This window comes from Cornus florida, unplaced genomic scaffold (genome assembly GCF_030987335.1).
Source record: "Cornus florida cultivar Cherokee Brave unplaced genomic scaffold, ASM3098733v1 CherokeeBrave_3.0.0_Hap2_Chr09, whole genome shotgun sequence".
In the NCBI taxonomy this organism is placed as follows: Eukaryota; Viridiplantae; Streptophyta; class Magnoliopsida; order Cornales; family Cornaceae; genus Cornus; species Cornus florida.
In genome coordinates this window covers 73,596,209-73,740,387 of record NW_026775579.1, presented here as the reverse complement: position 1 = coordinate 73,740,387, position 144,179 = coordinate 73,596,209, and the positions used below count along the sequence as shown (strand labels likewise).

At 34.3% G+C, this 144,179-nt stretch overlaps 10 protein-coding genes, 1 long non-coding RNA gene and 1 pseudogene across 14 annotated transcripts in view; 9 read left to right on the top strand and 3 right to left on the bottom strand.

Annotated features, from left to right (window-relative positions):
* The first annotated feature begins 40,377 nt into the window (after window positions 1-40,377).
* Window positions 40,378-47,085, top strand: LOC132274422 (disease resistance protein RPV1-like). Of its 2 annotated transcripts, XM_059775697.1 has the most exons (6): window positions 40,379-41,150; window positions 41,575-42,679; window positions 42,881-43,156; window positions 43,226-43,951; window positions 44,181-44,824; window positions 46,714-47,085. In XM_059775697.1, exons 1-5 carry the CDS (start codon window positions 40,645-40,647, stop codon window positions 44,787-44,789), a joined length of 3,222 nt encoding a protein of 1,073 aa, XP_059631680.1. In that variant the 5' UTR covers window positions 40,379-40,644; the 3' UTR covers window positions 44,790-44,824; window positions 46,714-47,085. The 2 variants fall into 2 exon arrangements, with proteins under 2 accessions (XP_059631682.1, XP_059631680.1); XM_059775699.1 differs by lacking the exon at window positions 46,714-47,085 and having other exon boundaries at window positions 40,378-41,150; window positions 44,181-44,937.
* Window positions 47,086-50,045: 2,960 nt separating this feature from the next.
* On the top strand, window positions 50,046-54,980 carry LOC132274421 (disease resistance protein RUN1-like). The gene is made up of 5 exons (XM_059775696.1): window positions 50,046-50,671; window positions 51,460-52,558; window positions 52,792-53,067; window positions 53,148-53,873; window positions 54,066-54,980. The coding sequence occupies exons 1-5, from the start codon at window positions 50,187-50,189 to the stop codon at window positions 54,705-54,707; spliced, it is 3,228 nt and encodes a 1,075-aa protein (XP_059631679.1). The 5' UTR covers window positions 50,046-50,186; the 3' UTR covers window positions 54,708-54,980.
* Window positions 54,981-60,074: 5,094 nt separating this feature from the next.
* LOC132272861 (uncharacterized) lies at window positions 60,075-61,698 on the top strand. Its single transcript, XM_059773940.1, has 2 exons — window positions 60,075-61,170; window positions 61,523-61,698. Exons 1-2 carry the CDS (start codon window positions 60,075-60,077, stop codon window positions 61,696-61,698), a joined length of 1,272 nt encoding a protein of 423 aa, XP_059629923.1.
* An 8,090-nt stretch (window positions 61,699-69,788) lies between these two features.
* Window positions 69,789-75,155, top strand: LOC132272860 (disease resistance protein RPV1-like). Its single transcript, XM_059773939.1, has 6 exons — window positions 69,789-70,228; window positions 72,384-73,201; window positions 73,327-73,493; window positions 73,634-73,909; window positions 73,986-74,282; window positions 74,868-75,155. Exons 1-6 carry the CDS (start codon window positions 69,789-69,791, stop codon window positions 75,153-75,155), a joined length of 2,286 nt encoding a protein of 761 aa, XP_059629922.1.
* Window positions 75,156-89,141: 13,986 nt separating this feature from the next.
* On the top strand, window positions 89,142-89,916 carry LOC132274420 (disease resistance protein RPV1-like). The gene has a single exon (XM_059775695.1). It carries the CDS (start codon window positions 89,289-89,291, stop codon window positions 89,763-89,765), a length of 477 nt encoding a protein of 158 aa, XP_059631678.1. The 5' UTR covers window positions 89,142-89,288; the 3' UTR covers window positions 89,766-89,916.
* A 1,026-nt stretch (window positions 89,917-90,942) lies between these two features.
* On the top strand, window positions 90,943-95,663 carry LOC132272859 (disease resistance protein RPV1-like). The gene is made up of 5 exons (XM_059773938.1): window positions 90,943-91,022; window positions 92,556-93,660; window positions 93,857-94,132; window positions 94,204-94,926; window positions 95,061-95,663. Exons 1-5 carry the CDS (start codon window positions 90,943-90,945, stop codon window positions 95,661-95,663), a joined length of 2,787 nt encoding a protein of 928 aa, XP_059629921.1.
* A 2,185-nt stretch (window positions 95,664-97,848) lies between these two features.
* On the bottom strand, window positions 97,849-102,372 carry LOC132274418 (carboxyvinyl-carboxyphosphonate phosphorylmutase, chloroplastic-like; annotated as a pseudogene).
* A 13,486-nt stretch (window positions 102,373-115,858) lies between these two features.
* Window positions 115,859-117,468, bottom strand: LOC132274417 (uncharacterized). The gene is made up of 2 exons (XR_009470417.1): window positions 116,644-117,468; window positions 115,859-116,106 (listed from the first exon to the last, which is right to left on the bottom strand). It is a non-coding gene; the product is annotated as an uncharacterized LOC132274417 (long non-coding RNA).
* A 9,082-nt stretch (window positions 117,469-126,550) lies between these two features.
* Window positions 126,551-127,849, top strand: LOC132272858 (F-box/kelch-repeat protein At3g06240-like). Its single transcript, XM_059773937.1, has 2 exons — window positions 126,551-126,652; window positions 126,980-127,849. Exons 1-2 carry the CDS (start codon window positions 126,551-126,553, stop codon window positions 127,847-127,849), a joined length of 972 nt encoding a protein of 323 aa, XP_059629920.1.
* Window positions 127,850-132,451: 4,602 nt separating this feature from the next.
* On the top strand, window positions 132,452-138,130 carry LOC132274415 (scarecrow-like protein 1). Of its 2 annotated transcripts, none has more exons than XM_059775692.1 (3): window positions 132,452-132,565; window positions 132,982-133,025; window positions 136,013-138,130. In XM_059775692.1, the coding sequence occupies exon 3, from the start codon at window positions 136,237-136,239 to the stop codon at window positions 137,968-137,970; it is 1,734 nt and encodes a 577-aa protein (XP_059631675.1). In that variant the 5' UTR covers window positions 132,452-132,565; window positions 132,982-133,025; window positions 136,013-136,236; the 3' UTR covers window positions 137,971-138,130. The 2 variants fall into 2 exon arrangements, with proteins under 2 accessions (XP_059631675.1, XP_059631676.1); XM_059775693.1 differs by lacking the exon at window positions 132,452-132,565 and adding an exon at window positions 132,637-132,881.
* Window positions 138,131-139,145: 1,015 nt separating this feature from the next.
* Window positions 139,146-140,624, top strand: LOC132274416 (uncharacterized). Its single transcript, XM_059775694.1, has 2 exons — window positions 139,146-139,511; window positions 140,165-140,624. Exons 1-2 carry the CDS (start codon window positions 139,295-139,297, stop codon window positions 140,482-140,484), a joined length of 537 nt encoding a protein of 178 aa, XP_059631677.1. The 5' UTR covers window positions 139,146-139,294; the 3' UTR covers window positions 140,485-140,624.
* A 691-nt stretch (window positions 140,625-141,315) lies between these two features.
* The window catches only part of LOC132274414 (transcriptional corepressor SEUSS), a 10,954-nt gene continuing 8,090 nt past the window's right edge, over window positions 141,316-144,179 (bottom strand). For both annotated transcript variants that reach the window (XM_059775690.1, XM_059775691.1), the window contains exons 9-10: window positions 144,177-144,179; window positions 141,316-142,557 (exon numbers count right to left, since the gene is read on the bottom strand). The exon at window positions 144,177-144,179 is cut by the window's right edge and continues 67 nt beyond it. In XM_059775690.1, the coding sequence (XP_059631673.1) occupies window positions 141,638-142,557; window positions 144,177-144,179 (923 nt within the window). In that variant the 3' untranslated portion in view covers window positions 141,316-141,637. The remainder of the gene's footprint in view (window positions 142,558-144,176) is intronic.

The following is a 144,179-nucleotide window of genomic DNA, read 5'->3' as shown; positions in this document are numbered from 1 at the left end:
TATACAAAAAAGCATTATAAATAAGAAAAATTTGGAGAATAAAAATAAGCAAAAATACTGCTCGTGAAAGAGAAATTAAGAGTAGAGGATAAGAAATCAAGAGAGGTACTTAATATATACAGATTTTTAGTTTCTCTTGGTTTCTTTACGTGCATTAACTACTTTGGTTCTGAAGGCCAGTCTTTAAGTGTATTAGAAAATGCATGGTAGTCATTTCAATATTTGTCATGACACAAGGACTATCAGCTTATTTGTTTGCAAAGGATTGAGTTGGGTTTTAGGGAAACCGAAGAGAGGATCCCTTTGCTGATAATTTTTGCCTCAGTGTCCTTACAAAGTTGGTGATCAATTTTGCTGTTGCTTACTTACTATTACGTGTTATAAGTAAATCTTCATTCTTCGAGTGATATTGTGTTTGTGTGGTTGGCTCTTGTTAATTTATTTTCAAGAGGCACTTGAATTCGTCGTCTGCATGCTTTTTTTTTGGGCCATCTGTATGTTTTTTTTTTTTTTTTCTAAGGTCAAGCAATTTGATAAGATTGCTATAATCTAAAGCAATTTATAAGATTACTATAATCTATTTCTATGTTGTAACAACATGCAGATTCGCTGCGCGTTGTCTGATCTAGTTAACTATTAGGGAGTGAAAAGACAAAACTCCAGTACAGAGCTATTGTTTGTTCGCTACTGTCATGAATGTTGAAGTTATTCTTGTAATTCTTGTAAGTGTTTGTTTTAGACTGAATAATTATTAATTCTATATTCAGAATTCTGAACATTTAAATTATGTTTTGAAATTTTTAAATGCCTTTGGGATTTTGTCCTTGATCATAGATTTTGTGAGTTGTGATTTTTAAAGCATATATTTATGTATCTCCATCTATAGCTTGTGTTGTTTTTCATTTTTATTTTTTTAGTTTTCAGCAGCAATAGCAAAATTTTATTTATCACAACCTTCTCAACTATATATATCTGGTGTACAAAAATAAATATGTTAAACTAGTAACAAAATTGATCCCAAAAAAATAAAATAATTAACTTGCAAAATAGCACAAAACATAGAATAGTTATTTTCTAACCAAATATCATGAAAAAAAAAAAAAAAACACTTTTTGAATCAATTCAACTATTACTGTATAAATTTAATCTTGCATCAATATTTCAAATTTGAATTGAGATTAACAATAAAAATAAATAAAAAAACACAACCACAAAAGAACCAAAACATAACTTAATAGTATTAAATACGAACTTAAATAACATACATAAAACATTAACAGTGACCAGATTCAATTGCACAAATTATCGGGGGAGATCCACCCAAAACGGGTGTGTGTGTGTGTGTGTGTGTGAGAGAGAGAGAGAGAGAGAGAGGGAGTACTTACCAAATTACTAAGCTTAGTTCACGATCCAAGCACATGGACCACCAATACGAAGAACAGGGATAAGAGTAAACTATGTGAGTGTGAGGGTGAGGGTGAGGGTGAGGGCTTGCACGAATGGAATGTTAGGGTTAAGGGTTTGTTGACAATCCTCAGATCTTCGATATTGCCGTCGATCTTTTGAGCAATACATAAATATCTGTTTTACAGAGAAGGGGGGGAGAGAGGGCTGCACGAATGGAATACGAAAGAGGTGCATTAGGGCTTGCAATTAGGTTATTGTATAAAAGGGCATTTTAGGCAACACATAAAATAGGAAGAAGGGCATTTTAGGTAACACACATTATAAATTGTATTTTTTCATGTGCCACCTCAGCTTTTGGATCAAACACATTTTAGAGAAATACTTGACTTTGACTCAATGTATGGGTAAATATGGGCCACTAAACCCATTTATATGTAATAATCCTTTTAAACTAAACATGTCAAATGGCAGTTAAAATCTGATAATACATTTAAATTAGAATTCATAATATAGAAGATTCAATCATCAACAATATGATATGGAACATGTAACAAATTAAGGTAACTGCATTCAAAACGATTGACCCATTGATTTCTAGCATCAGTTTTATACCTTGAATCATTATAATGTTTTCACTAAATGTTGTACTTATCAAGTAAGGCATAGCCATTTTTGCATGGTGTTAGTATTCGTTTTACTTAATTTATATTATTGAGCTAATATTATTATTATTATATTAATCTGAATTATTTATCATGTTAATTTCTTATTCATCATTATATTCATGTTGTTGTTCAATTGATGTATTATACAATTTAATGAAAGAATTATTATTTGATTATTGGTGTTATTGTACTTTATATATTTATTTAATTATGTGGAATTTCCACAATAGTCTAAAGCTGATAGTCCTCCCCTTCGTGCGGATATTGGTGAAACTAGTCAGCTCCAAGATACAACCCAATCAGCTCGCAGCGGCGTCTCCTTTATGTGCACGACCACAGGAAGACTAGATCTAAGTCTATACGTGTCTCGTTGCCCATAAACTCAATATATAAAATAGAATATAGAATACTTCTATATGAGTCTCACCCATTCATATATCATCACTCATATATACAAAAAAACCTCTCTATAGAAAAATGAGAAATCTTCCTATATAGAATAATAGCAATAATGGTTATTCATACTTAATACGATATTAAGTAAAATTAAAAAGATTATATTAAATATAATTTAATAGTAATTAATATATTATAACTGAATATATAATTTATTATAATTTATTTACTTTTATTAAAATATCCATAACACCTTCCATCCAAAAAAATTTCACCAAACAAAGTATTACAAATTTTCATCCACCCAAAAATGGGCAGAAGAATGGAGGGAAGGCAAGTGAACTATTATAGAAATTTTAAATTAAATATTATTCTAAATTATACAAGTTTTAAATTACACTACTATTTCTATAAATTATAATATTATAAATATTACTGAATATAATGGTAAAAATAATTAAAACTTTCTTTTCCCTTCTCTCCTAACGAACATAATAAGAGCATCTCCAGCAGTTTGTTAAAATAATCTTTTATATAAAATATACACTATCCAGCAATCTGTTAAGATACACTGCCAGGTCACCAATGTATAAAATTTTTATGTATTTTACACAATCTTTTTACGCATTCACATCAACATATTTCCTTTCACCTCCCTCTTTCTCATTTCATTAACAAATCAACCATATATTAAGTAGGTTTGTAAAAATTGTGGGGTCTAGGCATGACACTTGTTGGTTGTTATTGAGAGCTATATTTTTACACAAAAGGTATAAAACAACCGCCAAATTTTTTGTGTAAATATATTATGACACATCAGATTTACACAAAAGAAATATACACAACGGTTAGAGATACTCTAAATTATGAGTTTATTCTCTACTCTTCTGTCCAAGCGAATAAAAAGAAGGAAATACACAATCTCTTCCCTAGGGATGTCTTATACATCCCTTCTTCTCTCCCTTCCATCAAATTTTTTTCTTTCTACCGAACAAAGTATTAATGAATCAACCCTATATTAAGTAGATTTGTTAAAATTATGTGGGGTCTTGGGCATGACACGTGGTTAGTTGTTAATGACAGATGTATTTTTACACAAAATGTATAAAACAATGGCGGGGGGTAAAAATAATTAGTCCCAATTTTTTGTGAAATCTATTATGACATGTTAGATTTAAACAAAAATATGTAGAAAGTTATTGGAGATAAGGATTGGTTGTGTAGAAAACAATAAGAATGAATATGCATGTAAACAAAAATATAAGGATTGGCTATGTAGAAAACAATAGCGACGAATAATAGGGTTATGCGTAGAATTGCTATAATATGGGGATGTGACAAACTTGAAGGAAGTAGTTAAAATTTAGTAACTAAGGGTTTACTAATTCAAAGATTAAGCAATGTGTTAGCAAGAGAATGGAGGTAGGCTTGGTGAAAGAAAAACGGAAGCGATTTAAAATTTTCAGGATTTTATCTACGTGATTTTTCATCAAATCAAGAACACTTAAAATAAGTTCATATCTTTGGACGATTGAATAATCGTTGAATACAAGAACATTTTTTCTTCTTTGACAGTGAAACACTCCTACTCTTTTAGCTTTGAACACCAGGTGAATCTTCACCTCTATATCCCTGAAACACACAGGTTTGTGAAAACCCTATATCTCTCACTCTCGATTATTCTGTATTATGTAGGTTTGTGCATGAATAATCGAATTATCAACCTGGGAGATATATCGCGTATATAAATGGGGCTAGAGATGAGGATCAAAAGGGATTTTTATCCTACAATAAACACCACAATAATATTATAATTGCACTATAGGATTCAAAAATTACAACAAGGCCCTGTCATACTAAATAACTACATATAAGTCCCTCCACTACCGAATATCTATAAGTAGCCCCAAGAAAAATAAATACTGTCCCACCTAAGGTATGTTTACTTTTTATATTCCTTGAGTAACCAATTTAATCCTTATGATCACTGAATTAAATTCTTTTACAAAATAAATATTTTTCTAAATAAATAATAGAAAAATAATTTAGTAAATATTTTATTAAAATGCCCTAACTAGGTTCCAGTGATCAAATTTATTAAATTATATCAATGAGATATTTTAACTCTTATAATGAGTGTGGATTTCATGTTGAGCATTTGTGTTCCCAGAGTTCCAACATTAGCCACCCAAGATACCGTGGTATTGACCTTACAAGATCTCACACGTTAGTAAGTCAAAGTAACCAATACTGAAACTTGAGTCCACTAAACCTCTTAGGATTTAGAGCTCAATGTATCTAGTAGATAAAAATCACACCGCAATAATGATAGTAATTTGTATGGTGTGATCTTATGATGATCCAGTTCAGTGTACTCTAAACACACTAACACACTAACTCAGAGTCAACTACCCCAATGATTGAGACAAACTATTCTATCTCATAGAGGTCAAGTATGTTACAGTCTTGCAAATAAAAGTGCCTAACTTTTATCACTAACTACGAATAATGCTAAGGTGTAAGAAACCGGTGAGCCCAAATCTCTTACATGTAAATTGATCATTTACAAGAGATGAAATATAACTAAGATATATCTTTTTGATCAAAGGTTGAATCAATCTTCAGAAGAAAAATTAGGCCAAAAAAAAAGTCACCTATAATATAACTTGCGGACTATAATATATCTCATGCAAATATATGTAAAGCCCAATGCATGAATATCACATTTATTAATAAAATATCAAATAAATATTAAATAATTGGCTTATAGGGCATATAATCCCAACAATCTCCCACTTGCACTCAAAACCAATTACCATTACATCTAACACCCATCCCTTCAATATGAGACTCAAAAATCCTAGTACGTAGAGTCTTAATGAAAGGATCTGCCAGGTTATTTGCAGATGCAATCTTAGTGACAACAATATCCCCATACTGAACTATTTCTTTAAAACACCACCACACTTCCATCACTCTTCTTGTATACACAAGGCCCATTCAGATTCTAATCATGTTCAAATGATTTGACCACGATCAAACCAAATGTTTTGAGTCACAATCATTCGTAACCTTTTCATAAGTATAAAGGGATCTTGCTCTTCTGGGATCACCTCGTTAGAATTTTCCAAGAGCATTAACCTATTAGATAGCCTGATAACCCTCCTACTACATTAAGGTTTTGATATAATAAGAGATTTTGGACTCGTAGTTTCTGATGTCTCATCATCCATAACTGTTAAATCCACTCTTGGATTGATTGGTGTATCTATCATCTCCTCTAAAACAATCTTGCTTTGAGGATAGTGATTTATTATATAATCCTCCTTGAGGAATGTAGTATTTATGCTAATGAACACTTTCTGCTCCTTAAGATCATAAAATGAATAACCATTAGTACCATTTGGGTAGCTGACAAATAGATAAACATCTAATCTCGGTCCCATTTTCTCAAGCTTTCCCTTCCACACAAGTGTAGGACACTCACACTTCTATAAATTTTATAAACTAGGCTTACACCTGGTTTATAATTCCTTGGGAGTGTTTAGAACTGCTTTAGATAGAGTCCCAAAAGAATACTGGTAGACTTAAATAACTGATCATCGATCTTACCATGTCAAGAAAAGTTCTATTCCTTCTTTTCGCAACACCATTTTGTTATGGTGTGTCTCGTGCAAAAGTTTGGAATATGATCCCATTTATAGGACCACATACATCTGTATGCACCAACTCTACTACCTCTTTTGATTTTATGCCCCTTGGCCTTAAAAGGCCTTTTGTTCATTTTACCCTCTAAGTAGGATTCACAAATTGGAAGTGGTTTAACCACTAAAGAGCCCAAAGGCCCATCCCAATCATTGGATCCTATTTAGATTAAAATAACCTAACCGCATATGCCAAAACATATTGAGTTATTTGAAGGAATCTTTCCTTTTGATGGTAAGACAACATATCAATTATTTTAGTATCATACAAGGAGTGAGGTGTAGGAGTAATTAAGTAAAGACCATCCATCAATGTACCAGAATTAATAAACATTTTATTTTTATTTATTAAAACTTCTAAATCAAAAATATTGAAAACCCAGATTTTAAAAAAAATGAAATGGAAATCAAGTACCTTCTACTTTCTGGTATTTAAAGACAATCTTTAATAGTGCTTAGCCTTAGGTGTGCACAAAATAATGCACAACATTTTGAGTTTGGGAATTAGTGTCAAGTGGGCATCATAATTAAATTTATAAACCGCTTAACACCTATACTATGTAGTATGAATGAGAAAGGGTCGTCCCAAGGGATTGGAGTCGTACTTGAATGTGAAAATGCAACTAGGGTTAGTAGGTCGAGTGATCAATAAATGGTTGGTTGGTTAAGTAAACTAGAGAGTAACTAAATTATACTAAGTAATTGAATGTAACAAAGAGTAAGCAAGAGAGAGAGAGAGAGATCTTGGGGTCTAGAGGTCACCACCAAGCAATACTTTTCTACACTTCCAACTAGTGACTAATGAGGGTCAAGTGTGTTGCAATATTTGTGTGTGTGTACTTGGTTGATTCAATTAGCAAGGGTGACCAATTTAAGCATACATTATCTAATCAACATGTGAAAAGCACAATATATCTAGCAATTAAGTATATATTGTCTAAATAGCATGTGAAAAGCACAATGTATCTAGCAAGTCATTAATCCTTTCATTAAGCTTACAAGCCAAATACACCACAAGGTTAGAGACATATGCTACTTGCATTCAAAAGTATGGAACATCAAACAATTAGCATGGATTGTCCTCTCATCTAACAATTATGCTATCACTACACTACAATTAAACTAATGGCATGAAATTAAACTAACTAAGCTAAGGAAGAGGCATAATCCATCAAGAAGTGAGCATGGACCATCTAGAAAATCACAAGAGCATTCTTTTAAGCACAATGTTTTGACAATCCCTAAATCCATAGCATTAATACACATAGACATGCATTAATTACACAAGAAATAGAGGTAAACACATGAACATCTATTCTAGCATATATAGACATATGGATAGAATGAAATGATTGATTGGAAACATTAAACCACATAAATCATTGAATAAACAAGATCTATATGTATGAAAGTGTCGAAACATTAATTACAACACTAATCCCTTAATAATACACAAGATTAAGATATAGAAAGCATGCTTGGGGCTAACTTTAGCCCTAAGAGGATGTCTAGCCACTTATGGTGATGATGCTCCAACCCTCAAGGGCTAATTCCATGGTTGAAATCTGCTCCTTGTTGATGAAGAGTCTCCAATGGTGTCTCTAGCCTCCTTCTCCTCTAAGCTTCCTCTCCAAGAGATGATATGAAATAATAATGGCTCCCTTTTATGTAAAAGCAATCCTTATCCTTATATAGGTAGGTCAAAATGACACCCAAAATAAGCTGGGGTCGTGCACACAATATTCCCTAATGATTGGATAAAGGACAACTTTCAATGAGATGGAATTTTAACTTTTTCGCACTGGAGGAAGTTCGATCGATCGAACCTTGAACTTGGATTGATCGAAAGTAAGTGAGATCGATCAAACTTAGGCTGGATCAATCCAACTGGCTGAACTTTTTGGAAAAAGAAAAATTCGAGATATTTATGGGAGATATTTATGGGAAAATGACAAAAATGGTTAGTGGGTGGTACAGCTGTGGATATGATCAATCATTTGAATAAGGACAAAAGTATTCGATCGATCGAATGATGGTGTTGGATCGATCGAACTTTTGGAACTTAATGCTTTTGGGTCAAGGCTTGGATCTATCTTGAAGTGTTGAGATCGATTATTGTTCGATCGATCGAACCTTGAACTTGGATCGATCGAACTTTGCTGCTTGCCACCTTTGGCTTCATTTGTTTTCTTCTTTCTCCACTTTGCTTCTTTCTTTGATTAATCCTAGAATTGCTTCAATTAAGCTCTTATTTGGCTGAGTTAGCTTATTTTTGGGATAAGTGCCTGAAAATGGAAATAATACAAAATCAATCTAAAATGGTAAAGTAAGATAGATAAAAGTACTAGAATGTCTAAGCTTAAGGGGTTTAAATACGCACTTTTCAGTGCTCATCACACCCCCAAACTTAAATATTACTAGTCCCTAGTAATGAACTAGAAAGTAAAGGAATGAAATAAACAACTATACAAGTATGAATCTGGAAAATAATAATTGGATAACGCCACTTTCGTAGTGAACACGATTGCACTTAGCATATGCAACAAGCCTTTTAAACCCCTATATTACCCCTAGTGGACGAGTGAAGTCTCGTGAGGGTTTTCAGAAATGGTACCCACAAACATTAAGCTCATTCTTTCAAAAGAGGCACCAATATTGCAAACAAGCATTGGGAGAAAACTACCTCGAGTATGCAATTTTTCAACCATTTCTAAGCAATCTCCTAAAATTTCAACATCAAGCAAGCAAGTATGGTCCTCCACACATCAAAAAAATGATCATGCAAATCAAAACAACTCTAGAATCCTTTTGAGTGAACCGACATCAAATGTGTTGCTATCTAAGCCAACTAAAGAATTAATCACATCCTTACCCTCAAATTAGCACACAAATCTAGTACCGATCATCAAGACAAAAAGTGGACCTTTTATTAAAGCTTTATTGTTCTAGGTGCCCTTATTCTTTTCATTCAATTTTTTTTTATTATTATTTATTTTTTTATTAAGGATCAAGATGGAAGTATTGTGCAATTTGTTGATCTATTAAGCTTTCTAGCGATTCATGAGGTCGAGCGTTAGGTCAATGACTCCCATACCAGACGGCTTTAGGGCATTAGGCATTCAAATACCCCTACGAACTTACAAGCTCAAATCAACTAGGTTACAAATCAAGACAACAAGTATCTAATCATTTCCCACTTCTCACCTTTTGGGAGAAGTCCTCACTTTTTTATTGCTTTTGCAACTTCTTCTTCTTCTTCTTTCTTTTTCCTTCTTTTTTTTTCTTTTTTTTTTTTTTTTTTTTTTTTTGTTTGAAGCAAGTTTAATTATAACCTAGAGTTTGGGCCCTCCACCTTTCGGCGCGAGAAGTTTAGTACTTGATGAGGCTAGAATCCCGGCTACTTAGTGAAAAGGGGTTGTTATCCACCTTTATCAAGAATGAAAGCTTTCAATGCACTACTAGCCCAATTAGGATATAACCAATTCAATAATCAATAAAGCATGTACCCCACAAATGAATGCTAGTGTGCGCCTGTGCTAGTGTAGAATCTTAGAGTGAATCTCAAAATAATCACAAAATTAGGATGATGTGGACCACAAGTGCAAGCAAGATATCAATCTTTCAAAAAATTTACTCCTAAATGGCATTCATAAGGCATACAAGGAGTATTGGACTCTTAAGTTAAGCAATTTTTAAATTCTAAGCAATATAGTCATCAAAAGATCAAAATCATAGCTAGATTGGACCAATCATAGAAATATCCCTCAAATACACAAGTCATGCTCAAATTTTGAATTTAAAACTATCATTGTAAAGCACCAGTCCCCCCAAACTTAAATTGCACAATGTCCTCAATGTGCAAAGAGAACAAAGGAAAGAGTATACCAGTGCAACTAAGCAAGAATGATTGGGACTGAAATATCCGAAGTAGGTAGCATTGCCCCCCCCCCCCCCCCCCAAACTTGGGATGAACTGTAGTCCTGAAAATTGGCACTTGGATAAACTTATCAGATAACAAAATGGGATTATCAGTGCACAATGGTCATGTAAATGTAAATGAGATAAACAGATAAAGAAATGAGAGAGGTATAAACTTATCAGATAACAAAATGGGATAATCAGTGCACAGTGGTCATGCAAGTGTAAGGGTGGTTTTGAAAATTGGGTAACACTCTCTCACTGAAGTCACTGTGATGCACCTGATGAAGTTAAAAGGACAGATAAGTGTAATACACCAGTGTCAAAGCCGACAAACCCGGCTGCAAAAATAATAGTATCATAAGTGTAGCAGACACATAACATAGATAAAAAGCATAAAAAGATAAAGAGACTGGGAGTCTCAAGCAGAGGGAGCTCCGCGGATCCCCCTAGCTAAGTCACCAATGGTAGTCAAGATCTCCGTACGAAGGTGAGAAATGTCAGCTCGAATGGCAGCCATCACATTTAGACGAAGGGTACTAATGTCAGCTCTAAGGGCAACCAGCATATCCTCCAAACTCTTAAGGTGCTCCTCTAGGTGACATATCTGATCATGAGCCTCAGGTGTGGCTGAAGTTGAAGAATTGTCATTCTTAGTCATGGTCTGCAAAAAGGAAATCTTGCAATGGGATTAAGTGCTAGAATAATGAATTAAAGGCACAATAGTAACATGTTTATCAGATAGGATAGACAAAATATATATGACATAAATCCATTCAAGTGATAGGATGTGAAGTATGCCAAGCAATATAAGAATGAAATGCATCCAATGTGGAATATCACAGGTATTGGGCATAGATATGATAGCATGAAGTGACTACAAGATGAATGAAGCGTACGTGTGAGATCTGTGAAATTCGATCGATCAGAAAAAAGAGTGAGATCGATCACAAAAGTTTGATCGATCGAAAATAAGTGAGATTGATCTCACAACTTCGATCGATCGAACTGTGTTCTGTAAAAAATGAGAAGTCACAGATCTGGGACTAAAGCACGGGACCTACACAAACATGTTCGTGGGCCCATCAATCACAACAATCATCAATCACAATTATCTATAATGGCTCACACTCCCAAAAATCAAAGCAACTCATTACAATGGATATGGCATAAAGACGAAAATGGACATATAAATATGAAAAGCTTAAAACTTCATCCATACCAACAATCATCATGAATATGGGAGTGGATCAAACACTTAAAGCATACTGTTAACAAATCATGGTGTGAAATCAATAATGGGGTCTCGGATCTTACGTTGAAGCAAAGAAATGAGAGATGAAATGAAATGTGAAGAGGAAGAAGATCTGAGAAGAGGGAGAGATCGACACCTGGCTCACTATGGAGATCTCACCGGAGATGGAGGAGATGTGCGAGGATACGGTGACGTAGGAACTAGGGTTTGGAAATGGGGGAGAATGGGATCTTATCCTCTATTTAAAAACTGTCGCACAAGAGTTCGATCGATTGAACTAGAATTTCAAATCGATCGAAACTTCTTCTTCTTTTTTTCTTTTTCTTTTTTGAATAAATAAGAAAATAAAATAAAAATAAAAATGAAAATATTTTTGGATTTTTGAAAATTGAAAAGTCAAAACAAAGTCAAACAATGAAATGGAGAATTGAGATCGATCAGAACAAGAGTTCGATCGATCAGACAGAGAGCAAAAATATGCAGGTTTTTGGTTCAAAAATTTGGCTAAGTGTTGGAACATGAGAGTGATCAAACTTGGAAGTTGGATCGATCGAAGAACTTTCAGATCGATCTTGGAATGTTTCGAACGATCAGACAGAGAGCTGAAATATGCAGGTGGATGCAGGATCAAAATTTTGCTAAGTTTTGAATCATGAGATCGATTGAACTTGGAAGTTGGATCGATCAAAAGTCTCTTGATCGATCTAAGAGTTGGTTTGAAGATGGGACAGAGAGGTGATTTGGATGCAGGTTTCTGCAGGTCAAAAAAATTTCTAAGTGTTGGATGCAAAGAGGAGTTCGATCAATCGAACTCAAGTTTGAGATCAATCGAACTTTGCAGAATGCTCGATAATGACATGAAAGCTCGTGCAATCCTCACCAAAGTTTTTTTCAATGCATATGAAAACCAAAAATAAGTATCTAGACTTTGCATGAAATCAAATGAAAGATAGAAATGAGGGAGGAATAGGGTTTTGATACCCTACAAATGCCTTTGCAAGTCTTTAACGTCTCTAGCAAGACGTTAGACTCTTTTAGTCCAGATCAAAGATCTTGTTATGTATCCCCTCCTTATTGGGATGATGAATGGTTTTTTGAACTTTTCCTAACAAATGGTTCTTTGAAGAACTTGTTGGTTTAAACTCAAAAGGAGCTCTTGGTTCCTTGTTAATGCAATCTTCTATGTGCCCATACACCGGGTCAATTAGATGTGCAACTTCAAAATGTCTTTGAAAGACTTGGCCCTCTATGTAAGGTTTCAATCTTTGACCATTAACTTTGAAAATGTTACCCTTCTTCAAGTTTTTGATTTCAACTGCCCCATGAGGTGCAACAGAGATGATTTCATAAGGGCCTTCCCATTTGGTTCTCAATTTCCCAGGAAAGATTTTCAATCTAGAGTTGAAAAGCCAAGCTTTTTGACCGGGTTCCAAAGACTTTTTCACAATATGCTTATCATGAAAGGTTTTGGTTCATTCTTTGTAGATTTTGGCATTATCATAAGCATTGTGTCTCAACTCTTCTAACTCACTCAATTGGAGTAACCTATTCTCTCCGGCTTTATCAAGGTCAAAATTGAGCTTTTTAACTGCCCATAAGGCTTTATGCTCTAGCTCAACCGGAAGATGGCAAGGCCTTCCATATACAAGTCTATAAGGAGACATGTCAATGGGAGTCTTGTATACCGTCCGATAAGCCCATAAAGCATCATTTAGCTTTCTTGACCAATCCTTCCAGGTGGTGTTAACCATTTTCTCAAGAATATGCTTAATTTCCCAGTTAGACACTTCAACTTGCCTGCTTGTTTAAGGATGGTAGGGAGTGGCTACCTTATGAGTGATGGAGTACTTAAGAAATAAATGCCTCAAGAATTGATTGCAAAAATGTTTTCCTCCATCACTTATTATAGCCCTTGGCATACCAAAACGAGCAAAGATATTGGATTTGATGAATTGAATGACCACGGAGTGGTCATTTGTTTTGGTAGCACATGCTTCCACCCACTTGGAAATATAATGAACGGCAAGAAGAATGTATTGAAAACCATAGGACATATGAAATGGACCCATAAAATCAATGTCCCATATATCAAAGATCTCAACAATAAGTATATTGGTCAAGGGCATCATATCCCTTCTAAACATTGTTCCCATCTTTTGACATCTCTCACATGATTTGCAAAAATTATAAGTATCTCTATGAATAGTGGGCTAAAAGAGCCCACTTTGAAGAACCTTCAAGGCGGTCTTCTTTGCACTAAAATGCCCACCACATGCAAGAGTATGACAAAACACTAGGACACTTGGAATTTCACTCTCTAGAATGCATCTTCTCACAATTTGATCCGGACAATATCGGTATAAGACAGGGTCTTCTCAATAGTAATTCTGGATGTTGGCAAAGAAACGATTCTTTTTGTTTTTCAACCAAGAAGTTAGTAACTTGCCTACTGCCAAATAATTCACAATGTTAGCAAACCAAGGAATTTTTCTATTAGAAATTTGAAAGAGTTGTTCAACTGGAAAAGAGTCATAGATTGGTAGACTAGGGAAAGGCTATCGATAACCTAGAAAGATGATCGGCAACCACATTTTCGGAGCCTTTTTTGCCCTTGATTTCAAAATAGAATTCCTGAAAAAGCAAAATCCATCTAATTAGCCTAAGTTTTGTTTCCCTTTTTGTCAATAGATGCCTCAAGGCGGCATGATCAAAATAAACGATAACCTTGGACCCTAAGAGATAGGAACGAAATTTATTAAGAGCATATACTACGGCAAGTAATTCTTTCTCGGTAGTGAAGTAATTCAATTGAGCTCCCGAGAAAGTTTACTTGCATAGTATATGGCATAAGGAAGCTTACCCACTCTTTGTCCCAAAACTGCCCCCATGGCATAATCAGAAGCATCACACATGATTTCAAATGGCAATGCCCAATTGGGAGGTTGCATGATAAGAGCAGATGATAATAATTCACACAATTTATGAAAAGCGTCTAGGCATGCTTGATCAAAGACGAAAGGAGTTTCCTTAGCAAGAAGATTGCACAAGGGTCAAGCAATTTTGCTAAAGTCTTTGATAAAATGGCGATAAAAGCTAGCATGACCTAGAAAGGAATGAACCTCTATCACCGTTGAAGGTGGAGGCAATTCAGAAATAAGCTTAACCTTCGCTTTATCTACCTCTATTCCTCTCCTTGAGATAACGTGACCCAAAACAATACCTTCTTGAACCATGAAATGGCTCTTTTCCCAACTAAGTACAAGGTTGGTTTCACGACATCTCTTAAGCACTAGATTTAAGTTTTTGAGGCATGCATCAAATAAAGATCCAAAAACAGAAAAATCATCCATGAAGACCTCTAGATGTTCTTTCACCATATCCGAGAAAATTGGCATTATACACCTTTGGAATGTGGCGGGTGCATTGCACAAACCAAAAGGCATCCGTTTATAAGCAAATGTGCTAAATGGACATGTAAAAGTGATTTTCTCTTGGTCTAATGGGTCGACGGCTACTTGATTGTACCCCGAATAGCCATCAAGGAAGCAATAATATTGTTGCCCGGCCAATCTCTCTAGAATTTGATCAATGAATGGCAAAGGGAAGTGATCGTTTCTAGTGGCGGCATTTAATTTGCGGTAATCAATGCATACACGCTATGAATTAGCGGTACGCTTAGAGATTTCCTCACCCTTTGTATTCTCAACCACCATAATCCCCGATTTTTTGGGAACTACTTGAGTTGGACTCACCCATTTGCTACCGGAGATTGGGTAAATGATTCCAGCATCTAAGAGTTTGACAACTTCCTTCTTAACTACTTCCTTCATGTTTGGATTAAGTCTCCTTTGGGCATCCCTAAAGGGTTTTACATCATCTTCCATAAGTATGCGATGCATACAAATAGAGGGGTCAATTCCCTTAAGATCCGCCACACTCTATCCTATGGCTTCCTTATTTTCTTTAAGCACACTTAAGAGAGCATCTTCTTGGTCTTTTTCGAGACTTGAAGAAATGTTAACCGGAAGAGTTTCTTTTGGTCCTAAGAATGCATACTTGAGATTGGAAGGTAGAGTTTGAAGTTCAAGAATTGGTGGAGAGACTAAAGATGAGATCGGTGGAGTGCTAGAGAGTAGAGGAAGAGGTTCTATTGGAGTTTTCCAAGATGGAAAATTTAAGCTTGCAACAGATTCCATGAGATTGCTTACTTTATTCATTGAATTTTCATCATCAAATCCACAACTTCCATACATTTCAAGAAGACAAGAGGCTAGAGGATTATCGGATAAAAGAGATGAAAGACTATCCTCAATTGGTTGTTTCATTACCATTGTTGGAATTGCTTCCTCAACAACCTCATCTAACACATCTATAAGGTAACACTCATCCTCATCCATGGGATGTCGACTTGCATGGAAAACGTTAAGTTTGATCATCATATTACCAAAAGAGAGGTCCATTATCCCAGATCTACAATTAATTATTGCATTTGCGATGGCAAGGAATGGTCTTCCCAAGATGATTGGGATGTGGTTAGAGGGATTAGTAACCGGTTCGGTATCAAGAACTACGAAATCAACCAGAAAGTAGAATTTATCTACCTTGACAAAAATGTCCTTAACCATGCCCCTAGGTGTCTTGACGGATCTATCGGCCATTTGAAGCACCATCGAGGTTGGCTTAAATTCATTCAACCCTAATTGGACATATACGGAATAAGGAATCAAGTTAACACTTGCACCTAAGTCAAGAAGAGCTCTACGAATTTCATGAGTTCCAATCACACAAGAAATAGTCGGAGCACCGGGATCTTTGAACTTAAATGGAGTGTTTTGTTGAAGAATGGAGCTCACTTGCTCCGTGAGGAACACTTTTTTAGGGCTTGGTCCCTTGCTCTTCCTCTTTTATGTGCAAAGATCTTTCAAGAATTTTGCATAAGGTGGAATTTGCTTAATGGCATCCAAAAGAGGAAGATTGATATTGACTTGCTTAAAAACTTCCATCATATCATGTGTTTTCCCTTCTTACCTCCCATGAGGCAAAGTTTCCTTTAAAGCATAAGGGAATGGAGCTTTTGGCTCACAAGACTTTGTAATTTGAGAGGATGGTGGAGAAGATTGAGAATTCCGATTAGGATCATTTTCATTCAAAGGAGTAGGAGTAGAATTGAAAATTAGATGGGTGACAACTTTAGGTTGCACCGATTCATTATCTTCCTTTGGTAGCTCAACCCTATTGTCCACTATCTTACCACTTCTCAAGGTGGTGATGGCTTACGTTTGAGCTTGGGGAGAATACCCCAATGTAAGGTTTGCTTCCACACAAAATTGGGTCTTTGGATTCCTCTTGGGTTAACTAGGCAATTTCCCAATTTCTCTTGCATTCAATGTATTAGCTATGGTCTCAATTTGGGATTCAAGCTTTGATATAGATTGGGAGTGGGAATGCAACAAGTTGGTATCCTTTTCTAAGCTACCCAAAGTCATCAAGACCTTATCTTCAAATGTGGAATTACTAGAAAGTGCTTGAGGATAATGAAAGCCAACTTGGGAATCATACATTTGAGGATGTGAGAAGTCATTCATTTTTTGATGATGAAAAGAAGAAGAAACGAACCCTTGAGAACCTCCATTTTTTTTTATGAGGTGGAATGTATTTTCTTCGAAGATTTTTAGCTTGATAAGGGTTTTTATTCCACAATGGAACATATGCTTTTGAATAAGAGTGAGCAAATGTGGCATTAACTTATTCAAAGCGTTCATTAACAACATGTCCATGGGGACAATTGAAAGTAGTATGCAAAACACTTGAACATGTCATGCAAGGCTCACAAAGATGAGTTGTATGATGAAAATGAGACACATTGGTAGCCGATTTTTGATTCAACAAGAATTGATCAAGTTTTTGAGAAAGAGTTTTAACCTCGGCTACAATTTCCCTTGAATTATCAATTTGACACACTGTTACACTTTCCTCCTTTTTAATAAAACCATGGTCAAGCCGAGAAGTGTAATATTTGTGCAAAGAATTTTCACTCATTTTTTCAAAGAGGTGCCAATTGTCATCTTCATGTTTTCCAAAATATGAACCCCCACATGAGGTATCAACTATGTCCTTTTGCATATCGGATAGGCTTTCATAAAAGTATTGGACAACTTGCCATTTTGGAATACCATGGTGTGGATACTTTCTTAGCAAGTCATTCAATCTCTCCCATGCCTCATGCAACAACTCTCCTTCCCTTTGAGAAAATTCTCTAATTGAAGCACACATTACATTGGTCAAACTTACGGGGTAAATTTTTTTAAAAAACTCATTTTGCATTTGTACCCAAGATGTTATTCCCTAAAGTATTGAACCAATGTTTTGCTTTATTTTTAAGTGTGAAAGGGAAGAGGAGTAATTTAAGAACTTCCTCCGGGACATCCATGTACCTCACGATGGAACATAGTTCAATAAATTCATTAAGATGCCCATATGGTTCCTCTTCATCCAAGCCATAAAAGAGTGGACACATTTGAATGGTCTCGGGTTTGATTTCATATTGATTAGCCTCAAAATTAGGCAACATAATGCAAGTAGGTGCATGGTATGCATGAAGATTATAATGATCACAAAGGACCATTAGAGGAATTGGAGCTTGAACTCCAGGGTCATGTTGATTAAGAGGTAGGTTATGCATGAAACGTGGGTCTAAGTAGCCAAGATTACCCTCTAGATTTTCCATGTGAATGCCTAGAATGTATGATAGGACAAGTTCTATACAAGGCTACAAATGACACACAAATCACCACAAAACAAGCAAGCACTCCTCCTTCACAACAAATCAACAATCAACAAACTTCCTCCACATGCAATGTTCCCATACTCCCATGCTTGGATAACAATGCAAAGAAAAGTAAATTGCCTCCACGCGGGCTCACGATTTACCTAAGAATTCAAAAACAAGCCTCCACGTGGGCCGACGATTTAACTAAGGGATTGAGTAAGAAAGTCTCACAAAGGTCCTTTAGCACTTCAACTCCAAATTTAAAGCTTAGCTTAGCAAATTTTTTATTATTTTTAGCATTTTTCCTTGCTTGCCTAGCTCCTTTACTTGATAGCTCATTTACTTGCCTCCTAGCGCAATACTCCTTGTCAAAGATGAACAAACACAATAAGTAATCTAAAAGAAAAACAAAGTAAAGACACGATCAAAAAGTACTAATTCCTAATTGATTCCACAAACACAACGTTGCCTAATCCCTGGCAACGGTGCTAAAAACTATGGTGCTTAGCCCTAGGTGTGTACAAAATAATGCATAACACTTTGAGTTTGGAAATTAGTGTCAAGTGGGCATCATAATTAAATTTATAAACCGTTTAACACCTATACTATGTAGTATGAGTGAGAAGGGGTTGTCCCAAGGGATTGGAGTCGTACTTGAATGTGAAAATGCAACTAGGGTTAGTAGGTCGAGTGATCAACAAATGGTTGGTTGGTTAAGTAAACTAGAGAGCAACTAAATTAAACTAAGTAATTGAATGTAACAAAGAGTAAGCAAGAGAGAAAGAGAGATCTTGGGGTCTAAAGGTCACCACCAAGCAATGCTTTTCTACACTTCCAACTAGTGACTAATGAGGGTAAAGTGTGTTATAATATTTGTGTGTGTGTGTTTGGTTGATTCAATTAGCAAGGGTGACCAATTTAAGCATACATTGTCTAATCAACATGTGAAAAGCACAATATATCTAGCAATTAAGTATATATTGTCTAAATAGCATGTGAAAAGCACAATGTATCTAGCAAGTCATTAATCCTTTCATTAAGCTCACAAGCCAAATACACCACAAGGTTAGAGACATATGCTACTTGCATTCAAAAGTATAGAACATCAAACAATTAGCATAGATTGTCCTATCATCTAACAATTATGCTATCACTACACTACAATTAAACTAATGGCATGAAATTAAACTAACTAAGCTAAGGGAGAGGCATAATCCATCAAGAAATGAGCATGGACCATCTAGAAAATTACAAGAGCATTCTTTTAAGCACAATGTTTTGACAATCCCTAAATCCATAGCATTAATACACATAGACATGCATCAATTACACAAGAAATAGAGGTAAACACATGAACATCTATTCTAGCATATATAGACATATGGATAGAATGAAATGATTGATTGGAAGCATTAAACCACATTAATTATTGAATAAACAAGATCTATATGTATGAAAGTGTTAAAACATTAATTACAACACTAATCCCTCAATAATACACAAGATTAAGATACAGAAAGCATGCTTGGGGCTAACTTTAGCCCCAAAAGGATGTCTAGCCACTCATGGTGATGATGCTCCAACCCTCAAGGGCTAATTCCATGGTTGAAATCTGCTCCTTGTTGATGAAGAGTCTCCAATGGTATCTCTAGCCTCCTCCTCCTTTAAGCTTGCTCTCCAAGAGATGATATGAAATAATAATGGCTCCCCTTTATGTAAAAGCAATCCTTATCCTTATATAGGTAGGTCAAAATGACACCCAAAATGAGCTGGGTCGTGCACACAATATTCCCTAATGATTGGATAAAGGACAACTTTCAATGAGATGGAATTTTAACTTTTTCGCACTAGAGGAAGTTTGATCGATCGAACCTTGAACTTGGATCGATCGAAAGTAAGTGAGATCGATCGAACTTAGGCTGGATTGATCCAACTGGCTAAACTTTTTGGAAAAAGACAAATCCGAGATATTTATGGAAAAGGACAAAAGTGGTCAGTGGGTGGTACAGCTGTGGATAGAATCAATCATTTGAATAAGGACAAAAGTGTTCGATCGATCGAAGGATGGTGTTGGATAAATTGAACTTTTGGAACTTAATGCTTTTTGGTCAAGGCTTGGATCTATCTTGAAGTGCTGAGATTGATCATTGTTCGATCAATCGAACCTTGAACTTGGATCGATCGAACTTTGCTGCTTGCCACCTTTGGCTTCATTTGCTTCCTTCTTTCTCTACTTTGCTCCTTTCTTTGATTAATCCCAGAATTGCTTCAATTTAGCTCTTATTTGGCTGAGTTAGCTTATTTTTGGGATAAGTGCCTGAAAATAGAAATAATACAAAATCAATCTAAAATGGTAAAGTAAGATAAATAAAAGTACTAGAATGTCTAAGCTTAAGTGGTTTAAATACGCATTTTTCAGTGCTCATCATTTAATAATAAACTCCTATAATTTATTTCAAAATATCTACTCCTACTAATACTGCCTCTATCCTTGCTTGTGAAGCAAGATGAAAATAGATATTTCCCCTTCACTCAGTCTTTTGGTTTCCTAAAACCCCTGCAATAAATTACAAACATAGTTAGTGGCTCCAGAATCTACAAACTAGGTATCTGTAGATCCAACCACATATCATGTCTTAATAATGCGTGACTGAAGCATATCTTCAGAGTGCTTCTTTGCTAGATACACCCGACAATTCCTTTTCTAATGTCCTTCCTTATCACAATGGAAACAATTTCCTTTGATTTTAGCCTTGCCCTTAGCCTTGACAATCCCAACACTAGTACTAACCTTTTTGGGGATAGTGGAACCTTGCTTCTTATTATGGTTCTTGCATTTCGGCTGTCCATGAGAAGAAGAACCCTTTTTCACTGTGTGAACTCTCCCTTGACCCTTAAAAATTCCTTCTGCAGCTTGCAAAGCATTCATTAGTTCTAATAAAGAATAAGCCATATTGTTCATAGAATAATTTAGTTTAAACTAATTGAATGACTTTGGAAATGATTGTAGAATTATATTAACCTGGGTCTCACCATCTATGTTTGCCCTAAGAACCTCCAGTTCATTTAAATAAGAAATCATTTTTAAAGGTGATCACTAAATGGAGTTCCTTCGGGTATACGAGCATTTATAATTTGTTTCATTACGACTTGTCGTGCCGCTCTACTTTGTTCCCCAAACATTTCCTAAAGGTTCAACAAAATGTCATTAGCAGTGATAAAAGACTGATACTGATGTTGTAAAACATTTGACATTGAAGCTAAAATATAGCACTTGGCCATATCATCAGCCTTTTGCCACTTCTCGTACATTTTCTTTAGCTCCTGGCTGTCATTAGGGCCAGGCATAAAAGTGCACTTTTGAGTGAGCACAAATTTGTACTCTGTGCAGTAAGCACAATATGAAGATTTCTCTTCCAGTCAACATAATTCGGCCCGGTTAATTTGTTGTCCTTAAGAATAGCAGCAAGTAGACTAAGAACATTCGACATCTGAAATATATATAAACATTCATGCATAAATAAAAGGGTATACATTCAGAAAACAAAAATAAACTTTATTTTTCATATATTCTCTCCTTGGGTCTCTCTAAACCACTAATGTAATGAAAACATCGGTAATCATAATTCCTGTAGGTATTCACTCGTTTCTCACAGGGGGCAATAAGAACATGCCACTACCAAGAGATCATGTCACTACCTTGATTACACGAAAACAGTTTCCACCATATCCCATTGTCTAGGCATCTCATACCAAATGAAATATGGCAACCGATTTAATCTTGGCCTCTAAGTGAAAATACCCCCTGAGGTGGAGGGTACTCCCACTTAGTCAAGTGTACACCATTGTCTAAAAGTAGTGCAATTGAATGAGGCTCGTCTCCTAATGGTGATCGTCCCCATCCGCCTGTCGCTAGTTCTATCATACGAAATCTATATCTAATAACCAGTGAAACAAATACCCTCTAGAGGAGCACCCAAGATTGGTGGTGAGGTACTTGTTCCACCTTACAATAAATCAGCAATGCAAGGTTGTGAAATTTAAGATTAAATCCCACTCCCACTTAACTTTTGAAATTAGAAAGTTTTCAATTACATCCATCATATGCATAAAATCATCATATTACAATATTAATTTTAATCTAAATAATATTAGAATCCATTTTAAAATTTCTTTTAGGCTTAATGAGCCTAATCCATTTGGGTCAACTTAGCTCAATTTCTTAAGATAAGCTATGGGATAATCATGCACTTTTCACAAAATTTAATTAAAATTTTTAATTTTCAGAAAATCAAATTTTTGAAAAATTTTGGAAAGTGCTAATTTTCCCAATACAACCCAAATAAATAATTCCAATTTTATTTAGTTTAAAATTAACTAAAACACAACTGGAGCAATTCATGGATTAAGCAAGACATTCAAGCATATAACCATCACATGAATATAAGCATGCAAATAAAAATCATATTGCACCATAAATAGTGATAATCCCCTCTCATGACCGGTTAAATATCATCTCATGATTACCTTATTGGTAACAAGGGCACTAAAAACATAAAATTTGGATAAGATTTTGAATAGATTCCGCTAAGACTTTTTTGTGGATCTATAGATGAGTGTGTTCTTCTCTGCAAGAAGATGAACGTGGTATATTTACTTTCTCAAATCTGTTTCTGGATGAATGAGAAATTAGCTCCAAAGTGAGGTGTTTAATAAGCCTAAATAGGTTTGCAAAATGTGGCAAATATTTGTCCCACATCAGAAAAATATTAAAACCAAAAGGCACCATGAGGCCTATATAAACCCCCCCCCCCCCCCCCCTTGGGTTCATTCCATAGCACTCCAATTCAGAATTCAGAATCTTTTTCTCTAATTCTGAATTATCTCATTCCTCTATCTTTTTTTATAAGTGTCTGTGGGTTTAAGCCCTTGTCTTTGGGTTCGAGCCTTAGTCAGTCACTCCTAGTCCTAGCTTAATCAGTCACTCCGAGTCCGAATTCGAGTCAAAAAGTACTACACCGAGCTGGTTCACCTATTCTATTGGTTTGCAGTGCTACTACCAAAGGAAGTAAAAGTCATTGTATCTGGGAGATAGACACCACTGAGCCGGTTAGCACTATAGCGGGGCTAATCTATCTTAAGAATATAGAATCAAATTCTAACCTCGACTTATTTTCAGGTTTTTTTATTTTTTTTTATTTTATTTTATAAGATATTATATATATAGATTATTATTTTATAATAATAATTATATATGTACACATATTATATTTATGCATAATATTTAAATAGTATAATATTTAAATAGTAATACTATAGTGTATTATACTTAGACCATATTTTGGACTACAATCTTAAGACAAATTCGGCTTATACTATAGTTTAATTAATTAAATATTATTGTTTCTGTAAATTTGACTGTAGTCTATATATTTAATATAACAGATGAATGGCAAGTACAAGAACTACTATGCCTAATGTTCCAGTCAGTCATAAGGAGAAGCTCTAAAAATTTAATGGGGCGGAGTTTAAAAGGTGGTAACAGAAAATGATGTTTTACCTTACAACTTTATAGAGCGAAGTACTGAACCTCTAACATTAATTCACAGTGATATCTGTGACTTTAAATTTGTGCCAACCAGAGGTGGGAAAAAGTATTTCAATACTTTTATTGATGATTGCACAAGATACTATTATGTATACTTGTTAAGAAGCAAAGATGAAGCCTTGGAAATGTTTAAACATTATAAGAATGAGGTTGAGAATCAACTTGGCAAAAAGATAAGGTGTTTAGAAGTGATAGAGGTAGTGAATACGAAGCACTATTCACTGACATTTGCTCAGAACATGGTATTATTCACCAAACTACAGCTCCTTATTCACCACAACAGAACAGTGTTGCTAGATGTAAAAACCGTACCTTAAAAGAAATGAAAAATGCTATGTTGATAAGTTCTAGTTTAACCCAGCATTTGTGGGGGGAAGCTTTGCTTTCTGCTAATTATGTTCTCAACAAAATACCTCAAAAGGAAACAAATATGACACCTTATGAATTATGGAAAGGTCAAAAACCTTCCTATAAATTCTTAAAAGTGTGAAGGTGTCTAGCTAAGGTTGCGGTTCTTACTCCTAAGAAAGTTAAGATAGGATTAAAAACCTATGATGGTATTTTCATAGGTTATACATAGAATAATAGTGGATATCATTTCCTTGTGCATAAATCAGACATTCCTGATATCTATGTCAATACAATTATTGAGTTAAGGAATGCTTATTTCTTTGGGGATATATTTCCTTGTAAAAATCTTCTTAAAAGAAATCATGATATTTTTAATAACAATATACAAGAGAATATAGACCAAGAGTCTATAAATGATGAAAATAAGGAAGAACCTAGACATAGCAAAAGAGATAGAACGTCTAAGTCATTTGGTCCTGATTTTCTGACATATATATTGGAGAATGAGCCACAAAGTTATAAAGAAGTTACATCTTCTCCTGAAGCTCCTTTATGGAAAGAAGACATAAATAGTGAAATTGAATCCATCATACAAAATCATACTTAGGAGTTGGTAGATCTTTCTCCTGGTATTAAACCTTTAGGGTATAAGTGAATTTTTAATAGGAAGATGAAGCCTGATGGTTCAATAGATAAATATAAAGCTAGGCTTGTTGATAAGAGATACAGGCAAAATGAAGGCTTAGATTATTTTGATACGTATTAACCAGTCACAAGAATAACATCCATTAGATTGTTACCAGCTATTGTGACATTGCAAAATTTAGAAATACATCAAATAGATGTTAAGACTGCATTCTTGAATGGTAAATTAGAGGAGGAAATTTATATGGAACAACCTAAAGGTTTTATTGTTCTAGGAAAATAAAAGAAGGTATGCAAACTTGTAAAATCCTTATATGGATTGAAACAAGCACCTAAACAATAGCATGAAAAATTTGACAAAGTGATGGTGTCAAATGATTTTAGAATTAATAAATGTGATAAATGTGTTTATATGAAAAACACTAAAAAGATGTTGACTAAAAATTTCGATATGAAAGATTTAGGCATAGCTAATATCATATTAGGAATCAAGATTTCTAGAACATTAGATGGTATAGTATTATCTCAATCTCACTATATTGAGAAAATATTAGAAAAGTTTAATAAAGAATATAGTAGTCTTGTAAAGACTTTTGTTAATGTAAATCTTCATTTATCGAAAAATACTAGTCCTAGCATATCACAACTTGAGTATTCTTGCATTATAAGAAGCTTAATGTATTTCATGAATTGCACATAACCACACATAGCATACTTGGTTAAAAAATTGAGTGGATATACTAGTAATCCAAGAAAGAACCATTGGACTGCAATAATCAGGGTTCTAAGATATTTAAGATATATCATAAGTTATGGATTACATTATTCTAGATATCCAGTAATACTTGAAGGATATAATGATACTAATTGGATATCAGATATGAAGGATTTTAAATCCACTAGTGGCTATGTCTTTATAATTGGAGGAGGTGCCATATCTTGGAAATCTTCAAAACAGACTTGTATTGCCAGATCCACTATGGAATCTGAATTTATTGCTTTGCATAAAACTGGTGAAGAAGCTGAGTGGCTTCGTAATTTCTTAGAATATATTCCAAATTGGCCTAAACCTGTGCCCGCTATATGTATACATTGCAATAGTCAATCAGCAATTGGAATGGCACAAAGTAATATGTATAATCGTAAGTCTCGACATATATGTCGACGACATAATACTGTTAGACAATTGCTTTCAAGTAGGATAATCTCAATAGATTATATCAAGTCAAAAGATAATTTAGCAGATCCGTTTACAAAAGGTTTGACAAGAGAGCAAGTGTATAGTTCATCGAGGGGAATTGGATTAAAGGCAAAAGCTAATGAGTCATTTTAATAGAAACCCAACCTAGTTGACTGGAGATCCCAAGATCTAGGTTTAAAGGGACAATAGAAATTCTGAATGGCTTACCAGAAGTATAGGGAAAATTTAATCTTCAACCCATTACTATAATGAGACAGTGTTACCTACAGCGATAAGTAGGATAAGTTATGTTTTTTATGACTCTTATACCTTGAAAATTTAAGTAGGGTATACTAGGATACTCTTAATAAGAATTCACCTATATGAGTGTGAAGTGGGCCTGCTTCTATGAGAACTTCTAAGGCTAAGTATTCTAGAGCACTTATGAAATATCGGGAGTTGTTCAGGGCCATATGAACACAACCATGAGAACCGACTTTGTACGAGAAGGAACTGTGTGTTTGCTATTGTCTTGGTTTACATCAACGTTTGAACAGTTCAAGACATCATGTTCACTGGTTAGCCAGTAAATCTGATAGTAATACACTAGGAAAGGTTCAATGCCAAAAGCTACCTATCCCGATACAGTTACTTTCCAATAATACTCTCTCTAGTGTCTGTATCTTCTTCATTTGCAATTTACGTAAATTTCCATTCATGTGAAGGATTATTGGAAATAGGGCATTAAAAACATAAACTTTGGATGAGATTTTGAATAGATTCTACTAAGACTTTTTTGCGGATCTATATACGAGCGCATTCCTCTCTGCAAGGAGATGAACGTGATTTATTTACTTTCTTAAATCCGTTTCCGAGTGAATGATAAATTAGGTCCAAAGTGAGGTGTTTGATAAGCCTAAATGAGTTTGCAAAATGTGGGAAATATTTGTCCTATATCGAAAAAATATTAAAACCAAAAGGCACCATAGGGCCTATATAAAGCCCCCATTGGGTTCATTCCAAAGCACTCCAATTCAGAATCCTTTTCTCTAATTCTGAATTCTTTCATTCCTCTCTCTTTTTCTATAAGTATCTATGGGTTTGAGCCCTTGTCTTTGGATTCAAGCCTTAGTCAATCACTCCTAGTCCAAGCTTAATCAGTCACTCCGAGTCCGAGTTCGAGTCAGAGAGTACTAAACCGAGCCGGTTCATCTATTCCTTTGGTTTGCAGTGCTACTACCGAAGGAAGTAAAAGTCATTGTATCTTGGGAGATAGACACTACTAAGTCCATTAGTACCATAGCGGGGTGAATCTGTCTTAAGGACATAGAATCAAATTATAGTCTCGACTTATTTTCAGGTTCTTTTATAAGATATTATATATATAGATTATTATTTTATAATAATAATTATACATATACACATATTATATTTATGCATAATATTTAAATAGTAATATTGTAGCATATGGTATACTTAGACCGTATTTTGGACTACAATGTGTTTCCAAATTCTTCCATTGGAAGCCTTGACTCTTATCTTGTTTGAATCTTTTCTTGAACTCTTCAAGAATTTTAACCCTAAATTTTGAGAATGTAGTACAAAGCTTTGTCCTAAACCCAATTTAGGGCTTACAAAAAAATTTAAACAAGATAAAATAAATAAATAATTAAATCCTATTCCACTAGAGAAAAACCAATACTTATTAGATCAGCCCTTTAAAATGTTCTCTAATTAATTAATTACATCACATGTAATTAAATAATAATTAAGCTTAAATATCCACGCATATAAACATAAGCATTTGTCAATATATATATAAATTCAATAAGCAAACAGATTGCACTTGCTACATTTCAAAGAATTTGAACAGTAATGGCACAGGTATAACTTCTACACATCACATGCATAGTCACAAATATAGCCTAACATGTGCATGTCAGTTTTGGGGCATTTATTACGGACTATAAGACAAATGAGATGTTAATATTGAATCACCCATTCAATATCACACAGTAAAGGATTTTAAACACACCTTTTGACTGCTACAATCTGTAATGCATAACTTCTACCCATCACTGATTCACTTTACACAAATATTCAGTAATCATCATATAAAAAAAATTATAAAAAAAAATAATAATAATAATAATAAAATTGTTTTCTTTTTCTTTTTAATTCAACAGAATGAAAAAGAAAACAGCCCACTTGGGACATGACTCATTGGATGTCAATGATTCTCAAAAGTAGTCAGACTACTAATTATCTTTTTAAAGATATAAAATTGATTGAACTCAAAACAAAAATTGTTTGAACAATTCTTAATATTGAGTACATATATTATATCAATAGTGCTGATATCATAATATATAATATTGAACATACAATCAAATAAAATAATAAAATATATTATATTCATTAGGAGATTTTTAATCTCTGATTGTTTGCCATTGACTTGAATCTTAAACCACGTGAATGACTCGTCTATAGGCTACTAACCGATAAGAACTGAGAAACCAATTGAGAAATTCCAATGGGGATTCTTTTTTCATAACCGGTGACTTAGGGCATTCTCTTTCCTTGATTTATTTATTTATTTTTATTAATGATATCTATCACATAGGTGAGGTAGATCACACAAATGTAGACCCCCATGCGAAAAATTTATATATTTTTAATTCCCTTTTGATGTGCGACACCTATCTCATGGGCGAGCACAACACTGATCACAAGCTGCTGCCAATGTGCAGCCGCCCATACAAATATATATATGCATATATTTATATTAATTGTTACCCGATTACCATCTCATAGTTAATAGATTAGACAAATAATAATAAATAAATAAAAATATATTCATGAAATAAAGAAATATAATTCATGAATAAAACATCTATAAATGCATAGATAATAGTCAAGTATTCAAATCATTACTATGATTTCATAAAAAGCATGTGGGTTGCTTTGATACCAATTGAAGGCAAAATGGAAGCGATTTAAAATTTTCAGAATCTTATCCACATGATTTTTCATCAACTCAAGAACACTTAAAAGAAGTTCATACCTTTGGATGATTAAATAATTGTTGATTACAAGAACGTTTTTTCTTCTTTGACATTGAAACACTCCTACTCTTTTAGCCTTGAACACTAGGTGAATCTTCACCTCTATATCCCCATAACACATAGGTGTGTGGAAACCTTATATCTCCCACTCTCGATTATTCTGTATTATATATGTTTGTGCGTGAATAACCGAATTATCAACCTGATATATCGTGTATATAGATGGGGCTAGAGATGAGGCACTCTAAGATTCAAAAATTACAACAAGGCCCTGTCATACTAAATAACTACATATAAGTCCCTCCACTACCGAATATCCATAAGTAGCCCCAAGAAAAATAAATACTGTCCCACCTAAGGCATATATACTTCTTATATTCCTTAAGTAACCAATTTAATCCTTACGATCACTGAATTAAATAATTTTACAAAATAAATATTGTTCTAATTAAATAATAGAAAAATAATTTAATAAATATTTTACTAAAATGCCCTGACCAGGTTCTAGTGATCAAACTTATTAAATTGTATCAAGGGGATATTCTAACTCTTATAATGACTGTGGATTCTATGTTGAGCATTTGTGTTCCCAGAGCTCCAACATTAGCCAGCCAAGATATTATGGTATTGACCTTACAAAAGCTCACACGTTAGTAAGTCAAAGTGACCAATACTGAAAATTGAGTCCACTAAACCTCTTAAGATTTAGAGCTTAATGGATCGAGTAAATAAGAATCACACCACAATAATGACAGTAATTTGTATGGTGTGATCTTATGATGATCCTGTTCAGTGTACTCCAAGCACATTAGCACATTAACTTAGAGTCAACTACTTCAATAGTCGAGACAAACCATTCTATCTCATAGAGGTCAAATGTGTTACAGTCTTGCAGATAAAAGTGCCTAACTTTTATCACTAATTGTGAACAATGCCAAGATGTAAGAAACTGATGAGCCCAAATCTTCTGCATGTAAATCTCATTTACACATTTAAGTCATCTATAATACAACTTGCGGACTATAATGCATCTCATTCAAATATATGTAAAGCCCAATACATAAATATCACATTTATTAATAAAATATCAAATAAATAATTGGCTTGTAAGGCATATGATCCCAACACTTAGAGCATTATAACAGAATAGCAATAAAAGCCCACAAATAAAGAGAGAGTTTTGATGAAGTTTGAAAGTAAATGTGTGAAAGATGTAAAATCATTCACAAAGGAATAAGGGGTAACTTTGAAATCACAAAGTTGAATAAAAATTGTAAAACAATTTAAATATTGTTAATCAAAGGTGAAATTCTAATTTTGCATTACATGCATATTTATAATAGAAAAAACCTAATTACGGTAAGGAAATTACCTAGCAACAAAAAAGGAAACTAAACACAAAAGGAAATTACCTAAATTTAAAACTCTTCTAAAAATTAAAAAATGAAAAATATAATAATATCAAACCTAATAAAAATGTCCAACTTCATCAATTAGAAATTGGGGTGAGGTGGGTAATTTAGTTGGTTAGAGGCACTCCCCTGGTCGAGCACCACACTAACAACATGTATTTCAATTAATTTCTTATTATCAAATTACTTTCATGTCAATTTCCTTTACCATGTCTATTAATTTTCCAGTCGTCTAATTTTCAATGTCAATTTTCCTAAGTTATTTAAATTGAAATAACTTCATTTTTGACACTTCCCTTTTAAATGTGAAATTCCATTTCAGACATTTTAAATTTCAACAATGTTCTCTTTATTCCAATTTCCTTTTCGAGCAATTTAATTTCAAGGGTTAATTTTACTGACACCCGCTCATATTTGGCCAAATATCACCTTTAAATATCTTTCGAAAATAATTATCATTCATATTACAAACTTTTGCTATGTTTTCCACTCACACCCTTGCACAATTATGACACAAGGTAAAATGACTTAAATATCCTTTAACTTTGTCAAAACAACTCTTTAACTTAAATAATAAGATAAAAAGACTAAAATATCCCTAAATATTTTATAAATTTACAAATCATATTATATATCTTTATTGTTTATTATGTTTTATATATATATATATATATATATATATATGTTATCTTTTCGCCGGATCCGTGTATTGGCGGGTATGCGGGTGGTGGTGATAGGATGGTTTAATAATGAGGGTATAATGGTCATTTAAGTAACTTGGTTTTTAGGAATAAATGAGATTAAAAAATTAGAAGTAAAGTTGTCTTTTTATGATTTTAATGGAGACTGTGACAAAAAAACAGTAAAAATGAACCTAAGTGATATTTATTGTCGAAAGATATTTTAGGAGTGGTATTTGATCAAACATGAGGGAGTGTTAATGAAATTAGCCCTAATTTCAATGTCAATTCCTCTCTCCATTATTTAAAATCCAATCACTTATCTTTCAGCAAATTATTCTTTCATGCACTTTACCATTCACAGTCTACATAATCGCCTGAATCAATCAGGGATAGTTGATGTTCAACGTCTTGAGTTTAAACTCTAGCACGCTTGCACCCCACAAGACGTTAATCAAATGTGTGCACCGATTTTTTAGCGAATAATTTGATAAAGCTGGTAGAACACTGATAGTGAACTGGAATCCGCGGGAGTGGGACACTACATGTGTAAGGCTCAGGTATTGCGACCATACCCTAGAGGAATTTAAGTACACGCTTAATGTTGAAATTCTTTATCGTACCGGATGTAGATTACTGATGAGACAGTGATTGGATATCCTATCCAATCCTATTGAAATATATTTTCTCCATTAAAATGAGTGAAAGCTCTCCATGTACACAGATCGGGTTGGGGCGAACAATAAATATTATGTTATTTTTGTTGGTGGTTGTTCGCATCTCTATGTTCGATTGTTATTTGTTTGCTGTGCCGAACAATGGATATTTTTAGCCTTAATTTTTATTGGTGGTTGTTCGAATCTCTATGTTCGATTGTTATTTATTTGCTATGCCGAACCATGGATATTTTTAGCCAATGTGGTATCAGAGCTTCATTGTGCCCGACATAAAATGTAGTGAGTGCAATATCTAAAGAAAGAGAGACGGAGCAATATCTAAAGAAAGAGAGCACATCATCCTTGTGGTTCCAGGGGTCTTTTATAGTCCTTGATTATGAACCCTTTCGTTCGGAGTTCAACAGAATTGCTCCGTCACTAGGGTTAGGGACGGACCTATGCTCCCCACCCCTAATTTATTTATTTATTATTATGTCTCACTATTTTTATTATTTAGTTATAAAATATTATCATTGCCCCTGAAATTATTAAACATATTCATTATTGCCCGCCCTCACTTGAGTTTCTGGTGTATCCCTAACCAGTGTGTTGGAGTTTTGACAAGTAATAAATAAAAATTAGCACTTTGTGTTCTAGGGCAATTGAGCAAACTATTGCTTATTCAAGTGGAGTCACCTCTGTGATTCTACTCTCCGACCTTTCTTAGAGGTTTGTTTGATTACAACTATGATAGAGGGATGGAACCATAAATATGAGGGGTGAGTTCGCCTTTGAGCTTGTAATTCTCTATCTTGATATAGACATAGAGTTGTCCACCCGCTTGGTTCTCTCTCTCTCTTCACTGCCATGAGAAATAGATTCCATGTTCTTGGATGCACCTTCCCCCATTATCTCTCTATCTTTTAATGTAAGACAAGAAAAATTATTTATTCAAGTAAGCAAATATGTCAACTTTATTTAAATTTTTATTTGCGTGTCAAATTGTGATAGGTCAAGATTGAGTAATTTCGTACTATAGAAATAATTTGTGGATAGGGAGAAAGATTGAGAGAGATATATGGATATTGAAGGTAGTTATTTTTGTGTGTGTGTTTCAATAATAATAGAATAAGGGTGAGGACGACTATTATTGGCCGGCATGCTGATAAGAATGAGGTGGTGATGGTGGGAGAAAAACTTTAATACTCCAGAAGAAGCGATGGCATGATATTATTAAGTAAAACACTAAAAAATAATGACAATACTAATGAAATAGTTATATTTTTACTTTTGTGATGAGATATGATTAGTTGATGATATTGATAACATGATACTCCCCGAGCAAGAAAGAATTTCTCAATGCGGGGGTTGTGGTATGTGGCCCAATTAAAACTTAACATTTTTATAGAACTTAAAAAGAATTAAAATGGATGACCTAGTTTTCTTTTACGGGCTATCGAAAAAATACTATATCTTCTCTTTTCCCACGTTTGATAGACGTCGCGAGAACGTATTATATCTCTCCATCGTTACACACATGCATGTCTTTCTCTAGAAAAATTCCATTGTTGCCTCCACCTCGTCCATTCTAAAACCCTACTCTCTATTATATGTTCTGCTACCAACCCCTGCCACCTCCTCTATTCTCAAACCCTAACCCTTTACACTTTCCCCATATCTGTTGTAACCCCATCTCTAAATCCAATGCTTCTCACTAATAAAGAAGAGAAACCCAACTTGATTAATTTTGAATTTTTTTGTTACAGCTAGAATTATGCAAATTGATAAATCTCTAAAGATTGAAAGATGTAACGGGTTGGGGTTTGAAGGTTGCCAGTAACGTAGGTAATGTAGGTTGGTAGCAAAACACATGATAAAGATTAGGGTTTTGAAACGGAGAAAGTGGGGAACAATGGAGTTTTGCTAAAGACAGAGACGTGTGCAACGTCTCTCAGACGAAAAAACTCCTCTCCAGTTACTCTCTCACTGGATTGGTCTAGTGAAGGGTAAAAATTTGACTTGGCTGTTGAGTGTTGAGTTAAATTGATATTTATCGAACTTCTAATATATACATACAACTTCCGTATACAACATATTTATTAAATAATTTTCACTTTATGGGTCCTAATTGGTTAAAATTTGAACATCCAAAAAAAGAACAAAACCCTGAAAAAGAATATGAACCCAAGAAAATAACCCAGACGAAGAACTACAGGAAACACTACCGATATAAATAGAGAAATATATATATATATATATATATTTGCTAATTTTTTTTGCCTTGATTTCTTTGGCACAAATTTGTGTATGTATAAGGAGAGAGGTGGAAAAGGAAAAAAATAAGATAAAAAAATTAATAAAAAAAAGGGAAAAAACACTAATAGCCAAAAAAAACAGAACCATAGCCACCATTTTTTTTTTGGTTCAATCATTTTCTTTAGAGTTTAAGGTTAGGGGGTAAGATTTAGTTTGTGGTACAAGAATTAAAGTTGTACAATTCGACTAAATCCCACACAATTACAGTTTGAAATTTTCAATTTGGAGAATATTTGAGAATCGAGGTAAGGGTATGTATATTAACCCATAATTATATGATTTGTTCTTCCTTTTAATTTTGTTTGAGTAGCATGTTATGCATACATATTTTAATTTTTGTTGAATTGTTTTAAAGTGAGATAATTTTGTGTTTTGATTTTTTTTTTAATTCCAGTCAAAAGGTAATTTTATTTTAATTCCAGTTAAAAGGTAAAGTTAAATTGTATAATATTATACTCTTTATAATATATTGTGTAAAGTATAACATATATAAAGTTGTGACGGTTCTGGATTTTTCAACCCAGTGTGCCATGTGATAACCCAAAAGATGATCCGATAACGAATCCTGAATGTGGACCAAAACAAAAACAAGGTCTCTAGGGATATACAACATCCTAAGATACAAAAGTGACCTTCCATGAAGTCTCGGAACTCAACGAGAACGAAAACGGAAGCAAAAGTTGAAAATAGACCAAGTATGGCCCCAAGGGCAAAATGGTCCTTTCACACATAAAACGAAGTCTCTATGGATGCACGTCATCCCTAAGACATGAATGTGACTTTCCATGAAGTCACGAAACACAAAGAGACAAGATGCGGAAGCGACGATTTAAAAACGGATAAATGCAACCCTAGGGGTAAAAATGGTCTTTTAAAAACAAAAATGGGTACTACCGAGCACACTATTGGAAAGACAACAAAAATAATAATAAAGTTAGACTTAAGAATCGCCTGATTCGGAGTCTGCACACACACAACACTCTTGATAGCTACCCCAAGGGCCTACACTGATTTTTGGGTTTCAAATGGGGTTTTAAAGGCTTAAACGATATTTTTTGGAAAAAAAAGTTGTGAAGTAACTCCCCTAAAATCATATTTTCTACATGACCATGTCAAGAGAAGTTTTTAGTTTTCAAGTGAAATAACCAAAATGCCTCTTAGATCAGGTTTTTTCTTGAAAAAGTGCACGCACCAGAAAATCAGATTTGACGTGGGGTTTTCGAAACCGAAACGACATTTTTTGAAAAAATATTGTGTAGAAAGCCCTCCTAAAATCACGTTTTCTAAGTGATCATATCAAGGCCAGAACTTATTTTTTGAAGAAAAAATCCCAAAATACCCTTAAACCAGATTTTTCAATAAAAATGGAAAATGAGTCCAAAGGATGCTCATTTCATGAAAATGTGTGAGCATGCACGCAAATATAATATATATATTTACATGTGTTCCAATGGCCTACGACCTCAACGAACGCTAAATACAAAATATCACATGTCAAACCTCAAAACTTGAAAATTTTCCTTAATAAACAAAATATAAACCAAAAGAATATAAGTGAAGGCAAAAGACGTTTTGGCCCTTGGGCACATGTCATACATATTAAATGGGTCCTCATGGGTGTGCTTCGGCACACTTTACATAATCCGAATTGAAAATGACATACTAAAACCCCTAATCTTATAATATTTCCAAATAAAGCATGAAAGAGAAATGGCATACATGTGATCCAAAGGTTCTTGTCCCTTGGCTTCATTACATACACATCAAGTGAGTTTTAAAAGGTGCACTTAAGTGAACGTTACATAGTTCAAATAAAAGATACAAGTTTGAGCATATTAAACCAAAATAATACAAAAACATACTAACAAATGCATGTAACAAACACACCAAAATGCTCCAAGCTACTAAACAAGTCTAAGGATGTTGTGCATCCCAAAATAGAGTTTCCATACCTAAAAAAGATCCCAAACAAGTAGGTTGAGTAAACAAGTTACTTATAGGAAATGAACATGCGTATAACCTAAAGTTTTAATCGTTTTGCAAGTTTAGTATAAATCGATCCATGTGATTCATGCCACCTAACGTCTATATCCAAGGTGAGACTAAGGGAGCATCCTAAACTACCTTAAAGCATTTTTAGCATAAACCACAATATTCATGCAATTTAACAAAATTAGAGAACCAAAAACACAATGACTAGTAACAAGTCCATGATACTATCAACTTGAACTTAAAGTACGAAATTAACAAGTTACATCTATTTAGTGATATTAACTTGGAATTTAAGTACGAAGGCAACAAGAAACAACAATTTACATCTATTTAGTGATATCAACTTAAAATTTAAGTATGAAGTTAACATGAAACAAGTTACAATTTCATATAGTTATCAACTTAAAACGAAAATACGAAATCAAACAAAGATGGATACTTGGACATCAATCGGGTCAAATCGACACGTGGTTACTTTAGGGTTACTAGCCCACGGGTACCCTCCCTATGTACACACTAGACTGTAGGGGGTTCTCATATCCCCCGTACTAGAGCCTTACTCTAGCTATAGTCATAATAACGACATCCCAAGTTTCCAAAATCAACAAGTTGTGCAACAACGTATATATAAAGCAATAAGCTATTTACCATGCACAACCAAATTTTAGACATAACAATAAATGCTCTAAGTCTTCAGCTACAATGGCATGAAAGATGTCGAATCTTCAATGTGCGATTCGTTACACATAACAACAATATTATTCAATATTGAAAATATACTCATATGAATATACAATAAGTCCAAACCCATTATTTAAAGATAGAAACAACTTCTAAAACATGATTAAATCAATGGAACAATTAGATAGAATTTAATTAAATAAAATAATTAAATTCTCTAGATTTCAAAATAACTCTTAATGACTTCAAATTCATAATGTATATTTAATACAACCTATAACTAAAATATTATTACATAAAACCCACTTATGTAAATTTACAATAAGTTCAAAATTCATGATTTAAATATTCAAACAACATCAAATACATGATTAAATCATTAATACAATAAAATGAAAATTAATTAAATAAAATAATTAATTTCTTTAGATTGCAAATCTACTCTAATTGACTTCAAATAATTATATATTAAAGATCATGGTCATTACATATATCAAACCAAATAACTAATTAAATCAATGGAATCATTAAATAAAAATTAATTAATTAATTTAATTAAAATATCTAAATTTCAAAACTCATCTAAATGATTCCAAATTAATATATATCAAAGATCAAGTCATGGCCTAATTTAATAACATGTCTTAAGTTAATTCCATACAAGTTACAACTATTTAACTTAAATTTCATAAACTATATAAAATTCTAGATTTTATCTAAAGACATGCATACAACTTATATAAACCCCAAAAACACATGAAAACATCTCTTACCTCAATTTGAGATGAATACCTCAAATAACACCAAAATGAAACATCTCTGAATTCAACGAAATTTCGAGGTTACGATGGGGACAACGAGGGAAACAACAAACCTTTTTGCGGCAACACTCAAATCCAAACCCGAACTCAAATCCTAACCTAAAAAATGGTCAAAACTGGATTCTAAAAGAATGGAAATGAAGGCCTCGTCAAGGCCGATGATAAAGCCTTCATCGATGAAGGAAGAATCAAAGGAAAAACGAGGTCAAATGGAGTAAAAAAAAGGAGAAGGAAGAAGAAAAACCAAGGGGCAGCAGCCATGGGAGGGGGAGAGAAAATCTGATGTTTTCTCTCTCCTACCCCCTATTTATAGTACTTCTAAAAAGTGCCCTAAACGGGCTCGCGCGGCCCCAAAATGTGAAAATTGCGTAAACACGCTCAAACGGGAAAAGTCCGTGAACGAAAAAGAACCGACGTAAGAAAAAATGAACAATGGAAGAAACGACATCAAAAACCGAGTCCCGATCAGAAAGATATGCTCTGAATAAGTTTGGTGGCAACCGGGGTCAAAAACCCTAAAACTGGGAAAAATGACCAAAAGGCAAATCTAAGAGTACGCGATTCAACGAAAAGTGAAAATGAATTCCGTACTAGGATCCTAGCCCAAAACAGGACACTTGGCATTAATTTTTGTTAATTACACAAAAGGCCCCTCTACAAAAGGATAACTGCACAAATGACCCAAAATGAAAATATCTTTCAAAAGATACTTTCTTAAAATTGAAATAAAATATCTTCAAAAGATATTTATGAAAAATACCCCAAGAAAAGAAAGTATTTTCCAAGAAACTCTGCATACATACCCCTACGCACGCAGTGAACAACTAGCGTACTTTTCTACAAAAGTAAAAATACGTATTTCATAGAAACCATAAGGAATGAAGATACGTGAAGTCGAAAATCAAATCCAAGCACAAACCATGAGGTTACGCGAAAGGAAATGATAAACGGGAAAAAGACGAAAAGGAAAAATATCGAAAAATGTGAGGAGATAACACAGTCCTTACAAAACAAAACAAAATCTCAAAAAGGAAGAGTGTTGGAGACTATTCCAAAGCACTCAAGACAACCCGAAGAGACAAACTCGAACTCAGAAATGAAAACATCAACGGAAAAAATATATATATCCATAAAAATAGGGAAAATAAAATGAAGGAAAATGACAAGATCATTACAAGAGTGGTATTCATACATATGATAAAATAAAAGTAAATTTTTTTTGACTTGGTGATGACAATGTTATGTTGAGGAGGTTGCGTGAATCACCACCGTTAAATGCTCACTTCACCTCGTCCAGTGAAAGAGTAACTGGAGAAGATTTTTTTCCAAACGGACATAGTAAAGAGGGAAAATTTAAGCACGGGAAAGATAGAAAATATTGTATGTTCTTTCATAACCTGAAAAAGAGACCAAAATCACTCATTTATAACTCTTTTAAGTTCTATTTTGTCTAGTTTTGTTTGAGTCACATACCAAATTCCTTCTTGAATGACCTAAGTAGGGCTGCAAGTTGGGTTGGCCCAACCCAGCCCAGTACCAATCTAATCTCAAACCAAAATTGGGTTGGGTTGGGCAGCTCAAATTTTACCTAAAATGAGTTATGTTCATAACTCAATCCAAATATTTTGGACGGATCAAACGGATTTTACGAGTCAATTTTTATTTATATAAATTATTTTTTATTGAGACATCTAGATCTTGACCCATAAATACGGGTTTCAGGGGGTCAGGTTTAAGGGATGTTTGTGGATTAAAGGTTGAAATATTTCTTCCATCTCCGTGTTTGCCTGTGTGAAGTATATATGCTTCTTTGCAACACGTAAATCCTTATGCTAAGGGCGGGGGCATGAGAGTTTTGTTTTTATTTTTTTTTGAGACATCTAGATCTTGATCCATAAATACGGAGTCTTTTGTTTAGTGAGGAGCTTTTTAAAAAAAATTAATTTGGACCAAACAAGACAGGAAAAGAAAATAAATTATTAAGATTCTTTAGACGTCACCATAATAATATAGTAGCACAAGTTGTTCTGTTATTAACTTATTATATACAAATTTGCTGTCTTCACTTTGAAAATCATAGCTGTCTGGCCAATAAATTTTTTATTAAAATAATAATCTACAAGTCCTCAATCAAATTTTGATCTCATGTTTACTTAATTAACTACGCAGTAATGTTTGTTATTTTTTATCAGTTGGGCCGGCAATTGTTTTTTAGTCTCTCTTTCTTCTCCTCTCTCTTTCCTCTCTCTCTCTCTCTCTTCCTTCATTTTTTTCTTCTTACGGGCAGAGAGATAGAGAAGAGGGAGGATCCACCACTGCATCAGCCAAAAAAAATGAAAGGGAAAAAGAAAAGAAATAAGGGAAAAAGAAAAGATGAGAGAGAAAGAGAAAGAAGAGATGGGAGAGAGAATGGAGGCCCAAAAAAAATAAAAAAATAAAAAATTCTGAATTGGGTTTGGATTTGGATTTGAGTTGGGCTGAGTTAGTCCATCTAAATTACACTTTTCTACCTAAGACAAGCATTGTGCAATTTTAAATGATTATTCATTCGCCCTCAAAATAAGTATCCACCTTTTCATTTTTTTGTTCCAAACTAATGCTTATCTAAAATAAAATATCTACATTTTTATTTTTTGCTATCTCAAAATAAATGCCTCATCTAAAAAACCAAACTATTATTAGTGTTATTTTTTCAACATTATCAATTTAATTTTATTGCATTAAACTATAACATCTATGTCACCTACTATATATATACAAAATTGATAATTCATTCATTATTAATATAATAAAAAAATTCTAAAATTAATAATTTTTTAATTAATATTTATTACACCTCTTATCTCAAAGTAAATGTCATATTTTTTGTTCATGAGTCCAGAGTCCAGGTGGAGTCCAGGTGTTTCGAGAACAGGAGGAGTATTATTTTTAGTTTAATACCAATTTAAACTAAAAATTTCAATTTAATCACTAAAAGTTAATTTTCTTAATATAAACTTATCTTAACTACCGAAAAAAAAAAGTCCGCGCTTTCTTCGAATACGAGGAAAGAAAAAAAGAAAATGTTGTTCTTTATCACTTGACCAGGAACGCTCTCTCTCTCTCTCTCTCCCACAGTCGAAAATGGCAGAAGATGCCTGGAGTGAAGAAGCCTCTTTAGGTGTGTCGAATAATAGTTCACTTTCACGAACTTACGACATCTTCTTGTCTTTCAGGGGCAAAGATACTCGCCTTTTCTGTATCGATTTCCTATACTATGCTCTGGTGGAGCAAGGGTTTTCCACATTCTTGGACGACAATGAACTCAAGAAAGGAGAAGCGATTAAGCCCGGATTGATGAAATCGATCGAGGAATCAAGGATCTCCATCGTCGTATTCTCGGAAAACTACGGGTTCTCAAGATGGTGCCTCGATGAGCTTGTGAAGATCATGGAGTGCAGGAGGAATTTGGGACAGATTGTTCTTCCTCTTTTTTATCTAGTAGATCCGGCCGATCTGCGGTGGCAGAGGGGGAAATACGCTGAAGCATTTGCCAAGCACCAACCGCGTTACGGAGACGACCAGATTCAGAGGTGGAGAGCTGCTTTGACTGAGGTTGCCGATTTGTCGGGTTGGACCTTTCAAAATGGGTACTTTTTTTAGCCTGTCAATTAATCTAGAATTACTGATTATTTCCTCAAAATTTCAATCTGTGAATTTCACATATTCCCTATTAAATTTGGATACTCGTATGATTTTCAAGATTTTATCACCAATTCATTTTCCTTATCCAGTGTGGGTTACTGGGAGGAATAATTGCAATCATATTTATTTTCTACAAGAAGTTTTCTACACAAAATACGGTTTTGTTTTTAAAATTCACAAATTTGATAAAAAGTCGAGTTTTACCAAATATCTTGTTTCTTTAGCTATGATGGAATCACTTAGCATTAAGTTGGTGCAAAAATTGCAAGACTCATTCATTTTTCACTGCTCTATCAAACTTTACTAAATGCTTATTTTTTATTTCTTATTTTTAAAATGAATTCTGAATTGAGGGAGAAAAATTTGCAGCCGTTTGTCAGATCTAATTCGAAGCATCAATAAAGTGATCACAAAGATATTAGATCCTTCGTCTTTAAATGTTGCGGAATATCCAGTTGGAATAGAGCCCCGTGCTGCAAAAGTCGGGGAGGTGCTAAACTTGGCGCCAGATGATGTTCGAATTGTTGCAATCTGGGGGATGGGCGGAATAGGCAAGACTGCAATTGCTAAAGCTGTATATAATTTTATGCATCGTAAGTTTAAGAGCAGTTGCTTTCTTCTAAATGTTGGAGCAACTTGGAACCAACTCAACGGCGATGTTGATTTACAAAAATTGCTTCTTTCTGATATCCTACCCGATGCAAAGCAAAGCATAACAAATTCTGCTCGTGGAATTGAGGTAATAAAACGCCGAGCATGGTGTCAAAGGGTTCTTCTTGTCCTCGATGACGTGGATAACGTGGAACAATTGAGTACATTAGTCATAAATCGTGATTTACTACATTCTGGAAGTAGGGTCATTATAACTACTAGGAATTTGTCTTCAATAAGTTCACTTCAACTTCAAGAGAATGAGGTGTATACACCCGAGGAGTTGAATAAGGAGGAGTCTCTTAAACTCTTCAGTTGGCATGCTTTCAAGGAAGAAGGTCCTTCAGAAGACAGTAAGATGCTCTCAGCGGGAGTGGTGGGTTATGCTAAGGGGATTCCTTTAGTTCTTAAAGTTTTAGGTTCCTTCTTTAGGGACTTAACCAAATCTCAATGGATAAGTGGATTGGAGGAGTTAGAGAAAATTCCCCATGATGACGTCCAATTGGTACTTAAGCTAAGCTATGATAAACTTAATCCTCAACAGCGTGGCTTATTCTTAGACATTGCATGTTTTTTTGTAAGAATGAACAAAGATTTGGCAATCAAAATTCTAGAAGGCCGTGGCTTCAACCCAAATTCTAATATCGAAGTTCTAGTTCGTCGTGCTCTTTTACAAATTGATTCAGATAATCGGCTGATGATGCATGATCGAATTCGGGATATGGGTAGAGAAATTGTCCGCCAAGAATCTGATCAAGAGCCTGGAGAACGTACCAGATTGTGGAATCCGGAGGAGGTTCTTGATGTACTGGAAAATAACAGAGTAAGAGCCAAATGCATTAATTATTTGGTTAATATGGGAGGTTTTGTTCACCGTAAGAATGCACTCGCATACAACACAATACTGAAATCTCACAATTAAGGGATGTGATCCTAGTTTCTTACACAATGATTTTCTCACCAATATGATGTCTCTCTATTTACATATTTATATAATTTCTTGTGCATCTCATTGTATCATCAGGGAACAACAAGAGTTGAAGGCTTGGTCCTAAACTCGCCAAAATCAGATGTGCAACAATTGGATGCAAATGCATTTGCACGGATGAACAGACTGAGACTGCTTCGTATTAATTATGTTCGCCTAAATGGGAGCGCAGAACATCTATCCGGAAGACTAGTGTGGCTGTGTTGGAACGGTTTCCCTTTGAATCATATACCATCGACCCTGCTTATGGGTAACATGGCTGCTATTGACTTGAGCTATAGCAGCCTCAAAGTTGTTTGGAAAGAAACTAAGGTATGAAACTGTTTTCTCTCTTTTAAATTCATCACATTGAAATTTATTTCTGTTCTCTGTTTCTGACAGGTTCTGAATAAATTGAAATGCCTCAATCTCAGTCATTCCTATTCCCTGACCAAAACCCCAGACTTCACTGGACTCACCAGTCTTGAAACATTGTTGCTTAATGATTGCACAAAGTTGCGAGATGTTCACCATTCTATTGGATGTCTACAAAATCTTGTTGTTTTGAACATGAAGAATTGTCAAAATCTTCGCAAGCTTCCGGAAAGTGTATTCACGTTGAAATCTGTCATCTATCTTGATCTCTCTGGCTGCTTGAAATTAGCAGTGCCAACATATAGATCATGGTATTCAATCATCCTGTCTTTGGTACCACCAGCAGGAATTTTGGATTTCAGTGGGATGTTGCCGGCTTCTATACATGGATTAAGTTCCATTTCAAAACTATATCTGGAAAACTGCAATGTATGTTATGTGCCCGGTGAAATTGGTAGTTGTGTCTCCTTGCAATTTTTGAATCTCAGCAGAAATAATTTTGCTAACCTACCAGCAAGCATTACCAACCTTTCTCAACTGAAGGTCCTCTATCTAAACCAATGTACTGAGCTTCAAATTCTTCCAGGTCTTCCAATAAAGTTAAAGGGATTGAGTGCAAACTACTGCACATCGTTGAAAATGATATCAATTGAATCAAAAATGGATGAAGCCCCATTCATGACTTTTTATGGTTGCCACATACTAGCCGACAATTTTGCAAACGATTTTAAAAAAAATCTACTCCAGTACCAGGTACTCTCTCTCTCTCTCTCTCTCTCTGTGTATATATATATATATATATGCACACAAATAATTAGTAAAAAACGATAGTTAGTTAAGGGGCCATTATTTTGAACCATAACATTCATCCCATTAATAACTCAGTTGTTATTACCAACGAGTCTATGATTTTTTATTGCTAAATTTTAGAAAAGCAATTCGTTTTGTAGTTTGTACTCATGACAGAAGATTGATTGAACAGGGACGCCCAGAGCAAGGCGATTTTAGTATTTTTCTTCCTGGAAATGAGGTTCCAAATTGGTGCAACTACCAGTGTGTGGGATCATTTCTATCTTTTCTTGTGCCTCCGCTGGTGGATAGGAAGATACAAGGGTGGATTTTATGTGTTGTCTTTGCTGGCCGTTGCGATGACGATGACGACATGTTTGCTATTTCTTATGGTATTTACAATAAAACCATGGGCACTAAGATGTATTACCAACCAACAGTTGATGGCTATCCTTTGAAGTGTGAAGATCAGATGTGGCTCAACTATGTGCCGCACCGGTATCTTGAATCAGAGTGGAAGGAACTTGAATCTCCACTGGGAGGTGGTGACAGAGTGGAGATGACAATAAGAATAGACAAGCGGCGGCAGGTGAAGAAGTGTGGGGTTAGTCTCATCTACGAGGGGAATAATGAGGACACCTTGCCTTCCAATGATCTACCGGAGGAGATGGACTCTCTCACGAGGCTTGTATCGGATGAATCATTTCTTTATGAGATTGGAGTGTTAAAATCCAAGAAGAGGGGCTCGCGTGTGAAGTTGGGCTTTCCAATTGCGAAAGGCCCGAAGCAATTTGAGCAATGAGGACAACCACTTAAGTCTGTACATATAATGTCAAGGTTTGTGTCAATTTAATCTATCCATTCCACTAATCCATTATAAAGATTTTGTCTGTGATATCCTGAATTTTAATGTAGTTCTTTAGTAAATAACATGGGTTAAGGTTTACCTACTTACGAGTATATTTTGATGGTGTAATAGAGTAATCTTGTGAGTTCAAACTTGTTATCGTCTTAGAAAATAGATATTAATTGGGTTTGAAATATAGCAATGCATAAAGTTGTGATAGAAAGTACAATTGTAGTTGATGGTGATTAGATTGGAATGCATTTTATGGTGACATGTCTTGGGGAGGAAAAAGAAAGTGTGATACACGCCATGCCTAAATGGAGGATCCCCACATGCCACCTACGGTATTTTCACTATTAATAGTAGTAGTAAAGCTTCTTAAGGAAGCTTTCTTTAGATACATTCGAGTAACTACTGCATGTATATATGTATGCATTGTAGTGCCTACTTAATTACATAGATGACAAGTGTTGAGTGAATGCTTACTTTATATATATATATATATATATATATACACACACACACAATAAGTAGTATTGGTTTTAGTTTGCTGGAAAGCTTTTGCTAAACGAAACGACTTGGGTCTTAGCTTCTATATGGATAGCGCATATATAAGTAAATTTAGCTAGATGGTAGTAGAAGCTAAGGAGAGGAACGAAAGATAAGGAGAAAGAAAGAGAGAGAGATGGGTGGTGAAACAAGGAGAGGGGTTCCGAGGGCCATACAATGAAAAATCTGAACTGAGAACAGCCTTTCAAAAAAAAAAAAATTCTGAACTGAACGTGGGATTGGAGCTGAAATTAGTATACTTTGATTTGTTAGATTTATCTGATATTTTGAGGTTATTAATTGCACTAGTTAATTATTTCATGGGCTTTAAATTGACTTAAAAATGTTGAGAATTGAAGTTGATGCTAATTTTTGAAAAATTAAAATAAACTGCTGTAGAACCGAATTCTTGAACAGAATTTTATTCATTGTTTTCTTTGTTATTTGGCCTGATTGTGTGGATATTTTATACAATTAATTAATGATTTAAATATTGTAAGTTAGCTTTCAAATTACTTTAGTTTCATGTAATTTGAGTTGGTATTTTATTTTCTACGAATTCTTAAAGACGAATCATTCTTGCTGCAACTCCTTGGAACAACAGTATATTTGTGTAATTTTAAATCACCTATTGTTGGATTTTGAGAGTAGAATTTTGGGAGATGAAAATATACGTATCATATTTTCTTTAGAAATTTATTTCATCATTTCATATGAAGTACATGACTTGTTAGTGAATTTTTTAGCATGTGCTTATGGATGTGGTTGGAAAACAGTTTGTTCAACAAAAAAAAAATGGTATCCGGTTATCTACTTTGGTATTTGGTTCTGGTTGTATGTGCCGGATATGAAATGGGTAGGATAAGAACTTCCATTGGGTTGAAAGACCTTAAACATGCTGGGTTTAACGTTGGGGTGTTCACGGTCCAAGGTTCAGGCCCCTTAAACCAAAGGACCGGGGCGGTATTCCCCCGGGGGTAGGTTCCTAAAGACGCATAGGGCACACGTGTTAGACCAATTGCTGTATTGATGACGTTCTCTAATTTGTTATTATGGAATGGATTACTTGAGTATCGTTTTTATGAGTTCAAATCAGTGAATTGAAATTGGAAGTTTAAATATTATGTCTATTATTATTTTTTCTAATAAATTTCAACTGCTAAATCTCAAATGTTCGGTTCACATTTTAAAAGTGCTAACATTACTATTTTCCTGAAATTTGTGAAGGAGACTCATTTCTTTGGAAAGACTACTTGTTTTTCGAACAAATGTTGGGAACCATTTTGGGGATTGTGTTACTCACCCTATTTTTTTTATAAAACATTTTCAGGCATTAGAAGAGGTTAGCAAGCTATGGATAACTATAAGGCAGCCATGAAGTAATTGGAAATTTTAGTAAGCAGGTTTGAGCTCATTATTTATTCTTTAAGGTTGTCTAAGCTTTATTTGAAAAATGGATCTTATTGATGGGTTATGTTATGCGAACTTGAATTTTAATTTATTTTTGAAACCATATAGAAATGGATTTGAGTGTTGGATCAACAACTTATGGTTTGAGTAAATAATTTTTTTTTGGTGATTTCTATGAATTGTGATTAGCTCGGGCACGCCCGTAAGTTGTTGATGTGTGTTGTAAGATACGATGCATTTTTTATTCATGTTTGATAATCTTGAATGGTAGATGAGCACAAGCTTTAGTGCATATGGTATCACGATCTTTATGATTTTTTCAAGTTCCATTGTCGGCATTATCCAACTTTTAAGATCTGATGTACTCTGTATTTTGGTATGTAACACCCTTGCCTTTGAAAGAAAAATGTATGTACATCTATATACACAGACTCTCAAAGGCAAGAATATATGTACGCATTTTTTTCAAGTTATGGAGTCTTTCAAAGCTAACTGATAAACTTCAGCAGGACAATCATTTTTTCTTCCTTTTTTTTCTTAGTTATACTCAAGCACACATGCCTCCACCGAGACTCGAATTTCTGACCTCCCTTTGAGAGGTAGGAGCTTGGTACTCACGTTAGTCCCCATATGATGCTTGCTTTCACAAGGTCACCTAGCCTTTTGGGGAGAGAACATTTCCCCTATGCCACCTTGGTGCCAATTTTCTTGAGAGTAGGTCCAAACCAGAGAAAAGCTCTGAAGATGTAGTTCAACTAGGGTTTGACATATGCAGGAAGGTATTTGGGAGTTCCACTTATCACATCTATGTTGAAAGCCAATGATTGTAGCACCTTGATTGATAGGGTTACCTCTAGGATTCCCCACTGGACCAGTAGGGACTTATCTTTTGTAGGTAGAATGCAACTCATAGAGCAGTCCTCTTCCCCGCCCAAATGTATTGGAGCTCAAAAGTTTATTCTCCAAAGTTTATTCTCCCTGTTAGCATCATCAATGAGTTGAACTACATCTTTAGAGTATTCAATCAAAGCCAATGATTGAATACTTTCCTTTATATTTATGAATAATAAATAAACTATTTCAAGTATATTTGAATTTTTCAATTCATATTTTTTCAAAAAAATAATAATAATAATAAATAAATCACAAGCACAAACAACAAAGCTCAATAAAATTGGGAGACTGATATTATCTTAAATAAAGGGCATCAAATAATTTTAACATATCAAACTAATAAACTAATAAATAAATACATCATTTTTTCAAAATAAGTGTCCTTTTTTAAAATCTAACTTTTTAAATTATATTTTTTATTATAATTTATTTATTATATTAGTAGTGGGCCCACAGTGATGTGATGATTCCCTCCCTCCCTATGTCTCAAAATTCTTGGATGTTTAGGAAATCTAACTTTTTATTTTTATTTTTATTTTTATTTTTTATAGTGAGTTTTTATTATTTATTTATTATATTGGTAAGAATGAATTTTCAAATTTATCCTTACTGAAAGACAGAATAATACTCCATAATTAGTGCACTCTTTTAATCAAGTTAATGTCACAATGGTAATTTGGGAATGTTAAAAATATATAACATTGAATGAGATATGTATTTTAGGATATTCCAAAATAGATATATGGATAAAAATTTTGAGACGATGGCAATACTTTTTATAGGTTAAATTGATAATATTTATAAAAAATAGTATATTGACTTTTCAAATGAGAAATTTATTTTGTGACAAATAAAAATAGAAAAATAAATTGTGGGTACACATAAATTTAAAAGGATAAGTTACACTCACATCCCTAATATTTGTTTTAATGATTGTCATATACAAGTTAATCTCTTTTTTTTACAAAGACAATAGTGACTCTGACTTATGAATTAACCTATTTAAAACATAAAATTATCTTTTTAACCTTCCATTAAATCTCAAACCTAGATCAGCATGTATGTATTTGACTAATCATCAAACCTCTTTTGCGCAACTGTTTGAACTAAAATTACCTGCTTTTACATGTGTAATTTTTAATTTATTATATTACACTTGTTTATTAAACGGTTAAATTTAGGTTAAGGGTGTTTAACCCTTTCCATAAAATGATTGTACTCCGTTCAAGTCATATAACAAAAACTAGAAGCATAATTTAGCAAAAAATATCTTATGGTGGGGATTGGGAATAAATCAACGGAGCCGCAACAGACAATATTAAGGACAAGATAGTCTTTCTGCTTCCTCTAACCGACACATTTTGACACAACAATACAACATGAATAATACTACTTGTTAACCTAAATTATGTTTAACAATTTATTTACTTATCCATAAAATGATTGTACTCCGTTCAACTCATATAACAAAAACTAGAAGCAGAATTTAGCAAAAAATATCTTATGGTGGGGAGTGGGAATAAATCAGGGGAGCCGCAGTAGACAATATTAAGGGCAAGAGAGTCTTTCTCTTCCTCTAACAAACACATTTTGACACAACAATACAACATGAATAATAGTACTTGTTAACCTAAATTGTCACTCCTAAATGGATAGCTAACTTCCCTAGATGCTAGCGCTCATCAATCAATTCCTCCCTCCCTGTCCATCCATTTTCTCATCCTTCTACCAAATAGAGTTTAGAATTGCCCGATTTAAAGGAATTCAACATATTGACAAGGGAACTATAAATGACAACTAAATGTAGCACACAAATAAATTAGACTCAAATGTTGAAATACAATTAGTCATAGTAGGTAACGAAAAATGTTTTAACTAACTAGGAAAAATCACAATCAAGTTTTATCCTACTTGCAAATTGCTTTGATCCAAAAAGAAAAACATAAGAGCATTAGATTCCGGATAAAACAGATCTCAATAATAAGTTAATACATACATCTGTAAAAATCAGATACAGGGAAGTGATTAGTTGCATGAGCATGTAAAATTGCTGTAAAAATCGTTAGATGAGCGATAAGTTTGAACTCAGATATTGAAAAGTGATGAGATGTAGTGCATCTGGTGGACTTAGTGTAAAGACACACTCATTTAATATTGATAAAAGGTGGTTTCGTCTTTTAAAATAATTGATATTTTAAACAAAAAATAAATATTCTATTGAAGGAGAGACAAAACATTTTACACTATATTAAGAGAGTACCACTATAATTTATTCAATTTAAAATTATCAAAAATTATTAATTACCAAAAAAAAAAAACATAGTCAACACATTCCGACAAAAATAGTCGGCACTTTCTTGGAAATTTCGAATATGAGGAAAGAAAAAGGAAAGGTGGTTGTAATTTACCACTTCACCTGTAATCCTCCTTTCTCTCGGGAGATTCAGAAGCCCAATATATCTGTCGATTTGATCTAGTAGTAGTATTTTAGTTTCGAAAATGGCAGATGGTTCCTGGAGTGAAGAAACCCCTTTTGTTTCACGGACTTACGACGTCTTCTTGTCTTTCAGGGGAGAAGATACTCGCCGGTCCTTCACCCACTTCCTATACAACGCTTTGGTGGAGCGTGGGTTTTCAACATTCATGGACGACAATGAACTCGAACAAGGAGAAGGGATTGGGTCCGGATTGCTGAAAGCGATCGAGGAATCCAGGGTCTCCGTCGTCGTATTGTCGGAAAACTACGCGTCTTCAAGATGGTGCCTCGATGAGCTCGTGAAGATCATGGAGTGCAGGAGGACCTTGGGACAGGATGTTCTTCCTGTTTTTTACGGCGCAGATCCGTCCGACGTGCGGCGGCAGAGGGGAGTTTACGCTGAAGCATTTGCCAGGCACCAACAGCGTTTCGAAGACGACCAGATTCAGAGGTGGAGAGCTGCTTTGACTGAGGTTGCCGATTTGTCGGGTTGGATCTTTCAAAATGGGTACTTTTTTTTAGACTGTCAATTAATTTAGAATTACTGATTATTTCCTCAAATTTAGAGTATTAAAATCTGTGAATTTCACATATTCTCGATTAAATCCTCAACTAATTTAGTTTTTACTGATTCAAATTCCTCAAATTTGGAGTATTTGAATCTTTGAGTTTCACATTCTATTTTCTATTAAATTCTTACCACTAATTCGTACAAATTATTTCAAGGGGCAAAAAGAAAACATTTAATGGCCATTTAATTTTTCATTTTCTTAATCTAATCAATAATAACCTTCTTCAACATTGGACTTTTTAAGACAATACACCATGATTTTTATGTCTGATGTAATAAACTAAGATGGCATGTTTACAGCAATTAGCATGACTTATTTACTTCACTGATCTGTCAATCTTAGTAATTTCTAATTTTCTTTTTTTATTGATAAATGCTTAGCTTATATCCAGTGTTAGTTGCCGGGAGGAATGATGGCAATTATTTTTATTTTCTTCAACAATTTTCCTGAATAAACCTAGTAGAACAAAATACAATTTATTTATTCAAATTAACATCTACAAGCACCACTTTCTGAAATTTCTTCATATTCAAATTTAAGGTTTTAATCAGTATCCAGATTCACAAATTTTATAAAAACTCAAATTTACCAAATATCTTGTTTCTTTAACAGTTAGCTATGATGGAATCACTTCTCATCACAGGTCCATCAAACTTTAGTAAATGCTCATTATTTTTTTCTAATGAAAAAGAAGAATTCTAAATTGTGGGAGGAAAATTTGCAGGTTTGAATCGAAGTTTATTCGACTTATCATTAATGAGGTCGCACGTATAGTATATGGTGCATCTGTAAATGTTCCAGTCTATCTAGTTGGAATAAATTCCCGTGTTGAAAGACTCAAGGAGCTGCTAATCTTGGGGTCAGACGATGTTCGAATTGTTGCAATCCAGGGGATGGGCGGAATAGGCAAGACTGTAATTGCTAAAGCTGTATATAATCTTATACATCATAAGTTTGACCGCAGTTGCTTTCTTCCAAATGTTAGAGATACTTGGAACCAATACAACGGCCCTGTCGAATTACAAAAAATGCTTCTTTCTGATATCCTACTTGATAAAAAGCAAAGCATTAGAGATTCAAGTCATGGAATTGAGGTAATAAAACAGCAAGCATGGTGTCGAAGGGTTCTTCTTGTCCTCGATGACGTGGATCATGTGGAACAATTGAGGACATTAGCCATAAATCGTGATTTACTACATTCTGGAAGTAGGATCATTATAACAACTAGGGATTTGAATTCAATAAGTTCGGTTCAAGTGAGTGAGGTGTATACACCCGAGGAGTTGAATGAGGAGGAGTCTCTTAAACTCTTCAGTTGGCATGCTTTCAAGAAAGACCATCCTCTAGAAGGCTATGAGATTCTCTCATCCGAATTGGTGGATTATGCTCAGCGGATTCCTTTAGCTCTTATAGTTTTAGGCTCCTTCTTTTTGGGCAAAACCATACCTGAATGGGTAAGTCGCTTGGAGAAGTTAAAGAAAGTTCCTGATGATGAAATCCAAGGAAGACTTAAGATAAGCTTTGATGCACTTGATTCTGAAGAAAAGGCCTTATTCTTAGATATTGCATGTTTTTTTGTTGGAATGAATGTAGATTTGGCAATCACAATACTAGAAGGTTGTGGTTTCTTCCCAGAAATTACTATTGGAGTTCTAGTCCATCGTTCTCTTTTAAAAATTGATTCAGATAACCGGCTGATGATGCATGATCTGATTCAGGATCTTGGTAGAGAAATTGTCCGCCAAGAATCTGTTCATGAACCTGGAAAACGTAGCAGATTGTGGGACCAGAAGGATGTTCTTCATGTACTGAAAAATAACATGGTAAGAGCCAAATGGCCCAAATGCATTAATTATTTTGTTAATATGGGATGTTTTGTTCACTGAAAGAATGCCACCGCATATGACACAACACTGAAGTCTCACAATTAAGGGACGTGATCTAGTTTCATACACAATGGTTTACTGACCAATGTGATCTCTTTCTATTTACACACACTCTCACACATATAGATACATATTTATATAATTTCTTGTGCATCTCCTTGTATCATCAGGGAACAACGAGAGTTGAAGGCTTGGTCCTAAACTTGTCAAATTCAAATGAGCTACAAGTGGATGCAAATGCATTTGCACATATGAACAGACTGAGACTGCTTCATCTCAATTATGTCCACGTAGTTGGGAGCCTAGAACATATCTCCAGAAGATTAGTATGGCTGTGTTGGAAAGGTTTCCCTTTGAATTGTATACCATCTACCCTCTTTATGGGTAACATGGCTGCTATTGACTTGAGCTATAGCAGACTCAAAGTAGTTTGGAGAGAAATTAAGGTATGAAACTGTTTTGCTTTCTTTCAAACTCATCACATTGAAATTTAGAAATTTATTTTTCTATTCTCGGTTTCTGACAGGTTCTGTATAAGTTGAAATACCTCGATCTCAGTCATTCCTATTTCCTGACCAAAACCCCGGACTTCACTGGACTCACCAGTCTTGAAATATTATTGCTTAATGATTGTACAGAGTTGCTAGAGGTTCACCATTCTATTGGATGTCTACAAAATCTTCTTATCTTGAATATGAAGAATTGCCAAAATCTTCACAAGCTTCCAGAAAGTGTATTCATGTTGAAATCTCTCATCTGTGTTGATCTCTCTGGCTGCTTCAAATTAGGCATGCCAGCAGATAGATCATTGTATTCAATCATCCTGTCTTTGGTATCACCAGCAGGACATCCGGATTTCAGTGGGATGTTGCCAGCTTCTATACAGGGACTAAGTTCCATTTCAAAACTATATCTGGAAAACTGCAATATATGTTATGTGCCTGGTGAAATCGGTAGTTTGGTCTCCTTGCAATTTTTGAATCTTAGCAGAAACAATTTTGCTAGCCTACCAGCTAACATTACCAGCCTTCCTCAACTGAAGGTCCTCTATCTAAACCAATGTACTGAGCTTCTTTCACTTCCAGCTCTTCCAAGAAAGTTAAAGGGATTGAGTGCAAACTACTGCACATCATTGAAATGGATATCAATAGAATCAAGAATGGATGAAGCCCCATTCATGACTTTTTATGGTTGCCCCAAGTTAGTTGACAACCTTGCCAATGTTTTTAGAAAAATTCTACTCAAGTACCAGGTACACACTCGCTTTCTCTACACACACATAATTAGTAAAAAGCAATTGTTGTTATGGAGCCATTGTTTTGAATGATATTGCTCATCCATTAACAAGTCAATTGTTATTACCACAAATCTTTTTTATTCCAAAATTTAAGAAAAGCATTTTGCTTTGTATTTTGCACTCATGACACATAATTTGATGGAACAGGGACTCCCGGAACAAGGCGATTTTAGTATTTTTCTTCCTGGAAGTGAGGTTCCGAACTGGTGTAACTACCAGTGTGTGGGATCATTTCTATCTTTTCTGGTGCCTCCGCTGGTGGATAGGAAGATACAAGGGTGGATTTTATGTGTTGTCTTTGCTGGCCGTTGTGACGACGACGACGACGACGACGACGACGACGACGACGACGAGGATGATGATGATGATGATGATGATGATGATAATGATGATGATGACGATGACGATGATTACATGCTTGCTATTTCTTATGGTATTTACAATAAAACTATGGGCACTAAGAAGCGTTACCAACCAACAGTTGATGGCTATCCTGTGACGTGTGAAGATCAGATGTGGCTCAACTATGTGCCTCACCGGTATCTTGAATCCGAGTGGAAGGAACTTGAATCTCCATTGAGAGGTGGTGATGAAGTGGAGATGACAATAAGAATAGACAAGTGGCGGCAGGTGAAGAAGTGTGGGGTTAGTCTCATCTACGAGGGTGATGATGAGGACACCTTGCCTTCCAATGATCAACCAGAGGAGATGGCCTTGCTCACGAGGCTCGTATCGGATGAATCATTTCTTTTTGAGATTGGAATGTTAAGATACAAGAAGAGGGACTAGCATTGGAATTTTGGCTTTCCAATTGCAAAAGGCCTGAAGTGAGTTCAAGCATGAGAACAACCACTTTAGGCTTTAAGTATAAATTATATCCATTCCACTGATCCATTATGAAGATTTTGTTGTAAAATGTTTTTATGAAAGAATTCTGCGATACACCTTTAGAAGAACTGTGTGACTTGGCTTGTAACACGGTAAATTTTTTGTTACCTTTCCTCAAACCAAGTAAATTTTATCCTTTAAATTTTTGATGCAACATGACTCAAGTCATTTAAATGTCTGGTTGTCAATAATTTCTTTTGTGATATGTTTTAGTTCTTCTCTGCATTTTTCTTTTCTGCTTTTAGAATGCAGGGCCATTTTATGAATGGCTTGGAGCAGGGTTAACAAGTGTCAAGATAGAAGGGTTTAACAATGGAATAAAGGATCTGTCAACATGCACTTGGACCTACAAGGCATGCTTTCTCTCTTCCCTTATTTTATTTTTATTTTTATTTTCTTTCTATCTACTTTCTTTGTCCATTTAGTTGCATCCTGTTCTTCTAAAGCATGAAGTTCAATCATAAGAACACACATCTTCTCTATTCTAGTTCAGCATATTGTAACATTTTTTTTTCCTTAGGCTAGTTCAGAATAATAGAATAATTTAGTTAATTCTATGGTTTCCATAACTTGGTTCATTTGCAAATCTTTCATATGTGGATCTGTGTTACCTGAACTCGTCGTTTCCGGCGAGGGTGTCCGTGTCGACACGACACGACACGACACCGACACGGACTCGGGATATGCGTCCGACCTTGTACGGTCAAGATCGGACACGGCCGTTGAAGAAAACCCTTGTTTCAGTGGTCGGAAATTATGGTCGGAAATTTCTGGTTTCATCACGTTTTCAGGAAGAGGTTTTGGAGAAGACGAGGGTTCTTCACGCGTTGGTTTTGCATAGAAACCTACCCTATTTGGAGCGTCCCACTCACGCGTAAACTTGACACCACTCACGCGTAAACTTGACAGCCTGTCATTGTCGAGAAACGTAACAGAGTGTGTGTGTATATATATATAATCATCTAGTGGGTTACCAGTTGTAACCCACTAACCATGTACATGTTGACCGACATAAAAAAAAAAACAGGTGTAATTTTACATTTTTGACCTTATAAGTTGTGATGGAAAAATTAGAAAAGATTGGGTAGGATTCAGTTACGGGATTTCTGTTCTTTCTTCCTCTTGTGTGTGACTGTGTATACATATATATGGGTTTTTTTTTTCGGGTTTTTTTTTTTTTTTGACAAGAATAACCTAATTTATTACTCTTCTTATATTTGTAAGTTAATACAATTATGTAATTTTGTACTCATGAAAAATCTTTTCCCTAGTTTTATTTTATATTTTGTTTTTCCCTCTATGTTTTTTTCAGAGTTCATATTGCCGGCCAGCAGTGCAAGAAACACTGTGAGATCACCATCGCCCAGGGAGCATTGTAAGAGGGATTCATTGGATTGGGCTGGACTCAATATTTTAATTCTGACTTCTCACCGGAATCCGTGGATTCCGACCGGAATCATTCTTATTAAACATGGAGTAGTAAAATAAACTATGAGAAATTTGAGTTCCATTGATTCCAATTTGAATCTATGATTAATTTAGTTTGATTTTGAAATTATTGAGTTCATAAAATTACAACAATGAAAAAAAAAAAAAAAAAAAAAAACTTTGAAGAGAAAAAAATTATGATTTAATTGACTAAAGGGAAATAAGAATGTAACTTTTTTTTTTTTAAGAAAAAAGGAAAATATAGGAATTTGAAGAGTAAAAGAAGGAAAAAAAAAAAAAAAAAAAGGAAATAAGAAATAATTTTAGTAAATGAAGATTTTAGATATAACGGACAATAAGTAAAAGATCAAATTATGATTTAATTGACAATTATGATTTAATTGACGAAAGGGAAATAGGAATGTAATTTTTTTTTTTTAAGAAAAAAGGAAATTATAGGAATTTGAAGAGTAAAAGAAGGGAAAAAAAAAAAAAAGAAAAAGAAAAAGAAGGAAATAAGAAATAATTTTAGTAAATGAAGATTTTAGATCTAAAGGACAATAATTAAAAGATCAAATTATGATTTAATTGATCAAAGGGAAATAGGAATGTAACTTTTTTTTTATTTTTTTAAGAAAAAAGGAAATTATAGGAATTTGAAGAGTAAAAGAAGAGGAAAAAAAAAAAAAAGGAAAAAAAAGAGAAGAAATAAGAAATAATTTTAGTAAATGAAGATTTTAGATATAAAGGACAATAATTAAAAGAATAAATTATGATTTAATTGACGAAAGGGAAATAGGAATGTGACCCTTTATTTTTAAAGAAAAAAGGAAATTATAGGGATTTGAAGAGTAAAAGAAGGGGGGAAAAAAAAAAGGAAATAAGAAATAATTTTAGTAAATGAAGATTTTAGATATAAAGGACAATAATTAAAAGATCAGACTTATTTGCTTTGACTTTTCAAAATGGATGACTAATATAAGAAATCTAAAAATAATATTGTCTAAAATGATAAAAGGTTTTTCCCATAATTAAATCTCATAAATCCATTAAAAAGGGTAAATAAATACTTATGCATTTTTTAAATAACTTTCATATAAAAAATATTGAAAGTAAACTAATTTCACATTAATTACTAATCATGTTTGAGGTTTATAAATATTCTAAAAAATATTATATACATTATATTTAAATTAATTAACTTTTTATCCTATATTTAAAGCTCGTATCTTACACACTCACTTATTGCTAAGAAAATTATATAATTTTCTTATTACTCATTAATCATGTTTAAGGGTATAAATATCTTACAAAAAAATTTAAATTTATATTACTTAAGTTTCTTTTCTATTTAAATCTCGGATACCCATTTATTAGTAAGATAATTATATAAATAATTACACATTAAATTATTTATTTTGTTTACAAAAATATTAGAATAAAATTAAGTATTTAACTAAAAAAAAGCTTATATTTAAGTATTTAACTATATAATTCACATTGAATTATATTTGTCCTAATTAAACACATTGAATTAAGGAAGCTTTGGAAAAAAAATAAAAAAAATTAAGGAGGTTATAATAGTATAGTAATCCTACATGACTATATAATTAAGGATAGTGATGGATGGGCCGATAATTTTGGCAGAATATACATGGCAATCCACGTAAGCAACTTTAACAATTAAAAAAAGGAAAGAAAATAAAAGGGGAAACAATATATGCATCTGCACATTCATCTTTCCCAGGCTGTCAAATTCTAGGCTAAGTATAGTTATCAAATCTCTCCCTCTTTGTTTCGTCTCTTCAAACAATATTTCTTACCTTTTGAAATTAAGAAGGCTACACTAATATAGTGATCCTATTACCTATATAACTATATAATTTAACACGTGTAATTAAAAATCTCATACTAATATAGTGATCTATATATAACTATATAATTAAACGCATTGAATTATAGAGGCTATATATACTAGTATAGTGATTCTATATAATTATATAATTTAACACATGTAATTATATGATTTATATCTATATAATCAAACACATTGAATTAAGGAGGCTATACTATTAGTACAGTGATCCTGTATAACTATATAATTAAACACATTGAATTAAGGAGGCTATATATATATATATATATATATAATGATCGATCCTATATAACTATGTAACTAAATAAGGCTTAATTTAATTACTAATTAATTATAATTTAAGTTGTTAATTACATGTATGTAGTCACTTTCATAAGAACTAGTAATTCAATACGAACTAGTAGTTCCATAGCAACTAATTGCAACCTTGGGTAGTCACATCATCAACTTGGAGGCTGAGAAGATTTTTTTGAATACAATGATACAAGTTATGTACAAGTGTACAACTGACAAGGTTTTATATATTGCAAAAAATAACATATTGGAGGCGGGAGTTTCTTTTGCATTTAATGCATACAAGACAAGGGTTTGAAAAGTTGAAATCCAATGTATATGTGGCTATGGCTTGTGGGTTTGGTGGAGTGCATGGAGATTGGAGATGACGGAGTGTTAGACTCATTATACTCTACCAAACTCTTATTTCTCGGACACCACATCTCTCTCATTTGCCGAAAGTCCGATAGACATTGAGCTTCAACAATAATCTCATCTGCAAATACGGAAGAAAAACAGGTATATACTCAAATCAAATGGTTGGTTTTTTATTCCTCTAAGTATTTTTTGATTTCAACAATAATCTCATCTTCAAATAGGGAACAAAAACACGTTTATACTCAAATCAATTGGCTGGTTTTTATTCCTCAAACTTTGAGCTTCAACAAAAATCTCATGTATAAATAGGGAACAAGAACAGGTATATACTCAAATCTATTAGCTGGTTTTTATTCCTCAAGTATTTTTTGATTTTAAGTTTCAAAGTAATGGCCGAACTGCCAAGTTGGTGCTGCTAAGTTGTTAACATACATCTTAAGTATTTCGTATTTTCTCATTCTCTTGTTGTTGTTCCCTTAATGCATCAGTAATGTACTAACAAATTAAAAATTACATTTAGTGTGTAGAATTATATTTATTGCTTATGTGTACTTTGTTTATTTTTTTTATTACTTTGTATACATTCTTTATTTTCTAGATGTCTGCCAAAGGGAAAGGGAAGGTAAACCTAAGACCATCAAAAGCTCAAAGAACTGAATTTGATGACAAACCACTATGGAATCATGTGATAGTTCATAGCCTACCAACACGTGGAGGTAGAAATAGAAATTGGTGTTGCAATTATTGCAACAAAAAGGTTATAGGATCATATTCAAAAGTCAAGGGTCATTTATTGAAGATTCCTAATCAAGGGGTTGAAGCTTGCAAGTCTATAAGCAATGATGTATTTGAAGCACTAAAGAAGGAACATGTGCAATCTGAAAGCAAAAGGGCACAACAGGAATTGAATGTGAGAAAGAAGGAAGGGTATTTATCATTGCCTGAAGGATCAGAATTATTGCAATGCAAAAAAAGAAAGGGATTAGCTCCAGGAGCTCTAGAAAATTCATTTAATGTAGCACAAAGAGATGAAGCAGATAAACAGGCTGCCCCGCATGTTCTATGCATCTGCCTTATCCTTCAACTTCGCAAGGTGCCTTCACTTTAGAAAATATTCACTCACATTAGCCAATAGCAAGTTATCTGGCTATACACCTCCAACATTCGACAGATTACGAACAACATTGCTGGCCCAAGAGAAGGCACATTTTAATTGAAAGCTCCAACCGATAAAAGATAGCTGGAAAAAGAAAGGCATGTCCCTTTGTTCAGATAGGTGGTCAGATAGACAAAGGAGGCCACTAATAAATGTAATGGCTGCATCAGTAGGTGGTGCTATGTTTTTGAAGGCAGTTGATGCAAGTGGCAACATAAAAGATGCTGAGTATGTAGCAAATTTGTTTATACCAGTGATCAAAGATGTGGGAGAACACAATGTTGTTCAGATCATTACTGATAATGGGAGTAACTTTAAGGCTGCTGGGGGTATAATTGAGAGTACATATCCTCACATCTTTTGGACTCCATGTGTTGTGCATTGCCTAAATTTGGCACTAAAAAGCATTTGTGAACCATCTGAAACCTCACCTCAATATACTCATTGTAAATGGATTATTGATTTGGTGAGTAGTGTTCAAAATATAAAAAATTTCATTGTTAACTATGGCATGGTACTCTCAATTTTCAATACTTACTCGGAATTGGGTTTACTAAGGGTAGCAGAAACAAGATTTGCATCAAGCAAAATCATGGCAAAACGTTTGAAAGAAGTGAAGAATGCACTTAAGAAGATGGTGATGGATCCAACTTGGAGAAGGCTTTTAAAAGGAGATGGAAAGTCAGCAATTGAAATCAAGGCTAGGGAAGTTAAAAAATGCATTGTGAGTGACAGTTGGTGGGATGACTTGGAATATCTCTTGGAATTTACTGAACCTATTGTTGATTTTTTGAGGTTAGCAGACACTGATGCCCCTGTTCTCCATTTGATTTATGATATGTGGGACACAATGATTGAGAAAGTTAAATTCAGAATATTTGCTCATGATAAACAAGATATGCTGACTGGCCAATCAAATTTCTTTGATGTCATTCACAATATATTGGAAACAAGATGGAATAAAAGCAACAATCCACTGCATTGTATGGCTCATTCATTGGTTCCTAAATACTACACTGAATCTTGGATTAGAGGTGGAAGTGATGGAGTTCCACGGCTCTCACCACATGAAGATCAAGAGGTCTCTTTGAATAGAAGTAAATGTTTCAAACAATTATTTAGCAATCAAGATGATCTTCGGAAAGTTTATATTGAATATGGAGCTTTTTCAAGTGGATCCGGTTACTTCAATGAGCCTCATGTTATTGATGCAAAATTGTATGGGGAACCAATTTCATGGTGGGCAAATCATGGTTTTTCAACACCAATGTTACAAGCTTTAGCATTCAAGCTTCTTTTATAGCCTGCATCATCATCTTGTTGTGAAAGAAATTGGAGTACATAATCTCTTATTCAAAGCATCAAAAGAAATAGATTGACTACAAGTAGAGCTGAGGATTTGGTCTTTGTACATTGCAACCTCCGTCTCATGTCAAGAAAGAAGAACGAATACAAAGAAGGGCCGACAAAGTATTGGGACTTATGTAAGTTCACTAACTAACTACTTTTAAATTTTAATATCTTCAATAAACTTCTAAAAATATTCTTCTTCTGCTTAATGATTTTTTTTTTTTTACATCAATGTTAATTTATTTTGTTTAATAGGTGATGATAAGTTTGATATTGATGGTAATACTCTTGGGGAACTTGCTGAACTTTCCATCAATGATCTAGAGTTAGAGCTTATAACATTTGATGATGCATTTGAAGAAGGGCAAGAGGCTGCCTTAGGGGCTGAAGTTGAACCACTTGAAGAATTCCAACAAGGAATAATGGATTGAAGAAAAAGAAATGAAGCAGTTCAAAGATAAAAGAACCATACCTTGGCTTTTGAGTTATGATTTTTGCTTTTCTAGTTTAATTTTTTGAGTTGTTGAACTTAAATGTTGTCTTGTTTCCAAGTTGCCAACTTGTCTGTTACTCTGTTAGTAACTTAGTACTTGGTTCAGTGCTTGGTAATGCTGTAATAGTATACTTTGAATGTGTCTATGACTTTATGATATAAATTATATAATTGTAGTTTAAACTTTAAACTTTTAAAGTCTTCAATTTACTCTTAACTTAAGTTCTTAACTTCTCAATTCTTTAACAGGTGAAAGTGAATGATATACTCATTTAGGCATTTAGGCTATTTAGCAACCAGCAGGTATGCTTCTCTATCCTTATGTTTAACAATTTAGCATCTGTTTATTTTTTTTAATAAGTTCACAACATAAGATAAATTTCAATTTAATATTTCAGGTGCAAACTTGCAAAGTGCGGATTGTGCAAGTGTGATCAGTGGTGATATACTGATATGTAATTGAAGGCTAAAGTCACTAAAGTATTATGGTGCAGTGCAACTGTACAAGTGCAAGTGTGGGAATTCAGTATTCACAGAATCACAATAAAGTGATAAACCAATAAAGTACTTATAAGTTATAATTATATAATTTATATCATTCTAAATTACTAATATACTGTCATGTATCATACATTCATGTATGGTTGTATGCCTAACTGCCTATATATATGTCTTTAGACTCTTTAATACTCCAATATACTATTTTCTATGCCATGTCCAGGTACCCGTGTCCGAGTTTTGGACACTTTTATTCCGTGTCCCCGTGTCCTATAATTTAATAAATAGATGGATCCGACCTCTAGACACGTACCCGAGTGCGACACCCGTACCCGAGTTTGGGTAACATAGATGTGGATAATGTTTAGTATATCAACGAGAAAGGATCGAGAACCATTCATCATGCCTCAACATAGTTCATCTCATGGTGGAACATCCAAATACCATTTAATCCAAATATCGTGATTGCAGTCCCAACAATACATGGTTAAGATCTAAAGTCTATGTCTTACAACGTTTAGACAACTTATAATAAAATTACAGCCCATATATATAATTATAATAACATGAGTTCACAAATCTATATACCAAATATAACAAACTAAGATTTTACAAAAAAATATGGGACTTAAATACAAAAAATAACAAAACAATCTTCTAATCCAATTTAGGCCTGTGGTGGAACGTCATCCGCCACTTCTTTCTTGTTTCCTGAAAAAAATGTTAAATATAAGGGGTGAGCAAAATTGCTCAATAGGTGGTGCCTAAGACACACCTCTTGTGGTCCCGTGAATCCAAATAATGAATAGGGATAAAGAATAGGGATCATTCTAAACCGAGGAAAACACGACATAAATTTCTCAAGTTCAAGACTAACAAATTTCCATGCCATGAATGCAATGCTATGCATGTCACTCCCCATTTTCAAATTCATTTCAAAAACTTCACTTTTCAAACCGTTAACGTAACCCATCCCTCGGTACCCCCTTGGCGACATGAGAGAAGGATTGGCTACTATCCCTGACCCTTGGTAACCCCGCGGCGTCATTTGGGGTCCAGTTGGCTCAACCACGCTAGGGCAATCTCTCTAATTCCCTCTAGGCTATATTAATGCCATGGACTCTCGGTATCCCCTTGGCGTCCAGGTTTTCACAAAAATCCTTTTCTCAAAAAGGTTTCCCAAATCCCCTTTTTATTCATTTTCAAAATATTTCCCGTCCTTCATGCCCAATGACATGCGTGTATGTCTCATGCCTTCACTACTATGGAAATAAGATAATTTCAAGTAACATAATTAATCATTTTTTGCCAAATTTTTTAAAGAAAACATATATAGTTACATACATCATTTCTAGCACAATTCACAACACGGTGAACATAGAAAATCAACATGTAAGCATGTTTTTAACACAAATCAGCATGTATATATATATAGAGTCATGAACTTTATACATTACAACACAATCATTCTAGGATAATTATCATCAATTAGACACATTAACAATAATTACATGAAATTAACTCACAAAGGAACAAGAAAATGTGGGTTAGAGACCCCTGCCTCAATCTAAGCCAAAAATCCCAATTTTCACCTCAAATCCTAGGATTTTCGAATCTCCTCTAGTACACCAACCAAAGAATTGCTCCTATCAACTTGTTGATCTCGTCGTGGGCTTCGAATAGCCGCAAACGGCTCTTAAAAACACTAAGAAATGATGAATTAATCAGAGGTTGAAGTTGCAAAGGAAAAAGAAAAAGAAAAAGGCAGCGAGAGAGAGAACTTGCCGAGAGAGAAGCTGATTGCAAAAAAATGGGTCTGTAATGGCCCTTTGTCATGTAATGACTTAAAATATCAGCGGGCCCCACTAATTAAAATAATTTTTTTAACATTAAATATATATATACATATATATCACAAACATTACATTTTCCCCAACTTTAAAAGATTTCGTCCCCAAAATCAAGCCATACCTGAGGGAGGAAACAATTTTGGATACTGGGAGGAAACAATTCTGGATACTTTGAGCGAACCTCCTGTTCAAGCTCCCAAGTAGCCTCCTCAACTCCATGATGCCTCCAAAGAACTTTCACCAATGGTATCGTCTTGTTCCTCGACACCTTCTGCTGTGTGTCAAGGATCTGAACTGGTCCCTGCTCGCAGGAAACATCATCATCAATGTCCACATCAACCCAACTCAAAATGTGAGATGGATCTGGCTCGTACTTCCGTAGCATCGATACATGAAAGACATTGTAGACTCTGTCCATCTGTGGTGGCAAAGCAAGTCTGTAGGCAACCTCTCCTACTCGGTCCAAGATCTCAAAAGGTCCAATGAATCGTGGCCATAACTTGCCACCCTTGCCGAACCTCAACAACTCCTTCCGTGGAGAAACCCGAAGAAAAACGTGGTCTCCCACCTCAAAGGATAACGGCTCGAGGAAAAACGTGGTCTCCCACCTCAAAGGATAACGGTTGTCTCCGCTTATCCGCATAACTTTTCTGTCGGCTCTGAGCTGTAAGTAACCTCTGTCTGATCAGCTTAATCTTCTCAGTAGTCTCGAGTACTATGTCGGGTCCTAAGGCAGCTGTCTCACCTACCTTAGTCCAACAAACTGGAGACCTACAGGTCTGCCGTACAACGCCTCAAATGGAGCCATCTTAATACTCGCCTGATAACTGTTGTTGTAGGCAAACTCAATAAGCGGTAGATGATCTTCCCAACTACCACCCAAGTCAAGCACACATACCTGAAGCATATCCTCCAAGATCTGGATAGTACGTTCTGACTGGCCGTCTGTCTGTGGATGGAATGCCGTACTAAGATGCAACGCTGAACCAAACGCTGCTTGAAGTCCTTCCTAGAACTTCAAAGTGAACTTGGCATCCCTATCTGAGACAATGGTTACTGGAATTCCATGTAACCTTACAATCTTCTTCACATAAAGTACACCAAGCTTCTCTGCATCATCTATTGCCTTAATAGGCAAAAAGTGAGCCGTCTTGGTCAATCTGTCAATGATGACTCATACGGCTTCATTGCCCTTCCGTGACCTTGGAAGACCTGTCACAAGATCCATAGCAATATGTTCCCATTTCCACTGCACTACAGGTAATGGTTACAACAAATCGGCTGGTCTTTGATGCTCAACCTTCACCTGTTGACAGGTAAGACACTTAGCCACAAATTGTGCAACATCTTTCTTCATCCCGTTCCACCAATACTGACGTCTCAAATTGTGATACATCTTGGTACCACCTGGATGAACTGTAAAACGGGAACTGTGAAATTCCCGTAGAACGTCCTCACGACATCTTGTGGAAACAACCAACAAGCCTCTGTACCGTAAACCCCCATCTGCATGTAAGGTCCAATCTTTCACTGTCTCACCACTAAAATCAAGGTGTAAATGGCATCCAAATCCGGATCCTGTCTCCGCAACTTAATCACTCGTCTGACAAGAATAGGCTGAGCCACAAGACTAAATAAGAATGCTGACTCATTGCAAACATCGTCATCAAAACATTATAATCCCATTTTTGCTAGATCTTTAAGCATCTTCCATTTTCGAATGGCTAAACTAGCCAAAGTTCCACGCGATTTCTGGCTTAAGGCATCTGCTATCACATTTGCCTTGCCCGGATGATACTGGAAGTCAAAATTGTAATCTTTTAAGAATTCAACCCATCTTCTCTGTCTGTTGTTCAAGTCCTTTTGGAAGAAAAGGTACTTAAGACTTTTATGATCCGAGTACACCTCGAATCTCTCACCATACAAGTAATGTCTCAAACATTTCAAGGCAAATACAATTGCCGCTAACTCTAAATCATGAGTAAGGTAGTTAAGCTCATGAGTCTTCAACTATCGAGACTCATAAGCCACTACTCTACCATCCTGCATCAACACACAACCCAAATCATCATGTGAAGCGTCACAATAGATCACATAACCCAAGCCACGCTCGGGTATCACCAACATTGGAGCTGTAGTCAATCTTGTCTTCAACTCTTGAAAAGATGACTCACAAGCTTCATTCCAGACAAACTTGATCCCTTTCCGGGTCAAACGGGTCATAAGAGCTGCCAAACGGGAGAAATCCTTCACAAATCTCCGATAGTAACCCGCTAGGCCAAGGAAATTCCGAATCTCAAAAACATTCTTAGGTTGCTCCCAAGTCAAAACTGCTTCTATCTTCGATAGATCCACTAACACTCCACCTTCCGAGACATGCCCCAAAAATTTCACCTCCTGTAGCCAAAACTCACATTTCTCATATTTGGCATACAATCGGTGGTCTCGTAAAATCTGCAATACAATGCTCAAATAGATCTCATGCTCCTTCTGAGTCCGTGAATACACAAGAATATCATCCACAAAAACTACCACAAACTGGTCCAAGTAATCGTGAAAGACGCTGTTCATCAAGTCCATGAATGCAGCTGGCGCATTACTTAAACCAAAAGGCATAACAAGGAACTCATAGTGTCCATACCGTGTACGGAACGCTGTCTTTAGAATATCCTCATCCTTAACCCGCAACTGATAGTGACCTGACCTCAAGTCAATCTTCGAAAAATAACTGGCTCCTCTCAACTGATCAAACAAAACATCTATCTTTGGCAAATGATATTTGTTCATGATAGTGGCATGATTCAACTTCCGGTAATCAATGCACAATGTCAAAGAACCATCTTTCTTCTTAGCAAACAAGACCGGTATGCCCCACGGTGACACACTCGGTCGGATGAAACCTTTCACCCTTAAATCATCAAGCTGCCTTTTCAATTCTTCCAACTCAACTGGTGCCATACGATACGGTGCCATAGAAATTGGCGCGGTACCAGGTATCAAATCAATAGTAAACTCCAATTCTCGGTATGGAGGCAACTCTGTCAAATCCTCCGAAAACACATCTAGAAAATCACGAACAATTGCAGGATAATCTTCTTCCACAACATCATCTTCTTCAGCTAGAAGACTAGCCAAGAAGTAATCACCACGACTCCATCCACGAATTCCATACAATGATGATGGTTGGGAATTACTTCAATCTCCCATGAAAAAGAAACAGTCTCCCTCAGGAGTGCAAACTATGACTTTACCTCGGAAACAGTTGATCGTGGCATGAAAGGAAGCTAACCAATCCATCCCGAGAATGACATTAAAGCTAATCATCTCCAGAAGGATAATATCAAACACAAAAGTCCGCCCGGCTATGACAATGGAACAATCCCTCACAACTTAGCTCAAGGATACTGAAACCCAAACTGGCGTATCAACACACAACGCCCGATCCATGAAACTGACCTCTATGCTGGTTATTAAATTAATCTTATGCATATAATATGCATGAAATGGTTATGTGTGAATTAATTTATTTTTAAGCTTAAAGTTGATACATAGTTTAATTGTAGGCATGGAGGAGTTTCCATAGGTGTAAGTATTTTGCCTAAATATTTGTATGAATAAAATACATACACAGAAAGCATGGTTGAATTGTTAATTTAAAAGTATAAATATATATACTTAAATGAGGCATGGTTGAGTTGCCAATATATAAATAAATATATTTATAATGGCATTTTTGATTTGCCAAATGTGTAAATAAATATACTTGTGGAGGCATGGTTGATTTGCCAATGTATAAATAAATATATTTAAGGAGTCATCGTTGAGTTGCCAATATATCAATGAAAATATTTATAATGGTATGGTTGATTTGCCAAAGCGTAATTAAATTGTTACGTGTTAGATGATAAAAATATCATCTATGGTTATTATATGTATAAACTAGATTAAGATTAGATATTCTTAAATTATAATAGTCTAGTACTTATAGGTTAGTGTATTATTTTATGCATATTAATAAAATAATATTGGTGGAGACATAGATGATTTGTCAAAGTTTAGATTTTGGATATGTGATTTAAATAATTAAAATCATTATCAGGTTTGGGATTAAATATAATATTTTTTTATTATAATTTATTATTTAAATAATTAAACAACTGATTAGGATGTGATTAAGGTTAAAAGAGTTTCTTTTTAAAATAAATGGTATTGGTCTAGAAATGATTATTATTTTAATAATTATTTAATAGGTATGGAAATTTAATAAACCTATTAATGGATGTGATTAGTATAATATATATAATTATATATAGACGTGTATATCGTGCTTTATTAAAGTTAAAACTTTATTAGGTTTGGTTTTGATCAGAGATGATCTGTTTATTGGTTTTCAGAGGCCTGGTAGAGTGAACTTGCTTGTAAGATTTAACCCACGATTTTATTTTCAGGCTATTAGAAGTTCAAGTCTTAAGGTTGAGGATCCACAACTGGAGGACTTATCTATTTTTTCTATTTTATTTCAAAGTATGATATTATTGTTTCAGTGATTATTAATGGATTTATAGATAGTGGATTTTGGTTAAGGGGTCCTTGAGATTACGGGATTCCCGAGTTATAACCATTGACTAGTTATTAATGGAAATTTTTATTTATTTTTTCTTCAGCGTAATGTTTATTCTCTTTTATTTCATTTTGTACTCTGTGCTTATTTAAATACTTTAATTGTTTTGATATCCCTTAATTTTGTGTGCGGATTTGATCAACCCGTGTTCCAAAATCAGGGGTATTACAAATGCCATCTCAAATTAATAATCTCTTAAAGTCAAAATATAGTAGGTGGAAGAATATAATACACTCTCATGACGTCTCACAAGATCTCTTATATTTTGAGATTGTTAAAAGTATTGTCATATATATAACAACTTAGTAAGTTCCTATGGATTAAATTGAGTTAAGCTTTTTCACTAATGAGATTAGCCTTAATCTTCCCAATCAGTAGGGATTGGATGAAATTAGATTTAATGAAATTCCATTCAATCCGCAATTACCCCTAGTTTTTAAACATATAAATTGTGAATGGAAATTTCATCGAAAGTTGAAACCCGTTCGAGACGGTATGGAAAGAGTTATGGTTAAACGAAGAGGGATAGGGTTTAAGGGAACTCCCCATCAGTTAAGCAATTGTATATATGTATACTTTCTTTTTAATATTCTAAAATCAAAATAAATACCTCTCATTCTACACTCTTAGGTCCTTAAGCCATATTGGTGGTGACGACTCATAGTATTGTTGTTGGGGAATGTTGCGTAAAAAAGAAAAAAGAAAAGAAAAATAAAATAAAATAAAAAAGAAAATATGCTTGTTGCTGGGGCCGGGAATGTTTCGTAAAAAAAAAAAAAAGAAAAAAAAAAAAAAGAAAAAAAAAAAAAAAAAAAGAAAATATGCTTGTTGCTAGGGCCGGAAATGTTTTTTTATCCATTTATTCTCTGCACTTCCCTGGAAATTAAGGAAAGGAAAAAGGAAATTCTCTCTCTCCGTAAAACAAGTACCGGGCTCTATCTATCCCTTGCAATGCTAGATCCTCTCTCTCTCACACACAAGCCCACCCAATCTTTCTGTTCATTTATTCTAATACTACCATTTTAGTTTCGAAAATGGCAGAAGGTTCATGGACTTACGATGTCTTCTTGTCCTTCAGGGGTCCGGATACTCGCCGTTCCATCGTCGACTTCCTATACTACGCATTGGTGGAGCGTGGGTTTTCGACATTCGGAGACGACAATAAAACTTAAACGCGGAGGAGCAATCGGGCCGAGACTGCTTAAAGCCATTGAGGAATCAAGGGTCTCCATTGTGGTATTATCGAGAAACTACGCGTCCTCAAGATGGTGCATGGATGAGCTTGAGAAAATCATGGAGTGCAGGAGGACTTTGAGACGGGTTGTTCTTCCTGTTTTTTATTGCGTAGAACCGTCCGACGTGCGGCGGCAGACGGGAGTATACGCCGACACATTTGCGTCGCATCAACAGCTCTTTAGAGACGACCAGGTTCAGAGGTGGAGAGCTGCTTTGACTGAGGTTGCCTATTTATCGGGTTTTGTATTGACAGACAATGACAGGTAAGAATTCCCCCAGTTAATTTAGTTTTTACTGATTAATCATTTGCTCAAATTTGAAATCTTTGAATCTTTGAGTTTCACATAATATTTTTATCTTAAATTTCTTACTACTAATAATTTGTATGAATTTCAAGTAGCAAGGAAAAAAAATATATCATATAAAATAATCTAGACTACTAATCATTTTTTAAATAAATAGGAAAATAGTATTAAATATGTAACTTCTTTAATGAGTTTCAACTATGAATTGTTGTCTTAAATGGATTCTTTTTGACATTCAAATATGAATCTTTGCGTATAAATATATTAGAAATATACCATAGCCTCTCTTTTTGTAAAATAGACCACGGGTTGCATTTACCTCATGTCACAACAAAAGAATAAATTTTTGTAAGGACAAAAGTAGCTTCTACCACTTTTAACTGTCGGCCCCTTTTCAGTTTCACCTTTCCAAAAAAAAAAAAGGTATATTATTTTTGCACATCTATTTATGACTCTTCTGAGTTCTGACTCTAACTTGATAAATGAATAATATTTATTTTTTTAAAATTACAAAATTACACTTTCAGATATGATTGGTCTCTCATTTCTATCTCCAATCTCTAATGTTTTTTATCCAAAAACAAAAACATAAAATAAAAAACATAAAAGCAAGTTATAAATATATTCTCTCTTTTGACATGACCCAAAAAATAATAATAATAAGTCACCAAAAAAAATTCTATATTGAATATATTCTCTCTTTTGGTAGCACTAAAAAACAAAAAGTACAAAAAAAAAAAAATTATGTCGTTTGATAGAATCACAAAAAGAAAATAATAATAATAATTGTTGAATAAATGATCTCTTTTGACAAGATCCGAAAAAAAAAAAATGAAAATAACTCTCTTTTTTTTCAAGACAATTTCTCTTGAATAAATGATCCCTATCTCTCTTGAATAAATTAGTAGTTTAGCTACTTTCTTGTCATTTCTGTCACGCGGCCGTGGGGCGGGTGGATTTTTTTTCCAAAGATAATGTAGTGTGTTATGTATAGGACTAGAATCTAAAGTGAAAGACAATTGTTAGTTGTGTGTTTGAGTAGTGAAGAAAAGAATACTGAAATATAATTTGTAGTTGGTATGTGTGCTGATCAAATTCTGAACAAAAATAGTGAGATCTTTGAATAAAATATTCATGCTCTCTCCGCCCTTGTCCTTGCTCCATTTTTCAATTTCATTTTCTGCAATTGCTATTTACATAGTTCAGAATCAAAATGATAGAGATAAAAATTAGAATGAATCTTCTATTTTGCTATCAATCCATCATCGATTCACCATTCAATTTGTAGGTTTTTTTCTCTAAATTTGCAGGTAAAACACGCTCAATTTTTTTTTATATATATAAAATATGGAAATACCCAAGTTTTATTTTGTTCATATGAATCTATCTCATGAATTAGATCAAAAATATTAAACTGCTCCTTAAAAATTTTGTGATTTTCTTATAATTTTTTGTTTTTATTGTTTGCCTTTTGATGTAAAAAAAATTATATATGCCATGTTAGTTGGCTTCTTCTTCTTCTTCTTCTCCTTCTTTTTTTTTTTTTTTTTTTGTCGAATACATTATGCCCCCCTCGATACAATCCTGCCTCCGCCCCTGTATTTAGGTGAATAATTAAAATAAAATAAAATAAAAAAGTATAAAAAGAGTGCAAAATGTAGAAAAAGATGGTGCCAATATTCCGTCCTTGTTTTATGGAGAAAATTTTATATTGGATCTTCTTCAAAACGCACTAATTTCTTTTTTGGATTTGTTTCATTTTGTCTACAAATTCCTTTTTTCCATGCATCATGACGGAGTATTGGCTCTTTTTGCTTGGTCAGTTCTATTTTGTCAGAATTTTTTTTTACTCGTCTTCTTCAAAATACACAATTTTCTTCTTTAAGTTTATGGAAAATGGAAATGATAAACTTGATGATGTAATAAAAATCGTCCCATATAAAAACTAGTAATTGAGATAAATACTTAGGAGAGAGAATCTATCTGTATAGCATTACTCTAAGCAAAAATAGACTCATTCTATTTCACCACTCCATCAAATTTTACTAAACTGTTCATCGTTTTTTCTATTTTAAAAAAAAAAAAAACTAACTTGCGGGAGGAAAATTTGCAGGTCTAGTTCGAAGGTAATTAAAAAAATCATTAAAGAGGTCCGAAATATAACTGATCGTGCATCTTTAAATGTTGCGGACTATCCAGTTGGAATAGATGCCCGTGCTGAAAAACTCATTCAAATGCTAAAGTTGGAGTCAAATGATGTTCGAATTGTAGCAATATGGGGGATGGGCGGAATAGGCAAGACTGCAACTGCTAAAGCTGTGTATAATCTTATACATCGTAAGTTCGACAGCAGTTGCTTTCTGTTAAATGTTGGAGCAACTTGGAAGCAATACAACGGTCCTGTTAAATTACAAAAAAAGCTTCTTTCAGATATCCTACTCGAGAAAAAGCCTAGTATGGAAGATTATGAGCATGGAATTATACAAATAAAACAGCGAGCATGGTGCCGAAGGGTTTTTCTTGTCCTCGATGGCGTGGATGACGGGGACCAATTGAAGACATTAGCCATAAATCGCGAGTCACTATGTTCTGGAAGTAGGATCATTATAACAATTAGGGATTTATCTTCGATAAGTTCGCTTGAACTTCCAGAGAATGAGGTGTATAAACCCAAGGAGTTGGATGCGGAGGAGTCCCTTAAACTCTTCAGTTGGCATGCCTTCAAGAAAAAAGGTCCTTTAGAAGACTACAGGATGCTCTCAGCGGAAATGGTGGGTTATGCTAAGGTGATTCCTTTAGTTCTTGAAATTTTAGGTTCCTTCTTTTCTGACAAAATAAAATCCGAATGGATAAGTGAATTGAAAAAGTTAAAGGAAATTCCTCATGATGATGTCCAAGCAAAACTTAAGCTAAGCTATGATTCACTCAATGGTGAATAGAAAAGCTTATTCTTAGATATTGCATGTGTTTTTTGTTAGAATGAACAAAGATTTGGCAATCAAAATACTAGAAGGCCGTGGTTCATTCCCAGAATCTAATTAATATCCGTGTTCTAGTTCGTCGTGCTCTTTTGCAAATTGATTCAGATAACCGATTGATAATGCATGTTCGGATTCAAGATATGGGTAGAGAAATTGTCCGCCAAGAATCTGTTCAAGAGCCTGGAGAACGTTCTAGATTGTGGAATGAAAAGGATGTTCTTGATGTACTGCAAAATTACAGTGTAAGAGCCAAATGCATTAATTATTTTGTTAATATGGGATGTTTTGTTCACCTTTGAGCGTCATCTAGGGAGGGGTACCATGTGTCAAAATTATATATACATTTTTATATATTTTCTTGTGCAACTGCTTGTATCATCAGGGAAGGGATACAGTTGAAGGCTTGCTCCTAAACTTGCAAAGATCAAATGAGCCACTGTTGGATGCAAAGGCATTTGTAAATATGAGTAGACTGAAACTGCTTCATCTCAATTACATTCGCCTAGTTGGGAGCCACAAACATCTCTCCAGAAGACTAGTATGGCTGTGTTGGATCGGTTACCCTTTGAATTGTATACCATCTACCCTATTTATGGGTAACATGGTCGCTATTGACTTGAGCTATAGCAAACTCAAAGTAGTTTGGAGAGAAACTAAGGTATGAAATTGTTTTCATTTCTTTCAAAGTCCTCACAATAAAATTCACTTTTCTATATATTCTTTGTTTATGACAGATTTTGAAGAAATTGAAATACCTCAATCTCAGTCATTCCTACCTGATAGAAACCCCAAACTTCACTGGACTCGCCAGTCTTGAAATATTGTTACTTAATGATTGTACAAAGTTGTTAGATGTTCACCATACTATCGAATGTCTACAAAATCTTCTTGTCTTGAATATGAAGAATTGCCAAGATCTTCACAAGCTTCTGCGAAGCATATTCATGTTGAAATCTCTCAACTATCTTGATCTCTCTGGCTGCTTCAAATTAGGCATCCGAAGATCCTGGCGTTCAATTGTCCGGTCTTTGGTATCATTAGCAAGAAGTCCGTATTCCATTGGGATGTTTTCGTCTTTAGTATCACTAGCAACAAGTCCAGATTTCATTCGGATGTTACCGGCTTCTACACAGGGACTAAGTTCCATTTCAAAACAAAATCTGGAAGTTCCATTTCAAAACTAAATCTGGAAAACTGCAATGTCTCCATTCTGCCCAGTGAAATTTGTGGTTTGGTCTCTTTGTAATGTTTGAATCTTAGCAGAAAAAATTTTGCTAGCCTACCAGCTAGCATTACCGGCCTTTCTTAACCGAAGGTCCTCTATCTAAACCAATGTATTGGGCTTCAATCACTTCCAGGTCTTCCAATCAAGTTAAAGGGTCTGAATGCAAACTACTGCACATCATTGAAGAGGATATCAATTGAATCAAAAGTGGATGAAGCCCCATTCATGACTTTTTATGGTTGTCCCGAATTAGTTGACAACTTTGCAAATGATTTTAGAAAAATTCTACTCTAGTACCAGGTACTCTCTCTGAGTCTCAGCACACACACACACACATATATACAAACTTAAGAAAAGAATCATGATTCTAATGCATGGTTTGATCGAACAGGGACTTCCCGAACAAAGCGATTTTAGTATTTTCCTTCCTGGAAGTGAGGTTCCAAACTGGTGCAACTACCAGTGTGTGGGATCATTTTTATCTTTTCTGGTGCCTCCGCTAGTGGGCAGGAATATACAAGGGTGGATTTTATGTGTTGTCTTTGTCGGTCGTTTGGATGATGAAGACAATGACGACGACATGTTTGCTATTTCTTGTGATATTAATAATAAAACTATGGGCACTAAGAAGCGTTACCAACCAACAGTTGATGGCTATCCTGTGAAGTGTAAAGATTAGATGTGGCTCAACTATGTGCCTCATCGGTATCTTGAATCCGAGTGGAAGGAATTCGACTCTCGATTTGGAGGTGGTGATAGAGTGGAGATAACAATAAGAATATACAGGCGATGGCAGGTGAAGAAGTGTGGGGTTAGTCTCATCTATGGTCAGGGCCACCGTGATGAGGAGGGTGCCGAGTCATTTGGTCAACCACTCATCCAAGACACCTTGCCTTCCGATGATCCACCAGAGGAGATGGCCACGCTCACAAGGCTCGTGTCTGATGAATCATTTCTTTGCGAGATTAGAGTGTTGAAATCCAAGAAGATGGACTAGCATTTGGCTATGTTAGATTATAAGTTTGAGGTTGAAGGTTGAAATGCGGAGTATAAGTTTGAAGTTTGAAGGTTGTTCGTCCCGCTCGAGATGGAGCTAATGGCGTGCCATTCCCAAAGATGACTACTGTAAGTATAACTATTAAACTGTTTGCCAGTCGAAAAACTCATATATGGCGTTTGGCTTTCCGATTGCAGAAACCCGAACTGAGTTCAAGCATGAGAGCAGCCACTTTAGTCTTTCTGCATATAATGTCAAGGTTTGTGTCGATTCATTATGAAGATTTTGTTGTAAAATTTTCATATTTGTTGTAGGATACTTCGTCAATTTGTTGGTAATTAACAGTGGGTGATCTTTTACAGCCTTTAAATTTCCCAAAAAGGAATTGGGTCACTGTAAAATTTGAAAATTAACCGAAAAAAGAAGCAATAACACATATTTACATGGTTTATTTAAAATTAGGGCTACAGTTACAGAGTCGCTGTTATTTCACTGTCATTGGCTCCATTATACTCATATACAATTAGAACTGCTTTAACAAATTGGATCTGCAAACGCGTGCTAAGGTATGTTGTATGCTATCAGCATAATGATCTTTATCTAGCTTTTTCACGTAAGTGACCCGAAAATTGATGTAGGACAACATTTGTTGTGATACATGAGACATAAAACCTCCCACAACAAGACTAACACTTAGCAAGGTTAACAAAAACCTTAAGCTTTAAAGAATATCATAAAAAATGGGAGTACTAGTATCAAGACAACTCAAGAAGGGTAAAATATTGAAGTACATCAACACCCAAGAAACGATATTCAAGGAGAACCACACAGAAAAAGACTTTGTAAACTAATCCCATAGGCTTTGCCTGCCCTAGAAAGAAGTCAAAGTGGTGGGCCAGAAACATACTCTAAATCCGCACGTGCCCATTGTCTACTGGACCCCACCAATAAGCGTGCAAGAGACGCATCGGCAATAGCAAATCCACCCATGCAATCAAACACGTCGCCGACCAGTGAACCCTAACCTCCAACCAACCCAAGAACGTCTGAAGGTAAAAAATTAGTATGTGGTGGTTAAGTGATAGGTGTATATTATATATTTATATATATATATATATATATATATATATATATATATATATATAATAAAGTAAGATATTTATAAAGCTAGTGGGACCCACCATTTTTATACATTTTAAAGGCCTTAAGGCCATTAACCAGATTAGCTCTCTCTCTCAATGCGTGAATCTCTCTCTCTCACTTTTATTTATTTTCTTTTTCTTTTTCTTTTATACCACATCTTTCTCTTTCATTTTTGGCCAATTGATCGAGTTTTCGGTCTTAGTTCCTCAACGGAAAATGTTCCTCTCATCGTTCTCTATCACATAGTCAATGGGTTTATTTTTTAAAGGAGCAGTGATTATTTTACGAATTTTTGAAATTTTTGAATCTAAGACTTCGGAGGGGGTTTTGGGCCACTTAGAGTCGGATTTCGAAGCTGCGCCTTTGGAACAATAGAATCTCCTCTTCGACGGCTACGTTCCCACTGAATGGTTTTCTATTCTGCAGCCGTTGACCGGCATTGACTTTTGTTGACCGGTGGTTGACCGACGTTGACTTTTCCGGCCGGGGATGTATTTTGGCTACTTTTGAGGTAGGGGCGCTTTAATTCACAATTTCTTAGGTTCTATGTGAATTTTCCTTCTTAAATTGACTATAAGCATGTTTAATTTCAATTGCTTTAACTATGTGATTGTGGTTGATTATATGTAAATTGGTGGATGTATGATATGTGATAAATGAGTTTGTAAATTTAGTTACATCCTTGTAGTGAAGAAGCATGCATAGAAATGACAAGTTGTTTACTTTATGTATTTCAATTGTCATGAAAATTTGATATCATAATCGTAGAAATAAATGTTTAAAATATTCTTTTACAAGTTATGATTATGATATGGATAAAATGTATGGAGTATAGTTGTTGAATTTGTCATTTGGAGTCATGAAGCATTTATGCATCAATTGGGAAAGAAAAAGGGGGAAAATATATATATTTTTTAAAAAAACCAATGAAATTGTTTTGGGAAATTTTTTTTTTGAAAAGTGTTTGTGAAAACCCGGATGTGATACCCCTCGGATCCGAAACACGGGTTGATCAGGCCCAGGCTCAAACCCGAGGGATATTAAACAATTAATATGCTATAACGAACACAGATGACAAAATGAATTTAAAACAAAACATAAAAGCTGGAAGAAACTAAAATATAAAATCCTTTGAAATTAAATATACTTAAATCCCAATACTCCAAAACCAATCCAAAACCTCCATAAGTTAAACAACTCGGGAATCCATCTCTAGTGGACCCCTAATAAAAATCCCAATTGAATGAAAGTAAAACTAAAGATAAAATCCAAGTCCAATAACTGGAAGGAAATCTTACATCGTCGGTAGAATGGAAGATCGTCTCTACTCAGCACGAACAAGCTCAAGCCTGGAATTGACGTACACCTGAAAAATAGAAGTGGGTCAGGCCCACGAACAAGTTCTATCCTACTACAATCCAAGCAGAGACTCGATACGCATGTACATACTAAATAGTTCAACAGTAACTAATAATCCGTACATAAATATATCCACACTACTGGACTCTCGCTAGACTTTGAAGAGGGTCTTAATCTGAATAGAAGGCATCACACAAAACACATCTGAGTGGGCATGAATACCTAAACCTAAACAGGGTATACCTCAACCCTCACAGCTAGCTACATATCCAATTGCATATACGCACCCTAACCGTCGACACTAAGACTCAAGCTCATGTCGCGGTATCATAAAAATATATCTAAACTCCGTTCCTAACCATCCATAAGAAATCCAATAAGTCGTTCGGCGTATTCAACCACACCGACTCATAAATATAAGGAGGATTTTATTTAATAACCCGTGCCCTTATTCCAAAATAGGTAGGACTTAGCAATTTCGTTTGAGCTAATTCAAACCTAGTATGACACCGTCCCATACCGGTGCATACAATCTCATCCATCCAACATTTGATATAGTACTTATAATTAAATAACAATATCAACAGTTTCATACCAAGCATACTAGAATGTATTAACAACCATTCTTAAATAATACCAATAATTAATTAACATTGAAAATATAAACATTAGTATCAACTACTCCATACAAAGCATATTAAAGCAAATTATCAAACATGCTTAATTAAATTAACAATCGATAAAATACTGACCATATAAATGTCAATACCAAGAATTCCAGACTAAGCATGCTAGAGCAAATTAACAAGCATGCTTAATTAAACCAATACAGAAACCATAACTTAATCACACAGGACTGTATATGTATTAAAACTCTATTCCCAGTTTCCGTATAATTAACAGAGCCTAAAAATATTGTCTCATTCAATTCCATGGCATGCAACATAAATATAAGTAAATTATCATACTTAAAACGTTCTGCTCAACAGATTGATGCACCGCATTCTAGAAATTTATTCACCAATTTATCTTAGGTAAACATAGATTCTGATGAGCATTGAAAAGTGCGTATTTAAACCCCTTAAGCTTAAGCATTCTAGTACATTTATCTATCTTACTTTGCCGTTTTAGATTGATTTCGTATTATTTCCATTTTCAGGCACTTATCCCGAAATTAAGCTAAGTCAGCCAAATAAGAACTTAATTGAAGCAATTCTGAGATTAAACAAAGAAAGGAGCAAAGTGGAGGAAGAAAGAAGCAAAATGAAGCAAAACAACAAGTTCGATCGATCCAAGTCCAAGGTTCGATCGATCGAACATTGATCGATCTCAGCACTTCAAGATAGATCAAAGCCTTGACCCAAAAGCACTTAAGTCTAAAAGTTCGATCGATCCAACATCATTCTTCGATCGATCGAACACCTTTGTCCTTATCCAAATGATTGATCTTATCCATAACTGTCCACCCACTAACCACCTTTGTCCTTTTCCCAAAAATATCTCCCAAAATATCTCGGATTTGTCTTTTCCCAAAAAGCTCAGCCAGTTGGATTGATCCAGCCTCAGTTCGATCGATCTCAGCCAGTTCGATCGATCCAAGTCCAAGGTTCGATCGATCGAACTTCCTCCAAGTGCAAAAAGTTAAAATTCCAGCTCATTGAAAGTTGTCCTTTATCCAATCATTGGAGAATATTATGTACACGACCCTAGCTCATTTGGGGAGTGATTTTAACCTACCTGTATAAGGATAAGGATTGTTTTTTAGTGAGGGGACACATAGGAGATAGGAGACCAATACTTAAATATTTTTTAGATATACCATCTCTAAGGCAGCTTGGAGGAGGAGGTTAGAGACACCATTGGAGATCTTCATCAACAAGGAGCAAACCTCTTCCATGGAGTTAGCCCTTGAGGGTTGGAGCATGCTCACTATGAGTGGCTAGACATCCTCTTAGGGCTAGAGTTAGCCCCAAGCATGCTTTCTATATCTTAATCTTATGTATTATTGAAGGATTAGTGTTGTAATTAATGTTTTGACACTTTGATATATATAGATCTTGTTTAATCAATGATTTGTGTGGGTTAATGCTTCCAATTGATCAGTTCATTCTATTCATATGTCTATGTATGCTAGAATAGATGTTCATGTTCTTGTCTCTAGGTTTTGTGTTGTTGATGCATGTCTATGTGTATTGATGCCATGGATTTAGAGATTGTCAAAACATAGTGCTTAAAGGAATACTATTGTGATTCTCTTGATGGTTCATACTTATTCCTTGATGGATTGTGCCTCTTCCCTAGTTTACTTTCATGCTAGTAGTTTAGATGTAGTGTAGTTGTAGTATAGTGTTAAATGGGAGGACAATCCATATTTGTTGTTTGATGTTCCAAGCTTTTGAACACAAGTAGCATATGTCTCTAATCTTGTGTTGTATTTGGATTGTAAGCCTAATGAAAGGATTAATGACTTATTTTGATTTATCGTGCCTTCCACATGTTGTTTAGACAATATATGCTTCATCGCTTAGATATATTGTGCCTTTCACATGATGTTTAGACAATACATGTTTTTAACTAGTCATCCTTACTTCTTGAATCAACCAAACACACACACACAAATATTGCAACACCCTAATTGCCCTCATTAGTCACTTGTCAATGATATAGGAATGCATTGCTCGGTGGTGATCTCTAAACCCCAAGACTCTTCTCTCTCTTACTTACTCTCCATTGCATTCAATTACTTAATTTAATATAGTTGCTCTCTAATCTAATCAACCAACCAATCAATTGTTTGATCACTCGACCTACTAACCCTAATAGCAATTCCACAATCAATAGGGATGGCAACGGGGCGGGTTTGGAGCGGGTTTCCCTAAATCCCGCCCCGCCCCTTTTTATTTTTGTCAAGTCCATGCCCGCCCCGAGACCCGCGACGGGTTGAATTTTCATATCCAACCCCGCCCCGTTAGGAAATACTGTGCCCCCGTGCCCGCCCCACTAACAAATTTTTTTCTCCCACTTTTTGGAACTTAAACTCTTGCTATTTAAATGTACAAAGCTTAGGAATGACACAACATAAATAAAATTATGTATTCTAACAAAAATAAAAAAAATAACATGCACATAACATAATTCAAAGAACATAATAAACAAAAATAAAAGTTTAATACAACCAAATTACAAGAAGTTCTAAGCTCCAACTTCCACCATAACCAAAACAAAAGCAAATTTAATACCAAGTTTACATCCCAAATTAAGATTGTAAGAGATGGGTTGGGTAAGCCGCTAAAATAACTTATTAATATATATATATATTAAATATAGTTATATGCGGGGCGGGGCGGGGCGGGGCGGGGCGGGGCCCCTAGGATATGTATATTGAACCCTTACCCGCCCCGTGACCCTCGACGGGTACAAAATTTGTATCCATGTCCGCCCCAACGGTATAATAAGTGTTCCCATATCCGTTATTAACGGGGCGGAACAGGGCGGGACTCCGACGGGGCGGTAAAAATTGACATCCCTAACAATCAACTCCGACTCCAATCCCTTGGGACGATCCCTACTCGCCCTAGTTATATTTACAGTGAAAGGTAGTAGTGGCTTTTATAAATGTAAAACTTGGCCCTCGCCTAAATTGCACACTTCTCCAAGCTTGTGGTCAAATTCCTAGCAACTATTTCTATTCTTTGAATATGAAAATAGCAGTGAACAACTCTCACAGAAACTTCTAAAATAATTAAGAACTAAGCTATCCAAAATCCAACAGGTCTACCAAACACATACAAATTTCATACAGTTTCAACAGTTAAACTCAGTGTTTAAATCTATATTCTTCTGTTCCTTTAGACTTTAATCTTCCTCTGGACAATCTCTAAACATCCATTACAATATCTATTCTTCTCAGAATAATTTAGAAAATCAACTACCAAAGACCTTCCTCACTGAAAAGGAAAAATAAAACCACAGAACGGAAAAACTAGAAAAACAAAAGATGGAGCAGGCTCCAAAAATACTTGGAGCCGCCTCTAAAGGCTGATAAGCGCCGAATATTGCATATTCAAGCGCCCTTAATTGCATTATTTAAGTCCATTGTTTGCTTATTTTATGTAGATTATCCCCATTTGTGTGTTTGTATATATTTTCAGGTCCTTTTGCCAAAAAGGAGTACAAATAAGACTTTGTGGATTTTAGACCATCAAAAGGCACAAGGCTGAATTTCTGGCAGAAGTGAAATCAGGACTTTGCTCGCCATTTCGACCTAACAAACTCAAGAACTGGACTTCTCTCATAACATGAAAGATTTAAAGCTCTGAATCAGCTTTCTAAATCTTCAAACGGTTTGTCATTCAGAGCTTGGAGCAGAGAGTTATGGTCTTTTTACCAGAGGTGCGTAGAACTGCCTGGCAGCAATGAAATTCTGCCTTGATCTTTATTTTCGACCAACCATCCTTGAGATTTGGATCTCCACCAAAACATGAAGTTTTTAGATCTCTGAATCAGCTTTCTAAATCTTCAAACGGTTCATCATTCGGAGTTCAGAGCGCAAAGTTATGGCCATTTTACCAAAGTAGGTCTGGGCAGAGCAAACCAAGCATAGGGCATTCTGCCCAATTTTCGAGTGCTCGAGGCCCTATTTCGAGCACTCGAAATTAGGGCAGAATTCTACACGACTCAGCCCACTTGTGCTCAGATTTTACCTATTTTGGAAGCCCTCCTTTATGAGTTGGTTGGGGATGTTTCTTGGAGGAGAGAGAGGGCTTTTTGGGTGGATTTCTTATCTAGATAAAGAGGGGAGAGCCACACATTTACATTAAGCTTCATTTTTGGGAAGATAGAGGAGAGAGAAGAGAGCAAGAAAGGTGTTCTTCAAGCTCCAAGAAGGTTGCACGAAAATGGCCATGAAGATGGAGCTTCTTCCTTCTTCTAGCTTGGCAATGGGTAACTAACTCCCTATCTAGGGAGGTGATGAAGCCTTACTTTGTAAGCATGTCTTAGTTTTGGTTTAATCTTGGGAAATATGTATATATATGGCACTTTCATGGTCTAGAGCTTGTATTTGATGTAATGAACATAAACTCTTATAAATGATCATGTTGAATATATTATCTTCTCTTGGAGTGTATGTTCTCATGGTTGTATTGCTTTCATTTCCATAGTGACAATGGAAACAAGATTGTGAAAGTGTTTTTATTGGCATGTATTTGAGAATCTTGTTAGTCCATAGCTTAGGGTCCCTCTTTGATGGATTTATTCTTGATTCTTAGCTCCATGTGCTATCACCATAGTTATTGAGGGGTTTAATAGTCCCTAGCTTAGTGAATATGTGAAGCTACAATTTCATTTAGGTAGTCAAGCATGTATAACTTTGAGGGATTATGCTTAAATCTTGATTCTATGAAATTCTTGGAGATAGTGTAGTAATTTTGTATTGCTACATATCATTGCCATATATCTAATTTGTTTCCCAAGTTAACCACATACTAGCATGTTAATAGAGTAGGTAATGGATTCATCTCCCTAGTCTTTTCTACTTGTATCTCACTTCTTTACATTCCTTGCAATCTACTAGTTTATGCATCTTTACATTTCTAGTTTAGTGATAAACAAACAAACCCTTATTACCCCTTATCATTCTAAGAATGATTCTAGACATTTAGGTTGCCTTAGACTAGCGCAATCCCAGTGGTTCGACTTACCCGACCAATAGCCCTATTTTACAATGATTCGTGCTATTGCGAAGGTTGATGTATGATTGACCAACCGATCAAAGGCCTTGGAGCCGCCTCCAAGTAAAAGGAGCCGGCTCCAATCCAAAAGGAGCCAGTTCTCTCCCTCCTCTTCTCCGTGTTCCCTTTTCCGGCATCGTCTACACCTCCGGCACTTCACAGTATAGGTTCCCAGAGATTTTAACTTAGTCCCAGTAGATTCCAACCCTTGTTTTAGTCCTTATTATATCACTAATATGGATTAAACAGAGAACTAAACAAGAAAGTTTCAACTTGGCACAGTTAAACACATGTATATCAGATTCTGTTACAGTTAAACTTTTAATCAAGAAAATAGATAACGTTTTTTATTTTAAACATATAAATCATCCTGAAACTATTTAAGCATGCAAAGAACATGAAGTCCAAGGGAGAGACTTAAGACAAAACTTGCCTTTGAGACTTTTGTTCAAAATCTCTACGCCGTCTTCGAAGGTTCCCAGCAATTCCTACTGAAAATTTCCTCTGTTCCTCCTCTGCCTCCACAAACGTGTATAGGTTTATTTTTCTTAAACCCTAAACCACCGTATATGCCTATTTATAACCTTAAACTATAAACCCTAATCCATGTATAATTCGGCCCATAAGTAATCCTAGGTTAAAATCATGTCGGCTACTTATGTGTATACCAAATATGCAACCAACCCTACTGTAACGTGAAGTTTAGAAAATACTTATCTGTAATTAAATAATTTTATATCATTTATATAAAACAATTAAAATTAAAATACCAAATATAATTTAAACCATACATCTCAAATAAACCAAATAAAGCAAATAAAAACAATTTATGAAATAAAACAATTAAATAACGCTATTAACCAATTAAAAATGCAGTTAAATAATTAATGAAATTCCAGGACCGTCCTTTGTAAATTTAAGGGTATTACACCGAATGCCTAGGAGGCGTCTAGTGGTCTGTGGTGTTAATGTAGTCTAGAAGGGAGTGTGGTTGAGTTAACTAGGCTGGATGCGATGCCTTGGAGGTGCCTTGTGGTCGTGGATAGTTAGCCAATCTTCCTTTCGTGAAGCCTTGGAAGTGCTTTGGGTCGGATTACACTAACGATTTGGAAGTTGAAACGAAGATGTTTCGGATAAGGGGAGCGACATGGGCATGGCATTACACTTCATTGTCATACATGGTATACTTGTGACTTTGATGACAATTGTGGTTATATTTGACGTTGTGGTTATAGATTGTATCCCTGGTATAGTATGATCCCGTTCTCTTGATTTCTATTCTATACGTAGATTCACGGAGTCATAAGAAGTGTGTCTTAGACACCTCCTACTGAGTTTATGCTCACCCCATTATTTTAATATTTTTCAGGTTTAAGAAAGGAAGTAGCGGACGACGTTCCTCTACAGGTCTTGATGGGTTAGTGGACTATTTGACCTATTTTGTAGTTATGACCTCATATTATTATTATTATTACTAGTATTATTATCATTATTATGTATTGACATAGGAAATGACGGTAGTGCCCTTAGTTGACCCTGGGTTCGGATAAGGACCCGGTTAGCGATTCGGACCCTCGGGTTCGGGTCGTTACATCATCCTCACCACCCAACGGCGACTCTATAATCTAGACAACTATAGACAAAGCCTCAAATCCTTACCTCCAAAAACAAGCCAAACCATAGAGCTCTGTACAAAACACAACAAATAGGCTTGTCGCCAAAAACCTCCACCCCTAACCAGCATATCAGAACACTAGATATTCTTGAGTCGATCACCATCCAACGGGACAGCAATAAAACTACAAATCAGAACAAACATTATAATGAAACAAGAAATACAATAGAAGAGAGCAATACCCAGATCAAAAGGAAAGCTCGGCATAACTTGGGTATTTATTCCTCTAAGGTGCAAAAACCCCAAGTTTACAAGCCTCCTCTCACATGCCCCTCCGGCTAGGCAACCGACAAGGTCTACGGACTGGACAAAAGAGAGAAACCATTGTATAAAAATCACACCTTCTTGGAGACATCTCCAAACTCTGATGAATAGAGGACCTCGACGTAGCGAGAAGCATGTTGAAACTCAGTTCAACATCTCTCACGGAACCTCCCTCTCCCTCCCCCTCTCAAACTATGGAATCACTATATCGCTGAAACCTGATGTAGATGAGTGAGAATCGCCGTTGAAACCACACGCTCTGAGTGAGAATCTTCGTCAAAACCACATTCTCGGATGGAAAATAGGGAAGGTGATGCTCAAAAACCCTAGCAAAGAGGGGAAAGAAAGAAAGTAGAGCCAGTCAATGCTTTTTTTTGAAGCATGAGATTGGAATAGGGAGGGAAATAGCAAACATGAAAGTCAAATTGACAATTGGTCAAAGTGTTTGTTGGTGCATTTAATATTTTTTCATTAAAGAAAAATAAATGTAAGTGTTGTAATTAGACTTGTCAAACGGATCGGATTTTGATACAAAGTCGAATATAGAGTACAAATAATTTGATTTGATAATAATTTAATCCGGTTAAAATCATATATATATATATATATATATATATATATTATTGCATTACTATATATGAATATTATATGTATTAGTTATCTACTAGTATTAAATTTATATATATTAATTATTTATCAATATATTCATTTGGTTGCATAGTTATATTCTGCATGGTCTTATACATTGACAATTACTCAGTCATTCCATCTAACCTTATATCTATACATGTCATTTTAATCTTTGTAAAAAAATAATAAAAAATAAATAAAAAGTAATATATCCAAAGCTAAATATGATATGAATTGGAATATTCAATCCTATAACCCGTTAAGGATCTGAATTCGATAATCCGTTAGCTTAAAAATCAAATATGAATTTGATTGATCCGATCTGGATTCAAATCCGATCCATTGACAAACATAGTTGTGATAGGCTGGCTAATTGAAATTTGAAATAGGAAAAAACTATCATATATATTTATTGTTATGTTGGTTGTAACTTGTAACTAAATTTGTAGAGAAAACTCACTCAAATATATCTTGAAATAAGAATTGAGTAGTAATATTGTAACTCTTTTGAGCTTGAAGCTTTTTTTTTTTTTTTTTTTCATTTTAGCTTGGTATCTTTTGGAATTTGAATTTGGTTCGTAAAAAAAATGAAGGGGCACTGTGTCACAATTGCATCATTGTTCTTTTATTTAAATATAGAATATAAAAAAATATTCATTACTATTCTCAAAGATTGATATTTTGTTTCTATGCACTTTTTAAGAACAAGCTTGCTTATGATGTAGTAATATACAAGAAATTTTCTTCTAAATATGATATATGATCTTGTGGTTTGAGACATTCGACAATTGAGTGTGGCAAAAAATTTTATTTTTTAATAAATAAAAATAAAAAAACAAAAGGTATTATTAGACTTGATAATAATATGTGTTTCATATATGTGTTTGTATATATCTGAACCGTGTGCACCCCTACATATACAATATGTATATGTAGGGGTGCACACGGTTCAGTTTGGATTAGTTTAAGAGTTTTTTGGAATCAAACCAATTCTAACGGATTCATAAAATTTGGAATCAAACTGAACCATTTGACCAAAGGAACCAAACCATACCAAATCGTGAAAAACCAGTTTGGTTCGGTTCGGTTCCACGGTTCCCTTTTCTTTTTTTTTTCTTTATTGTTACAGAAGTATTCATATTATCCACATGCACAACAATAAACCAAGTTACTAGCACATTCAGAACTATTAATATATTCAGAACTTTTAACTCAATTATCCTTCTCTATCACGTTTAGAACTAAAGTAAATAAATTCAGAATTGATAATAATCTAATACATTTAGAATTACTAATTCAATAACAAACAATCACCCACAATTCAATTCAGCCACTAAAAAAAAAAAAAAAATGTATAATAAATTGATAAGACCTAAGATTGGACCATATGATTGATAGTTGCTATAAACTTCTAAGTGATTTGGATTATAGGATTATATTATATTATATATATTCTATAATTTAACATATATATATATATATATAATTATATATATTATAAGATTATAACATAACGGTTCGGTTCGGTCTAGTTCGGTCCTAAAGGACCTTAAACCGTGACCAAATCGTATCTTTACAATTTCACAAATTTAGAATCGTGACCGAACCAAACCATTAGCAAACCAAACCAAACTGTCTGGTCTAGTTTGGTTTGGTTTGGATTTTCTGTTTGACTGGAATTTTGTGCACCCCTAGGTATATGTATAAGAAAATGGTACTCACTTCGAAGAGGGCGGCTCCACTTGAGTAGTTGAGTGCATTCATGAAAAACCTAGTTCGGCTCCTCCTTTCACATAAAAGAAAGGAAAGGGAAGGGAAGGAAGGTTCCTCCAACAATAAATCGTATTGGCATATCACTCTCCATTTTTTCCCTATCTAATTAATAAAACTTTTTAACTCCATCACCATATAGTCTAAAATAAGAACTATCTAAAACTTAAATCACTTTCCAAATTAACAAGAAAAAGATATAATCAATTACATTGCATTTATGCTTATGCAATGAACTCTATATAATCCGAGCGGTTAAAGTTAAAAAATAAAACCCTAGCTACGGACAAAATGTTCAAATAGTCCCTAATGTTCAAATAACTATATATATATGTGGAGTGAGAGTGTGTTTAGAGAATCCCAATCCGATTCAATCCCTAAAATCAAATCAAATTAAGTCTTCCTATGAATTGGATTGGATTTAATTTTAACCAATTCGTAGTGATCGAATTGGATTAAGTTTAATGCCTAATCCTATCCAATTCGTGATCACACCTAGTGTGTACATATATAATATTTTTTTCATCTCTAACGGGTAGGAATGAGGTGGTGAATCCAATTTGTGAAGGAGGATGTTATCAAAAATTGAAAAGTTCAAAACGTTCTGGAAAGAGTTTTGGTTTTAAAAGGGACTTGGTAGGGGAACCCTTCCCGAATCCTCCAGTTGTCGTCATTAACGCGGCAGTATTTCTCAAAATAGAGGGGAGTCGTGTGATATTTTTGCTAAATCGAGGGGAGGTGACTATAATTTACTCATTTTTTATTTTTCTTTTTTTCTTTTTAAATTTAGTAGTCTGAACTTTCCGAAAGGACATTGTTCATCTCCTAACTATTAATGTGACAAATAATAAAATGACAATATCTATTTGAATTTAAATTATATAGTCCATATAAGAAAAAAAAATCTTTTCTTTTTATATTTTAATTTCTAAATAAATACATGTTATTGTACATTAGTGTGGACAAGGAACTCAACGATTACGGCTCAAAGTATTGTTGTGGGGACAATGTTGCGTGAAAAGATTAAAAAGGAAAGATGCTTGTTGTTGAGAAATGGTTTTTTACTGCAACGATTTATTCTTTGCACTTCCTTGACATGTGAGGAAAGTAAAAGTGAAATTCCTTCTCTCCCCTGTATAACACGTGAGGCTTTCTGTCCCTAGCTATGCTAGCTCTTCTCTCTCATACACAAAAAGCCCGCCAAAATCTTTCTGTTCATCCGATCTCATTTTAGTTTTGAAAATGGCAGAAGGTTCATGGACCTACGACGTCTTCTTGTCGTTCAGGGGTCCCGATACTCGCCATTCATTCATCGACTTCCTATACTATGCTTTGGTAGAGCATGGGTTTTCCACATTCAGAGACGACAACAAACTTAGACGAGGAGAAGCGATTGGGCCCGGATTGCTGAGAGCGATTGAGGAATCGAGGGTCGCCATCGTCGTGTTATCGAAAAACTACGCGGCCTCGAAATGGTGCCTCGATGAGCTTGAGAAGATCATGGAGTGCAGGAGGACTTTGAGTCAGTTTGTTCTCCCTGTTTTTTATGGTGTAGAACCGTCCGATGTGCGGCACCAGAGGGGAGTTTACGCTGACACATTTGCCTGGCACCAACAACTTCACGGCGACGACCAGGTTCAGAGGTGGAGAGCTGCTTTGACTGAGGTTGCCTATTTGTCGGGTCTAGTATTGCCAGACAATGACGGGTACTTTTTCTGAATATTCAAATACCTATTTTTAAAGTTTGACTCATCCAACAAACTATATATTTATTTGAAGAGTTTGATTACGTCATTATAATCCATGATATGATGACATTATCTACATTCGCATAAAATAATTGAATTATTGTATTACTAATTATTTTCTTTATCACCATTTTTTTTTTTTTTTTCTTTCTTTTTCTCTTTTTGCTTTTTTTTAACCAACGTTATTGAAATGTAAGCTGACCAAGAAATTATATGAGGTTTTTTTTTTTTTTTTTTTTTTTAGGGGACAATTTAGTTGAAAAAAAGAACAAATCACCCGTATTAACAATATTAAAAATAAAATTCAGGGGGGTAATTTACTGTGTCTAAGTCCGTGCATGAATGTAAGGGTGGTCTAATTTAATCACTTTCTTTAACATTACTAACGGATCGGTTAGGGTTGCAAGTTAGGCTGGCCAAACCCAGCCCAATCTCAACCCGAATTAGGTTGAGTTGGGCCAGTTAGAATTATACTTAACATGAGTTATGATCAAAACCCAGCCCGATAATTTTCGGTTCGGATTGACGGGTTTTTTTTTTTTCAGAAATTTATATATATATATATATATTTGATTATATTATTAGTAAAAAACAAAAAAAATTTAGGGCAAATCATTTCAACCTCCCCAATCGCCTCCAGATCTCATTCTCAACTCTCTCTCTTTCTCTGCAACTGCAAGTGGATTGTTGTACTTTCTCTATAACAAAACATCATCATGGTCAATCAAAAGGGATTATTAGTTTACATTTGAAGTTCATAATTAAACAGCATACACACACACACATATACGTGTAGATATTAGAGATGAATTTCAACTTACTTGAGAGCTGAGCACCAGAATCTACAAGGTAACTTGGTTTCCCAGTATAATTAGGTTCATTAGCTGATCTGTCTGGAAGAATCAAAAGTTCAAAACCCATATATTACAGATCTATATGCAAGAATCAAAAGTTCAAAACCCATATCGGCATATCATTTCAGATTGTTCAAAAAATCAAAACCCATATCTTTCAGTTTCCATCGCCCACTGTTCCAATTCGGGTTCGCCGTTCGCAAGCTTCAGCCGCTGTCTCTCAACTCTCAAGCTTGTCCCCCTCTCTCTGCAACTGCTAACTTGTATGTATGGGTTTTGTTTAAATTTTTGGAAATGACGGCAGCGGCGATGGATCAATGGCTGAGAGACGGTGGCAAATCAGCGGTTGAGGGCGAGGAACGACGGTGGCAGCGGTAAATCAGTGGTAGCGGGGACGGTGGTTGAGAGAGAAAGAGAAAGAAGAGAGAGAGAGAGAGAGAGAGAGAGAAGGAAAGGAGAATTTTTTTTTTTTTTTTTTTTTTTTTTAAATTTTGGATTTTGGGTTGGGTTGGGTTCAGGTTGAGCCTGAGTCCAACCCGAACATGAACCTGATTTGTGAATTGTATGTCTAAATTTCAAAATTTCTGGCTTGGGGCTGGGCTGGGTTAGCCCGCCCAAGTTGCAACCCTACTAACGACTTTATGGTACAAATTTAGAGAGAGAGAGCGCCCCTTGCGTCCGCGGGCGCCCGGGGGGGTGGAAGGGATTGTGAGTTAGAAAATTTTAGAGACAGAGAAATGGGATGAATGCAATATAGAATAAATGTGTGTTGCGTGTCTATGTGATAGGTGAAATATGAGTATTCATATTTAACCTATTTTGACCCTCAAATTAAATGAATAAAAATTATTTAATCCATTTTTGACCCATTTTAAATATGATTCACCCAAAATCATTAAAAAATAGGCGAATATGAACGGGTATTGCCACCCCTAATTATGGGATACTTTCTCATTTTCTAAAGGAAAAGATTGAGAGAGTTCAAGTTCTCATTGTGGCATGTGGGTGCGTGTGGTGCACACTGTTTGGATTGGGCTGGTTTGAGAATATTTCGAAACCAAACTGTTCCCAACGATTCAACAAAAATTGAAACCAAACCTAACTGTTTGGTTCGGTTCGATTCCATGGTTTTAGGCATTTTTATAATTCAATCTAATACATACCTATAATTAAATATATATTATATATAATATAATTTCTATTATAATAATATTTTTTATTGTAGATTATGTTATATGGTTGAGTGGTTAAAAGGCTCTTCTTATTATTCTATTAATTATATAATACAACATATAAAAATATATGTACAATTTATAAAACATTTCACTTCGATTTGATTTTGTAGAATCTCAAATCGTAACCGAATCATTTATAAACAATTCTATGTTTTTGAAATCTGAACAGAACCGAACCGTGAAAAAATCGAACCAAATCTAACCGTCCAAATTGGCCTGGTTCGACTGCACTTTTCTATTTATATATGTCAATATCAACTGTGCCAGTGGGCTGTGGACTCATTTATGTGGGTTGCTGGAGGAATAATATCTATGCCATATTTGGGAACACGGGATTGGAGGAAGTTTACTTCAAAATGTATACTATCCCAAATTCAAGCAAGGCTTAGGTTTTAAAATTAAAATATACAAGCAGCAATTACTGAAATTTCTTCATATTCATATTTAAGGTTTTAATTGGAATCCAGATTCAATAATTTTAGTAAACCTCGAGTTCCCGAAATATCTTGTTTCTTTAGCTATATGATCGAATCACTTGAGAGTTGAGATTAAGTTTATGCAAAAATAGAACGACTCATTCTATCTTCACCATTCCATCAAACTTTACTAAATGCTCATCGTTTTCTTTTCTCTTTAACAAAAGATTCTAAATTGTGGAACCAAAATGTGCAGGTCTAGGTCAAATGTAATTCAAATAATCATTAAAGAGGTCAGAAATGTAACTGATTCTGCATCTTTAAGTGTTGCGGACTATCCAGTCGGAACAGACATCCGTGCTGAAAACCTCATTCGGGAGCTAAAGTTGGGGTCAAATGATGTTCGAATTGTTGCAATATGGGGGATGGGCGGATTAGGCAAGACTGCAACTGCTAAAGCTGTGTATAATCTTATACGTCGTAACTTTGACTGCAGTTGCTTTCTGTCAAATGTTAGAGCAACTTGGAAGCAATATAACGGCCCTGTTAAATTACAAGAAAAGCTTCTGTCAGATATTCTACTCGATAAAAAGTTAAGCGTGGGAGATTCTGATCATGGAATTGTGCTAATAAAACAGCGAGCATGGTGTCGAAGGGTTCTTCTTATCCTCGATGACGTGGATGATGGGGAGCAATTGAAGACATTGGCCATAAATCCTGACTCGCTATGTCCTGGAAGTAGGATCATTATAACAACTAGGAATTTGTCTTCGATAAGCTCGCTTGGACTTCAAGAGAATGAGGTGTTCACACCCATGGAGTTGGATGGGGAGGAGTCTCTTAAACTCTTCAGTTGGCATGCCTTCAAGAATAAAGGTCCTTTAGACGACTACGCAATGCTCTCAGCAGAAGTGGTGGGTTATGCTAAGGGGATTCCTTTAGTTCTTGAAGTTTTAGGTTCCTTCTTTACGGACAAAACCAAATCTGAATGGATTAGTGATTTGAAGAAGTTGAAGGAAATTCCTCACGATGATGTCCAAGGAAAACTTAAGCTAAGCTATGATTCACTCAATGGTGAACAGCAGGGCTTATTCTTAGATATTGCATGTTTTTTTGTTGGCACGAACAAAGATTTGGCAATCAAAATACTAGAAGGCCGTGGTTTCTACCCAGAATCTAATATTGGAGTTCTAGTTCGTCGTGCTCTTTTACGAGTTGATTCAGATAACCGGTTGATAATGCATGACCGGATTCGGGATATGGGTAGAGAAATTGTCCGCCAAGAATCTGTTCAAGAGCCTGGTGAACGTACCAGACTGTGGAATGAAAAGGATGTTCTTGATGTTCTGCAAAATGACAGAGTAAGAGCCAAATGCATTAATTATTTTGTTAATATAAGAGGTTTTGTTCACGGTAAGAGTGCCATCTACTGAAGTCTAACAATTAAGGGACGTGATCCTAGTTTCTTACACAATGGTTTTCTCACTAATATAACCTCTCTCTCTATATATAAATACATATTTATATAATTTCTTGTGCAACTGCTTGTATCATCAGGGAACGGAAACAGTTGAAGGGTTGCTCCTAAACTTGCAAAGATCAAATGAGCCATCGTTGAATGCGAAGGCATTTGCAAAGATGAGCAGACTCAGACTGCTTCATCTCAATTATGTCCGCCTATTTGGGAGCCACAAACATCTCTCCAGAAGACTAGTATGGCTGTGTTGGAAAGGTTTTCCTTGGTATTGCATACCATCCACTCTGTGTATGGATTACATGGTCGCTCTTGACTTGAGTAATAGCAGCCTCATAAAAGTTTGGAGAAAAACTAAGGTACGAAACTGTTTTCCTTCATTCAAACTAATCACGTTGAAATTTATCTTTCCATTCTCTGTTTCTGACAGGCTCTGGATAAATTGAAATACCTCAATCTCAGTCATTCCTCTTTGCTGACAAAAACCCCGGACTTCACTGGACTCGCCAGTCTTGAAGTATTGTTGCTTAATGATTGTACAAAGTTGCTAGATGTTCACCATTCTATCGGATGTCTACAAAATCTTCTTGTCTTGAATATGCAGAACTGCCAAAATCTTCACAAGCTTCCGCAAAGCATATTCATGCTGAAATCTCTCATCTATCTTGATCTCTCTGGCTGCTTCAAATTAGGGGAGCCAGCACATTCATGCTATTCCATCGTCCGGTCTTTGGTATCACTAGCAGGAAGTCCGGAGTTCAATGGGATGTTGCCAGCTTCTATTCAGGGATTAAGTTCTATTTCAAAACTATATCTTGAAGACTGCAATGTATCTGATGTACCCAACGAAATTGGTAGTTTGGTCTCCCTGCAATTTTTGAATCTTAGCAGAAACGATTTTGCTAGCCTACCAGCTAGCATTACCGGCCTTGCTCAACTGAAGGTCCTCTATCTAAACCAATGTACTGGACTTCAATCACTTCCAGGCCTTCCAATAAAGTTAAAGGGATTGAGTGCAAACTACTGCAGATCATTGGAAAGGATATCAATCGAATCAAAAGTGGATGAAGCCCCATTTATGACTTTTTATGGCTGCCCCAAATTAGTGGGTAACTTTGCAAATGATTTTAGAAAAATTCTACTCCAGTACCTGGTACTCTCTCTCTCTCTCTCTCTCTCTCTCTCTCTCTCTCTATATATATATATATATATATATAAACATATACTGTACTATACAAATAATCTTGCTTTGTAGTTGGCACTCATTACACACGATTGATCGCACAGGGACTTCCAGAACAAGGTGATTTTAGTATTTTCCTTCCTGGAAGTGAGGTTCCAAACTGGTGCAACTTCCAGTGTCTGGGATCATTTTTATCTTTCCTGGTGCCTCCGCTGGTAGATAGGAAGATACATGGGTGGATTTTATGTGTTGTCTTTGCTGGCTGTTGCCACAATGATGAAGACAAAAACGATGATATGTTTGCTATTTCTTGTGGTATTTACAATAAAACTATGGGCACTAAGAAGCGTTACCAACCAACAGTTGATGGCTATCCTGTGAGGTGTGAAGATCAGATGTGGCTCAACTATATGCCGCACCGGTATCTTGAATCTGAGTGGACGGAACTTGACTCTCGATTGGGAGCTGGTGATACAGTGGAGATGACAATAAGAATAGACAAGCGATGGCAGGTGAAGAAGTGCGGGGTTAGTCTCATCTATGAGGGCGGCAATGAGGAGGGTGCCGAGTCATTTGGTCAACCACACATCCAGGACACCTTGCCTTCCAATGATCAACCAGAGGGAATGGCCTCGCTCACAAGGCGTGTATCTGATGAAACATTTCTTCGCGAGATTGGAGTGTTAAAATCCAAGAAGAGGGACTAGCATTTGGCGTTTGGCTTTCCAAGTATATAATGTCAAGGTTTGTGTCAATTGACTCAATTCTAATCTGTTATGAAGATTTTTTGTCTGTAAATGTTCCTATAAGTTGAATGATACCTCGTCAATGTGTCAGTAATAAACCTTTTTTTTTTTTTTTTTTTTTTTTTGGTAGTGTTTTGAGGCATTCTTCAACACGACTTATGTAGTGTACATATTTTTTGTTCATGTTTAATAATCTTGAAAGCTAGATGAACACACCCTTTAGTGCTTATGATATAATGATTTTTATGATTTTTTTCCTTTTTAAAGGCAAGAAAGAGAACTATATATATAACCAAAATACAGAGTACCTGAAGTTGATGGAGTCTTTCAAAGCTAACTGATGAACTTCAGCAGGACAATCATCATCTCTAGCAGATGCTTGCTTTCTTGTTGATGCCAAGGATCCCAGTTCATGGGCCACTCTATTTGTCTCACGGTAAGTGAACTGAACCGAAAGTCTTCATCGACTGATAACCAGATTCTGATGAATTGGAGCTACCTGAACCTTGTCCACTGCCTTAACAAGCAGGTTGCATTCAAAGATAACCTTCTAAGAACCCCACTTCATTGCTTGCTCAAAAACTTGACAAAGCACCAATTCCTCAGCAATATCAGCCCCTCGTGATAGCCTTAATAACTGACCAGTTGAGTCTCAAGCAACAATCCTCCCCCCGCCTCCCTGAGGACATCATAGAAAGATGCAGCAGTGTTAATTTTAACCCAATCTGCAGGAGGTTTAGACCACCTAGCTTGAGCATTTCCAGGCCAGCCATCGAGAGAGGGACTTGAGGAGGATAAAATGCAAGAACAAACCTTTCATTAACCTGGCAAAATTTATAGAATTGATACTGCTCTGTTAGCAATCTCCATTTCAGACCATCAAAAACCAAGGCATTTTTGGCTTTCCTGATGACCTAACAGATATTAGCTGCTCCTTCAAGTCTGCACTATTATCAGCCATATTCCGTAAAACTGAGCTTGTCTCTCCACCATTTATCCCAACGTCCATGCCCCACTAAAGAGCATTCTATTCTTCAAACAGAGGTCAGAGTAAAACAAGTCATGACTCTTTAAGTTTTTTGTCAATGATGAAGAGAGTCGGTCACCATTCTGTGCTGTCTATTTTGTTATATTCATAAGCATATGGCATATTGGAGGCTGAGCCTGACAATATACATGGCATGATCGACATCACCACCTCAGAGCAACCACCACTTGATCACAAACTATTTCCATCCTCAGCGGTCCAGAAACAGCATCGACCAACTCATTAAAAATGTCGATCCTAACAAGTGTGTATCAGCTTTATATTCCAATGCTGGTGTCCAATAGATAATCAATTCTATGTTTGCCTTCCGCGTCTATCTAATCCTGATCAAATAGTTCAGAAGTTCAATCCAATTTCCTCTGGATAATTAATTAGTTTTATCCTTGAATTTCTGCAGCTATTCTTTAACAAACAAGTTCCCTTTAGTAGCCAACAACAAAGATCAAAACAAAATCTATCATGCCTCATATTACTACAGATCAGTTCGAGTTATTAAAAATTATTAAAAGATCATTATTTTCTCTCGGCAAATATTGGTTATATGGAATAACCCTATTATCAATGGCAAAGTCCCATATCCTAACTATCTTGAGATTGACTCAAGAATAGACTCAAGAATGCCTCCAACAACCCAATAGGCCATGTTCCTGAGAAAGCAAACCATCAACACTATCTTTTATATCTTCTCAAAGAAGGTGCCTAATATTAAGATACAATAGTACTTCTTGAGCTAGATGAACACAGCTTACTATAATACAAAGTCAGATCCCATGAAGATCTTTTGAAAGGTTTGTTTTCTGCTCCACAACAGAATAAGGGTGATGACTATAAGTCAATACCCTGTGTTGATCTGGCAATGCTTTAAGGCTCTTGTATGGGGAAAATGAATACAAATGTAACCTTGAAGTGGCAGCTTTCATATTTGAACCTGCATTCTCATACCTTTACTCCAAGCTTTTAGTATTGCATTAAGCACATTGACCCCTATTCCTAGAGCAATGGCTCCTCTGAGCAGTTTGTGAAAAAAAATCTAATAAATTAATGAGAGGCTATATGACAAAAATGATGATTATCGTAAAGACAATGTTGAAGACAAACTTAGAGGTGAACGGCCTTAGTAGTTGTCATGACTCGTTAGAGATTTACGTATAGCAGTTTGTAAAAGTAGCATGCAAAATCAATGAAAAAAGTACACAAGTACCCGGAAAAATAACATACTACGTACTAAGTCCAATTACCGATGACAACTGCACAATGTCTAACTTAATGAACTGAAACTAGATTGAATTTGTCCTAGAATATGGTAGTAACAATTGAAGTTTAAACTTACGTGAATTGCTTCATACTACCAATTTAGCATTAAACCTCCATCATGATTTTGATTCCACAGTTTTGAAATTTGAATATTGTGCTTCAAGCTTGAACCAGGACTCCAAGTCAACCAGTTCATTAAATTCCTCAAAGGTAGCCATCTTTTGGAGGTCATCTCGGGTAGTTCCTTTCTCCTTCAAAGTCTTGAGAACATCAAGCATTGAACGGGCAGATGCATAGAGGGATGTGAGTGGATGCACAATCAAATGGAAGCCCATTGCTTTCAGCTCATCTGGTGTGTGCAAGGGTGCGACCCCTCCTTCTAGCATGTTACAGACCCGGTAACCGTTTGTCCTGTGCCCAATCTCCTTCAGCTCATCATCATCTCTCGATGCCTCCACAAAGCAAGCATCAGCTCCAGCCTGCATAATTGATTTCATCAGCATGTAAATTATAAAGTTCAATAAACTCATCAGATGCTGGACAAATATCATTCGTCTCTAAGATTCTTCCAGAGGGGAGCTCTTTATTGGAGTGACGAAACTTACTTGACCATAGCAAAAAAAAAAAAAAAAATCAGAGAAGCAATTTTCCCCTTTATAAGATCTAAATCATAATTAGATATCAAAAGAAAATAAAAACACAGATCAGAATAAAGGCCTCAAAAATGTAAATTTGAACAAGCTGATTAAGAAAGAACATACTCATCTTGGAAAGCACTAAACTGTGGCCTATACCTCCATGTAAATATTTGCTCTTGAAATGGCATCAGACCATATTTTGCTGACGTTGCACGCGCATCAGTCCTAGCCACAAGAAAAAAGTCAAAATCACCAATAGCATTTCTTGCAGATGCGATCTTCACAGCATGCTCCTCTGCAGGTATTACCTGGAAAAAAATACAGGAGCTAACATGAAACTAATCCTTTAAAAAATAAATTCACAAGAGAACGCCAAAGGCTGTCAACAAAATAATTTAAGATACGGAGACAATTTTAGTTATATTTCACAGTTGAGGATACATATTCCTTGGCTGAATGACCCTAATTCATCCTTGCTGAAAGAGCTAAGAATCCAGGTGAGTACCTGTTTGCCCCGCATATGCCCTAGTTTAATGGACATCAAGAGTACCAGATTGTAAGTATGATGCTAAAGACAACTAAAGATTGAAGTAACTCATATAAATTTATTCAAAAGCAGAAGTGACGACTCTTACCACATTTCTTTGGCCATGCTTGATCCTGGAAGGAAAGTGAAACCACCATCAATTTATTTAGATTCATGAAGTCAAAATGGAGAATGGGTTCCAGAACACTTAGAAAGACATAGGGCTTATGTCTGCTGAAATAGAAGATATTAGAAGTTGAGATGAGCATTTGTTGACTTGAGTTGAGTTGAAATCCTTGTGTGCTTGAAGAAATATATTTGGTAAAATCCAGACTTTTACTTTCTGAAAACTCGTATGCAGCTTAATAGTTATAAAGCATGATTATATTTAACAAAAATGGTTGTCTTGAGCACAAAGGTCCCTAACAAACTCCAATCAAGTAATACCTCTAAAAAGCAACCAGCAGACCCTGCGGCAATTAGGTCTTTGATGGTCCTCTAAACATTGAGAGCATTGCCACCATCAGTATCTGTGAAACAAAGAAATAACTAAATTTGTGGCATCTCAAAGTGCATTCTGTATGTGATTTTGCTAACGGATATAAAAATCAAAAGTGAACCAGCTGTCCTGAGAAATTGATAATTCACCCACAAAAAAAAAAAAAAAAAAAAAAAAAAAAAAAAAAAAAAAAAAACCAACCAATCATATAGCCATATGAATAGTCGTAAATACAACTCCATTGCAGATGATGAAGAAAATGTAGAAGAGTATATTTATAAGTTAGGCAGTCTAATGTGTGAACTGTGAAAGGGATCTTTCATATATATTCTAAATTAGTTTAATTGAAATTCGCATTCATGTACCACTGAGTTAAAGATAGTAGTATCCTGAAAAACAAAAACAAAAATGAGGGAAAGCAGCATGGAAACACACTGAAAGAAAATGATAGATAAGGGTTACATTCTGTAAGTTTTCCCTTGCATGATGCAGGAGTTACCATGCCATATTTACTGATGCTTATACTTCTAAGCAGAAAATTCTTTGGACTACCTTCTCTAAAACCGTTACACTAGAAATTTAAAAGAAAGGGACTTGGCCAGGATATAGTTTTACAACAGAGATGGTGAATATAGCATCATCCTGTAATGATTGGACTTGAATTGATTTGCAATTCAATTAACTGCCAATTCCCTAGTTTGTCTGAAAACTCAAACATATGTCACACTTAGGGCAGCCTGTACCTCCGAATCTTTTCCCTTACATGATTGTGGCAAAAGACATCCTACTTGGAAACTTCAAAAACTGACACTAGCTTCACGCCCTATGTAAAATGCTTCACGCCATATGTAAAATTGTCCATCGCAGTTAGTCAAGACTTGATTTAAGTTCATTCTAAGTTAGCATGCTATCAGTATAGTTTTATTTATTTCTAATTAGAAATAAGAAGACAAAGGTACATTGGTAATTTGCTGGACATGGGCTATGCCAGTGGTTCTTGAGCCCTATTCTGGTCTAGTTATGATATTGTACTTACGTGTGGTCATGTTCTAGCAGTTAACATTTTGAAATCTGCTACTTCATAGTCCTAGTAGTGAGAGAATTTCAAACCACCTAGAATTTTATTTCAAATCTTCCTACTTAACAAAGTAGAATTGAAAACTAAGTTACGATATTCTTTTATGTTCTTTAGCCTTTTGAAGTCTGTGTGACTCAACAAAACCTCGGGCGGAGTCCTAAAAGTTCTAGGAAGATGGTTGTTTTTATGCTCTCTTCTTCAATATTATACTCTCTGGTTATATCTCCTTGTGATGGTTGAGGGGTCAAATCCCATTAGGGCAATCGTGGGTGTGTTCGTGTGTCATATATATAAATGATGACGATCATACAAAAAAAATAAAAAATAAAAAAATAAAAAAATAAAAACATACTAGTGTTGATTGGAAATTGAACAAAGTTTTCCGGGCCTCCCTTGGAAAATAGAGATCAGTTCCAAAATTCATTTGGTTGATAGTTATTGAATTCACCAAATTGTCTTTTGTAGTTTTGATCTTTTATAATTAATCCTGATTTTTTTTTTACTAAACCAAACAGGTCGTTAATTTTCTTCACAGTAGCATATTTCTAGAAAGTGGTTCCAAGTTCCAACCATAGTTAGGAGCAATAAAAATAAAAAAAAAAATAAAAAAAAAAAACCCCATTAAATTGAATTTACAAGATATTTAAAAATTAAAGCTCAAAATTTCACAGAACTAATAAAAATAGAAACTTGAATAGAGATAGGGAAAACCTAGAACTAACCAGCATCAGCGATAATTGGTATGAGAGGCGCAGCATCACAGACGGACCAAGCAGTTTCCGACATTTCCGACGGTCTGCATTGCAAATTTAATGACCAAAAAAAAGCTTACATTAACTAATATAGTCTTACCAATTAATTCAAGAAAAACAGCCATGTGTAGGGAAAGAGAGGTGGAGCGGGCGTACGTTAGCAAGCCGAATTCGGGTTTGCCGAGGAGGTAAGCAGAGAGGGCGTAACCGGAGATGAAACCAGCGGCAAAGCCGGTTTTCTGGACGATGGAGGCTGAGAGGGCGTCGTCCCCTGGTCCTCGATAAGACTGTGTATCCGCGTCTGCATTCTGGCCGTCGGATACGTCGACTTTTGCGGAGTCGTTGACCGAAATGTGACGTTAGGACTGTGCAGCGAAACAGCTTTGGCGGCCATCATCATCGACACTTGTGATAGAGAAAGAACAGCGAACAGAGACTATCTACAGTGGTTTTGGGTTTATAGGTTGAAAAGTAGGTGAGGGACGCGTTGGGTTTACGCACCATCAGGAAATTTTTTTATTATTTTTATTTTAATTTCTTTCTTGTTTTTTTTGGGATGATAATAGCAAAATCTTTACACTCGGTTTATTTGAACTTAAAATGTTTTTCATTTGTAAAATATTTTAATGTCAAATGTTCTTTTCATTTTTTTTTTTTTTTTCTAGTGTTTGACAATAGACCATAAGTCAATTTTTGTACAAAACGAACTCTCTTTTTTCGGTGTTCCTCGCTGCAACTCACTTTCTTACTCCACTATTTCTCACCAATACTAACAACGAATAGTACCCCATGCCATAAACCATCCCCCCCTCTCTCTCTCTTCCCTTGTTACCTTATTTCTGTCTTTCTACACTAAGCAATCCCTCCCTCTCCTTTGTTACTCTCTCTCTCTCCACTCTCTGTAATAGAACATGCTCCCAACCCAAATATGTCTATCTGCCAATCCAAATTTGTGTCCCTCTTTCTTTCTCCCTCTTTCTTTCTCCTCTCACTCTATGTATTTGTGTCCCTCTTTCTTCCCATAGAGACAAGACTGAAGATTACCATTTGGAGAACTGAAAAAGATTAGTTATTTAAAGACAAATAGGCTCAATAAGAATACATATAGTTATATGATCTAAAGTAGTCGGTGAAAATTGACTTATTAAAACTTTTTTGGTAAATTATTTGCAGTCATTTGGGGTAAAATGATTTTAGATGGAAAATAATTTCCTAACCTTGGAGTCTTTCAAACACCAAAAAAAAAAAAATAAGAAAAATGATTTTCAAAAAATATTTTACGGTGAAACAAACGGAACCTTGATACACATAATTTATACAAGGCACACCATACTATAAAGGATCAGGCTAAAAACTCTAAAAACTCATGGATTAGAATTTAGATTATGGTGCACCCTGTCATACCAAAGGGACTGTCCAGAGTCATTAAACATATTCCAAATGCGCTGCAAAATGCTAGGAATACCAAGACCACCCATGCTCCTTAGGCTTAGAGATAGCAATCCAATTGACCTTGGCTCCAGCGGCCTTCATCTCTATGCAAATTTTCTCAAAATACCATTACTCTGCTTGATAACAACATTTTTACGTATATCAATTTTAAATAGAGTTCTCATATTTGAATACTATATCTTTTATGAAATTTATGCATTTAGACTACGAGTTTAATTTGTTTTGAAATTATTTACAATGAGTTGAAATATTTAATTTCATAAATCTTTAATGGTTTAAATTTAATAATTCATTAACAAATTGAATTATGGTCAATACAACCTCACATAATAAAACATATAATTTTGCTGGTGATCTCTGGTAGTTGCATTCTCTATTGCAGAATCATAGAGGGATGTGAGTGGATGCACAATCAAATGAAAGCCCATTACTTTCAGCTCATTTGGTGTGTGCAAGGGTGTGATCCTTCTAGCTTGCTACAGACTCTGCAACCGTTTATCCTGTGCCCAATCTCCTTCAGCTTGTCATCATTTCTCGGTGCCTCCACGAAGCAACAAGCATCAGCTACAGCCTGCATAATTGATTTCATCAGCATGTAAATTGTAGAGTTTATTAAACTCGTCAGATGATGGACAAATTTCTTTCTCGTCTCTAATTTCTTCCAGGAGCTCTTTACTGGAGTAGTTACTTGAGAACAGCAGAAAAAGATTTCAGAAAAGTAAATTTTCCCATTACAAGATCTAAATCATAATTAGACATCAAAAGAAAATAAAAACACAAATCAGAATAAAGGCCTCAAAATTGTAAATTTGAACAAGACTGATTAAGAGGTCTAACAAACTAGAAGGGCAGGGGCAGATTCCAACAAGTTAATGAAAAAGCACTAAATTGGTGTAATTGCTGGAGTCTATATGGCCCATTTAAACCGCCAGCCAAACGAGCATCCTACCAAATTTTCTTGCGTGATCCAAATGTCCATTTTTGACCCAAAATGAGAGGGTTTTTTTTTTTTTTTTTTTTTTTGGAAACTGCCAAACAAGCAAGACTATGCTGTGACGCATGCTGTTTTTCAGCCAAATAACATTGTTTGGGCCTCAAACGGAGTTTTTCTGTTGTATAGGAAAGTTGCTGAATATTTTGAGATTTTTGTTGGCTGTCTAAAAGAATTCGGATTCATCTCTATTTTTAGATTTAATAGTTTTTGTACATTAAATTTCTTACTCTATTTTTTCAGAATTTTTAGAAAAATTTTATTTTTAGAAAAAATTTTGAATGTTAATTTCCTTTTTGTTTGTTTGGTTAGCGTGAAGTAGGTAGAATTGAAAAGAAACGGAATTTTTTTAAAATTTTTTGGAGTTTGGTTACCTAGAAAGAGAAAATTTTGGAGAAAGTAGATTCACGTATTGAATAAATTTTCCTAAAATATTTCCCCGCATAAAACACAAGAAAGTTTACTTTCTCACTCAAAACTGTCATTTAATTTCCAAATTTCCTATTATGCCCCAATTGAATTGTTTCTCCAATTTTTTTCACAGAGGTTATTAAGTCATGCCATCTATTTACTAGGACACATATTTGGATTCATCATATTTAATATTCTCGATACCTAAATTTTTTGTAGAATTACATTACTTTTAATTTTTAACAATATCTCAATAGACATATGAGAAGAGAAGACATGAATTAGAGTCATCATATTATTTATATGAGATAACCATCTCACATGGATAGAAATCAAAATAATATTTATTTTTTTATTATCTATACAGTTTTGAAACTTAATAGAGTTTTATACTCGAATCATATGTGATTTTTGTATAAAAAAATTTGCATGGTTCATAGTCATAAAATATGGAAGCGGACCGATAAATTATGCATGAACCAAAAAATTATTATGCATTAACTATAAAATGTTACTTTTGCATGACCATTTTTATCCTAGAGTATTGTCATTTAGTGTTTCTTCAAAAGACTTGCAAAAAAGATATATTTAATATTCCAATAAAAACACGAGTTTGTTATGATAAATGAACTACATTCTACATATGAATATATATAATTATTATTTAAAACACAAAATAAAAAGAATTTGATAACTAAAATCCAGTCCTCATTAATTTGTTCTAATTTAAATATGAATATAAATAATAATAATTATTAATAATCCATCATTTTATTATTTATTTGTTAAAAATTAATATAAATAATTAAGTATAAAGAAGATTCATCTAACACAAAATTAATTTATTTTTAAGTATTTGAAATCATGAGGGTAGTTTTGGTAAGTAAATTATTTTCTTTTCTCTTTCATGTTATCCAAACTAACAAAATAATATTTTCTCACAACTTTCATGAAAAATTTTCTTGCTAACCAAATGCATGCTGGAAACTTGATTTTTCTTTCTTTCACTTCACTTTCTTTCACTTTCACTTTCCATCATACATTTCTGTCTAACCAAACGGACCCTTTGAGATTAGATTCACTTATGTTATAAGGTTTTCTATTGCAGTTAGTTTGCTTATAATTTAGAGTTTTCTTTCATTATAAATACATTTAATACAGAGAGCATAATCAGTCATACAATTATTAGATTTTCTCAGAGAATTTATCTCTTACTTTGTGAATTCAAAGCATTCCACTAGCGTCATAAACAGAGACCATATTTTGTTGATATTGCACGTACATGAGTCCTTGCAAATGCTATCTTCACAGCATGCTCCTCTCCAGGTACTACCCAGAAAAGAGCAAACATGAAAGTGATCCTATAAAAAATATGTTGAGAAGGCCAAATGCCATCAACAAAATCATCTAAGATGTGGAGAAATATTTAGTTGTATTACACATTTGAGGATTCATATTCCTTGTCTGAATCACCAGAATTCATCCTTGCTGAGAGAGCTAAGAATCTAGCTAAGTACCTGTTTCCCGCCCTAGTTGAATGGACATCTGGAATACTAGATTGTAAGTATCATGCTGAAGATGAACACCGAAAAAGACATTGGGCTCGATCATGTTTGCCTAAATAGAAGATGTCAGAAGTTGAGATGAGCATTTGCTGAGTCGAGTTGAAAACCTTTGGTGCTTGAAGAAATATATATTTGGTCAAATTCAGAACTTTTTACTTTCTGAAAACATGTATGCAACAGAATAGTTATAAAGATTGATTAAATTTAACAAAAATGGTTTTTTTGAGCACATAGGTCTTTGGTGGTACTCTAAACTAGGGGTGCAACTTGGGTTGGATAACCCGAACCCAACTCGAGCTCAGCCCGATTTTTTATGAACTTGGACAATCATTTTTACAATTAGGATTGGGCTTGGGTTGAAAAATCTCAACCCGAATTTAATTAGGGTTGGGCTTGGGTTGAAGTGCTAGCAACCCGAGTTAACCCGAACTCGAATTCTAATATTATTTTCATATATATTTTTACTTTTAAATACATTATATATAATATTTAAGATATGATTACTTTTTTTTTCTTTTCAACTTCTTTTGTTAAATCTTAACTTTTTGTATGTTAACATTTAGAAAAATTAATTTTTTTAAAAATTTGTTTGCAATTCATTGAAATTCAACAAAAAAAAAGTCTTTAAACTTTTTCTTGTTTAAGAGTAATTTGATCTAAAACTAATTCAAGATCATATTAAATTTTTGATATAAGGTTTAACCATATGAGTAATCCGAGTTAAACCGAAATTTTTACCCAGAATCTAAGCCCGAGTTGCAAGCCTGAATTTAAAAATAGAAGGATGGGTTGGGCTTGGGTTAAGTAGTAAAGGTTAAAGATAGGGTTAGAGTTGGACTTGGGTTTAGCATTTCATATGGTGGATTGGGCTCAAGTTATACCTTAAATCAGCCCAACCCGCCCGAGTTGCAGCCCTACCCTAAACATTGAGAAATGAGAACATTGCCACCCCATATATGGAAAAAAGAAGTAAATAATTCATGACATCTCAAAGTGCATTCTGAATGTGATTTTTGCTAAGGGTCCATTTGGTTAGCGGAAAATTGATGGAGGAAAGTGAAAAGAAAAGAAAGTAGAGTGAAGGAAAAGAAAATTATATTTCTATTATGTTTTTGGTTAGCGTGATTTTTTTAAAAGAAATTTGTAAGAAAATGTTGTTTTATTAATTAGTTTGGATAGCAAGAGAGTGAAAAGAAAATGATTTATATGTCAAAACTACCCTTATGAATTAAATACTAAGTAATATACATTATGCAACAAGCATAATTAAATAATATAAATAATTATTTTATGAATAAATATATATGTGCGTTCATATATATTTATACTCCTAATTTAAAGAGTCAAAAATTTGTAACTAATTTATGAAAAAAACTCACTCCCTTTTATGAGTCTGGAGAAGAAGGAAAGAAATAACTAAAAAGGATATAATTAGAAACTAATATAACTTTCACGAAATTGAATTTTTGAGGGAAACTAAATTTTTCATTTGATTTCTCTTTCTATCTATCCAAACTTTTAAAAAAATTAAAAATTTTTCTTTCCTTTCTTTTTAATCTGTTTCCACCTAACCAAATAAATCATAAAGGAAATTGTGGGGGTAAAAAGTCCAGGCACGTGTACACTATAATAATCCAAAAAGAAGCCACGTGTCAAGATAATGAAGCCACACGTGATACCTATTAGGCAATTACCGAAGTTTGAAAATAAAGATTATACTCCTACTAGATACAAGCCATAATACCTGCAAAAGAAACCCAAAGGGAGAGGATTAAGGATTCTAAGACTCCAATTACATGCAGCCAAACACACCTTAATCTAAAAGTATAATAAATTTAAGAATTGGCAAACAAAATTGGACAAGTTTTTGGAAACTTCATTTATTCTTGATATTGCTCGGGCAGCCAGGGTGATACAAGGCTCTCCACCTGTAGTACAAGATTCCTACATGTTCTCTCACTTGTTTTGTATAAAAGGAATTTGTCGTATGAGGCTGTAAGTGTTCCATTGATCTTCATCAAAGTGAATAGCTTCACATAGCTTGAATTTGGAATTTTCATATGATGTTTAGTCCACGAACGCTCCATTCCGTATTCTTTCATTACCCACAACTCATCGACAAATGATGGTTTTACATATCTCATGAACATTGGTGAAGAAAGTAGGCAAGGAAATTCTAAGAGTTTCTCACCTACCAAAACAAAAGCGGCAATTTTAGAATTTATATCCAAATAGAACCTGGCTCTATTTGTAGTAGTGTTCAGAGCAAAGCCAAAGAAGAGGACTGATTTCTGGAAAGGGTAGAGATCCATTGATCAATTATCACTATCACTTATTTAACAAAAATAAAAATAAAAAATTGTACCTCGTCAAACATTAAAAAATAAATACATATATCAAATGTTACATGAGTTTTCTTTATAATGGAAGGGTTGATATGTATATTGCATTTATGATTATATCTTCATTTTCTTCAGTCGTTTCATTACATATTTAATTTTCTCCAATATCTCAAATTTTAAATTTTTGAATAATATATTGCAATGTCTCATCACTATCTTCTATCAATACTGAAATGAAATAGTACTATAATCAATCCTATTGAGTCTCCTTCTATCAATACTGAAACCGTCTTATAATTAATACTCATGCAAAATAGCAAGTGACACAATTATTGTGCTACTAAACTTCATCCAATAAATGATCTGATTAGTCACACAATCCCATTTATTGTACTCTAAGTTTACATAAAAATTCCATGTTATGTTACCGTGACAAATGACATGTCTGACAAGTGACGACAAAGCTGTATGCCTAAAACGTTTCCTTTTTTAAAAGTGTGATTAGAAATTTTTTAATGTTATTGAGTCCACTTGTAACGTGTTGGTAATCTAGTCATTCAACTTTGGAGTACCTGCCCCAACCCCAGAGTTATTTGGATTATTTAAAAGTGTATTTTATAAATAATAATTCATCATTATTATTATTGTTCATGATATTTTAGATTCCTAATTACAAGGTTTAGAATTTATACAAATAATTGTTGAATTTTGGTTTGTAGTTATATTTTCTAAAGAAATGTCTTAAATTTATTTTGATCCAGAATTTCTATGCAAAAATCTATGTAACCATATGAACAGTAAGAAATACAACTCCATTGCAGATGATGAAGAACATGCAGAAGGTATATTTATAAGTTTGCAGTTCTTGGGGAAGATATCTTTCAAATATATTCGATATTAGCTCAACAATCTACTCCCTAATTTGTCCGAGGACTCGAACATGTATCATACTTTGATAGGAAACTTAGAAAACAAAGACTTCTTGAATTTTATGGTTCGAATTCGGTTTGTATGTAACATTCTGAATGAGGATGGAACTAGCTATTTGGAATCAGTTCAATTGGGTTCCTAATTCGTTTTGGAAGTCAGAAGACTTTTGAAAGAGGATAAAGATTTGAAAAGTATTAGGCTAATATTTTAGAGTTGAAAACAGATATGGTAACTCCACAAGTTGGGGGAATTCTTGTTTAACAAAGAATTTGGTTTGACCTAGAGATGGGTGTGAGAGATGAGAAATGAGAGAGGGGGAAGATATAACGGGTTTAAGGGTAATTGTTGTGAGAAGATAGAGAGTACATGTAATTCATGAGGGTTGAGATGTAGCCTTAAAAAAGATGATGAGTGAGTAAGTAAGGTTTTGAGTCTTTTGACATCTAGTCATATATTCTCTTCCTTCGACTCAAAAAAGTGGAAATCTATTTCTATGTGACAATATAAAATATTGTGTTCAACCTAGCCCTAGAGTTGGGTGAACCATATAAAATATTGTGTTAGACCTAACCCTAGAGTTGGGTGAATCATGTAATATATTGTGTTGTGTTATGCGGATGTGTATGATTGTTATTTCCATATATGCTTGTGTGATGATGTGATGATAATGCTTCTGATGCGTGTGATGAATGAAAGATTTAACTCTCAACAACAGCCGACTATATAGTAAGTTGGAGATAGTTAATATCCGTAAGAGCACCTCAAATGGAGCGTTTTTTTAGCGATTATGGGCCAAATTTAGCGATTTGGGCACTCCAAAGCACTCACCGAAATTTGGCACAATTTTTGCCTCGCAGAATTAGAGACGTTAAAAATACCGAATCGCCTTTTTTTTTTTTTGGGCCCCAATCCACTGTAGTTGTTAAGGGTGTGTTTGGCTGAAAAAAGTCCCATATATAAATCACTATTTTAGGTTTTTTTTTTTACTTTTTTTAATTATATTTTTCCCCTCAACACAACTAACCCAAAAAGGCGTTAAGGCACTGTTGGATGACTCAAAGAGTGCCTTAAAAGCTTTTTTGGGAATAAAAAGTAAAATCAAAGGGAGAAAATAAAAAAATAAATAAATAATTCCCATGACTTAATAGCCATTTAGAGCATTTCCAATGGGACTGCCAATTCAAAATATAACAGGTGGGTTAAAATTGGGCTCTCCAATGAGCTGCTATATGGCCTGCCAAAATTTGCCTTTGCCACTTTTGGTGTCAAATCTAACAAAACAAATAGTAATAGCTATTTGCCTCATTTTGTTGCCTTACCGTCTCTCTCTCGCTCTCATCCATCTACAACGACCGTCTCTCTCTCTCTCATCCATCTGCAACAACTGGCCATTATCGACGACGACCGGCGCTTAAAGGCGACGAACACCGCCTCCTGCTTTTGTTGTTTGATTTTTATATTTTCTCTTCCCCTATAGACCTTGATTAGTAGTTGCAAAGAGAGAGTGGGGCAAGCTTGAGAGTTGAGAGACAACGGATGAAGCTTGCGAACTGCGAACCTGAACTGCAACAGCGGGCGATGGAAACTGAAAGATATGGGTTTTGATTTTTTGAACAATCTGAAATGATACGCCGATATGGGTTTTGATATAGGCAATAAGTTTTGAACTTTGGATTCTTGCAGACAGATAGATAAACTGAAATATAAGGGTTTTGAACTTCTGATTCTTATAGATTTTGTAGTTTGAAGTTGCCGGGGGGGGGGGGGGGGGGGGGGGGGGGGTCTCAGAGTTGAGAATGAGAATAGAGATGGAGCGATTGGGGAGGCTGAAATGATTTGCCCTAAAAATATATATATATATTTAATAATAATATAATCAAATATATATAATATACATTTATATATAATATATATAAATTCTGAAAAAGAAAAAAAAATTATATAAAAAAATTAATTCACAAATAGTGGTAAAAAAATTATATATATATATATATATATATATATATATATATATATATATATATTTATTTATTTTATTTTTTTTGACCAGATATTTTAGATTTTTGCTTCTTTTTAATTAGGTTTAATTTTAGTTTTCTTCTAATATCTACAACTTTGACTTGGAATGTGCCTAATATTAATATTATTGATGCAAATATGAATGGTGGGAATGGTAATTGAAAAAGAATGGTGGTTGTGTCAAAAAATAGCATTTTGCATGAAATGCACCATTGGAGCAGAATTGCTAAAATGTAACATTTTGATACTGTAGCACTTATTAAAATATAAATTTGGCATGCGAAAATAGCTTTTAGCATTAGAGATAGCCTTAAGGCATGTGACCCAAATAGTGCATTAACGACTATATTGGCCCAAAAATATTTTTCATTATCATTTTGTAAAAATTTTTTTTTTTTGTTTTTCTCTATAAATACATCAACCCCTACCATAATTCACCTCACATCCAACCCATCTATATTCTCTACTCTTTCAACCTACATCTACAATCTCCAAGTCATTTTCTCAATCTTCTAGTTATATTTTTAATACTCAAGTTGAATTCCATGAGTCCTCCACCACTATATTACAACTACGACTCCCATCTAAACCAATCAAATGATTATTTTGAACCCTTCTTACAATTTCTTTGAGAAGAATCTCAATTTACATCTCACCAAGCATCCCAATTTTTCAAAATTCCTACTAAAGTGTCACAATCCAGTAACTCCAAACCTTCTAGAAAGCAAAGGGTTGGCCGGTCTTCCAATTGGTCCATGGCCGAAGATGAGACTTTATGTTATGCATGAGTGACCATTGGATCTGATGCAGTAATCAGTTTAAACCAACAAAATGCAGTGTTATGGATCCAAATCCATTAAAGTTTTGGGCAACATATTAGTGGCGCTCATACAACAAAAAGAAATAGTAACATCTGTTTGAATCGTTGGTCCTTCATGTAACAAAGAATTATTAAATTTTCTGGATGTATGGCCCAAATCAAAAGGAATCCGACCAGTGGGTAAGACAATGAGTATAAGGTAAGTTCTTTACGACATTAAATTTAATTCACAATTATTTTAAATATTTGCCTTCTATATTATTGAATTTTTTTTTTTTTCAGATGATAGTAGCTAAAGAACTGTTTGCTAGTCAAGCTCGCACTCAATTTAAGTTTGATAGTTGTTGAAACATTTTGAAGCACAACAGTAAATGGCACATTTACATTGTGCCGATGAGCAATGGAAAAACAAAAAGAAACAACAACCAAAGAAGAGGAGTGGAATCCAAATTAATGATAGTGAGCATGTTGGTTACTCAAACACATCTACTTCATCAACTAATGCAGTAATGACACCAAGTTCGGTTGAAAGATCGGCACATATAGGCGAAAATTATGAACTTATTTGTAGGCATACTCTCGCGGAATGGATAGCCAAAATTCAATCTCATGTAAGGTCAAGATTACATCTCTAAAAGCTTAAAACAAACTATCCAAGATAATTATATGGGACTAATGCTCTATATAGCATCCAAAGATTCTCTCATACTTTAGAATATCATATCCACTCCAAGTGCGTGCTAATAGGGCATTGCACTCATGTACTATGCTTTCACTGTACACTCTGATCACATTAAAACGTACCTACAAAATCTAAATTCCTCATACTTTTCCGTCAAAGCTGCCAACTTAAACTTTGATGCAAAGAAAGAATTTATTACCTATGCTCCAATACCATTTTGTCACACCCAAAATTTAAATACAAGTATGTTTCATAATCCTACTCAAACATGGGTGTAATCCTATAAATCACTTCTTCATATAATATCCAAGCATCAATTCAACATGAAATTACATCGAGTTCTTAGTACTAAATCTTTCGAGTTCTTAATACAAAATCTTTTATAAAATAATATAAATAAATAAATAACAACTCACTTGTTCTGGTTTGTCGTCAGCAAGATCCCTGCTGAGCAAGTAATAACCTTAATTCACTTCGGTATATAAAGGTAAATACTAAATAATATATCTACTTGATTAACAAAATAATGAATTTAAATAATTAAGTCTCACTTTAACCGCTTATTTAATGGATCAAAATCCAACTCAAGTAAAGAACACATCAAACCTCATATGTAAAAATTACATACAACCACATATACAAAGGTAAGTAACTAATCCAACCTTTTATATAAGATAAGGAACAAATCCAACATTTTCAACACATTAATTATGTGGTATACACATCCGTTAATTCATACAATATACTCCATAGTAGGTAGAAAAATATTCAAACCTCATATGTAAAAATCACATACAACCACATACATATAACGAATGAATCCAACCTCTTATATAAGGTAAGAAAGAAATCCAACATTTTCAATACATTATGTGGGGTACACATCCGTTAATATATGCAATATAGTAGGTAGAAACATATTCAAATCTTGTATGGAACGATCACGCAAGGAGACAGTTGCTTACCTTGTCAGACAAACTCATCATTCAATCGGTGAGAGGACTCTATCCATTTGCACATGCTTTAATTCTATACACATTATTTTCCTTACATGATCATTCTCTCAGAAGCCATTTACATATACATGTTATCCAAAAATTTACATTCCAATTCTAATTTACTCTTCAATTTACTAGAACTCTAAAAAATCCAAACAATACGTCTCAGCAACCCTTACAAATCTATATCGAAAAATCTTCTACATAAATGTAAATGTGCACATAGCCACATAACACCTTTCTAGTATAAGAATATATATAATACACACCCCTTGAGTATTTTCGAAAAGTTAAAAGAATAAAACAGAAATTAAAGCATTATTTTATGTCTAAGACCTGCAAAAAATTATTCGAGGGATATTTTTGTACATTTTAAAGGAGAAAAGAGTAGAGAAAATAATAGCATAGTTTTTAAAATACGGGTAAAAGTATTGTGTTGTGTATACTTTAAGGGTATTTTTGGCACATAATCCTTTAAAATACTCTTTAAGGGTGTTTTCCGCACTTAACCCTTCTTTTTCCCAAGTTATAGTGTTTTATATAAAGTCTATTTTATATTTAAAATACTAATTTTCCTTATAAATATATTATCAAGCAATCCAAATAATTTTTAAAAAAGATTTGGTTTTAGTTGATAGAGTTATAATTGCTTTTAAGGAACTACCGAATTGCAGTTTGAAATCAAAATTGGCGAAAATTAGTTTAAATTTAGAAGTATTTTTTTGATCTGGTGTTTCCAAACAATTGCCATGTAAACATCGGTCTCAACATCTTGCCACTACTAGCCTTAGAGCTTGATTGAGAAATGAACCAATGCACATTATGCCAATCCACAAACCATAACCAAGTCTCTTGGGCAAGATTATAATCAAAGAAAAGATGCTCCATAGAGTCAGAGTACTTCAGACAGTTATGCCACCACCACCACCCCTATGTATGCCACCGCCGTCACCTTTCCCAACCCCACTACCGCAACAATTTGAGTCACTTTTTAGCAATTTTTTTTATTTAAGTTTGATCACTAAAATCTATTTTCCCTTATTTTCTTTAGAGGGGCTCATTTGCTTATACAAGCAGCTTACCCCTCTGCAAACCCAGCCTACTAGTATTAGCTTCCTCGGAGAGCATTTCCTCTCCGGGAAGCATTTTATACATTTTTACCAACCGGAAACAATGCACATCAAAAAGAAAGATAAAATAAGGTAATATAAATTGGAATCTCAAAATTATACGGTATTTGAATCATAGAATACCGTATAATCTCAAAATGTATATTATGATAAGCCTAAGAAGAGTCTAAACTAATGTAAAGGAGGCAAAGAAGGGCACCACAAAGTAAGGAATTACTGTTAACGGATGGCAAGAGAGTTCCACGATACTGAATTCGTTCCAATCTTCTAGTCTCAAATTCATAGCAAAACATCATGCTTCCCCACTGAAGAAGCACAAGTTTTGAATTGTGAAAGTGAAACGCTTTCAAACGAGGATAGAATTTGTTAGGACGACAAAAGTTCAACATCTTGTAACTCACTTCCTTCAAGAAATTCACGACTTGGTATAGTGTGGTATTATCTTGGTTCAAGATATTCACAACTTCCTTCAAGATATTCACGACTAGAAAGCTTCTTTTTGAGATCCCGCACTCTGAATTGATGCTTGTCATTTATGGCAAACCGGAGACAACCCTCCGGTGACTGTCCCAATACATAATTCATACAACATACCTGTGTCTTGCAGGCACCAGGAGGCAACCTTATCAGCCAGAGACGATTTCCCCCCATGTCAGGATCATAAGCGGCGAAATGACCACTAACTTCCCGGTAGAAGATCCCACCTACCGATAGTGATTCACATCCAAACCGATGCTCAGGTGAAAATTCAGATGGAGAAGTGAGAAATGATTCTCTCCATTCGCCAGTACGAGAAGAGAAAGTCTCAACGCGTAATGTGTCGTGTGTCTCGCTCCTCGTGGTGGAGAGTTAGCATCACTTTGAAATGCACCACACCATCACCATCACCATCTCTGGTGCATTCTTCACAAGAGAAACACACTGAGGATGGAATATATCCATAGTTCGGTTTAGGAAGAGAAAATCATTGGTTTGTGACGGGGTTACAAAACGATGTATTTGAAATCTCTGATCTCTAGTAACCCGAAAGAATCCCAACAATGGGAGAAGAGAATTCTTTCTTTGGGACTGGTAATTGCTGCAGAAAATAGGATCGGAGATCAAACAGTTCCACGTCTTCGATACACACTTGAACTTGAAGACGGAGTGTAGAGGCAATCGAAGCAAAATCTCGGTTACAAGGTCATCACAGTGTGACACAACATCCACACTGCTAGAGCAGCTGCTTCTGCTGCACTGGTTCATTCTCCTGGAAATTAAGGAGAGATGCTGCAATATACAAAGAGTAATGCTATTTATATATGTCTACTATTTGTCTAGGTGGTGAAGAGTGTAACAGAAGGGGTTTCTATCTAATACATCACTAGGATACATAAATAGGTTTGGGAATTATTTTCCATATACAAAAGGTGATCAATAAACAAAGAAAAAGAAAATAAAATCAAACACACAAAATTAAGTTATGTGACAGACTGAAAAATTCTGAATAAAAAACTAAAAAATAAAATAATTGTAATAAATTTCCTCCGATTCCAAATTCAAGGTCTTCCAAATACAACATAAATTGAAAATTCTCAACTCTTACCAAAACCAAAACACAACATAACTCTAATCTCGCAGGTGTGCAAAAGAAGAAGGAAAATTACCCTAAAGAAACATATTTTTAACCATAAATTGCATACCCAGTTCATCAACAAACAGAAATTACACCACAAAACCCAAAACAAAATGATACAAAATTAAAAACGAAAAAATAATCATATCAGAGTAAAATTGGATTTAAAATAGATGGAAATTATGATTTACCTGAATTTAAGCCGAACTGGAGAGAATCTCGGGTTGACTTTGGCTTCTCCGAATGAGCTACAATTTGGACTCCGATGGATGAGAAGAGAAGAGACATGTGCTGCCTTGGGTTTGGAACTACAATTTGGACTCCGAATGAGCTACAATTTGGCTTCTCCGATGGATGACATTTTTTTTTTCCAAGAAAGGGGCAGCTTTCAAGGGCTCCGATTTTGGAAAGGGAAGAAAAGTAAAATATTTTTATAAGCTTTTTGACAATCAAATTTCCTAATAATAGTAGGAAAAGAAATTGCTAATCAGATAAAATAAAATAAAATAAAATAAGATAAAAATAAATAAAAATAAAAAAAACCTTGCATCTTGGAAACTGGAGTTCTAAATCATGATGTAACTTAATTATAAAAAAATAAAAAATAAAAAAAGGTCCATTTTCCACTCAAAATTCAATATGAAAGTGGCTTTTGTATTTAAAATATTATTTTCGGCTTCCAATTACTGTTTGGCAATAACTGCTTTTTTTTTTCCTTTTTTTTTAACAAAATAAAACACGAAAGCATGGTGGGCAATTTTTAGTGTGCTTTAAAAATAAAAATAAATACTAGAATTGAAAGCACCGAATTGTTGTTCTGTGTTGTTACTTCTGCACGGTGACAAAAGCACTATAGCAATAAACTGTATTCAAAAAAAAAAAAAAAAAAAAACACTCTTAGATGGCCTTTTAACTGGTCATTTTATTTTTCAAATAATAAACTGTACCCAAAAAAAAACATTCTTAAATGACTTCTTAACTAGTCATTTTGTTTTTCAATTCGCTTCCAAAAAATTTGTAACAAATATAACCCTACTAAACATTCTTATGAAGTTTTAAAGTTAAAACAAAAATGTTATTTCTATTTAAAAAAAAGTTCACTAGAGCATAGGCAATGCCAACTTCCTAAAAGTAATTTTAGGACTAATCTTATTACAAATATAACGCTACCAAACATTGTCATACTTTTGTTAAAAAAAAACTTTCACCTAGAGCATTATGCAATACTAACACACCAACTTGGTAAGTAATTTTAGGACTAACTTTATAAATAAATAAAATTTATAAAATTTCCTGGCCTAACTTTATAAGATTAGAGAAATAATTTTATGTGAGTAAAATACTTCCTGATGTAAAATGACTTTTATAACTGCCCTCACCAAACACCACTTTTCTTTTAAATTATTTGATAAATTAATCTCACCTCCTTCAAAGTTTTAGCAAATCACTCCAACAGAGCTGTAGTGAGGTACATTTTTTACCTATTGACTGATAACAGTGACAAAATCTGGATTAAATGGTGCAAGAATTACTTTAACATTGGAAGAAATTGAATATATATATTTATTAGACATTAAATATGAATTTAATTAAAAATTGATAAATTTTGTGAAGTATAAATACAATATATTAATATATTTTTCTTATCCAAATTTATTTTATTGAACATCTATGATCCAACTTGCAGTCTTTCAGTATGGATTTGTGGGTGTCCATATGGTTGCGTCTACAAGCCCAACCAAGCACAGCCCAGCATAGCCCAGCCCAGCCATATTCAGCATAAGAATCATATATCACAATAACTCTGGAAAGTTTGCTTAGGATTTGGGCTCATACTCATAGCAACTTGGCCGGCTCATGGATTAAACCGATGGATTTGTTTTTTGGGAATTTTAAGCAACTGTATAAAATTATAAATAGTGTACATTTGTGGGCCAAAGGCCAGACAATCCTGAAAAAGGAAACAAGCCCAATTGAGGGACACAACCCGGGGCAAAAGCCCAACCCAAACCCTAAACAATAACAGCCATGGCAAATAAAAGAATGCCGGTCAAGTCTCTGTTGTAATTACGGTGCATTTCCATTTCATGGCTCTCTCTAATATCGAAACCCCAATTCTTTAAAATCTTACCACAATCACAAATTCCAACATCAAAACACAATCACGGTCAATACTAGGTGTCGGCCTCAGCGTCTCTACACCGCAGACCTCGGATCTGCACATAAGGGCATTGTAGCAAAGAAGCTTGATACTATGTTTTTTTTTACATCAAGTCTCGTGACTCGCCCGAGATTATGTGAATCCAAGGATTATATTTGGTTTACAATAAATATACACACATATATAATCAGCATTAATTATCTACTTTTAAAAAATAAAAAGATTTTAGAAAACAAACTCATGATAATCTTTGCGAATGCCTATATAGTCCAGTGAATTAGTACCTTCGGTGAATTTTGAAATGTCCGGTTTCGTCTCTTTGCATACTAATCTAACTTCTAACACTTAAAATCTTGATAATCTTTTAAGAATTTCAAATGGTTATTTAGAACTCCATTTCTCTTCTAGTGAACTTTTTTTTGACATTGTTGTTGTATTGTGGTATCATTTTTGCCATCGCCCCTTAGAGTAATCATCCCAATTGAACTAAACAATGATAATACTGTAATCTTGAAATTAATACTCGAATGGGATTTGGATCCCATTTTGAAACGTCTCTTAGCCTGAAGTGATCAAATTGGGGCAGGATTGAATCTTAGACAATAACATTCCCATTGTATTGAAGAAAAAAAAATATTTGAAATCAATTACTTGTGTAATTAACCTACTTTGCAAATTCAAGGTGAATAGGTCTATTACAGTTCTTCGCTCGCCATATAAGAAGCAGAGAGACATCTCAATTATAAAGACGAGAATAAGGAAAATCAATAAAAAATGGTGAAGAAAACTGAAAAGTGGTAATATAATGTTCTAATGTACTTTTTTAATGACTTTCAATTTTTCAGGACGTTGATTTCCAATGACTTTCTAATGCATTCGCTGTAGATGCAAAACATGTCTTGGAAGCTCTAACGCTAAGGTAGCGTGACACGATTAATATAAATATAAATATTAATTTATATAAACATTGAGTAACAATTAAATTATAATTTTTATAATAAAATTACATAAGTTAAAAGATGAAACTATTTGAATGTGAATTACCCTTCTATTATTAGAACATGTTTTTGTTCATTATGAAAAAATGTTAGACACTTTAATGTATGTTCGTATTCTTGTTTATATAAGACGAATAGTATAAGACGTGTTGATTGAGTATCTAAAATGTGTGGATAATGTGTTAAAGATGCGTCAATCAAGTATCTCAAATAATAATAGTTATTTTTAAATTATAGACATGGACATGGACATGGACATGGACGTAAATGAGTTGCACAATGTCCAAAACAGCCACACAAGGTGCATGACGGAGGTAATCAAAGATTGTTGTTTTTGATATGGTGAATGAGAAACTGTCAGGAGATTCCTTTGCCTACTTTCTCAACCAATTCTGATGAATGTCATATAGCGGTGTTTGGAGGAATATGGCTTCGTATAATATCACCAGATAGCTAGTGATGAAATTTGGATGATGAAGGAAAATGGAGTGGATCAATCTTGACTGAAGTTCATATGAGAAAACCATTTTCATGTGTCCGCCATAACATTGACGCAGAAGTCTTTGTGGAGAGCCTCGTATTACCAAATATGGCCGTCTCAGTGAAGAAGATGCAACATCAACAATAAATGAAGGAACAGAGTATGGTTGGTCATTTCAATTAGAATAAATATTGATAAGTAAAACTCTGCACATTTGTTCATGCATTATTTATACTTCATGTTATTATGTTAATTTCTTGCAATAAAAGACATGTTTAGAGTTATTTTATTATGTTAATTTCTTGTAATTAAAGACATGTTTCGGATTTTAAGAAATTCTTATCTTTGTCCTCTGGGAAATTGAGTATAAAACTTTATAAATGATACCTAGGGTATTGTTGAGAGGTATGAGTGGAGAGACGTGTAATCCATAAAGACAATCTCGCCAAAGTGTGAGTACAATGAATAAAGGGAGTTATGAGTTTGTAATATCTCTATATGATTATAATGAATTTCCTTATCCATAGACACAAATTCCATGTCCGATTATGGTGTGAGCTACCCATAATTCAATTTCTTGAGTGGACCATAACGTAGATATATATCTCTAAACACATGCATGCCTTCATATCTGGACTTCAGATGTCACCAAAAAAAAAACTTGTATAGAAACCTTCGCCAATTGGCCAATATGAGTCTCAAAATGACATATAGGCAAGGATGGATTCAAAAATTATGAATGGGGTGAGTTAAAAGTCCATCCCTGAATCCGTCCTTAAAAATAGGTAATTTCAATACTCAAAGCCATATCAATAGACACTTAAAATATTGTTGACAAATATAAATGGACTCATAAAGGCAATCTCATGAGGCTACAAGTACAATGGGTAGAATAGGTTACGAGATTGTAACGTATCTAGGTGATTATAATGAATCTCCTCATCCATGAACTTTCCTTGGGCCCAACAAATTCTATGTCAGATTATGGTGTGAACTACCCATAGTTCAATTTCTTGGGTGGGTCATAACCTAGATATATATCTCTGTACACATGCACGCCTTTTTATGTGGACTTCAGATGTCAAATAAAAAACAAAACAAAACAAAAAAAACTTGGATAGAAACCTTCGCCAGGAACAACAAGTGTCTCAGAATGACTGATTGGTAATTTCAAGACTCAAATTCATATCAATCCAGTATAAGAAGAATTTTTCATTTGCTCAAAACCGCATGCTATCTTACGTTACGGTTCCTACCTACATATTGCTGTATTGAAATTAGGGGTGTTGGGCAGGCCCAATCCGACATCAACCAACTCGGGCCAGTAAGTAGTGATTCAAGTTCGGATTCTGAAAATTAAGGGTGACAATCAGGTGAGTTTGGACGAATTTTGAGCTAGTCATGAATGAACAAACCAACGAAGAGTCAAAACTCATTTATAACGAGTCATAAATGGGTTGAATGTTAAATAGGTAAGTGAACTCACACACAATTGGACAACCCAAATATTTTTAAACATAAATTATTTAAGTTATTTTGATTGTTGAATACCAAAAAAAAAAATCTGTTCGTTACAATTTTTTGTTTTATTATATATATATATATTATATTTTAAGAAAAGTCACTATATGTGTTTGCCATCCAACTATCAAAGTAATAATAGCATATCATTAAACCAAATTTTATTTATCACAACCTTCTCAACTATATATCTGGTCTACAAAAATAAATATGTTAAACTAGTAAAAAAATTCCCCCCCCAAAAAAAAAAAAAAAGAAAAAAGAAAAAAGAAAAATTAAGTTGCAAAATAGCACAAAACTTAGAATAGTTATTTTTCTAACCAAATATCATGAAAAAAATAATAATAAAAAATAAAATAAAATAAAATAAATTTGAATCAATTCAACTATTACTGTATAAATTTAATCTTGCATCAATATTTCAAATTTTAATTGAGATTAACAATAAAAATAAATAAATAACACAACCATGAAAGAGCCAAAACATAACTCAATAATGTTAAATACGAACTTAAATAACATACATAAAACATTAACAGTGACCAGATTCAATACATAGAAAAGGCATGTGCAATGCCTCCTAGTGAATTTTTTTTTTCATATTACATATATTTTTTTAGAGTAATTTTTTTTTTTTCAATTTTTCTTTTCTGGACATAGTATTCTATAGAAAAATAAATTAGTTAAATTTATTAGGTAAACAAAAGGTAAATTTATTATTAAAAGCAATTGCATCCACAAAGGAAACATATAAGTGAATTAAATAATTTATTTATAAAAATAATGTAAAGAGCAATTATAAAAATAAGCAATATATCTAATTGGTAACCTAAACAAAAATAAATAAATAATTCAGATGTCGATAAGGGGAGAGAAGGAAGAAATAACGTATATGTCTTATATGGGAGGAGATGCGTGTGTGAAGAGAGAAGGAAGAATAAGTTACTTGAAGAGGCACTAAAAGAAAAGAAATAACGTATATGGCTATCAAAACAATTAAATAGCAATTGAATTGTAAAAAGAATTGGTTAAATTTATCAGGTAAACAAAAGGTAAATAATGTAAAGAGCCATTACCTATTATTATTAAAAGAAGAGTGTTAATTGCAGTGGCACTCACGACAATCCTTCCACAATCGCGCTTTTAATTGGTCACAATTCCTATAATTATTGGTTCATTTATGAGATTTCTCCTACTTAAAAAAAATATAAATATAAATTTTTAAAACAAAATTACCCTTTAACCTTTTCTTATCCCTCCTTTTATTCTCCTCTCTTGAGTTTTATCCTTATATCATTACCAAAACAAAAAATAATAATAATAATACAGAAATATATATATTTTTTTTCTTTTTGGATTACCAAAACAAATAATATTATGGGAATGGATTATTTTATTTACTTTTTTTAATTATATTTTAACTATATATATGTATATATATAATATGGGAAGACTCTCATACGGTCCAAAACAACGAGGGTCAATTACACTTTATTATTTTATTAGACTTAACCATATTTAATAATGTTAACTTTAATAACCAATAACTTTATTCAATCTCTCTCTTCCTTAATTTCTTCCGTCTTCCTTGCAATCTCAACTACTATCGCCATATCCACACAATCACAGCCACCATCTTCACTACTACAGCCACAATACAACTACCATATTCATTCTTCAACATATGAGAATTAAAAAACAAAAAATATATAAATTTGAAAATTAATATAGATTAAAAATATTTGAAAATTAATATAGATTAAAAATATTATTTTTTCTACATTTAAAATAAATAAGTGATTTTATGAAATGTTATAGTGTAATTATAAAATTAATGGGAGGGTAAAGTAAAGCTTTTGATTATTTACAAAAGATTAATAAAAATAATAATAATAATAAAGCAAAAGTTGAACAGGTTCCATACTATTTGAGTTTCGTGATTATGTTTCCCAAGTACAACCTTGTTGTGGGGAAAACAAAAGAAATGGGATGAAGAAGGGCTCTTATTAAATATATATTTAGATCCAGAATACATTGTTGTCTAGAAAATGGCAGATGCTGTAAAAATCTATTCATGTGTCGATATCAAAATTATAAAAAATCGTCTTGAATTGGTAACTAATCTGACCTGTGTTATAGATAAAGTAATAAAGTGTAATTGACTAATTAAGTTTTGGTCCGTTGAAAAGTATGTTGTTTTGGACCGCATGAGAACCTTCATGTATATATATATGTGTGCGTGTGTTATATATGGATTCATGTTCAATTCCTATAATCACAATTCAATCATATTATTTTCTTTGTTTTTAGATTTGCCAAAACGAGTAACATTATGAAAATTGATAATTTTCTTTGCTTTTTTTAAATTATATTTTAACTATATATATATACGTGTTATATATTGATAGCAAGTGATATATATATATATATATCAATTGTTATTGACATGAAATATATATATATATATATACACACACACACATGTACACTGATTAAGTGAGGAGAGAAAAAAATAGAAATAAAAAACTTATACATATATGAAGGTAGTTATTTACATATTACATATTATATATATATATACATGCACATCAATGAAGGAAAAAAAAAAAAAAAAAAAAAACAAACAAAACAAACAAACTAACTAACTATATGAATTGTGATTATAGGAATTGAATGTGAATCCATATATATATAGTTAAAATATAATTAAAATAAAAAATAAAATAATCCATTCACATAATACTATTTGTTTTGGCAATCCAAAAAGACTGAAAATAATATATTCCTATATATATATATATATATATATATATTTTTTTTTTTTGGCAATCTAGAATGTTATTGATAAAAGGGATAAAATTGAAGAGAAGAAATAAAAGGAGAGAGATAAGAAAATGTTAGAGTAATTTTTTCTTAAAAATTTATATTTTTAATTTCCTTAAAGGCAGGAGACATCTCATAAAAGAACGTGCAATTATAGAATTATGACTAGGGATGGCAAAATCCCCATACCCGGTGGGTCCCCGCCCTGTTTATGGTGGGTTTGGGGACCCATTTATGTAAATAGGGAGGGGATGGAGATTGTATTTGAAACCCGACGGGGGATGGAGATGGGAATGGGGCTAGGGCGGGGGCGGGGGCGGGAGGAAGGTAACCCCGCCCCCCCACACCCCGTTTATAGTGTATTTTTTCAAAATTGTCCTTACATGTTATAAAATATTAATAAATTACATAACTATATATATAATATATTCACTTCTGAAAGTGAAACCGTAGATCCATTTCCTCGCAGTATAGAAAAAAAATATAGTCCTTGTGGAATGAGATCCCCGCCCCACCCTGCCCCATTGCCATCCCTAATTATGACCAATAAGAAGTACGATTGTAGAAGTTAAGAGCACGAGTATAATTACCACTCCTCTTATTAAAAAGCAATTGAATTCACAAAGGAAACATATAAGTGAATTTATTGGTAATTTAGACAATTTTTGGTTTTCGGGTAACTTAGACAATTAAATAATTAAAAAATAAACAATAAAACTAATTGGTAACTTAGACAATTAAAAAACAATAACCTACTTAAATTAAGGTAAATAATGTAATGAGCAATTACCTATTATTATTAAAAAACAATTGAATTCACAAAGGAAACATATAAATGAATTTATTAGATTAGACAAAAAAATTTCGGATAACTTAGACAATTATAAAAAATAATAATAATAAAAATAAAATAAAAATAAAAACTAAATATAAAAATAATTTTGTATAGATTTCCTTTTTTATATATCTTTCCTTCTTTAATTAGATTTTTCTATATCTATATATTATATTTCCTTCTCTAATTAGATTTTCTTTTATTGAAATTTTCTAATATTATATTCTATATATAATTAAAAAAAATAAGCAATAAAACTAATTGGTAACTTAGCCAATTAAATAATTAAAAAATACTTACCTATTCAATTTAAGATAAATAATGTAAAGAGCAATTACCTATTATTATTAAAAATCAATTGAATTCACAAAGGAAACATATAAGTGAATTTATTGGTAAATTAGACAAAAAAAATTTCGGATAACTTAGACAATTATAAAAAAAATAAATAAAAAAAAACTAAATTTAAAAATAATTTAATATAAATTTCCTTGTTTTATATATCTTCCTTCTTTAATTAGATTTGCCTATATCTATATATTGTATTTTCTTTTCTAATTTGATTTTCATTTATTGAATTGTCGAATTAGATTTTATTTTATTAATTTTTTTAAAATTATATTCTATGTTTTTTTTTTCAGGTAACTTAGACAATTAAACAATTAGAAAAGAAAATATATAAAGGAAATATATAAAAACATATAATAATTTAATATATAATATTTAATATTTAATATATTTTCAAATCTTAAAGTTTTATAAAACTCTATCACAAATAACCTAATTAGAAAAAAAAGAAATCTAATTAGAAAAGGAAATATTTTAATATATAATATTTAATTATATAAACGGAAGCATATAAGTGAATTTATTGGTAACTTAGACAAAAAAAAATTCGGGTAACTTAGACAATTAAACAATTAAAAAATAAGCAATAAAACTAATTGGTAATTTAGACAATTAAAAAATCACTAACTATTTAAATTAAGGTAAATAGCAAAGAGCAAATACCTATTATTATTAAAAAGCAATTGAATTCACCAAGTAAATATATGAATGAATTTATTGGTAAATTAGACAATTTTTTTTTCCCGGTAACTTAGACAATTAAAAAAAAAAAAACTAAATATAAAAATAATTTTGTCTAAAAATCCTTTTTTATATATCTTTCCTTCTTTAATTAGATTTGTCTATCTTGTACTGAAACCCTTTATCCTTATAATAATAGTATAGAGAGATATAAATATAGATATAGAAGAAGAAAGTAACAGACAAAGCAATGGAGAAAGCTTTAGAGAAGAAGAAGAAAGTATCAGAGAAGAAAAAGAAGAAAGCAGACAAAGCAATGAAGAAAGCATCAGAGAAGAAGAAGAAGAAGAAAGTAAGAGAGAGGAAAAAGAAGAAAGTATACAAAGCAATGAAGAAAGTCTTAGAGAAGAAAAAGAAAGCATCAGAGAAAGCAGACAAAGCAATGAGTTTAAGGCCAAAGAGATTACAACATTAATGCCTTACATTCCACACCATCTCCTTGTTGAAATATTATTAAAATTGCCTATGAATTCTCTAATACGATTCAAATGTGTTTCCAAATCATGGCTTTCTTTGATCTCCGCCTCCTACTTCACTAGAACTCACCTCCATCAATCAAAATCAATCACAAAGCGGATACTCATAGTCAATTTCTATCTGAGTAGGCTATACACTGTAGACCTCGGATCAACACACAGTAAAGTCATTGTGGCAGAAAATATTGATAATATTTTTTGCATCAAGCCTCATCTCGATCATCATATTGAGAGTCCCAAAATCATTGGGAGTTGCAATGGATTGCTATGCATGCATATGGCTTACATCCCGTCTATCATATGTAATATTCAATTTCTATACAAGGGAGTCCAAGCAAATATCATATTGCAAGCTACGTCCTTTTTGCCCTTCCTCATCCTCCTCCATATGTGGATTTGGATATGACAGTTTGTCTAATGATTATAAACTGGTGAAATTAGGTAGACAGAGCATCTATATATATTCACTAAGAGCTGGTTCTTGGAAAAAAGTTCAAGACTATGTTAAAAACAGTTTTTCTGTTGAATACAATTGTTTTCCCACTCGTGGGATGCTGCTTAATGGAGCCCTTCATTGGTTTTGTTTGGATATAAATTCAAATAGGAAATCAAAGATTGCTGCTTTTGATTTGGTGGGTGAGAAAGTCACAGAAATTCCATTGCCTAGTTTCTTCACCAATGTTCATAAAACATGCGGAATGGGGGTATTTGGAGGATGTCTTTGTGTAAAAGTACCGGATATTGATGAATTTTGGGTAATGAAGGAATACAGAGTGGAGCAGTCTTGGACTAAAGTTCATGTGGAATTCCCGAATTCACTATATGCAAAGCCATTGGATTTGTTAAATAATGATGAGATTCTTATGAGGACGTTGGGCTTCAATTTAGGTTTATACAACACAAGTGAGAGATCATATAGGGATCTTGTACTTCATGGCTTCTCCGATATCACCTGCCAATTCTTTTTGCTAATTCCAAGGATGATTTGTCATTTTAGTTTCAAATATTTATAATATTTATAGTTTTATATATATTAAGATTCATGTTTCTTAAAATTCCTCTCTATCATACATAAAAGGAGTCTTAAAAATAAAATAAAAAATAATAAGGTGCATTGATTTTCTCTACTTCTACTTGGTGGTGTTTATATTGTCATTCAATTTTGTAACATTTTTTACAATGAGTTTCTTCTTTATCCTATTAATTAGAACACTATTTACGAGGGTGTATTTAACAAAAACTTCCTCTAGCATTCATCAACATCAAGATAAGTACTCTTCCGAAATTTCAATTACACTGTTCTCTGTGTTTTTTCTCCTGCTAACAAGCATCCGAAATTCTCATCAACACCAAGAACAGAAACATAAATCTAACAAGTTACATATGAACCAAAAAGGGATTATTTAATAGCTTACAAAAATAGTTTATAACTTTTGTACGAGACTATAAGTAAACTAAAATTAAATTAAATTAAATTTTGATTACTTATAGTATCATCAATTATGGAATGTTTATTTTTAGAACAATGCTACACATCTTGCAAATAGCTAAAAAGACATTAAAGTTCTCTATTTCAATACATATTGCACTTTCTTTTTCTACGAATGGAACAATTATACTAGGTCTTTATCTCTATTTTTTTTTTTTTTTTTTTTTTTTTGTCTCTACTACTATTTTTTTATTTTATGTATTGTGTTCTCTTGTGCACTCTCTATAGTTTTCAATTACTCTGTATTTGTTGATTTAACCTTAATCAAAAAATACTAAATCCAAAAAAAATTATAAAAAGCTTTAAGGGGATTATGTAAATTAGGGTTCTTCATGGTAAAAAAATTGTAGTTTTTAATTTTAATTATTTAAAGATTTAATAAAAGAAGGTTCTTATTCACAAGAAAGAGATCGTTGGGAAACATCACAATTTATGCCAACCAATAAACAATATTGTGACACATCACAAGATTTACTTAATTAGCCCGTTGAACAAAATGAGAAAAAATGACACACGTAAAACTCAGGTCAATATATTTAAGAGGTAACACAAATACATCCAAATAAAACTTAATTTAGTTAGTTTGTGTGGTAAATTTATACCAACCAATTAACAATATTGTGACACATCCATCATTAGACTTATGCCAACCAATTAACAACATTGTGACACATCATGAGTTGTAGCTCAATGGTAACTTCCCTATTCTCAAAAGAAGGGGGAGGGTTTAAACCTACGCGTGGGCAAAATTGTGTGTGAGTGCTAACCTAAGTTGGGAATTAAATCCTATTTGGCACGTTCATGGTAAAAAATTGTAACTTCTAATTTTAATTATTTGAAGATTTAATTAAAAAAAAGTCTCCCAAACGAAGATATATACCGGCATAATTAAATTGGAGTTATTTAGTTATAAAATACTATTTACTTACTATCATTTCCTTTTAAATCTTCTTATTTGTTTTGGAGGATCGCACATGAGGGATTTGGAGGGATATCCAAATCTCTGGCAATCCTTTCTTTTATTTCATTAAAAGCTACCCAAACATGATTTTCAGAATATTTTATTTTCTTTTCTTTCCAAATCACTCAATTCAAACTAATAAAAGCTACCTGCAAAATTATTTAAAATTGTGCTTGATTTGTCATTAATAAAATAGTTTTCTATTTTCAAAAAATTAAAAATCAAAAAATTAAAAATCAAAAAATTGTACTCTGCTTTGTAAAAACTCATGCCTACTTTGTAACTCTAAAAAAAAAAATTCAAGAGCTTAGAAAACAAAAAATTACTTTCAGAAAAGTATAAAAAACAACTCTCTAAAAACATCAAAGTGTACAAAAACTCTGTTTGGTTCAATTTTTTTAAACGATTTTCTTCCATATTTATATTTATTTGAGTTTAGTATATTAAAATGGTATTAATTCATTATTCCTTGCAAAAATAAAAGTTTTGGGCTGCCAAGTATTAAAAAATTAGTTATTTTGGATAAATAATACAAAAAAAAAAAAGTTTGAATTAAATTTTTCTTTCAATCTTTTCAAATCTTCTTATACAGTGATTATACCTATATTATTCAACATTCTATCGTTAGTTTACTATGGAGAGAAAATTCAAAAGGTTCAAACTACCTGCTCGTTATTAGAAGGTGAACTCAATGAATCCTAAACTCATACTATCTTGATAGCAAAATATGATACTAGCTAAATCGCACAAGGTGGCTTAATAAGTAAGGAGTCCCTTGAAGTGAATCGTAAAATTATACAATCTAGATTTGATTCTCACAAAACATAAAAATATTCAAGTCTAAATGATATTGTTATTTGTGGAGATTGTACATATTTGGTGTATGCATATACATTCAAGAGTCTAGAGTGGCTAGCTAACAAGTGAGTTAATTTTTTGTACATATTAAAAAAAAAAAAACTTTTAGGGATACCGCGCATCTTCACTAAATTTTATTCTAATTATTCTTTTATCATTTTTTGCCCTGAGATCTTGTTTTTTGTGCTTTTACAAAGTATATTTCATTGCACACCTTATCAAAGGGTGCATTTGGTGTAGTGGGAGAGAATTGAAGATATAAGTTGACCAAATATAAACTCATTTGTGGGTGAAAAAAATTAATAAAATTCACATATATTTTTCTTTCACAAGTCTATAATTTTTCACTATATGTAACTCATTTGTGGATGAAAAAAAAAAATTAAATTCTTATTTTTTTTTTTTTGGATAATTAAAACATGTATATGGTTAATTCTTTCTTCTTCTTAAGTATCTTTGTTATTTCTATTTAGTTGAATTGACCTTATGATTCAAACTACCTTTTTTTGGATAAATATTTTATGCTACATAGGGACTTCATTAAAAAAAAACTTTTGTTTTGGATAAGGTAAACAATGGACATGGATGATTAGGATTATAGGTAGAAGTTAGAAGCTAAATCTGGATTCGCAAATTTTGCTAACCCTAATTTTCAACTTGTCCCTGTCTTATATGATGGATGACAAATAGATTCATTTCACATTTTAGCTGCACGAAGGGTAAAATCGTCATTTAGCTCACAGACTAAAATCACCTTCCCCTGTTGAAAAAGACAAGACCAGAAATAACATTTTTCATGATTATGAGATGGGCATCCAATTATTCTTAACCAACCAGGCAACTAACTTGTCAAATGACTTAATTACCCTTCCATTACTCACAACCGACGTCTAAAGTGTGAATTGCTTAAAACTTTCTTAGGACTAGACTGGTCTATTCATTGATAACACGTTACACGGTTTTGAAAATTAGAATTCCACGTACATTTTACTGGGAAAAAAGGTCAAGTGTCTTTTAAGATAGATATATATATATATATATATATATATACTTGGCATATAATAACAACGACCAGGTGGGGGACCTCCAAACCTTTTGACTTTGTGCAAAATGTGTCATTCGATGCTACCAAGATAGCAGTGATCATGCTTATCCAACGTCATCAACCACAACAGAAATTGGTACACATTCATTCATCGCCGTACACGTGTCATGTATAGGTACTTTTTACCCATTTTCCTGTCGTATGGGTACTTTTTACCCATTTTACCTAGGATGAGTTTCAAGAAAAATGAAGATTTTTTTTATTAAGCGGGTAATTTGTAGTAAAAACTCTCGAATCTGCTTGCACGGACTTGTTCACTCATAAGATCTTCGAAAGTATGTCTCTCATATTTTTAGTTCAAGTAAATATGATAATTAAACTTAAACGATGCAGGTAGTAAAGAGAGCTGTTTTGACTTAATAATAAGATTGTTTTATTATAATTCAAGGTGTCACATAATAATGGCAAAAAGTCCCGCCTCTTCTCGTCCAGTCTTGTTTGGAACGTTTTTGAAGAATCGATTATGTAAATGAAAATGAAGATGGGGATGCTTTGAAAAATTAGACAAAAAATTAGACATTTTCGAGAGAGGATTGCTCTACTCTGCAATATCCAAAATATATTATAAATTTATTAAATCATCCTTACATAATAATATGATTACTAAAATATGTTAAGTATGTACATACACTTATTGAAATTATCCTTACATAATATGATTACTAAAATATATTAAGTGTACACACACACGAGGTGATTCTATTTTGTTTCATATCTAAAATCTTATTAAAAAAATAAAGAAGATAACTCCAAGTAAAAATGGCAAAAGTTTTCACTCCCAACTACCCGGTTATATAAATGGGAATAAAATGAAAGTTGATTTGAAAAACCTAGCAAATTTTGAACGATTATGAAATCCACAGTCCAAGTAGCACCATTCCCATTCCAAGATCACAAGTTCAAATAAGGAAAACACCCGCGTATATCTCAAAACCCGAGAATACGGCCCCTTGGTTTGCTTTGCCTTTTTTTGGAAATATATATATATATATACTCTCCGTATTTTTTTATTTATGCACAGTAAAGTGTAGTACAAGATTTGTGTACGGACAAGATATGGTTTTATTGCCAAAACTTTGACATCCTCCATGGGGTAAACTAGTTATTGATTTATTGACAGATTGAACGGTCGAGATTTAATTGATCAAAGAGGGGACTCCCCCACAAGTTGCCCATACCCATATACCCATATGATGCTTTCTTTGACATAATTGTGCTGTAAAAAACCCCAGTCAGAGAAAGTTGGTATAGACATACAGACAAACAAGAGCGTGAAGGAAAAAGTGCAGAGCAGAAGTTTCTCACGAAAATTTTGTGTAATTTTCTCACTAATTTTCTCATATTCCAGAAGATTATATTTACTTGTCATAGTCTTTAGCTTGGGTCTTTGCAATTTTGATTTTTTTAATTCCAACTCTCTCAACCACTACATATTTTAATGCAATTTTTTTCTTTTTATCTTTCTTTGTTATCTGATTTGATATGCTTCTTAATTCCTTTTTTTTTAAAAGGTTCTTCTTCTTTGGACTTGTTTAATTTGTTCCGTTATGTTGTTGTTTGTTGCTTTTGTAAATTGTACCAACCTGACCTCACAATCTTCAATTTTTTAATATGTAAAGATGCCATAAAAAGGTTTGTTTGCTTTGCGGGATTTATCTTTGATTTCTTTTGTTCATAGTCAAAACCCCATTTTCTGAGGTTCATCTCCATTTGGGTATCTGTTAAATTGCAGGTTATGATCTCCATGCCTTAGCTTGGTGTCTTCTTCTCTTTCAGGTTATATCCCAAACCTTCTCTGTCTTTGTTTCTTCATTCTGTTCCCAAACTCTGTGTGTGTGTGTGTGTGTGTGTGTTTTTAAATGTTCCCAAACTATATGTTTTCTATTATAGTTTGCCATGGATATGTCATATGCACTTGTTGTATGCTTCTGTGTTTTTAAATCTCCAGAATTTGACTAATTGTTAGTATTTTCCCTCTCATATTGTTTCTTTTGTGATCCTAAAATTGTGATATGACAGAAATTTTGCTTTCAACATTTGGGAATACACCTGCTTGTTTTTAGTTTAAATCAATTAGAACATATCATTTTCATTTAATTGTTGATTTGTCAGTTTTGTTGATAATCAATTTTCCCTTTAGCGATTGGTTCGTCGATTGAGGCTTATTATTGGGGGATCTTTGTTATAAGGTAGTATTGCTTCAATTTATCCTTAGCTTGTATTGCTGTATGTATATAGATAAAAGGATATAGGGTCAAGCATTCACATGATTCACATGAAGCATCTTGGTTAGTCTTATGTGCAGATTTGCTATCGTAATTTGCTTTCTAGGTTGAGTTCCTTATAACATGGAGTTGCCAGAATTAGCTAGCTGAGTAGGAATATAACGCAACCATAGTTATTCAATGTAAAGGTGGAGAAGCAGCTGCAAATTTATCTACTGAAGTTGAGAAGATGATTCGGTACTATTCTAAATTTTCGAGATTCATGAACAGATTAGGCTCCCTGTGTCTACATTTAGGCAGTTAACGCTAACAACTAAATCTAAAGGCTTGGATTGTCAGAGATGGTGTAACCGATGCAGTTCCAGGTTTAGTACAGGACTTCTGGAAAACTCCTAGAGAATTTTATGCAAATGAAGTCTAAAACCACTATTTAATTAATCATATTATGATCTCCTAACAACGAAAAAATAATGAAAAAGCAATGACAATTCAAATATGTTGTAGAAAAATTTTGGAAGCAAACTTCACTAATAAAAACTAAATCAAGTCACAAATTGAATGAAATATACAACAGTTCATTCAATGCCATAGAATTTTCTAAACAGTCATTCATATTGTGAAACCTCTTCTCCTTAGATGCATTTCTCTGTCGGCACGCACATGTAAGGACCTCTTCATTGCAGAGAAGCTTGCTGCCAGGATATCCTCTGTGACAAGTCTCGTTGAAACCTTAGACTACCACTATTTGAAGACTAGAAGACAGTCATGAAAATACCCTCTATATATACCGTTGAAGAGTTGAAGACCATCACAAGAACTTCCTCTTTAATGATAGGAATTGTTGAAGACTCGAAGATCATTATGAGGACCTCATCTCTATGGATAAGTCTTGTTGAAGACTTAGCTAGAGAACACACTGATGCATCTCATGTACTGCTTAGCTATAAACAGGATTCAGGATGCTTGTACGAGCCTGATCTGTTGCCAGTCATCATGATTCATGACCCATCACAGGGGTCATTAATTACAGTTGATCATACGAGGTACTTGGCTCAGTAGCTTATTCATGGGCCCGTTGAGGTAGACTCGTCCCAAGGCGTTGCACATATATCAACCTAGTTCAACAAATAGAGAAACCACTGACTCCTTAGGCATGCAACACTGGATCCTACTTCATAGGATTCTCTGAAGAGATCTGTCATTTTGAATATATCTTAATACATTAAATCATTGCCATAATACATAGCCACTTACTATCCTAAGTACAGTTCTTACCATGTGAGTTAACCACCATGACTCGTTTTGTAATCATTATAATATCGGAAAATGATCATGATGATCACTCTTGCAGCACATTCTCTGTGCCTGCCACCTTTTCACATCATTGTCTTATTGGCACCATGGGAAGGATGTGTGATGACCAGACTTACTCCCTCACATTAGCTTGGGCATTGTCTTTGGCTCATTTTAGAAACACAAATACGGTTTCCATTTGCTTTTAAGGTAGCATTAAAGCTACTCTCAACAATCCGTAAATTAGTCCAACATCATTGGTCCTTAATCCTTAGCCTAACCTTCGCCACACACTCAACCCTTAGGTGACAAGAATGAAAACTTCTAACTGCCAACTCTCGTCCCTTCCAGTTAGCCTTGATTTACAACTAAACAAATCCATCTGGAAATCCCATCATATTACATGTAGTACCTTCGCTGTACTAATCTTCACCTTAAACCCACAATTAAAATCCTTAAAGATCTGAAAGTTGTATCTTTTTATCTTGCTAATGTTTAACCATCTGATATGTCACTTAAGTTGTCACATAATTACTTTAAGTGGAAATTTACTGAATGTTGACCCACATCATGTCTTCCATGAAGTAGATTACAATAGAAGAGATGCTTCAAGATTCAAGCATTTAAGATACAAAATTACTCAGTGTGGTCTGGGGTTGTTAAAACTTGTAATGTGAATCTATTGGTTATATCTAAGCTAAGCATTTGTGTGTAGAAAGAAAGAGTACTGAAAAGCATGAGAAGAATTTTCCGGGGAAAAAAAGAAGCATGAGAAGCAGTATTATCTTGTACAGACAGTGAGAATTGTCTTACCCTGTTTCCCTGGAAAAATAACGCAATGTCTTGACTGCATTCTAATTGATTTTTAATGGTCAGTGATCAACACAGAAGATGGTTCTGGTTTTGTTGGCTTAGAAGTTGCAAATTCTAAACTATTTAGGGTGTGTCAGGTGGCAAATATGTCTTTTTGGCAACTGATGTGATATAAAAAATAAGAATGAAAAGGAAAATGCAGTTAGATTGTTATTTATGATAAATGCAACAATAACTCACATGTCATGCTTAAGAGCAATTGTAGTCAGGACTGATTCTCTCTCGCTCTTTTTGTGTGTGTGTGTCCCTCTGTCTCTCCTGGTGTGCTGTGTATCTTTATATATTGTTAAATCGGTTCAAATATATATTAATTTCTTATATTGTGGCATTCTTTACAATCATTTCCCAACACTTTCTTTTTGCTGAATACAGGCATCCCAGTAGGTTCGAAGATATTTTAACTGTCAGTACTTTCCATATACTTTTCTAGTGTTTCTTCAGCGGAAAGTCGTATACATTTTCTTTGATAGATTATACATTTAATAGCATTTGGTTGTATCTTCACATCTAAATCCGCACGGACAGTTGTGACACAGAGCTCAAGTTGTTAAGTATTCGAAGTGTTCATCAAAAGCTGAGTGCATTAAAAGTGAACCATGTCCTTAATACGATCTACGGATCTGTCTACCACAGCTTATAAAAACTCTAATCTCTACTCACTAAAGGGAATCAGTAACAGCTCTAGCTCGTCTGCCCCATTGTTCAACTCTGAGCAGAGGATCACATGTGAGACTGAATCTTACAGCAGTGATAGTTACGATCCAAACTACCTGCTTGACTCCCCTACAGAAGAAGTTATGCCTCCATATAGCTCTAGCGTACGGCTAAACCAATTCCAGCCACAAGGTCCCTCTTCTTGCCAGCTGATGCCTGCTCAAAATTCATATAACTCTTCTTTTGTGTCCATGAGACATCCTAATCCTTGTCAAACCAATTTTGGGCCAGAATGTCTAAGTCCAGATGAAATAGACTATGATGAGGACAAAATGAGAATGAAGCTACAAGAACTGGAGAGGATGCTTCTCAACGATAATGATAACCAGGATGATGACATGTTTGGTCGTGATTGCAGCATGGACATTGACGGTGAATGGGTTGGCCCTGTCCATAATGTAATGCTCCATGACTCACCTAAGGAGTCTTCATCCTCGGATTCTATTGTTAGTAGCATCAGCAGCAATAAAGTAATATCATCAACAACTTCTCGGACACCCAAGCAGTTGCTCTTCGACTGTGCTTCCATAATTGCAGAGGGTCACTTTGAGGAAGCATCTGTAATGATAAAGGAGCTTCGGCAGAGGGTTTCTATCCAAGGAGATCCTCCCCAGAGGATTGCTGCTTATATGGTTGAAGCTCTTGCGGCTCGGATGGCTACCTCTGGTAAAGGTCTTTACAAGGCTCTGAAATGCAAACAGCCCCCGTCTTCTGATCGACTCTCAGCCATGCAGGTCCTTTTTGAGGTGTGCCCATGTTTTCGGTTCGGATTTATGGCAGCAAATGGTGCAATTCTGGAAGCACTTAAAGGTGAAAAGACAGTTCATATAATAGATTTTGATATAAACCAAGGGAGTCAATATATAGCACTAATACAAACACTTGCCGCTCAGCCTGGTAAGCCACCCCATTTGAGGTTAACTGGCATTGATGATCCTGAATCAGTTCAACGTGACATTGGGGGCCTGAAAATCATTGGCCAAAGACTTGAGAAACTGGCTGAAGACTTTGATGTTTCATTCGAGTTCCGAGCAGTGGCCTCAATGACTTCATTAGTCACACCAGCGATGCTGGACTGCCAGCCCGGGGAAGCATTAGTGGTGAACTTTGCTTTCCAACTTCACCACATGCCCGATGAGAGCGTTTCAACAGTAAACCAGCGGGACCAGCTTCTGCGGATGGTCAAGAGCTTGAAACCGAAACTTGTTACTGTTGTTGAACAAGAAGTGAACACTAACACTACCCCATTTTTAACAAGGTTTGTTGAATCCTACAATTACTATTCAGCTGTGTTTGAGTCTCTGGATGCTACTCTTCCAAGGGAGAGCCAGGAGAGGATGAATGTTGAAAAGCAGTGTCTGGCACGCGACATAGTCAACATAGTAGCGTGCGAGGGAGAGGAAAGAATAGAGAGGTATGAAGTCGCAGGGAAATGGAGAGCGAGGATGATGATGGCTGGGTTCATGTCATGTCCATTTTGTCCAAATGTGAAAGATTCGATTCGGAAGCTTATAAAGCAGCAGTATTGTGACAGGTACAAGATGAAGGAGGAAACTGGTTCACTCCATTTCGGGTGGGAAGATAAAGTCTTGATTGTTGCTTCGGCTTGGAGGTAACAATTACGTTGTGGTTATGGAAAGAGTTGCATCATCTGGATTAACTTAGTGTTGTTTGTCTTTAAATTTTGTAACTATATCTTTTCCTGTTGGATCAAAATGTCTGCTGACTTATAATCCAAGTGAAGTTGGAATAAAAACTTATGTTGTTTATGTTAAATTAAGTCCTTTAAGAGAATTTAGGAGACTGCAAATTCCTTTGCATTCATACAACACTTGTTCTCCTTAAGTCCTAGCAGCTCTCTCTCTCTCTCTCTCTCTCTCTCACACACACACACACACAGAAGAAGAAGAATTGGAATGGGCCTTAGCAAAGCCTTTTTATTATGGAAGGAGTTCTTTGTTTGCATACAATGTGAATGGGGTTATCATATTAACACCTTTCCAGGAAAATTTCAGTTTTGGCCAAATATGCTTATGTTCCTTAAACACGTAACAACTGGGAACCTAGAAATTTGTAGAAATGCAATAAAAGGATTAGAAAAGGAAAAGAACTATAGTCACCGTATAACGGTTTTGCGATCCAATTTAAAAGTTTAAGTTATTAGGTGGCGTTAACATTCGATCCATATATACACATTTCACTTTTCATTCGAACTGATGTGAAACAACTCCAAAACCATCCCTCATAGTTGTGATCACTTCAAATTGAACACCAACAATCACACTTCAAATTGAACACCAACAATCATAACAGCTTGAGAATTGAGATCACACATTGGCCAAATTAATCCACCAACTACCACTAACTTCTTTATCATGGATTTGGGTAAATTGATGAATATGGCAACATATTTGCTCTGGGCCTAGACTACATTTACATTTTGGGCTTAGCCCAGAGTTATATAATATATATGTGCGTGTTGGGAAAGAGTTCTATATGTGGGTTAAACCAATTGCAAACATCGAAATCAACACAAATTTTGAACAGCACAAGGTTACAACAACACACATACACACACCCACAAATAGAGCACCTTAAGCACCTCACAATTAGTATGAGGTCTCTAAGGCATTAAATGAGGTCTCTAAGGCATTAAATGAACATTTGGATTTTTTTTTCATCTATGGGTTGGTTCGGCCCATTAATATCATCCACATAAATAGAGCACCTTAAGCACCTCACAATTTTTATCCTTTTAGATAAAATACAGAAGCTGTGGAAAACAGAAATTTTAAGGAAGAAAATCAGAGAGAATCTTGCACTCTTCCTCAACAAATTAAGGCCACATTCCCCATACCTATTTCAAAATTCCATCCACTGTACACAGTAGAGAGAGAAAGAGTGTGTGTGTGTGTGTGTGTGAGAGAGAGAGAGAGAGAGATGGCTCTGGAGAACTGTTTTCAAGTAAGCACAGTAACCAGTGCTAGAGCTAGTATTCTCCATTCTCACCATGCATTTTGTTCCAAGGAAATGCTTAATTTGGCCACATTTAAAGGACTAAAAACTTCCACCATATCATTGTCTTCCTCATCCTCTAACCGTTCATTCAATCACAAATCTCGCGTTGTCTGCAAAGCCCGCGAAGCTGTGGATGAAGGTCAGCAACACCCTTTCTTAGCTTTGTCACACACACACACACACAACAATTCTGTTTTTGGTTGTAGTTTTCTTCTACTTCATCAGTAACTAAATTGAGAAGTTTTTATAGAGAAAACTTGTAAAACCCATGTTTATAAGATGTCACGTTGTGTAGCACCCTACCCACAAGCTACAAGCCTGCAACCCTTCTTTGTCTAAGCTTGAGGTTCTCAGTTCTGTGCACCAAAATTACGTTGTTTTAGTGCACAACACGAAGCTCAAAGTAGGGTGGAACACTAAAATAGGACCCGCATTTGACTTCGTGTCTGCACCAAAACAACGTTTGGTGCATAGGACGTGTACAAGGGATCCACTTCCGTGTGGAAGATAGACATGCACTAAGTACAACACAAGCACAAGGGATTTTAGCAGTATTTAGTTGTGAGGTCTTATGCAGTTGGTTGTCCATGACCAATTGTGACAGACTACACTTTATTCAATTAGTCTCATGACTGTACACATGAAATTGATACACAATATAGTATATAATCAATAATCCAAAAACCAGCAAAAAAATGAACCCCAAAATAAATTTAAAAAAAAAAACACACATACACATTGAGTTCATTCTCTGGCATTGAATTAATGTGTGAAGGTTTCTGAAAATTGCAGTTCAAGTTGTGACGGATTCGAGCTGGAATAATCTGGTAGTTGGCAGCCAAACCCCAGTTCTAGTGGAGTTCTGGGCGCCATGGTGTGGACCATGCCGGATGATTGCACCGGTGGTGGACGAATTGGCGAAAGAATACAAGGGGAAAATTCTGTGTTACAAGCTCAACACAGATGACTGCCCCAGCATAGCAACACAGTATGGAATCAGGAGCATCCCAACGGTCTTATTTTTCAAGAATGGAGAGAAGAAAGAGAGCGTCATTGGTGCAGTGCCCAAGTCCACCCTTACTGCTACTATTGAGAAATATTTGGAGATCTGAAAAACTGCTGTGTTCACTTGGGGATATTTATGTAATTATACAAGCTCCTCTCTGTTTATTGTTGAAGGTTGAGAATATGCATATGGTCTTTACTGTTTATAGAATTCATTCAACCTATTATAAGGGACTCTTTCTAACCATTTTTTTAAATTGATCTCATGTGCATGATCTATTATTCCATAGCGCACACTTGATCAGCCTCACAAGCCTACATGACTTAAACCTGAACATTGAAAAACATAGGTATTGAAAAAGAACTTAAACTCCATGCCTCCCTCGTCATCCATCAAAACAATATATGTCGTTCAGGTTACGCCCATTGTACAAAACAATATATATCGTTCAGGTTACGCCCATTGTACAAGACTCCTGTCACTGTATAACATGAAAATGTAAGTGTCCACAACTTTAAAAAGTTGTTTTTGATTTCGAACCCTTGACTTAAAGGTCACAAATAGGGTTAATATGCAACTATAGACTCTAGTTTGCAAATGGCTTGGCAAATGGCTTGACCAAACAACTGTGCATCCCCAAACTCAGGAAAAATTACCCTAATACTCCTGAAATTTTGATGACATAATATCATAAACTGTAGCAAAGAACACTGCTATATGTTTTATCTTTTCAAAATCTATACAAAGTGGGAGGGGAAGCCCGAAAATTTTCACATTGCACTGGTCAAATTCTTTTTTTCTTTCATTTTTTTTTTTTTTTTTTTTTTTTTTTTTTTAATTTCAGGAAAGCACTGAAATAAAAGTAGGGGACATCTGAATTAAAACACCGAATTCCTTCCAACCAGAACATAAATTATATACACTAGCGGATGTGGGGTGGGGGAGGGAAGGAGAGAAAGTAGCTGTATTGAATCATAAATCAGCGAAAACAAAGAAAGAAGAAAGTGAAGCAACTTAGGGTGATATAATATAAGATATAAATTGATAGAACACTATGCTATAGGTTTCCTTTTTTTCTCAAGATTAGTACAAAGTGGGAGGGAAAGCCCGGAAACTATTTCATCATCTCTGCAATTTTGCTGTGGCCGAAAGCGATTTAGTGACTTCCCTAGCTGCTGCTGCTGCTGCACACAAGCAGCTATTGTTCAAGGACCAGAACATCAAGTAGAGATCATCAGAACACTTCGCGGAGATGATTTTCAATCAAATTGAAGATTATTGAACATATTGACTGCTCCAAGACTACTAAGCAGGGGGTTCAAATCCTGTTGTTGTTGATTCATACTCTGGTCTCGAGTCATTGATGCCATTCCTACTCTTCCATTCATGGAGTTATTACCCATTGCAGCTCGGATTCCGTTAATCATGGCAGATTGGCCAAGCCCACTACCCAAGCCACCAAATCCAGCACCCACAATACCTGAATTACTGTTTGCTGTCCCATTTCCCACCAGGGTGTTGCCACCACTAAGGCCATTACTTGTAGGCAACATTCCATTAATATTTTTCACATCATTCCCCAATGAACCAACACCTACCATACCATTTGCACCATTAAGTTGTGAAGATCTCATCATTTCATGTATGATTTTCTGAACAGAACTCTGGGAATCATTCAGCTCAGCATCCCCGGATAGAGCAGGCTGTTGCATGGAGATATTAGGCGAATTACCAGAACTCGTATGAGCAGCAGGCGTTAGGCCACCATGAGAAGTTTGAGGATTGTTAGATGAAGGAGTTGGTGATTGGAATGGAGAAGGGTTAGGTTGAGCCTGTGGTATCGTACTTGAGGAACCCGGGGAAGGAATCTGAACACCACTCCCTCCATAGGGACTATTTGCATTGTTCATAGGGTTTTGTTGCCTGCAATTCATTGAGTTCTGGTGGAGAAGTCCAGCAATGGCGCTAGTGGAGGAGGTGGTAGTTGCTGAGTTGAGAGAGTTATTTACACTAGCCACACCATTGCTAGAAGCAAATTGCATCACAGTGGCCTGGACAGTGCTTTCACTGTTCGAGTTCTGACCCACTGTTTGCTGCTGCATCTGTTCCTCAGATTGCTGAGCTTGAGCATGAAACCCAGATGTTGCACTTGTCCTCCGAGGAAACTTGGCCAAGCTCTCTGCAAAGAAAGAAAATTTGAACCACCTTGTGGATTCAACAACCACGATGGGCTATCTTTTACATTTTTAAGGACGCATGCAGCTTGCATAAAACAATAGGCTTCAGAACGGACACAAGCAAAAATGAAACAGAGCTAGGAAAGCAGCCAAGTATCAATGTAATAATTTCTACTTTGCGTTAAATTTATTGCCACAAATGCATTTTAAAACAAAGTAAATAAATGTCATATTCACAAAAGCATACAAACTAATAACTTAGAAGTTGAAAATTAGTATACATGCAGTTGTAACATGAAAATTATAGAAGTTAAAGATTATATAGTCTTGCTTATTTGCTCGTCTCCATTTATATATATATATATATATATTTGATAATCCTCAACGAATTTTGTTAATTTCATGATTTTTAAAGTCACTTTATTATTAACTTTTTTATGCAAAATAAATATATATTTTATATCCAAAATATGAAATATCTTTATATCTTTATATTTATTATATACATATATTATTAGTTTACTAAATATTTCTAAACCTACCAATTACTCGTGTTCAGAACACAAAAAATGTAAATCAACTAAACAATCTATGTTTTTTCTTGAATTGTAACTCTATTGTTTGGTAAGGTGGGGATTTGGTTCTCTCTATTTAGGTCTTAAGATTTGAAAGGGTGGGGAGAATGAGAAAGAGAAGCTAAAATTAGGATTTTTAGACCCAGGCCAAAAATCATAATCGGGTCAGACATATCTAGGCAGTGTCTTGAGCCATCGAGCAAGACAGTACCTAAGATTTTTGTCCTGGCTGAATCATGGCCGTCTCGGGCCGAGACTCAATTGAGTCTCAGCAATGACTTTAGGCAGGATAGGTGTTAGGTAATTTAAGACAGAATTTTTTATTCAGATAGATGACCGACAGTTTTAGGACACCAACATAAATAAGACTTTCTTTTAGCATAGATAAAAAGTAAGAATATTTGTAAGAAAAATCAAATTGAAGATTCACATAAAAATTAAAAAATTGACCATGTTAGAATAGATTAAAAAAAAATTGACCGTGTTAAAATATAAAACATATTGAAAGGTTTTATGATGGTTAGGGCATGGGAAGAGGTGAGGACAATGTCATTAAATTATATACGCTGCACATATGCATATCTGCATATATAGACAAACATATACAGACGCATTCATATCCTTGTTATGACACCTTTTTAACATAAAAGCATGATTAAAATTAGTGGATTCACATTTTTTAGAAGGTCCCCCAACTTAATTTTCCCATATCTCCCACATCCACCACAATTGTGCTTCATGGAACTATCAAAGGGATTTTTTCTTAAATTCACACTTTGGAAAATTCTAAAAGCTTTGTTCTTTCTCATTTACCCATGTCGAAAGTGCTAGACTTATTTCAAAGCTACTCAATGTAAGGCCTTAACTATAGGAGGCACTTTCTCAAACCAAATTTTATTATTTTAAGCATGCCGAACATTAGTAAAAATTTAGAAGTAAAAATAAATAAAATTACTAGAAAGGTCACCACTAATTAAAGGGTTGGCACACTAGAGTCATGGAAAGAAGAGGCAGAAAAGACATTTTGAAAGAGATCTTAAGCTTACCCA

Excerpts from the sequence above, each read along its gene's own strand:
- LOC132274422 (XM_059775697.1), top strand. The coding sequence starts at position 40,645 with ATGGCAGAAGATGCCTGGAGTGAAGAAGCCTCTTTAGGTGTGTCGAAT. Across the intron at positions 43,157-43,225 it reads TTGTTTGGAAAGAAACTAAG|GTTCTGAATAAATTGAAATG; the intron begins GTATGAAACTGT and ends TGTTTCTGACAG. Across the intron at positions 43,952-44,180 it reads AAAATCTACTCCAGTACCAG|GGACGCCCAGAGCAAGGCGA; the intron begins GTACTCTCTCTC and ends TTGATTGAACAG.
- LOC132274421 (XM_059775696.1), top strand. The coding sequence starts at position 50,187 with ATGGCAGATGGTTCCTGGAGTGAAGAAACCCCTTTTGTTTCACGGACT. Across the intron at positions 53,068-53,147 it reads TAGTTTGGAGAGAAATTAAG|GTTCTGTATAAGTTGAAATA; the intron begins GTATGAAACTGT and ends GGTTTCTGACAG. Across the intron at positions 53,874-54,065 it reads AAATTCTACTCAAGTACCAG|GGACTCCCGGAACAAGGCGA; the intron begins GTACACACTCGC and ends TTGATGGAACAG.
- LOC132272861 (XM_059773940.1), top strand. The coding sequence starts at position 60,075 with ATGGCTGCATCAGTAGGTGGTGCTATGTTTTTGAAGGCAGTTGATGCA. Across the intron at positions 61,171-61,522 it reads TTCATGGTGGGCAAATCATG|GTGATGATAAGTTTGATATT; the intron begins GTTTTTCAACAC and ends TTTGTTTAATAG.
- LOC132272860 (XM_059773939.1), top strand. The coding sequence starts at position 69,789 with ATGTCTTCTTGTCCTTCAGGGGTCCGGATACTCGCCGTTCCATCGTCG. Across the intron at positions 70,229-72,383 it reads GTATTGACAGACAATGACAG|GTCTAGTTCGAAGGTAATTA; the intron begins GTAAGAATTCCC and ends GAAAATTTGCAG. Across the intron at positions 74,283-74,867 it reads GTTCAATTGTCCGGTCTTTG|GGACTTCCCGAACAAAGCGA; the intron begins GTATCATTAGCA and ends TTGATCGAACAG.
- LOC132274420 (XM_059775695.1), top strand. The coding sequence starts at position 89,289 with ATGGCAGAAGGTTCATGGACCTACGACGTCTTCTTGTCGTTCAGGGGT.
- LOC132272859 (XM_059773938.1), top strand. The coding sequence starts at position 90,943 with ATGACGGCAGCGGCGATGGATCAATGGCTGAGAGACGGTGGCAAATCA. Across the intron at positions 93,661-93,856 it reads ATGTTCTGCAAAATGACAGA|GGAACGGAAACAGTTGAAGG; the intron begins GTAAGAGCCAAA and ends TTGTATCATCAG. Across the intron at positions 94,133-94,203 it reads AAGTTTGGAGAAAAACTAAG|GCTCTGGATAAATTGAAATA; the intron begins GTACGAAACTGT and ends TGTTTCTGACAG.
- LOC132272858 (XM_059773937.1), top strand. The coding sequence starts at position 126,551 with ATGGAGAAAGCTTTAGAGAAGAAGAAGAAAGTATCAGAGAAGAAAAAG. Across the intron at positions 126,653-126,979 it reads AGAAGAAGAAGAAGAAGAAA|ACCTCGGATCAACACACAGT; the intron begins GTAAGAGAGAGG and ends TATACACTGTAG.
- LOC132274415 (XM_059775692.1), top strand. The coding sequence starts at position 136,237 with ATGTCCTTAATACGATCTACGGATCTGTCTACCACAGCTTATAAAAAC.
- LOC132274416 (XM_059775694.1), top strand. The coding sequence starts at position 139,295 with ATGGCTCTGGAGAACTGTTTTCAAGTAAGCACAGTAACCAGTGCTAGA. Across the intron at positions 139,512-140,164 it reads CCGCGAAGCTGTGGATGAAG|TTCAAGTTGTGACGGATTCG; the intron begins GTCAGCAACACC and ends TGAAAATTGCAG.